Source organism: Thermobia domestica, chromosome 7 (genome assembly GCF_964235325.1).
Source record: "Thermobia domestica chromosome 7, izTheDome1.hap1.1, whole genome shotgun sequence".
Taxonomy (NCBI): domain Eukaryota; kingdom Metazoa; phylum Arthropoda; class Insecta; order Zygentoma; family Lepismatidae; genus Thermobia; species Thermobia domestica.
In genome coordinates this window covers 268,461,765-268,605,943 of record NC_137460.1, presented here as the reverse complement: position 1 = coordinate 268,605,943, position 144,179 = coordinate 268,461,765, and positions in this window count along the sequence as shown.

Here is a 144,179-nt window from a genome sequence, read left to right as displayed (position 1 = left end):
ACTAGAAACTTGGAATTCGGACAGTAGATAAGATTTGTCAAGTAAGGTATGTAGAGTAAAGAAGGATTTCTTGGAAATTAGAAGAAAGGAAAGGAGTCGCCATCTCTCCGAACTCTTCAGGATGGAGACTTGAAATGTGGTATTTGGATTTCACATTTTGAATACACGTGTTTCAACGTTTTTTCATACTTTAGTAAATAACACAAACTATTATATAAAAGACGAAGTCCTGAATGAATAACTGGTCGCACAAGCCAAAACTCTGAAAGTAGAAACTTGGAATTCGGACAGTTGATAAGATTTGTCATGTAAGGTATGTAGGGTAAAGAAGGATTTCTTGGAAATTAGAAGAAAGGAAAGGAGTCGCCATCTCTCCGAACCCTTAAGGATGGAGGTATTTGGATTTCACATTTTGAATACACGTGTTCAACGTTTTTTCATACTTTAGTAAATAACACAAACTATTATATAAAAGACGAAGTCCTGAATGAATAACTGGTCGCACAAGCCAAACCGCTGAAACTAGAAACTTGGAATTTGGACAGCAGATAAGATTTGTCATGTAAGGTATGTAGGGTAAAGAAGGATTTCTTGGATATTAGAAGAAAGGAAAGGAGTCGCCATCTCTCCGAACCCTTAAGGATGGAGACTTGAAAATCGGTATTTGGATTTTACATTTTGAATACACGTGTTTCAACGTTTTTTCATACTTTAGTAAATAACACAAACTATTATATAAAAGACGAAGTCCTGAATGAATAACTGGTCGCACAAGACAAACCGCTGAAACTAGAAACTTGGAATTCGGACAGTTGATAAAATTTGTCATGTAAGGTATGTAGGGTAAAGAAGGATTTCTTGGAAATTAGAAGAAAGGAAAGGAGTCGCCATCTCTCCGAACCCTTCAGGATGGAGACTTGAAATGTGGTATTTGGATTTCACATTTTGAATACACATGTTTCAACGCTTTTTCATACTTTAGTAAATAACACAAACTATTATATAAAAGACGAAGTTCTGAATGAATAACTGCTCGCACAAGCCAAACCGCTGAAACTAGAAACTTGGAATTCGGACACTAGATAAGATTTGTCATGTAAGGTATGTAGGGTAAAGAAGGATTTCTTGGAAATTAGAAGAAAGGAAAGGAGTCGCCATCTCTCCGAAAATTTAAGGATGGAGACTTGAAATTTGGTATTTGGATTTCACATTTTGAATACACGTGTTTCAACGTTTTTTCATACTTTAGTAAATAACACAAACTACTATATAAAAGACGAAGTTCTGAACGAATAACTGGTCGCACAAGCCAAACCGCTGAAACTAGAAACTTGGAATTCAGACAGTAGATAAGATTTGCCATGTAAGGTATGTAGGGTAAAGAAGGATTTCTTGGAAATTAGAAGAAAGGAAAGAAGTCGCCATCTCTCCGAACCATTAAGGATGGAGGTATTTGGATTTCACATTTTGAATACACGTGTTTCAACGTTTTTTCATACTTTAGTAAATAACACAAACTATTATATAAAAGACGAAGTTCTGAATGAATAACTTTTCGCACAAGCCAAACCGCTGAAACTAGAAACTTGGAATTCGGACAGTAGATAAGATTTGTCATGTAAGGTATGTAGGGTAAAGAATGATTTCTTGGAAATTAGAAGAAAGGAAAGGAGTCGCCATCTCTCCGAACTCTTAAGGATGGAGACTTGAAATTTGGTATTTGGATTTCACATTTTGAATACACGTGTTTCAACGATTTTTCATACTTTAGAAAATAACACAAACTATTATATAAAAGACGAAGTTCTGAATGAATAACTGGTCGCACAAGCCAAACCGCTGAAACTAAAAACTTGGAATTCGGACAGTAGATAAGATTTGTCATGTAAGGTATGTAGGGTAAAGAAAGATTTTTGGAAATTAGAAGAAAGGAAAGGATTCGCCATCTCTCCGAACCCTTAAGGATGGAGGTATTTGGATTTCACATTTTGAATACACGTGTTTCAACGATTTTTCATACTTTAGTAAATAACACAAACTATTATATAAAAGACGAAGTCCTGAATGAATAACTGGTCGCACAAGCCAAACCGCTGAAACTAGAAACTTGGAATTCGGACAGTAGATAAGATTTGTCATGTAAGGTATGTAGGGTAAAGAAGGATTTCTTGGAAATTAGAAGAAAGGAAAGGAGTCGCCATCTCTCCGAACCCTTCAGGATGGAGACTTGAAATGTGGTATTTGGATTTCACATTTTGAATACACATGTTTCAAAGCTTTTTCATACTTTAGTAAATAACACAAACTATTATATAAAAGACGAAGTTCTGAATGAATAACTGCTCGCACAAGCCAAACCGCTGAAACTAGAAACTTGGAATTCGGACACTAGATAAGATTTGTCATGTAAGGTATGTAGGGTAAAGAAGGATTTCTTGGAAATTAGAAGAAAGGAAAGGAGTCGCCATCTCTCCGAAAATTTAAGGATGGAGACTTGAAATTTGGTATTTGGATTTCACATTTTGAATACACGTGTTTCAACGTTTTTTCATACTTTAGTAAATAACACAAACTACTATATAAAAGACGAAGTTCTGAACGAATAACTGGTCGCACAAGCCAAACCGCTGAAACTAGAAACTTGGAATTCAGACAGTAGATAAGATTTGCCATGTAAGGTATGTAGGGTAAAGAAGGATTTCTTGGAAATTAGAAGAAAGGAAAGAAGTCGCCATCTCTCCGAACAATTAAGGATGGAGGTATTTGGATTTCACATTTTGAATACACGTGTTTCAACGTTTTTTCATACTTTAGTAAATAACACAAACTATTATATAAAAGACGAAGTTCTGAATGAATAACTTTTCGCACAAGCCAAACCGCTGAAACTAGAAACTTGGAATTCGGACAGTAGATAAGATTTGTCATGTAAGGTATGTAGGGTAAAGAATGTTTTCTTGGAAATTAGAAGAAAGGAAAGGAGTCGCCATCTCTCCGAACTCTTAAGGATGGAGACTTGAAATTTGGTATTTGGATTTCACATTTTGAATACACGTGTTTCAACGTTTTTTCATACTTTAGTAAATAACACAAACTATTATATAAAAGACGAAGTTCTGAATGAATAACTGGCCGCACAAGCCAAACCGCTGAAACTAGAAACTTGGAATTCGGACAGTAGATAAGATTTGTCATGTATGGTATGTAGGGTAAAGAAGGATTTCTTGGAAATTAGAAGAAAGGAAAGGAGTCGCCATCTCTCCGAACCCTTAAGGATGAAGACTTGAAATTTGGTATTTGCATTTCACATTTTGAATATACGTGTTTCAACGATTTTTCATACTTTAGAAAATAACACAAACTATTATATAAAAGACGAAGTTCTGAATGAATAACTGGTCGCACAAGCCAAACCGCTGAAACTAAAAACTTGGAATTCGGACAGTAGATAAGATTTGTCATGTAAGGTATGTAGGGTAAAGAAAGATTTTTGGAAATTAGAAGAAAGGAAAGGATTCGCCATCTCTCCGAACCCTTAAGGATGGAGGTATTTGGATTTCACATTTTGAATACACGTGTTTCAACGATTTTTCATACTTTAGTAAATAACACAAACTATTATATAAAAGACGAAGTCCTGAATGAATAACTGGTCGCACAAGCCAAACCGCTGAAACTAGAAACTTGGAATTCGGACAGTAGATAAGATTTGTCATGTAAGGTATGTAGGGTAAAGAATGATTTCTTGGAAATAAGAAGAAAGGAAAGGAATCGCCATCTCTTCGAACCCTTAAGGATGGAGGTATTTGGATTTCACATTTTGAATACACGTGTTTCAACGTTTTTTCATACTTTAGTAAATAACACAAACTATTATATAAAAGACGAAGTTCTGAATGAATAACTGGTCGCACAAGCCAAACCGCTGAAACTAGAAACTTGGAATTCGGACAGTAGATAAGATTTGTCATGTAAGGTATGTAGGGTAAAGAAAGATTTTTGGAAATTAGAAGAAAGGAAAGGATTCGCCATCTCTCCGAACACTTAAGAATGGAGACTTGAAATTTGGTATTTGGATTTCACATTTTGAATACACGTGTTTCAACGTTTTTTCATACTTTAGTAAATAACACAAACTAATATATAAAAGACGAAGTTCTGAATGAATAACTGGTCGCACAAGCCAAACCGCTGAAACTAGAAACTTGGAATTCGGACAGTAGATAAGATTTGTCATGTAAGGTATGTAGGGTAAAGAAAGATTTTTGGAAATTAGAAGAAAGGAAAGGATTCGCCATCTCTCCGAACCCTTAAGGATGGAGGTATTTGGATTTCACATTTTGAATACACGTGTTTCAACGATTTTTCATACTTTAGTAAATAACACAAACTATTATATAAAAGACGAAGTCCTGAATGAATAACTGGTCGCACAAGCCAAACCGCTGAAACTAGAAACTTGGAATTCGGACAGTAGATAAGATTTGTCATGTAAGGTATGTAGGGTAAAGAAGGATTTCTTGGAAATTAGAAGAAAGGAAAGGAGTCGCCATCTTTCCGAACCCTTCAGGATGGAGACGTGAGATGTGGTATTTGGATTTCACATTTTGAATACACGTGTTTCACGTTTTTTCATACTTTAGTAAATAACACAAACTATTATATAAAAGGCGAAGTTCTGAATGAATAATAGGTCGCACAAGCCAAACTCTGAAAGTAGAAACTTGAAATTCGGACAGTAGATAAGATTTGTCATGTAAGGTATGTAGGGTAAAGAAGGATTTCTTGGAAATTAGAAGAAAGGAAAGGAGTCGCCATCTCTCCGAACCCTTAAGGATGGAGGTATTTGGATTTCACATTTTGAATACACGTGTTCAACGTTTTTTCATACTTTAGTAAATAACACAAACTATTATATAAAAGACGAAGTCCTGAATGAATAACTGGTCGCACAAGCCAAACCGCTGAAACTAGAAACTTGGAATTCGGACAGTAGATAAGATTTGTCATGTAAGGTATGTAGGGTAAAGAAGGATTTCTTGGAAATTAGAAAAAAGGAAAGGAGTCGCCATTTCTCCGAACCCTTAAGGATGGAGACTTGAAAATCGGTATTTGGATTTTACATTTTGAATACACGTTATTCAACGTTTTTTCATACTTTAGTAAATAACACAAACTATTATATAAAAGACGAAGTCCTGAATGAATAACTGGTCGCAAAAACCAAACCGCTGAAACATGAAACTTGGAACTCGGACAGTAGATAAGATTTGTCATGTAAGGTATGTAGGGTAAAGAAGGATTTCTTGGAAATTAGAAGAAAGGAAAGGAGTCGCCATCTCTCCGAACACTTCAGGATGGAGACTTGAAATGTGGTAATTGGATTTCACATTTTGAATACACGTGTTTCAACGTTTTTTCATACTTTAGTAAATAACACAAACTATTATATAAAAGACGAAGTTCTGAATGAATAACTGGTCGCACAAGCCAAACCGCTGAAACTAGAAACTTGGAATTCGGACAGTAGATAAGATTTGTCATGTAAGGTATGTAGGGTAAAGAAGGATTTCTTGGAAATTAGAAAAAGGAAAGGAGTCGGCATCTCTCCGAAAACTTAAGGATTGAGTCTTGAAATTTGGTATTTGGATTCCACATTTTGAATACACGTGTTTCAACGTTTTTTCATACTTTAGTAAATAACACAAACTATTATATAAAAGACGAAGTTCTGAATGAATAACTGGTCGCACAAGCCAAAACTCTGAAAGTAGAAACTTGGAATTCGGACAGTAGATAAGATTTGTCATGTAAGGTATGTAGGGTAAAGGAGGATTTCTTGGAAATTAGAAGAAAGGAAAGGAGTCGCCATCTCTCCGAACCCTTAAGGATGGAGGTATTTGGATTTCACATTTTGAATACACGTGTTCAACGTTTTTTCATACTTTAGTAAATAACACAAACTATTATATAAAAGACGAAGTCCTGAATGAATAACTGGTCGCACAAGCCAAAACTCTGAAAGTAGAAACTTGGAATTCGGACAGTTGATAAGATTTGTCATGTAAGGTATGTATGGTAAAGAAGGATTTCTTGGAAATTAGAAGAAAGGAAAGGAGTCGCCATCTCTCCGAACACTTAAGGATGGAGGTATTTGGATTTCACATTTTGAATACACGTGTTCAACGTTTTTTCATACTTTAGTAAATAACACAAACTATTATATAAAAGACGAAGTCCTGAATGAATAACTGGTCGAACAAGCCAAACCGCTGAAACTAGAAACTTGGAATTCGGACAGTAGATAAGATTTGTCATGTAAGGTATGTAGGGTAAAGAAGGATTTCTTGGAAATTAGAAGAAAGGAAAGGAGTCGCCATCTCTCCGAACCCTTCAGGATGGAGACTTGAAATGTGGTATTTGGATTTCACATTTTGAATACACGTGTTCAACGTTTTTTCATACTTTAGTAAATAACACAAACTATTATATAAAAGACGAAGTCCTGAATGAATAACTGGTCGCACAAGCCAAAACTCTGAAAGTAGAAACTTGGAATTCGGACAGTTGATAAGATTTGTCATGTAAGGTATGTAGGGTAAAGAAGGATTTCTTGGAAATTAGAAGAAAGGAAAGGAGTCGCCATCTCTCCGAACACTTAAGGATGGAGGTTTTTGGATTTCACATTTTGAATACACGTGTTCAACGTTTTTTCATACTTTAGTAAATAACACAAACTATTATATAAAAGACGAAGTCCTGAATGAATAACTGGTCGAACAAGCCAAACCGCTGAAACTAGAAACTTGGAATTCGGACAGTAGATAAGATTTGTCATGTAAGGTATGTAGGGTAAAGAAGGATTTCTTGGAAATTAGAAGAAAGGAAAGGAGTCGCCATCTCTCCGAACCCTTCAGGATGGAGACTTGAAATGTGGTATTTGGATTTCACATTTTGAATACACGTGTTCAACGTTTTTTCATACTTTAGTAAATAACACAAACTATTATATAAAAGACGAAGTCCTGAATGAATAACTGGTCGCACAAGCCAAAACTCTGAAAGTAGAAACTTGGAATTCGGACAGTTGATAAGATTTGTCATGTAAGGTATGTAGGGTAAAGAAGGATTTCTTGGAAATTAGAAAAAAGGAAAGGAGTCGCCATCTCTCCGAACCCTTAAGGATGGAGACTTGAAAATCGGTATTTGGATTTTACATTTTGAATACACGTGTTTCAACGTTTTTTCATACTTTAGTAAATAACACAAACTATTATATAAAAGACGAAGTCCTGAATGAATAACTGGTCGCACAAGCCAAACCGCTGAAACTAGAAACTTGGAATTCGGACAGTAGATAAGATTTGTCATGTAAAGTATGTAGGGTAAAGAAGGATTTCTTGGAAATTAGAAGAAAGGAAAGGAGTCGCCATCTCTCCGAACCCTTCAGGATGGAGACTTGAAATGTGGTATTTGGATTTCACATTTTGAATACACGTGTTTCAACGTTTTTTCATACTTTAGTAAATAACACAAACTATTATATAAAAGACGAAGTTCTGAACGAATAACTGGTCGCACAAGCCAAACCGCTGAAACTAGAAACTTGGAATTCGGACAGTAGATAAAATATGTCATGTAAGGTATGTAGGGTAAAGAAGGATTTCTTGGAAATTAGAAGAAAGGAAAGGAGTCGCCATCTATCCGAACACTTAAAGATGGAGACTTGAAATTTGGTATTTGGATTTCACATTTTGAATACACGTGTTTCAACGTTTTTTCATACTTTAGTAAATAACACAAACTATTATATAAAAGACGAAGTTCTGAATGAATAACTGGTCGCACAAGCCAAACCGCTGAAACTAGAAACTTGGAATTCGGACAGTAGATAAGATTTGTCATGTAAGGTATGTAGGGTAAAGAATGATTTCTTGGAAATTAGAAGAAAGGGAAGGAGTCGCCATCTCTCCGAACCCTTAAGGATGGAGGTATTTGGATTTCACATGTTGAATACACGTGTCTCAACGATTTTTCATACTTTAGTAAATAACACAAACTATTATATAAAAGACGAAGTTCTGAATGAATAACTGGTCGCACAAGCCAAACCGTTGAAACTAGAAACTTGGAATTCGGGCAGTAGATAAGATTTGTCATGTAAGGTATGTAGGGTAAAGAAGGATTTCTTGGAAATTAGAAGAAAGGAAAGGAGTCGCCATCTCTCCGAACCCTTCAGGATGGAGACTTGAAATGTGGTATTTGGATTTCACATTTTGAATACACGTGTTTCACGTTTTTTCATACTTTAGTAAATAACACAAACTATTATATAAAAGACGAAGTTCTGAATGAATAACTGGTCGCACAAGCCAAAACTCTGAAAGTAGAAACTTGGAATTCGGACAGTAGATAAGATTTGTCATGTAAGGTATGTAGGGTAAAGAATGATTTCTTGGAAATTAGAAGAAAGGAAAGGAGTCGCCATCTCTCTGAACCCTTAAGGATGGAGGTATTTGGATTTCACATTTTGAATACACGTGTTCAACGTTTTTTCATACTTTAGTAAATAACACAAACTATTATATAAAAGACGAAGTCCTGAATGAATAACTGGTCGCACAAGCCAAACCGCTGAAACTAGAAACTTGGAATTCGGACAGTAGATAAGATTTGTCATGTAAGGTATGTAGGGTAAAGAAGGATTTCTTGGAAATTAGAAGAAAGGAAAGGAGTCGCCATCTCTCCGAACCCTTAAGGATGGAGGTATTTGGATTTCACATTTTGAATACACGTGTTCAACGTTTTTTCATACATTAGTAAATAACACAAACTATTATATAAAAGACGAAGTCCTGTATGAATAACTGGTCGCACAAGCCAAACCGCTGAAACTAGAAACTTGGAATTCGGACAGTAGATAAGATTTGTCATGTAAGGTATGTAGGGTAAAGAAGGATTTCTTGGAAATTAGAAGAAAGGAAAGGAGTCGCCATCTCCCTGAAAACTTAAGGATGGAGTTTTGAAATTTGGTATTTGGATTCCACATTTGGAATACACGTGTTTCAACGTTTTTTCATACTTTAGTAAATAACACAAACCATTATTTAAAAGTCGAAGTTCTCAATGAATAACTGGTCGCACAAGCCAAAACTCTGAAAGTAGAAACTTGGAATTCGGACAGTAGATAAGATTTGTCATGTAAGGTATGTAGGGTAAAGAAGGATTTCTTGGAAATTAGAAGAAAGGAAAGGAGTCGCCATCTCTCCGAATCTCTTAAGGATGGAGGTATTTGGATTTCACATTTTGAATACACGTGTTCAACGTTTTTTCATACTTTAGTAAATAACACAAACTATTATATAAAAGACGAAGTCCTGAATGAATAACTGGTCGCACAAGCCAAAACTCTGAAACTAGAAACTTGGAATTCGGACAGTAGATAAGATTTGTCATGTAAGGTATGTAGGGTAAAGAAGGATTTCTTGGAAATTAGAAGAAAGGAAAGGAGTCGCCATCTCTCCGAACTCTTAAGGATGGAGTTTTGAAATTTGGTATTTGGATTCCACATTTTGAATACACGTGTTTCAACGTTTTTTCATACTTTAGTAAATAACACAAACTATTATATAAAAGACGAAGTCCTGAATGAATAACTGGTCGCACAAGCCAAACCGCTGAAACTAGAAACTTGGAATTCGGACAGTAGATAAGATTTGTCATGTAAGGTATGTAGGGTAAAGAATGATTTCTTGGAAATTAGAAGAAAGGAAAGGAGTCGCCATCTCTCCGAACCCTTCAGGATGGAGACTTGAAATGTGGTATTTGGATTTCAAATTTTGAATACACGTGTTCAACGTTTTTTCATACTTTAGTAAATAACACAAACTATTATATAAAAGACGAAGTCCTGAATGAATAACTGGTCGCACAAGCCAAAACTCTGAAAGTAGAAACTTGGAATTCGGACAGTTGATAAGATTTGTCATGTAACGTATGTAGGGTAAAGAAGGATTTCTTGGAAATTAGAAGAAAGGAAAGGAGTCGCCATCTCTCCGAACCCTTCAGGATGGAGACTTGAAAATCGGTATTTGGATTTTACATTTTGAATACACGTGTTTCAACGTTTTTTCATACTTTAGTAAATAACACAAACTATTATATAAAAGACGAAGTCCTGAATGAATAACTTGTCGCACAAGCCAAACCGCTGAAACTAGAAACTTGGAATTCGGACAGTAGATAAGATTTGTCATGTAAGGTATGTAGGGTAAAGAAGGATTTCTTGGAAATTTGCAAAAAAGGAAAGGAGTCGCCATCTCTCCGAACCCTTCAGGATGGAGACTTGAAATGTGGTATTTGGATTTCACATTTTGAATACACGTGTTTCAACGTTTTTTCATACTTTAGTAAATAACACAAACTATTATATAGAAGACGAAGTTCTGAATGAATAACTGGTCGCACAAGCCAAACCGCTTAAACTAGAAACTTGGAATTCGTTCAGTAGATAAGATTTGTCATGTAAGGTATGTAGGGTAAAGAAGGATTTCTTGGAAATTAGAAGAAAGGAAAAGAGTCGCCATCTCTCCGAAAACTTAAGGATGGAGACTTGAAATTTGGTATTTGGATTTCACATTTTGAATACACGTGTATCAACGTTTTTTCATACTTTAGTAAATAACACAAACTGTTATATAAAAGACGAAGTTCTGAACGAATAACTGGTCGCACAAGCCAAACCGTTGAAACTAGAAACATGGAATTCGGACAGTAGATAAGATTTGTCATGTAAGGTATGTAGGGTAAAGAAGGATTTCTTGGAAATTAGAAGAAAGGAAAGGAGTCGCCATCTCTCCGAACACTTAAGGATGGAGACTTGAAATTTGGTATTTGGATTTCACATTTTGAATACACGTGTTTCAACGTTTTTTCATACTTTAGTAAATAACACAAACTATTATATAAAAGACGAAGTTCTGAATGAATAACTGGTCGCACAAGCCAAACCGCTGAAACTAGAAACTTGGAATTCGGACAGTAGATAAGATTTGTCATGTAAGGTATGTAGGGTAAAGAATGACTTCTTGGAAATTAGAAGAAAGGAAAGGAGTCGCCATCTCTCCGAACCCTTAAGGATGGAGGTATTTGGATTTCACATTTTGAATACACGTGTTTCAACGATTTTTCATACTTTAGTAAATAACACAAACTATTATATAAAAGACGAAGTCCTGAATGAATAACTGGTCGCACAAGCCAAACCGCTGAAACTAGAAACTTGGAATTCGGGCAGTAGATAAGATTTGTCATGTAAGGTATGTAGGGTAAAGAAGGATTTCTTGGAAATTAGAAGAAAGGAAAGGAGTCGCCATCTCTCCGAACCCTTCAGGATGGAGACTTGAAATGTGGTATTTGGATTTCACATTTAAATACACGTGTTTCACGTTTTTTCATACTTTAGTAAATAACACAAACTATTATATAAAAGACGAAGTTCTGAATGAATAACTGGTCGCACAAGCCAAAACACTGAAAGTAGAAACTTGGAATTCGGACAGTAGATAAGATTTGTCATGTAAGGTATGTAGGGTAAAGAAGGATTTCTTGGAAATTAGAAGAAAGAAAGGAGTCGCCATCTCTCAGAACCCTTAAGGATGGAGGTATTTGGATTTCACATTTTGAATACACGTGTTCAACGTTTTTTCATACTTTAGTAAATAACACAAACTATTATATAAAAGACGAAGTCCTGAATGAATAACTGGTCGCACAAGCCAAACCGCTGAAACTAGAAACTTGGAATTCGGACAGTAGATAAGATTTGTCATGTAAGGTATGTAGGGTAAAGAAGGATTTCTTGGAAATTAGAAGAAAGGAAAGGAGTCGCCATCTCTCCGAACCCTTAAGGATGGAGGTATTTGGATTTCACATTTTGAATACACGTGTTCAACGTTTTTTCATACTTTAGTAAATAACACAAACTATTATATAAAAGACGAAGTCCTGAATGAATAACTGGTCGCACAAGCCAAACCGCTGAAACTAGAAACTTGGAATTCGGACAGTAGATAAGATTTGTCATGTAAGGTATGTAGGGTAAAGAAGGATTTCTTGGAAATTAGAAGAAAGGAAAGGAGTCGCCATCTCTCCGAAAATTTAAGGATGGAGTTTTGAAATTTGGTATTTGGATTCCACATTTTGAATACACGTGTTTCAACGTTTTTTCATACTTTAGTAAATAACACAAACTATTATATAAAAGACGAAGTCCTGAATGAATAACTGGTCGCACAAGCCAAACCGCTGAAACTAGAAACTTGGAATTCGGACAGTAGATAAGATTTGTCATGTAAGGTATGTAGGGTAAAGAAGGATTTCTTGGAAATTAGAAGAAAGGAAAGGAGTCGCCATCTCTCCGAACCCTTCAGGATGGAGACTTGAAATGTAGTATTTGGATTTCACATTTTGAATACACGTGTTCAACGTTTTTTCATACTTTAGTAAATAACACAAACTATTATATAAAAGACGAAGTCCTGAATGAATAACTGGTCGCACAAGCCAAAACTCTGAAAGTAGAAGCTTGGAATTCGGACAGTTGATAAGATTTGTCATGTAAGGTATGTAGGGTAAAGAAGGATTTCTTGGAAATTAGAAGAAAGGAAAGGAGTCGCCATCTCTCCGAACCCTTCAGGATGGAGACTTGAAAATCGGTATTTGGATTTTACATTTTGAATACACGTGTTTCAACGTTTTTTCATACTTTAGTAAATAACCCAAACTATTATATAAAAGACGAAGTCCTGAATGAATAACTGGTCGCACAAGCCAAACCGCTGAAACTAGAAACTTGGAATTCGGACAGTAGATAAGATTTGTCATGTAAGGTATGTAGGGTAAAGAAGGATTTCTTGGAAATTAGAAGAAAGGAAAGGAGTCGCCATCTCTCCGAACCCTTCAGGATGGAGACTTGAAATGTGGTATTTGGATTTCACATTTTGAATACACGTGTTTCAACGTTTTTTCATACTTTAGTAAATAACACAAACTATTATATAGAAGACGAAGTTCTGAATGAATAACTGGTCGCACAAGCCAAACCGCTGAAACTAGAAACTTGGAATTCGGACAGTAGATAAGATTTGTCATGTAAGGTATGTAGGGTAAAGAAGGATTTCTTGGAAATTAGAAGAAAGGAAAGGAGTCGCCATCTCTCCGAAAACTTAAGGATGGAGACTTGAAATTTGGTATTTGGATTTCACATTTTGAATACACGTGTTTCAACGTTTTTTCATACTTTATTAAATAACACAAACTAATATATAAAAGACGAAGTTCTGAATGAATAACTGGTCGCACAAGCCAAACCGCTGAAACTAGAAACTTGGAATTCGGACAGTTGATAAGATTTGTCATGTAAGGTATGTAGGGTAAAGAAGGATTTCTTGGAAATTAGAAGAAAGGAAAGGAGTCGCCATCTCTCCGAACCCTTCAGGATGGAGACTTGAAAATCGGTATTTGGATTTTACATTTTGAATACACGTGTTTCAACGTTTTTTCATACTTTAGTAAATAACACAAACTATTATATAAAAGACGAAGTCCTGAATGAATAACTGGTCGCACAAGCCAAACCGCTGAAACTAGAAACTTGGAATTCGGACAGTAGATAAGATTTGTCATGTAAGGTATGTAGGGTAAAGAAGGATTTCTTGGAAATTAGAAGAAAGGAAAGGAGTCGCCATCTGTCCGAACACTTAAGGATGGAGACTTGAAATTTGGTATTTGGATTTCACATTTTGAATACACGTGTTTCAACGTTTTTTCATACTTTAGTAAATAACACAAACTATTATATAAAAGACGAAGTTCTGAATGAATAACTGGTCGCACAAGCCAAACCGCTGGAGCTAGAAACTTGGAATTCGGACAGTAGATAAGATTTGTCATGTAAGGTATGTAGGGTAAAGAAGGATTTCTTGGAAATTAGAAAAAAGGAAAGGAGTCACCATCTCTCCGAACACTTAAGGATGGAGACTTGAAATTTGGTATTTGGATTTCACATTTTGAATACACGTGTTTCAACGTTTTTTCATACTTTAGTAAATAACACAAACTATTATATAAAAGACGAAGTTCTCAATGAATAACTGGTCGCGCAAGCCAAACCGCTGAAACTAGAAACTTGGAATTCGGACAGTAGATAAGATTTGTCATGTAAGGTATGTAGGGTAAAGAATGATTTCTTGGAAATTAGAAGAAAGGAAAGGAGTCGCCATCTCTCCGAACCCTTAAGGTTGGAGGTATTTGGATTTCACATGTTGAATACACGTGTTTCAACGATTTTTCATACTTTAGTAAATAACACAAACTATTATATAAAAGACGAAATCCTGAATGAATAACTGGTCGCACAAGCCAAACCGTTGAAACTAGAAACTTGGAATTCGGGCAGTAGATAAGATTTGTCATGTAAGGTATGTAGGGTAAAGAAGGATTTCTTGGAAATTAGAAGAAAGGAAAGGAGTCGCCATCTCTCCGAACCCTTCAGGATGGAGACTTGAAATGTGGTATTTGGATTTCACATTTTGAATACACGTGTTTCACGTTTTTTCATACTTTAGTAAATAACACAAACTATTATATAAAAGACGAAGTTCTGAATGAATAACTGGTCGCACAAGCCAAAACTCTGAAAGTAGAAACTTGGAATTCGGACAGTAGATAAGATTTGTCATGTAAGGTATGTAGGGTAAAGAATGATTTCTTGGAAATTAGAAGAAAGGAAAGGAGTCGCCATCTCTCTGAACCCTTAAGGATGGAGGTATTTGGATTTCACATTTTGAATACACGTGTTCAACGTTTTTTCATACTTTAGTAAATAACACAAACTATTATATAAAAGACGAAATCCTGAATGAATAACTGGTCGCACAAGCCAAACCGCTGAAACTAGAAACTTGGAATTCGGACAGTAGATAAGATTTGTCATGTAAGGTGTGTAGGGTAAAGAAGGATTTCTTGGAAATTAGAAGAAAGGAAAGGAGTCGCCATCTCTCCGAACCCTTAAGGATGGAGGTATTTGGATTTCACATTTTGAATACACGTGTTCAACGTTTTTTCATACATTAGTAAATAACACAAACTATTATATAAAAGACGAAGTCCTGAATGAATAACTGGTCGCACAAGCCAAACCGCTGAAACTAGAAACTTGGAATTCGGACAGTAGATAAGATTTGTCATGTAAGGTATGTAGGGTAAAGAAGGATTTCTTGGAAATTAGAAGAAAGGAAAGGAGTCGCCATCTGTCCGAACACTTAAGGATGGAGACTTGAAATTTGGTATTTGGATTTCACATTTTGAATACACGTGTTTCAACGTTTTTTCATACTTTAGTAAATAACACTAACTATTATATAAAAGACGAAGTTCTGAATGAATAACTGGTCGCACAAGCCAAACCACTGGAGCTAGAAACTTGGAATTCGGACAGTAGATAAGATTTGTCATGTAAGGTATGTAGGGTAAAGAAGGATTTCTTGGAAATTAGAAGAAAGGAAAGGAGTCGCCATCTATCCGAACACTTAAGGATGGAGACTTGAAATTTGGTATTTGGATTTCACATTTTGAATACACGTGTTTCAACGTTTTTTCATACTTTAGTAAATAACACAAACTATTATATAAAAGACGAAGTTCTGAATGAATAACTGGTCGCACAAGCCAAACCGCTGAAACTAGAAACTTGGAATTCGGACAGTAGATAAGATTTGTCATGTAAGGTATGTAGGGTAAAGAAGGATTTCTTGGAAATTAGAAGAAAGGAAAGGAGTCGCCATCTCTCCGAACCCTTAAGGATGGAGGTATTTGGATTTCACATGTTGAATACACGTGTTTCAACGATTTTTCATACTTTAGTAAATAAAACAAACTATTATATAAAAGACGAAGTTCTGAATGAATAACTGGTCGCACAAGCCAAACCGTTGAAACTAGAAACTTGGAATTCGGGCAGTAGATAAGATTTGTCATGTAAGGTATGTAGGGTAAAGAAGGATTTCTTGGAAATTAGAAGAAAGGAAAGGAGTCGCCATCTCTCCGAACCCTTCAGGATGGAGACTTGAAATGTGGTATTTGGATTTCACATTTTGAATACACGCGTTTCACGTTTTTTCATACTTTAGTAAATAACACAAACTATTATATAAAAGACGAAGTTCTGAATGAATAACTGGTCGCACAAGCCAAAACTCTGAATGTAGAAACTTGGAATTCGGACAGTAGATAAGATTTGTCATGTAAGGTATGTAGGGTAAAGAATGATTTCTTGGAAATTAGAAGAAAGGAAAGGAGTCGCCATCTCTCTGAACCCTTAAGGATGGAGGTATTTGGATTTCACATTTTGAATACACGTGTTCAACGTTTTTTCATACTTTAGTAAATAACACAAACTATTATATAAAAGACGAAGTTCTGAATGAATAACTGGTCGCACAAGCCAAAACTCTGAAAGTAGAAACTTGGAATTCGGACAGTAGATAAGATTTGTCATGTAAGGTATGTAGGGTAAAGAATGATTTCTTGGAAATTAGAAGAAAGGAAAGGAGTCGCCATCTCTCTGAACCCTTAAGGATGGAGGTATTTGGATTTCACATTTTGAATACACGTGTTCAACGTTTTTTCATACATTAGTAAATAACACAAACTATTATATAAAAGACGAAGTCCTGAATGAATAACTGGTCGCACAAGCCAAACCGCTGAAACTAGAAACCTGGAATTCGAACAGTAGATAAGATTTGTCATGTAAGGTATGTAGGGTAAAGAAGGACTTCTTGGAAATTAGAAGAAAGGAAAGGAGTCGCCATCTCTCTGAAAACTTAAGGATGGAGTTTTGAAGTTTGGTATTTGGATTCCACATTTGGAATACACGTGTTTCAACGTTTTTTCATACTTTAGTAAATAACACAAACCATTATTTAAAAGTCGAAGTTCTCAATGAATAACTGGTCGCACAAGCCAAAACTCTGAAAGTAGAAACTTGGAATTCGGACAGTAGATAAGATTTGTCATGTAAGGTATGTAGGGTAAAGAAGGATTTCTTGGAAATTAGAAGAAAGGAAAGGAGTCGAGATCTCTCCGAATCTCTTAAGGATGGAGGTATTTGGATTTCACATTTTGAATACACGTGTTCAACGTTTTTTCATACTTTAGTAAATAACACAAACTATTATATAAAAGACGAAGTCCTGAATGAATAACTGGTCGCACAAGCCAAAACTCTGAAACTAGAAACTTGGAATTCGGACAGTAGATAAGATTTGTCATGTAAGGTATGTAGGGTAAAGAAGGATTTCTTGGAAATTAGAAGAAAGGAAAGGAGTCGCCATCTCTCCGAAAACTTAAGGATGGAGTTTTGAAATTTGGTATTTGGATTCCACATTTTGAATACACGTGTTTCAACGTTTTTTCATACTTTAGTAAATAAAACAAACTATTATATAAAAGACGAAGTCCAGAATGAATAACTGGTCGCACAAGCCAAACCGCTGAAACTAGAAACTTGGAATTCGGACAGTAGATAAGATTTGTCATGTAAGGTATGTAGGGTAAAGAAGGATTTCTTGGAAATTAGAAGAAAGGAAAGGAGTCGCCATCTCTCCGAACCCTTCAGGATGGAGACTTGAAATGTGGTATTTGGATTTCAAATTTTGAATACACGTGTTCAACGTTTTTTCATACTTTAGTAAATAACACAAACTATTATATAAAAGACGAAGTCCTGAATGAATAACTGGTCGCACAAGCCAAAACTCTGAAAGTAGAAACTTGGAATTCGGACAGTTGATAAGATTTGTCATGTAACGTATGTAGGGTAAAGAAGGATTTCTTGGAAATTAGAAGAAAGGAAAGGATTCGCCATCTCTCCGAACCCTTCAGGATGGAGACTTGAAAATCGGTATTTGGATTTTACATTTTGAATACACGTGTTTCAACGTTTTTTCATACTTTAGTAAATAACACAAACTATTCTATAAAAGACGAAGTCCTGAATGAATAACTTGTCGCACAAGCCAAACCGCTGAAACTAGAAACTTGGAATTCGGACAGTAGATAAGATTTGTCATGTAAGGTATGTAGGGTAAAGAAGGATTTCTTGGAAATTAGAAGAAAGGAAATGAGTCGCCATCTCTCCGAACCCTTCAGGATGGAGACTTGAAATGTGGTATTTGGATTTCACATTTTGAATACACGTGTTTCAACGTTTTTTCATACTTTAGTAAATAACACAAACTATTATATAGAAGACGAAGTTCTGAATGAATAACTGGTCGCACAAGCCAAACCGCTGAAACTAGAAACTTGGAATTCGGACAGTAGATAAGATTTGTCATGTAAGGTATGTAGGGTAAAGAAGGATTTCTTGGAAATTAGAAGAAAAGAAAAGAGTCGCCATCTCTCCGAAATCTTAAGGATGGAGACTTGAAATTTGGTATTTGGATTTCACATTTTGAATACACGTGTTTCAACGTTTTTTCATACTATAGTAAATAACAAAAACTATTATATAAAAGACGAAGTTCTTAACGAATAACTGGTCGCACAAGCCAAACCGCTGAAACTAGAAACTTGGAATTCGGACAGTAGATAAGATTTGTCATGTAAGGTATGTAGGGTAAAGAAGGATTTCTTGGAAATTAGAAAAAAGGAAAGGAGTCGCCATCTCTCCGAACACTTAAGGATGGAGACTTGAAATTTGGTACTTGGATTTCACATTTTGAATACACGTGTTTCAACGTTTTTTCATACTTTAGTAAATAACACAAACTATTATATAAAAGACGAAGTTCTGAGCGAATAACTGGTCGCACAAGCCAAACCGCTGAAACTAGAAACTTGGAATTCGGACAGTAGATAAGATTTGTCATGTAAGGTATGTAGGGTAAAGAAGGATTTCTTGGAAATTAGAAAAAAGGAAAGGAGTCGCCATCTCTCCGAACACTTAAGGATGGAGACTTGAAATTTGGTATTTGGATTTCACATTTTGAATACACGTGTTTCAACGTTTTTTCATACTTTCGTAAATAACACAAACTATTATATAGAAGACGAAGTTCTGAATGAATAACTGGTCGCACAAGCCAAACCGCTGAAACTAGAAACTTGGAATTCGGACAGTAGATAAGATTTGTCATGTAAGGTATGTAGGGTAAAGAAGGATTTCTTGGAAATTAGAAGAAAAGAAAAGAGTCGCCATCTCTCCGAAATCTTAAGGATGGAGACTTGAAATTTGGTATTTGGATTTCACATTTTGAATACACGTGTTTCAACGTTTTTTCATACTTTAGTAAATAACACAAACTATTATATAAAAGACGAAGTTCTGAATGAATAACTGGTCGCACAAGCCAAACCGCTGAAACTTGAAACTTGGATTTCGGACAGTAGATAAGATTTGTCATGTAAGGTATGTAGGGTAAAGAATGACTTCTTGGAAATTAGAAGAAAGGAAAGGAGTCGCCATCTCTCCGAACCCTTAAGGATGGAGGTATTTGGATTTCACATTTTGAATACACGTGTTTCAACGATTTTTCATACTTTAGTAAATAACACAAACTATTATATAAAAGACGAAGTCCTGAATGAATAACTGGTCGCACAAGCCAAACCGCTGAAACTAGAAACTTGGAATTCGGGCAGTAGATAAGATTTGTCATGTAAGGTATGTAGGGTAAAGAAGGATTTCTTGGAAATTAGAAGAAAGGAAAGGAGTCGCCATCTCTCCGAACGCTTCAGGATGGAGACTTGAAATGTGGTATTTGGATTTCACATTTAAATACACGTGTTTCACGTTTTTTCATACTTTAGTAAATAACACAAACTATTATATAAAAGACGAAGTTCTGAATGAATAACTGGTCGCACAAGCCAAAACACTGAAAGTAGAAACTTGGAATTCGGACAGTAGATAAGATTTGTCATGTAAGGTATGTAGGGTAAAGAATGATTTCTTGGAAATTAGAAGAAAGGAAAGGAGTCGCCATCTCTCCGAACCCTTAAGGATGGAGGTATTTGGATTTCACATTTTGAATACACGTGTTCAACGTTTTTTCATACTTTAGTAAATAACACAAACTATTATATAAAAGACGAAGTCCTGAATGAATAACTGGTCGCACAAGCCAAACCGCTGAAACTAGAAACTTGGAATTCGGACAGTAGATAAGATTTGTCATGTAAGGTATGTAGGGTAAAGAAGGATTTCTTGGAAATTAGAAGAAAGGAAAGGAGTCGCCATCTCTCCGAACCCTTAAGGATGGAGGTATTTGGATTTCACATTTTGAATATACGTGTTCAACGTTTTTTCATACTTTAGTAAATAACACAAACTCTTATATAAAAGACGAAGTCCTGAATGAATAACTGGTCGCACAAGCCAAACCGCTGAAACTAGAAACTTGGAATTCGGACAGTAGATAAGATTTGTCATGTAAGGTATGTAGGGTAAAGAAGGATTTCTTGGAATTTAGAAGAAAGGAAAGGAGTCGCCATCTCTCCGAAAATTTAAGGATGGAGTTTTGAAATTTGGTATTTGGATTCCACATTTTGAATACACGTGTTTCAACGTTTTTTCATACTTTAGTAAATAACACAAACTATTATATAAAAGACGAAGTCCTGAATGAATAACTGGTCGCACAAGCCAAACCGCTGAAACTAGAAACTTGGAATTCGGACAGTAGATAAGATTTGTCATGTAAGGTATGTAGGGTAAAGAAGGATTTCTTGGAAATTAGAAGAAAGGAAAGGAGTCGCCATCTCTCCGAACCCTTCAGGATGGAGACTTGAAATGTAGTATTTGGATTTCACATTTTGAATACACGTGTTCAACGTTTTTTCATACTTTAGTAAATAACACAAACTATTATATAAAAGACGAAGTCCTGAATGAATAACTGGTCGCACAAGCCAAACCGCTGAAACTAGAAACTTGGAATTCGGACAGTAGATAAGATTTGTCATGTAAGGTATGTAGGGTAAAGAAGGATTTCTTGGAAATTAGAAGAAAGGAAAGGAGTCGCCATCTCTCCGAACCCTTCAGGATGGAGACTTGAAATGTGGTATTTGGATTTCACATTTTGAATACACATGTTTCAACGTTTTTTCATACTTTAGTAAATAACACAAACTATTATATAGAAGACGAAGTTCTGAATGAATAACTGGTCGCACAAGCCAAACCGCTGAAACTAGAAACTTGGAATTCGGACAGTAGATAAGATTTGTCATGTAAGGTATGTAGGGTAAAGAAGGATTTCTTGGAAATTAGAAGAAAGGAAAGGAGTCGCCATCTCTCCGAAAACTTAAGGATGGAGACTTGAAATTTGGTATTTGGATTTCACATTTTGAATACACGTGTTTCAACGTTTTTTCATACTTTAGTAAATAACACAAACTATTATATAAAAGACGAAGTTCTTAACGAATAACTGGTCGCACAAGCCAAACCGCTGAAACTAGAAACTTGGAATTCGGACAGTTGATAAGATTTGTCATGTAAGGTATGTAGGGTAAAGAAGGATTTCTTGGAAATTAGAAGAAAGGAAAGGAGTCGCCATCTCTCCGAACCCTTCAGGATGGAGACTTGAAAATCGGTATTTGGATTTTACATTTTGAATACACGTGTTTCAACGTTTTTTCATACTTTAGTAAATAACACAAACTATTATATAAAAGACGAAGTCCTGAATGAATAACTGGTCGCACAAGCCAAACCGCTGAAACTAGAAACTTGGAATTCGGACAGTAGATAAGATTTGTCATGTAAGGTATGTAGGGTAAAGAAGGATTTCTTGGAAATTAGAAGAAAGGAAAGGAGTCGCCATCTGTCCGAACACTTAAGGATGGAGACTTGAAATTTGGTATTTGGATTTCACATTTTGAATACACGTGTTTCAACGTTTTTTCATACTTTAGTAAATAACACAAACTATTATATAAAAGACGAAGTTCTGAATGAATAACTGGTCGCACAAGCCAAACCGCTGGAGCTAGAAACTTGGAATTCGGACAGTAGATAAGATTTGTCATGTAAGGTATGTAGGGTAAAGAATGATTTCTTGGAAATTAGAAAAAAGGAAAGGAGTCACCATCTCTCCGAACACTTAAGGATGGAGACTTGAAATTTGGTATTTGGATTTCACATTTTGAATATACGTGTTTCAACGATTTTTCATTCTTTAGTAAATAACACAAACTATTATATAAAAGACGAAGTTCTGAATGAATAACTGGTCGCACAAGCCAAACCGCTGAAACTAGAAACTTGGAATTCGGACAGTAGATAAGATTTGTCATGTAAGGTATGTAGGGTAAAGAATGGTTTCTTGGAAATTAGAAGAAAGGAAAGGAGTCGCCATCTCTCCGAATCCCTTAAGGATGGAGGTATTTGGATTTCACATTTTGAATACACGTGTTTCAACGTTTTTTCATACTTTAGTAGATAACACAAACTATTATATAAAAGACGAAGTCCTGAATGAATAACTGGTCGCACAAGCCAAACCGCTGAAACTAGAAACTTGGAATTCGGACAGTGGATAAGATTTGTCATGTAAGGTATGTAGGGTAAAGAATGATTTCTTGGAAATTAGAAGAAAGGAAAGGAGTCGCCATCTCTTCGAACCCTTAAGGATGGAGGTATTTGGATTTCACATTTTGAATACACGTGTTTCAACGTTTTTTCATACTTTAGTAAATAACACTAACTATTATATAAAAGACGAAGTTCTGAATGAATAACTGGTCGCACAAGCCAAACCGCTGAAACTAGAAACTTGGAATTCGGACAGTAGATAAGATTTGTCATGTAAGGTATGTAGGGTAAAGAATGATTTCTTGGAAATTAGAAGAAAGGAAAGGAGTCGCCATCTCTCCGAACACTTAAGGATGGAGACTTGAAATTTGGTATTTGGATTTCACATTTTGAATACACGTGTTTACACGTTTTTTCATACTTTAGTAAATAACACAAACTATTATATAAAAGACGAAGTTCTGAATGAATAACTCGTCGCACAAGCCAAACCGCTGAAACTAGAAACTTGGAATTCGGACAGTAGATAAAATTTGTCATGTAAGGTATGTAGGGTAAAGAAGGATTTTTGGAAATTAGAAGAAAGGAAAGGATTCGCCATCTCTCCGAACCCTTAAGGATGGAGGTATTTGGATTTCACATTTTGAATACACGTGTTTCAACGTTTTTTCATACTTTAGTAAATAACACAAACTATTATAAAAAAGACGAAGTCCTGAATGAATAACTGGTCGCACAAGCCAAACCGCTGAAACTAGAAACTTGGAATTCGGGCAGTAGATAAGATTTGTCATGTAAGGAATGTAGGGTAAAGAAGGATTTCTTGGAAATTAGAAGAAAGGAAAGGAGTCGCCATCTCTCCGAACCCTTCAGGATGGAGACTTGAGATGTGGTATTTGGATTTCACATTTTGAATACACGTGTTTCACGTTTTTTCCTACTATAGTAAATAACACAAACTATTATATAAAAGACGAAGTTCTGAATGAATAACTGGTCGCACAAGCCAAAACTCTGAAAGTACAAACTTGGAATTCGGACAGTAGATAAGATTTGTCATGTAAGGTATGTAGGGTAAAGAAGGATTTCTTGGAAATTAGAAGAAAGGAAAGGAGTCGCCATCTCTCCGAACCCTTAAGGATGGAGGTATTTGGATTTCACATTTTGAATACACGTGTTCAACGTTTTTTCATATTTTAGTAAATAACACAAACTATTATATAAAAGACGAAGTCCTGAATGAATAACTGGTCGCACAAGGCAAACCGCTGAAACTAGAAACTTGGAATTCGGACAGTAGATAAGATTTGTCATGTAAGGTATGTAGGGTAAAGAATGATTTCTTGGAAATTAGAAGAAAGGAAAGGAGTCGCCATCTCTTCGAACCCTTAAGGGTGGAGGTATTTGGATTTCACATCTTGAATACACGTGTTTCAACGTTTTTTCATACTTTAGTAAATAACACTAACTATTATATAAAAGACGAAGTTCTGAATGAATAACTGGTCGCACAAGCCAAACCGCTGAAACTAGAAACTTGGAATTCGGACAGTAGATAAGATTTGTCATGTAAGGTATGTAGGGTAAAGAATGATTTCTTGGAAATTAGAAGAAAGGAAAGGAGTCGCCATCTCTCCGAACACTTAAGGATGGAGACTTGAAATTTGGTATTTGGATTTCACATTTTGAATACACGTGTTTACACGTTTTTTCATACTTTAGTAAATAACACAAACTATTATATAAAAGACGAAGTTCTGAATGAATAACTGGTCGCACAAGCCAAACCGCTGAAACTAGAAACTTGGAATTCGGACAGTAGATAAGATTTGTCATGTAAGGTATGTAGGGTAAAGAATGATTTCTTGGAAATTAGAAGAAAGGAAAGGAGTCGCCATCTCTCCGAATCCCTTAAGGATGGAGGTATTTGGATATCACATTTTGAATACACGTGTTTCAACGTTTTTTCATACTTTAGTAGATAACACAAACTATTATATAAAAGACGAAGTCCTGAATGAATAACTGGTCGCACAAGCCAAACCGCTGAAACTAGAAACTTGGAATTCGGACAGTAGATAAGATTTGTCATGTAAGGTATGTAGGGTAAAGAACGATTTCTTGGAAATTAGAAGAAAGGAAAGAAGTCGCCATCTCTTCGAACCCTTAAGGATGGAGGTATTTGGATGTCACATTTTGAATACACGTGTTTCAACGTTTTTTCATACTTTAGTAAATAACACTAACTATTATATAAAAGACGAAGTTCTGAATGAATAACTGGTCGCACAAGCCAAACCGCTGAAACTAGAAACTTGGAATTCGGACAGTAGATAAGATTTGTCATGTAAAGTATGTAGGGTAAAGAATGATTTCTTGGAAATTAGAAGAAAGGAAAGGAGTCGCCATCTCTCCGAACACTTAAGGATGGAGACTTGAAATTTGGTATTTGGATTTCACATTTTGAATACACGTGTTTACACGTTTTTTCATACTTTAGTAAATAACACAAACTATTATATAAAAGACGAAGTTCTGAATGAATAACTGGTCGCACAAGCCAAACCGCTGAAACTAGAAACTTGGAATTCGGACAGTAGATAAGATTTGTCATGTAAGGTATGTAGGGTAAAGAATGGTTTCTTGGAAATTAGAAGAAAGGAAAGGAGTCGCCATCTCTCCGAATCCCTTAAGGATGGAGGTATTTGGATTTCACATTTTGAATACACGTGTTTCAACGTTTTTTCATACTTTAGTAGATAAAACAAACTATTATATAAAAGACGAAGTCCTGAATGAATAACTGGTCGCACAAGCCAAACCGCTGAAACTAGAAACTTGGAATTCGGACAGTGGATAAGATTTGTCATGTAAGGTATGTAGGGTAAAGAATGATTTCTTGGAAATTAGAAGAAAGGAAAGGAGTCGCCATCTCTTCGAACCCTTAAGGATGGAGGTATTTGGATTTCACATTTTGAATACACGTGTTTCAACGTTTTTTCATACTTTAGTAAATAACACTAACTATTATATAAAAGACGAAGTTCTGAATGAATAACTGGTCGCACAAGCCAAACCGCTGAAACTAGAAACTTGGAATTCGGACAGTAGATAAGATTTGTCATGTAAGGTATGTAGGGTAAAGAATGATATCTTGGAAATTAGAAGAAAGGAAAGGAGTCGCCATCTCTCCGAACACTTAAGGATGGAGACTTGAAATTTGGTATTTGGATTTCACATTTTGAATACACGTGTTTACACGTTTTTTCATACTTTAGTAAATAACACAAACTATTATATAAAAGACGAAGTTCTGAATGAATAACTGGTCGCACAAGCCAAACCGCTGAAACTAGAAACTTGGAATTCGGACAGTAGATAAGATTTGTCATGTAAGGTATGTAGGGTAAAGAAGGATTTTTGGAAATTAGAAGAAAGGAAAGGATTCGCCATCTCTCCGAACCCTTAAGGATGGAGGTATTTGGATTTCACATTTTGAATACACGTGTTTCAACGATTTTTCATACTTTAGTAAATAACACAAACTATTATAAAAAAGACGAAGTCCTGAATGAATAACTGGTCGCACAAGCCAAACCGCTGAAACTAGAAACTTGGAATTCGGGCAGTAGATAAGATTTGTCATGTAAGGAATGTAGGGTAAAGAAGGATTTCTTGGAAATTAGAAGAAAGGAAAGGAGTCGCCATCTCTCCGAACCCTTCAGGATGGAGACTTGAGATGTGGTATTTGGATTTCACATTTTGAATACACGTGTTTCACGTTTTTTCCTACTTTAGTAAATAACACAAACTATTATACAAAAGACGAAGTTCTGAATGAATAACTGGTCGCACAAGCCAAAACTCTGAAAGTACAAACTTGGAATTCGGACAGTAGATAAGATTTGTCATGTAAGGTATGTAGGGTAAAGAAGGATTTCTTGGAAATTAGAAGAAAGGAAAGGAGTCGCCATCTCTCCGAACCCTTAAGGATGGAGGTATTTGGATTTCACATTTTGAATACACGTGTTCAACGTTTTTTCATATTTTAGTAAATAACACAAACTATTATATAAAAGACGAAGTCCTGAATGAATAACTGGTCGCACAAGGCAAACCGCTGAAACTAGAAACTTGGAATTCGGACAGTAGATAAGATTTGTCATGTAAGGTATGTAGGGTAAAGAATGATTTCTTGGAAATTAGAAGAAAGGAAAGGAGTCGCCATCTCTTCGAACCCTTAAGGGTGGAGGTATTTGGATTTCACATCTTGAATACACGTGTTTCAACGTTTTTTCATACTTTAGTAAATAACACTAACTATTATATAAAAGACGAAGTTCTGAATGAATAACTGGTCGCACAAGCCAAACCGCTGAAACTAGAAACTTGGAATTCGGACAGTAGATAAGATTTGTCATGTAAGGTATGTAGGGTAAAGAATGATTTCTTGGAAATTAGAAGAAAGGAAAGGAGTCGCCATCTCTCCGAACACTTAAGGATGGAGACTTGAAATTTGGTATTTGGATTTCACATTTTGAATACACGTGTTTACACGTTTTTTCATACTTTAGTAAATAACACAAACTATTATATAAAAGACGAAGTTCTGAATGAATAACTGGTCGCACAAGCCAAACCGCTGAAACTAGAAACTTGGAATTCGGACAGTAGATAAGATTTGTCATGTAAGGTATGTAGGGTAAAGAATGATTTCTTGGAAATTAGAAGAAAGGAAAGGAGTCGCCATCTCTCCGAATCCCTTAAGGATGGAGGTATTTGGATATCACATTTTGAATACACGTGTTTCAACGTTTTTTCATACTTTAGTAGATAACACAATCTATTATATAAAAGACGAAGTCCTGAATGAATAACTGGTCGCACAAGCCAAACCGCTGAAACTAGAAACTTGGAATTCGGACAGTAGATAAGATTTGTCATGTAAGGTATGTAGGGTAAAGAATGATTTCTTGGAAATTAGAAGAAAGGAAAGGAGTCGCCATCTCTTCGAACCCTTAAGGATGGAGGTATTTGGATGTCACATTTTGAATACACGTGTTTCAACGTTTTTTCATACTTTAGTAAATAACACTAACTATTATATAAAAGACGAAGTTCTCAATGAATAACTGGTCGCACAAGCCAAACCGCTGAAACTAGAAACTTGGAATTCGGACAGTAGATAAGATTTGTCATGTAAAGTATGTAGGGTAAAGAATGATTTCTTTGGAAATTAGAAGAAAGGAAAGGAGTCGCCATCTCTCCGAACACTTAAGGATGGAGACTTGAAATTTGGTATTTGGATTTCACATTTTGAATACACGTGTTTACACGTTTTTTCATACTTTAGTAAATAACACAAACTATTATATAAAAGACGAAGTTCTGAATGAATAACTGGTCGCACAAGCCAAACCGCTGAAACTAGAAACTTGGAATTCGGACAGTAGATAAGATTTGTCATGTAAGGTATGTAGGGTAAAGAAGTATTTTTGAAAATTAGAAGAAAGGAAAGGATTCGCCATCTCTCCGAACCCTTAAGGATGGAGGTATTTGGATTTCACATTTTGAATACACGTGTTTCAACGATTTTTCATACTTTAGTAAATAACACAAACTATTATAAAAAAGACGAAGTCCTGAATGAATAACTGGTCGCACAAGCCAAACCGCTGAAACTAGAAACTTGGAATTCTGGCAGTAGATAAGATTTGTCATGTAAGGAATGTAGGGTAAAGAAGGATTTCTTGGAAATTAGAAGAAAGGAAAGGAGTCCCCATCTCTCCGAACCCTTCAGGATGGAGACTTGAGATGTGGTATTTGGATTTCACATTTTGAATACACGTGTTTCACGTTTTTTCATACTTTAGTAAATAACACAAACTATTATATAAAAGACGAAGTTCTGAATGAATAACTGGTCGCACAAGCCAAAACTCTGAAAGTACAAACTTGGAATTCGGACAGTAGATAAAATTTGTCATGTAAGGTATGTAGGGTAAAGAAGGATTTCTTGGAAATTAGAAGAAAGGAAAGGAGTCGCCATCTCTCCGAACACTTAAGGATGGAGGTATTTGGATTTCACATTTTGAATACACGTGTTTCAACGTTTTTTCTTACTTTAGTAAATAACACTAACTATTATATAAAAGACGAAGTTCTGAATGAATAACTGGTCGCACAAGCCAAACCGCTGATACTAGAAACTTGGAATTCGGACAGTAGGTAAGATTTGTCATGTAAGGTATGTAGGGTAAAGAATGATTTCTTGGAAATTAGAAGAAAGGAAAGGAGTCGCCATCTCTCCGAACACTTAAGGATGGAGACTTGAAATTTGGTATTTGGATTTCACATTTTGAATACACGTGTTTACACGTTTTTTCATACTTTAGTAAATAACACAAACTATTATATAAAAGACGAAGTTCTGAATGAATAACTGGTCGCACAAGCCAAACCGCTGAAACTAGAAACTTGGAATTCGGACAGTAGATAAGATTTGTCATGTAAGGTATGTAGGGTAAAGAAGGATTTTTGGAAATTAGAAGAAAGGAAAGGATTCTTCATCTCTCCGAACCCTTAAAGATGGAGGTATTTGGATTTCACATTTTGAATACACGTGTTTCAACGATTTTTCATACTTTAGTAAATAACACAAACTATTATAAAAAAGACGAAGTCCTGAATGAATAACTGGTCGCACAAGCCAAACCGCTGAAACTAGAAACTTGGAATTCGGGCAGTAGATAAGATTTGTCATGTAAGGAATGTAGGGTAAAGAAGGATTTCTTGGAAATTAGAAGAAAGGAAAGGAGTCGCCATCTCTCCGAACCCTTCAGGATGGAGAGTTGAGATGTGGTATTTGGATTTCACATTTTGGATACACGTGTTTCACATTTTTTCATACTTTAGTAAATAACACAAACTATTATATAAAAGACGAAGTTCTGAATGAATAACTGGTCGCACAAGCCAAACCGCTGAAACTAGAAACTTGGAATTCGGACAGTAGATAAGATTTGTCATGTAAGGTATGTAGGGTAAAGAAGGATTTCTTGGAAATTAGAAAAAAGGAAAGGAGTCGCCCTTTCTCCGAACCCTTAAGGATGGAGACTTGAAATTTGGTATTTGGATTTCACATTTTGAATACACGTGTTTCAACGTTTTTTCATACTTTAGTAAATAACACAAACTATTATATAAAAGACGAAGTTCTGAATGAATAACTGGCCGCACAAGCCAAACCGCTGAAACTAGAAACTTGGAATTCGGACAGTAGATAAGATTTGTCATGTATGGTATGTAGGGTAAAGAAGGATTTCTTGGAAATTAGAAGAAAGGAAAGGAGTCGCCATCTCTCCGAACCCTTAAGGATGGAGCCTTGAAATTTGGTATTTGGATTTCACATTTTGAATACACGTGTTTCAACGTTTTTTCATACTTTAGTAAATAACACAAACTATTATATAAAAGACGAAGTTCTGAATGAATAACTGGTCGCACAAGCCAAACCGCTGGAGCTAGAAACTTGGAATTCGGACAGTAGATAAGATTTGTCATGTAAGGTATGTAGGGTAAAGAATGATTTCTTGGAAATTAGAAGAAAGGAAAGGAGTCACCATCTCTCCGAACACTTAAGGATGGAGACTTGAAATTCGGTATTTGGATTTCACATTTTGAATATACGTGTTTCAACGATTTTTCATACTTTAGTAAATAACACAAACTATTATATTAAAGACGAAGTTCTGAATGAATAACTGGTCGCACAAGCCAAACCGCTGAAACTAGAAACTTGGAATTCGGACAGTAAATAAGATTTGTCATGTAAGGTATGTAGGGTAAAGAATGATTTCTTGGAAATTAGAAGAAAGGAAAGGAGTCGCCATCTCTCCGAATCCCTTAAGGATGGAGGTATTTGGATTTCACATTTTGAATACACGTGTTTCAACGTTTTTTCATACTTTAGTAGATAACACAAACTATTATATAAAAGACGAAGTCCTGAGTGAATAACGGGTCGCACAAGCCAAACCGCTGAAACTAGAAACTTGGAATTCGGACAGTAGATAAGATTTGTCATGTAAGGTATGTAGGGTAAAGAATGATTTCTTGGAAATTAGAAGAAAGGAAAGGAGTCGCCATCTCTTCGAACCCTTAAGGGTGGAGGTATTTGGATTTCACATCTTGAATACACGTGTTTCAACGTTTTTTCATACTTTAGTAAATAACACTAACTATTATATAAAAGACGAAGTTCTGAATGAATAACTGGTCGCACAAGCCAAACCGCTGAAACTAGAAACTTGGAATTCGGACAGTAGATAAGATTTGTCATGTAAGGTATGTAGGGTAAAGAATGATTTCTTGGAAATTAGAAGAAAGGAAAGGAGTCGCCATCTCTCCGAACACTTAAGGATGGAGACTTGAAATTTGGTATTTGGATTTCACATTTTGAATACACGTGTTTACACGTTTTTTCATACTTTAGTAAATAACACAAACTATTATATAAAAGACGAAGTTCTGAATGAATAACTGGTCGCACAAGCCAAACCGCTGAAACTAGAAACTTGGAATTCGGACAGTAGATAAGATTTGTCATGTAAGGTATGTAGGGTAAAGAATGATTTCTTGGAAATTAGAAGAAAGGAAAGGAGTCGCCATCTCTCCGAATCCCTTAAGGATGGAGGTATTTGGATATCACATTTTGAATACACGTGTTTCAACGTTTTTTCATACTTTAGTAGATAACACAAACTATTATATAAAAGACGAAGTCCTGAATGAATAACTGGTCGCACAAGCCAAACCGTTGAAACTAGAAACTTGGAATTAGGACAGTAGATAAGATTTGTCATGTAAGGTATGTAGGGTAAAGAATGATTTCTTGGAAATTAGAAGAAAGGAAAGGAGTCGCCATCTCTTCTAACCCTTAAGGATGGAGGTATTTGGATTTCACATTTTGAATACACGTGTTTCAACGTTTTTTCATACTTTAGTAAATAACACTAACTATTATATAAAAGACGAAGTTCTGAATGAATAACTGGTCGCACAAGCCAAACCGCTGAAACTAGAAACTTGGAATTCGGACAGTAGATAAGATTTGTCATGTAAAGTATGTAGGGTAAAGAATGATTTCTTGGAAATTAGAAGAAAGGAAAGGAGTCGCCATCTCTCCGAACACTTAAGGATGGAGACTTGAAATTTGGTATTTGGATTTCACATTTTGAATACACGTGTTTACACGTTTTTTCATACTTTAGTAAACAACACAAACTATTATATAAAAGACGAAGTTCTGAATGAATAACTGGTCGCACAAGCCAAACCGCTGAAACTAGAAACTTGGAATTCGGACAGTAGATAAGATTTGTCATGTAAGGTATGTAGGGTAAAGAAGGATTTCTTGGAAATTAGAAGAAAGGAAAGGATTCGCCATCTCTCCGAACCCTTAAGGATGGAGGTATTTGGATCTCACATTTTGAATACACGTGTTTCAACGATTTTTCATACTTTAGTAAATAACACAAACTATTATAAAAAAGACGAAGTCCTGAATGAATAACTGGTCGCACAAGCCAAACCGCTGAAACTAGAAACTTGGAATTCGGGCAGTAGATAAGATTTGTCATGTAAGGAATGTAGGGTAAAGAAGGATTTCTTGGAAATTAGAAGAAAGGAAAGGAGTCGCCATCTCTCCGAACCCTTCAGGATGGAGACTTGTGATGTGGTATTTGGATTTCACATTTTGAATACACGTGTTTCACGTTTTTTCATACTTTAGTAAATAACACAAACTATTATATAAAAGACGAAGTTCTGAATGAATAACTGGTCGCACAAGCCAAAACTCTGAAAGTACAAACTTGGAATTCGGACAGTAGATAGGATTTGTCATGTATGGTATGTAGGGTAAAGAAGGATTTCTTGGAAATTAGAAGAAAGGAAAGGAGTCGCCATCTCTCCGAACCCTTAAGGATGGAGGTATTTGGATTTCACATTTTGAATACACGTGTTTCAACGTTTTTTCTTACTTTAGAAAATAACACTAACTATTATATAAAAGACGAAGTTCTGAATGAATAACTGGTCGCACAAGCCAAACCGCTGATACTAGAAACTTGGAATTCGGACAGTAGATAAGATTTGTCATGTAAGGTATGTAGGGTAAAGAATGATTTCTTGGAAATTAGAAGAAAGGAAAGGAGTCGCCATCTCTCCGAACACTTAAGGATGGAGACTTGAAATTTGGTATTTGTAATTCAAATTGTGAATACACGTGTTTACACGTTTTTTCATACTTTAGTAAATAACACAAACTATTATATAAAAGACGAAGTTCTGAATGAATAACTGGTCGCACAAGCCAAACCGCTGAAACTAGAAACTTGGAATTCGGACAGTAGATAAGATTTGTCATGTAAGGTATGTAGGGTAAAGAAGGATTTTTGGAAATTAGAAGAAAGGAAAGGATTCTTCATCTCTCCGAACCCTAAAGATGGAGGTATTTGGATTTCACATTTTGAATACACGTGTTTCAACGATTTTTCATACTTTAGTAAATAACACAAACTATTATAAAAAAGACGAAGTCCTGAATGAATAACTGGTCGCACAATCCAAACCGCTGAAACTAGAAACTTGGAATTCGGGCAGTAGATAAGATTTGTCATGTAAGGAATGTAGGGTAAAGAAGGATTTCTTGGAAATTAGAAGAAAGGAAAGGAGTCGCCATCTCTCCGAACCCTTCAGGATGGAGACTTGAGATGTGGTATTTGGATTTCACATTTTGAATACACGTGTTTCACGTTTTTTCATACTTTAGTAAATAACACAAACTATTATATAAAAGACGAAGTTCTGAATGAATAACTGGTCGCACAAGCCAAACCGCTGAAACTAGAAACTTGGAATTCGGACAGTAGATAAGATTTGTCATGTAAGGTATGTAGGGTAAAGAAGGATTTCTTGGAAATTAGAAAAAAGGAAAGGAGTCGCCATTTCTCCGAACCCTTAAGGATGGAGACTTGAAATTTTGTATTTGGATTTCACATTTTGAATACACGTGTTTCAACGTTTTTTCATACTTTAGTAAATAACACAAACTATTATATAAAAGACGAAGTTCTGAATGAATAACTGGCCGCACAAGCCAAACCGCTGAAACTAGAAACTTGGAATTCGGACAGTAGATAAGATTTGTCATGTATGGTATGTAGGGTAAAGAAGGATTTCTTGGAAATTAGAAGAAAGGAAAGGAGTCGCCATCTCTCCGAACCCTTAAGGATGGAGCCTTGAAATTTGGTATTTGGATTTCACATTTTGTATACACGTGTTTCAACGTTTTTTCATACTTTAGTAAATAACACAAACTATTATATAAAAGACGAAGTTCTGAATGAATAACTGGTCGCACAAGCCAAACCGCTGGAGCTAGAAACTTGGAATTCGGACAGTAGATAAGATTTGTCATGTAAGGTATGTAGGGTAAAGAATGATTTCTTGGAAATTAGAAGAAAGGAAAGGAGTCACCATCTCCCCGAACACTTAAGGATGGAGACTTGAAATTTGGTATTTGGATTTCACATTTTGAATATACGTGTTTCAACGATTTTTCATACTTTAGTAAATAACACAAACTATTATATAAAAGACGAAGTTCTGAATGAATAACTGGTCGCACAAGCCAAACCGCTGAAACTAGAAACTTGGAATTCGGACAGTAAATAAGATTTGTCATGTAAGGTATGTAGGATAAAGAATGATTTCTTGGAAATTAGAAGAAAGGAAAGGAGTCTCCATCTCTCCGAATCCCTTAAGGATGGAGGTATTTGGATTTCACATTTTGAATACACGTGTTTCAACGTTTTTTCATACTTTAGTAGATAACACAAACTATTATATAAAAGACGAAGTCCTGAATGAATAACGGGTCGCACAAGCCAAACCGCTGAAACTAGAAACTTGGAATTCGGACAGTAGATAAGATTTGTCATGTAAGGTATGTAGGGTAAAGAATGATTTCTTGGAAATTAGAAGAAAGGAAAGGAGTCGCCATCTCTTCGAACCCTTAATTATGGAGGTATTTGGATTTCACATATTGAATACACGTGTTTCAACGTTTTTTCATACTTTAGTAAATAACACTAACTATTATATAAAAGACGAAGTTCTGAATGAATAACTGGTCGCACAAGCCAAACCGCTGAAACTAGAAACTTGGAATTCGGACAGTAGATAAGATTTGTCATGTAAGGTATGTAGGGTAAAGAATGATTTCTTGGAAATTAGAAGAAAGGAAAGGAGTCGCCATCTCTCCGAACACTTAAGGATGGAGACTTGAAATTTGGTATTTGGATTTCACATTTTGAATACACGTGTTTCAACGTTTTTTCATACTTTAGTAAATAACACAAACTATTATATAAAAGACGAAGTTTTGAATGAATAACTGGTCGCACAAGCCAAACCGCTGAAACTAGAAACTTGGAATTCGGACAGTAGATAAGATTTGTCATGTAAGGTATGTAGGGTAAAGAAGGATTTTTGGAAATTAGAAGAAAGGAAAGGATTCGCCATCTCTCCGAACCCTTAAGGATGGAGGTATTTGGATTTCACATTTTGAATACAAGTGTTTCAACGATTTTTCATACTTTAGTAAATAACACAAACTATTTTAAAAAAGACGAAGTCCTGAATGAATAACTGGTCGCACAAGCCAAACCGCTGAAACTAGAAACTTGGAATTCGGGCAGTAGATAAGATTTGTCATGTAACGAATGTAGGGTAAAGAAGGATTTCTTGGAAATTAGAAGAAAGGAAAGGAGTCGCCATCTCTCCTAACCCTTCAGGATGGAGACTTGAGATGTGGTATTTGGATTTCACATTTTGAATACACGTGTTTCACGTTTTTTCATACTTTAGTAAATAACACAAACTATTATATAAAAGACGAAGTTCTGAATGAATAACTGGTCGCACAAGCCAAAACTCTGAAAGTACAAACTTGGAATTCGGACAGTAGATAAGATTTGTCATGTAAGGTATGTAGGGTAAAGAAGGATTTCTTGGAAATTAGAAGAAAGGAAAGGAGTCGCCATCTCTCCGAACACTTAAGGATGGAGGTATTTGGATTTCACATTTTGAATACACGTGTTCAACGTTTTTTCATACTTTAGTAAATAACACAAACTATTATATAAAAGACGAAGTCCTGAATGAATAACTGGTAGCACAAGCCAAACCGCTGAAACTAGAAACTTGGAATTCGGACAGTAGATAAGATTTGTCATGTAAGGTATGTAGGGTAAAGAAGGATTTCTTGGAAATTAGAAAAAAGGAAAGGAGTCGCCATTTCTCCGAACCCTGAAGGATGGAGACTTGAAAATCGGTATTTGGATTTTACATTTTGAATACACGTGTTTCAACGTTTTTTCATACTTTAGTAAATAACACAAACTATTATATAAAAGACGAAGTCCTGAATGAATAACTGGTCGCACAAGCCAAACCGCTGATACTAGAAACTTGGAATTCGGACAGTAGATAAGATTTGTCATGTAAGGTATGTAGGGTAAAGAATGATTTCTTGGAAATTAGAAGAAAGGAAAGGAGTCGCCATCTCTCCGAACACTTAAGGATGGAGACTTGAAATTTGGTATTTGTAATTCAAATTGTGAATACACGTGTTTACACGTTTTTTCATACTTTAGTAAATAACACAAACTATTATATAAAAGACGAAGTTCTGAATGAATAACTGGTCGCACAAGCCAAACCGCTGAAACTAGAAACTTGGAATTCGGACAGTAGATAAGATTTGTCATGTAAGGTATGTAGGGTAAAGAAGGATTTTTGGAAATTAGAAGAAAGGAAAGGATTCTTCATCTCTCCGAACCCTAAAGATGGAGGTATTTGGATTTCACATTTTGAATACACGTGTTTCAACGATTTTTCATACTTTAGTAAATAACACAAACTATTATAAAAAAGACGAAGTCCTGAATGAATAACTGGTCGCACAATCCAAACCGCTGAAACTAGAAACTTGGAATTCGGGCAGTAGATAAGATTTGTCATGTAAGGAATGTAGGGTAAAGAAGGATTTCTTGGAAATTAGAAGAAAGGAAAGGAGTCGCCATCTCTCCGAACCCTTCAGGATGGAGACTTGAGATGTGGTATTTGGATTTCACATTTTGAATACACGTGTTTCACGTTTTTTCATACTTTAGTAAATAACACAAACTATTATATAAAAGACGAAGTTCTGAATGAATAACTGGTCGCACAAGCCAAACCGCTGAAACTAGAAACTTGGAATTCGGACAGTAGATAAGATTTGTCATGTAAGGTATGTAGGGTAAAGAAGGATTTCTTGGAAATTAGAAAAAAGGAAAGGAGTCGCCATTTCTCCGAACCCTTAAGGATGGAGACTTGAAATTTTGTATTTGGATTTCACATTTTGAATACACGTGTTTCAACGTTTTTTCATACTTTAGTAAATAACACAAACTATTATATAAAAGACGAAGTTCTGAATGAATAACTGGCCGCACAAGCCAAACCGCTGAAACTAGAAACTTGGAATTCGGACAGTAGATAAGATTTGTCATGTATGGTATGTAGGGTAAAGAAGGATTTCTTGGAAATTAGAAGAAAGGAAAGGAGTCGCCATCTCTCCGAACCCTTAAGGATGGAGCCTTGAAATTTGGTATTTGGATTTCACATTTTGAATACACGTGTTTCAACGTTTTTTCATACTTTAGTAAATAACACAAACTATTATATAAAAGACGAAGTTCTGAATGAATAACTGGTCGCACAAGCCAAACCGCTGGAGCTAGAAACTTGGAATTCGGACAGTAGATAAGATTTGTCATGTAAGGTATGTAGGGTAAAGAATGATTTCTTGGAAATTAGAAGAAAGGAAAGGAGTCACCATCTCCCCGAAAACTTAAGGATGGAGACTTGAAATTTGGTATTTGGATTTCACATTTTGAATATACGTGTTTCAACGATTTTTCATACTTTAGTAAATAACACAAACTATTATATAAAAGACGAAGTTCTGAATGAATAACTGGTCGCACAAGCCAAACCGCTGAAACTAGAAACTTGGAATTCGGACAGTAAATAAGATTTGTCATGTAAGGTATGTAGGATAAAGAATGATTTCTTGGAAATTAGAAGAAAGGAAAGGAGTCTCCATCTCTCCGAATCCCTTAAGGATGGAGGTATTTGGATTTCACATTTTGAATACACGTGTTTCAACGTTTTTTCATACTTTAGTAGATAACACAAACTATTATATAAAAGACGAAGTCCTGAATGAATAACGGGTCGCACAAGCCAAACCGCTGAAACTAGAAACTTGGAATTCGGACAGTAGATAAGATTTGTCATGTAAGGTATGTAGGGTAAAGAATGATTTCTTGGAAATTAGAAGAAAGGAAAGGAGTCGCCATCTCTTCGAACCCTTAATTATGGAGGTATTTGGATTTCACATATTTAATACACGTGTTTCAACGTTTTTTCATACTTTAGTAAATAACACTAACTATTATATAAAAGACGAAGTTCTGAATGAATAACTGGTCGCACAAGCCAAACCGCTGAAACTAGAAACTTGGAATTCGGACAGTAGATAAGATTTGTCATGTAAGGTATGTAGGGTAAAGAATGATTTCTTGGAAATTAGAAGAAAGGAAAGGAGTCGCCATCTCTCCGAACACTTAAGGATGGAGACTTGAAATTTGGTATTTGGATTTCACATTTTGAATACACGTGTTTCAACGTTTTTTCATACTTTAGTAAATAACACAAACTATTATATAAAAGACGAAGTTCTGAATGAATAACTGGTCGCACAAGCCAAACCGCTGAAACTAGAAACTTGGAATTCGGACAGTAGATAAGATTTGTCATGTAAGGTATGTAGGGTAAAGAAGGATTTTTGGAAATTAGAAGAAAGGAAAGGATTCTTCATCTCTCCGAACCCTAAAGATGGAGGTATTTGGATTTCACATTTTGAATACACGTGTTTCAACGATTTTTCATACTTTAGTAAATAACACAAACTATTATAAAAAAGACGAAGTCCTGAATGAATAACTGGTCGCACAATCCAAACCGCTGAAACTAGAAACTTGGAATTCGGGCAGTAGATAAGATTTGTCATGTAAGGAATGTAGGGTAAAGAAGGATTTCTTGGAAATTAGAAGAAAGGAAAGGAGTCGCCATCTCTCCGAACCCTTCAGGATGGAGACTTGAGATGTGGTATTTGGATTTCACATTTTGAATACACGTGTTTCACGTTTTTTCATACTTTAGTAAATAACACAAACTATTATATAAAAGACGAAGTTCTGAATGAATAACTGGTCGCACAAGCCAAACCGCTGAAACTAGAAACTTGGAATTCGGACAGTAGATAAGATTTGTCATGTAAGGTATGTAGGGTAAAGAAGGATTTCTTGGAAATTAGAAAAAAGGAAAGGAGTCGCCATTTCTCCGAAATCTTAAGGATGGAGACTTGAAATTTTGTATTTGGATTTCACATTTTGAATACACGTGTTTCAACGTTTTTTCATACTTTAGTAAATAACACAAACTATTATATAAAAGACGAAGTTCTGAATGAATAACTGGCCGCACAAGCCAAACCGCTGAAACTAGAAACTTGGAATTCGGACAGTAGATAAGATTTGTCATGTATGGTATGTAGGGTAAAGAAGGATTTCTTGGAAATTAGAAGAAAGGAAAGGAGTCGCCATCTCTCCGAACCCTTAAGGATGGAGCCTTGAAATTTGGTATTTGGATTTCACATTTTGAATACACGTGTTTCAACGTTTTTTCATACTTTAGTAAATAACACAAACTATTATATAAAAGACGAAGTTCTGAATGAATAACTGGTCGCACAAGCCAAACCGCTTTAGCTAGAAACTTGGAATTCGGACAGTAGATAAGATTTGTCATGTAAGGTATGTAGGGTAAAGAATGATTTCTTGGAAATTAGAAGAAAGGAAAGGAGTCACCATCTCCCCGAACACTTAAGGATGGAGACTTGAAATTTGGTATTTGGATTTCACATTTTGAATATACGTGTTTCAACGATTTTTCATACTTTAGTAAATAACACAAACTATTATATAAAAGACGAAGTTCTGAATGAATAACTGGTCGCACAAGCCAAACCGCTGAAACTAGAAACTTGGAATTCGGACAGTAAATAAGATTTGTCATGTAAGGTATGTAGGATAAAGAATGATTTCTTGGAAATTAGAAGAAAGGAAAGGAGTCTCCATCTCTCCGAATCCCTTAAGGATGGAGGTATTTGGATTTCACATTTTGAATACACGTGTTTCAACGTTTTTTCATACTTTAGTAGATAACACAAACTATTATATAAAAGACGAAGTCCTGAATGAATAACGGGTCGCACAAGCCAAACCGCTGAAACTAGAAACTTGGAATTCGGACAGTAGATAAGATTTGTCATGTAAGGTATGTAGGGTAAAGAATGATTTCTTGGAAATTAGAAGAAAGGAAAGGAGTCGCCATCTCTTCGAACCCTTAATTATGGAGGTATTTGGATTTCACATATTTAATACACGTGTTTCAACGTTTTTTCATACTTTAGTAAATAACACTAACTATTATATAAAAGACGAAGTTCTGAATGAATAACTGGTCGCACAAGCCAAACCGCTGAAACTAGAAACTTGGAATTCGGACAGTAGATAAGATTTGTCATGTAAGGTATGTAGGGTAAAGAATGATTTCTTGGAAATTAGAAGAAAGGAAAGGAGTCGCCATCTCTCCGAACACTTAAGGATGGAGACTTGAAATTTGGTATTTGGATTTCACATTTTGAATACACGTGTTTCAACGTTTTTTCATACTTTAGTAAATAACACAAACTATTATATAAAAGACGAAGTTCTGAATGAATAACTGGTCGCACAAGCCAAACCGCTGAAACTAGAAACTTGGAATTCGGACAGTAGATAAGATTTGTCATGTAAGGTATGTAGGGTAAAGAAGGATTTTTGGAAATTAGAAGAAAGGAAAGGATTCGCCATCTCTCCGAACCCTTAAGGATGGAGGTATTTGGATTTCACATTTTGAATACAAGTGTTTCAACGATTTTTCATACTTTAGTAAATAACACAAACTATTTTAAAAAAGACGAAGTCCTGAATGAATAACTGGTCGCACAAGCCAAACCGCTGAAACTAGAAACTTGGAATTCGGGCAGTAGATAAGATTTGTCATGTAACGAATGTAGGGTAAAGAAGGATTTCTTGGAAATTAGAAGAAAGGAAAGGAGTCGCCATCTCTCCTAACCCTTCAGGATGGAGACTTGAGATGTGGTATTTGGATTTCACATTTTGAATACACGTGTTTCACGTTTTTTCATACTTTAGTAAATAACACAAACTATTATATAAAAGACGAAGTTCTGAATGAATAACTGGTCGCACAAGCCAAAACTCTGAAAGTACAAACTTGGAATTCGGACAGTAGATAAGATTTGTCATGTAAGGTATGTAGGGTAAAGAAGGATTTCTTGGAAATTAGAAGAAAGGAAAGGAGTCGCCATCTCTCCGAACCCTTAAGGATGGAGGTATTTGGATTTCACATTTTGAATACACGTGTTCAACGTTTTTTCATACTTTAGTAAATAACACAAACTATTATATAAAAGACGAAGTCCTGAATGAATAACTGGTAGCACAAGCCAAACCGCTGAAACTAGAAACTTGGAATTCGGACAGTAGATAAGATTTGTCATGTAAGGTATGTAGGGTAAAGAAGGATTTCTTGGAAATTAGAAAAAAGGAAAGGAGTCGCCATTTCTCCGAACCCTGAAGGATGGAGACTTGAAAATCGGTATTTGGATTTTACATTTTGAATACACGTGTTTCAACGTTTTTTCATACTTTAGTAAATAACACAAACTATTATATAAAAGACGAAGTCCTGAATGAATAACTGGTCGAACAAGCCAAACCGCTGAAACTAGAAACTTGGAATTCGGACAGCAGATAAGATTTGTCATGTAAGGTATGTAGGGTAAAGAAGGATTTCTTGGAAATTAGAAGAAAGGAAAGGAGTCGCCATCTCTCCGAACCCTTCAGGATGGAGACTTGAAATGTGGTATTTGGATTTCACATTTTGAATACACGTGTTTCAACGTTTTTTCATACTTTAGTAAATAACACAAACTATTATATAAAAGACGAAGTTCTGAATGAATAACTGGTCGCACAAGCCAAAACTCTGAAAGTAGAAACTTGGAATTCGGACAGTAGATAAGATTTGTCATGTAAGGTATGTAGGGTAAAGAATGATTTCTTGGAAATTAGAAGAAAGGAAAGGAGTCGCCATCTCTCCGAACACTTAAGGATGGAGACTTGAAATTTGGTATTTGGATTTCACATTTTGAATACACGTGTTTCAACGTTTTTTCATACTTTAGTAAATAACACAAACTATTATATAAAAGACGAAGTTCTCAATGAATAGCTGGTCGCACAAGCCAAAGCGCTGAAACTAGAAACTTGGAATTCGGACAATAGATAAGATTTGTCATGTAAGGTATGTAGGGTAAAGAAGGATTTTTGGAAATTAGAAGAAAGGAAAGGATTCGCCATCTCTCCGAACCCTTAAGGATGGAGGTATTTGGATTTCACATTTTGAATACAAGTGTTTCAACGATTTTTCATACTTTAGTAAATAACACAAACTATTTTAAAAAAGACGAAGTCCTGAATGAATAACTGGTCGCACAATCCAAACCGCTGAAACTAGAAACTTGGAATTCGGGCAGTAGATAAGATTTGTCATGTAAGGAATGTAGGGTAAAGAAGGATTTCTTGGAAATTAGAAGAAAGGAAAGGAGTCGCCATCTCTCCTAACCCTTCAGGATGGAGACTTGAGATGTGGTATTTGGATTTCACATTTTGAATACACGTGTTTCACGTTTTTTCATACTTTAGTAAATAACACAAACTATTATATAAAAGACCAAGTTCTGAATGAATAACTGGTCGCACAAGCCAAACCGCTGAAACTAGAAACTTGGAATTCGGACAGTAAATAAGATTTGTCATGTAAGGTATGTAGGGTAAAGAATGATTTCTTGGAAATTAGAAGAAAGGAAAGGAGTCTCCATCTCTCCGAATCCCTTAAGGATGGAGGTATTTGGATTTCACATTTTGAATACACGTGTTTCAACGTTTTTTCATACTTTAGTAGATAACACAAACTATTATATAAAAGACGAAGTCCTGAATGAATAACGGGTCGCACAAGCCAAACCGCTGAAACTAGAAACTTGGAATTCGGACAGTAGATAAGATTTGTCATGTAAGGTATGTAGGGTAAAGAATGATTTCTTGGAAATTAGAAGAAAGGAAAGGAGTCGCCATCTCTTCGAACCCTTAAGGATGGAGGTATTTGGTTTTCACATTTTGAATACACGTGTTTCAACGTTTTTTCATACTTTAGTAAATAACACTAACTATTATATAAAAGACGAAGTTCTGAATGAATAACTGGTCGCACAAGCCAAACCGCTGAAACTAGAAACTTGGAATTCGGACAGTTGATAAGATTTGTCATGTAAGGTATGTAGGGTAAAGAATGATTTCTTGGAAATTAGAAGAAAGGAAAGGAGTCGCCATCTCTCCGAACACTTAAGGATGGAGACTTGAAATTTGGTATTTGGATTTCACATTTTGAATACACGTGTTTCAACGTTTTTTCATACTTTAGTAAATAACACAAACTATTATATAAAAGACGAAGTCCTGAATGAATAACTGGTCGCACAAGCCAAACCGCTGAAACTAGAAACTTGGAATTCGGACAGTAGATAAGATTTGTCATGTAAGGTATGTAGGGTAAAGAAGGATTTTTGGAAATTAGAAGAAAGGAAAGGATTCGCCATCTCTCCGAACCCTTAGGGATGGAGGTATTTGGATTTCACATTTTGAATACAAGTGTTTCAACGATTTTTCATACTTTAGTAAATAACACAAACTATTATATAAAAGACGAAGTTCTGAATGAATAACTGGTCGCACAAGCCAAAACTCTGAAAGTACAAACTTGGAATTCGGACAGTAGATAAGATTTGTCATGTGAGGTATGTAGGGTAAAGAAGGATTTCTTGGAAATTAGAAGAAAGGAAAGGAGTCGCCATCTCTCCGAACCCTTAAGGATGGAGGTATTTGGATTTCACATTTTGAATACACGTGTTCAACGTTTTTTCATACTTTAGTAAATAACACAAACTATTATATAAAAGACGAAGTCCTGAATGAATAACTGGTAGCACAAGCCAAACCGCTGAAACTAGAAACTTGGAATTCGGACAGTAGATAAAATTTGTCATGTAAGGTATGTAGGGTAAAGAAGGATTTCTTGGAAATTAGAAAAAAGGAAAGGAGTCGCCATTTCTCCGAACCCTGAAGGATGGAGACTTGAAAATCGGTATTTGGATTTTACATTTTGAATACACGTGTTTCAACGTTTTTTCATACTTTAGTAAATAACACAAACTATTATATAAAAGACGAAGTCCTGAATGAATAACTGGTCGCACAAGCCAAACCGCTGAAACTAGAAACTTGGAATTCGGACAGCAGATAAGATTTGTCATGTAAGGTATGTAGGGTAAAGAAGGATTTCTTGGAAATTAGAAGAAAGGAAAGGAGTCGCCATCTCTCCGAACCCTTCAGGATGGAGACTTGAAATGTGGTATTTGGATTTCACATTTTGAATACACGTGTTTCAACGTTTTTTCATACTTTAGTAAATAACACAAACTATTATATAAAAGACGAAGTTCTGAATGAATAACTGGTCGCACAAGCCAAAACTCTGAAAGTAGAAACTTGGAATTCGGACAGTAGATAAGATTTGTCATGTAAGGTATGTAGGGTAAAGAAGGATTTCTTGGAAATTAGAAGAAAGGAAAGGAGTCGCCATCTCTCCGAATCTCTTAAGGATGGAGGTATTTGGATTTCACATTTTGAATACACGTGTTAAACGTTTTTTCATACTCTAGTAAATAACACAAACTATTATATAAAAGACGAAGTCCTGAATGAATAACTGGTCGCACAAGCCAAATCGCTGAAACTAGAAACTTGGAATTCGGACAGTAGATAAGATTTGTCATGTAAGGTATGTAGGGTAAAGAAGGATTTTTGGAAATTAGAAGAAAGGAAAGCATTCGCCATCTCTCCGAACCCTTAAGGATGGAGGTATTTGGATTTCACATTTTGAATACACGTGTTTCAACGTTTTTTCATACTTTAGTAGATAACACAAACTATTATATAAAAGACGATGTCCTGAATGAATAACTGGTCGCCTAAGCCAAACCGCTGAAACTAGAAACTTGGAATTCGGACAGTAGATAAGATTTGTCATGTAAGGTATGTAGGGTAAAGAAGGATTTCTTGGAAATTAGAAGAAAGGAAAGGAGTCGCCATCTCTCCGAAAACTTAAGGATGGAGTCTTGAAATTTGGTATTTGGATTCCACATTTTGAATACACGTGTTTCAACGTTTTTTCATACTTTAGTAAATAACACAAACTATTATATAAAAGACGAAGTTCTGAATGAATAACTGGTCGCACAAGCCAAAACTCTGAAAGTAGAAACTTGGAATTCGGACAGTAGATAAGATTTGTCATGTAAGGTATGTAGGGTAAAGAAGGATTTCTTGGAAATTAGAAGAAAGGAAAGGAGTCGCCATCTCTCCGAATCTCTTAAGGATGGAGGTATTTGGATTTCACATTTTGAATACACGTGTTAAACGTTTTTTCATACTTTATTAAATAACACAAACTATTATATAAAAGACGAAGTCCTGAATGAATAACTGGTCGCACAAGCCAAACCGCTGAAACTAGAGACTTGGAATTCGGACAGTAGATAAGATTTGTCATGTAAGGTATGTAGGGTAAAAGATGATTTCTTGGAAATAAGAAGAAAGGAAAGGAATCGCCATCTTTTCGAACCCTTAAGGATGGAGGTATTTGGATTTCACATTTTGAATACACGTGTTTCAACGTTTTTTCATACTTTAGTAAATAACACAAACTATTATATAAAAGACGAAGTTCTGAATGAATAACTGGTCGCACAAGCCAAACCGCTGAAACTAGAAACTTGGAATTCGGACAGTAGATAAGATTTGTCATGTAAGGTATGTAGGGTAAAGAAAGATTTTTGGAAATTAGAAGAAAGGAAAGGATTCGCCATCTCTCCGAACACTTACGGATGGAGACTTGAAATTTGGTATTTGGATTTCACATTTTGAATACACGTGTTTCAACGTTTTTTCATACTTTAGTAAATAACACAAACTAATATATAAAAGACGAAGTTCTGAATGAATAACTGGTCGCACAAGCCAAACTCTGAAAGTAGAAACTTGAAATTCGGACAGTAGATAAGATTTGTCATGTAAGGTATGTAGGGTAAAGAAGGATTTCTTGGAAATTAGAAGAAAGGAAAGGAGTCGCCATCTCTCCGAACCCTTAAGGATGGAGGTATTTGGATTTCACATTTTGAATACACGTGTTCAACGTTTTTTCATACTTTAGTAAATAACACAAACTATTATATAAAAGACGAAGTCCTGAATGAATAACTGGTCGAACAAGCCAAACCGCTGAAACTAGAAACTTGGAATTCGGACAGTAGATAAGATTTGTCATGTAAGGTATGTAGGGTAAAGAAGGATTTCTTGGAAATTAGAAAAAAGGAAAGGAGTCGCCATTTCTCCGAACCCTTAAGGATGGAGACTTGAAAATCGGTATTTGGATTTTACATTTTGAATACACGTGTTTCAACGTTTTTTCATACTTTAGTAAATAACACAAACTATTATATAAAAGACGAAGTCCTGAATGAATAACTGGTCGCAAAAACCAAACCGCTGAAACTAGAAACTTGGAATTCGGACAGTAGATAAGATTTGTCATGTAAGGTATGTAGGGTAAAGAAGGATTTCTTGGAAATTAGAAGAAAGGAAAGGAGCCGCCATCTCTCCGAACCCTTCAGGATGGAGACTTGAAATGTGGTATTTGGATTTCACATTTTGAATTCACGTGTTTCAACATTTTTTCATACTTTAGTAAATAACACAAACTATTATATAAAAGACGAAGTTCTGAATGAATAACTGGTCGCACAAGCCAAACCGCTGAAACTACAAACTTGGAATTCGGACAGTAAATAAGATTTGTCATAAGGTATGTAGGGTAAAGAAGGATTTCTTGGAAATTAGAAGAAAGGAAAGGAGTCGGCATCTCTCCGAAAACTTAAGGATTGAGTCTTTAAATTTGGTATTTGGATTCCACATTTTGAATACACGTGTTTCAACGTTTTTTCATACTGTAGTAAATAACACAAACTGTTATATAAAAGACGAAGTTCTGAATGAATAACTGGTCGCACAAGCCAAAACTCTGAAAGTAGAAACTTGGAATTCGGACAGTAGATAAGATTTGTCATGTAAGGTATGTAGGGTAAAGAAGGATTTCTTGGAAATTAGAAGAAAGGAAAGGAATCGCCATCTCACCGAATCTCTTAAGGATGAAGGTATTTGGATTTCACATTTTGAATACACGTGTTCAACGTTTTTTCATACTTTAGTAAATAACACAAACTATTATATAAAAGACGAAGTCCTGAATGAATAACTGGTCGCACAAGCCAAAACTCTGAAAGTAGAAACTTGGAATTCGGACAGTAGATAAGATTTGTCATGTAAGGTATGTAGGGTAAAGAAGGATTTCTTGGAAATTAGAAGAAAGGAAAGGAGTCGCCATCTCTCCGAACCCTTCAGGATGGAGACTTGAAATGTGGTATTTGGATTTCACATTTTGAATACACGTGTTCAACGTTTTTTCATACTTTAGTAAATAACACAAACTATTATATAAAAGACGAAGTCCTGAATGAATAACTGGTCGCACAAGCCAAAACTCTGAAAGTAGAAACTTGGAATTCGGACAGTTGATAAGATTTGTCATGTAAGGTATGTAGGGTAAAGAAGGATTTCTTGGAAATTAGAAGAAAGGAAAGGAGTCGCCATCTCTCCGAACACTTAAGGATGGAGGTATTTGGATTTCACATTTTGAATACACGTGTTCAACGTTTTTTCATACTTTAGTAAATAACACAAACTATTATATAAAAGACGAAGTCCTGAATGAATAACTGGTCGAACAAGCCAAACCGCTGAAACTAGAAACTTGGAATTCGGACAGTAGATAAGATTTGTCATGTAAGGTATGTAGGGTAAAGAAGGATTTCTTGGAAATTAGAAAAAAGGAAAAGAGTCGCCATCTCTCCGAACCCTTAAGGATGGAGACTTGAAATGTGGTATTTGGATTTTACATTTTGAATACACGTGTTTCAACGTTTTTTCATACTTTAGTAAATAACACAAACTATTATATAAAAGACGAAGTCCTGAATGAATAACTGGTCGCACAAGCGAAAACTCTGAAAGTAGAAACTTGGAATTCGGACAGTAGATAAGATTTGTCATGTAAGGTATGTAGGGTAAAGAAGGATTTCTTGGAAATTAGAAGAAAGGAAAGGAGTCGCCATCTCTCTGAACCCTTAAGGATGGAGGTATTTGGATTTCACATTTTGAATACACGTGTTCAACGTTTTTTCATACTTTATTAAATAACAAAAACTATTATATAAAGGACGAAGTCCTGAATGAATAACTGGTCGCACAATAAAAACGGCTGAAATTAGAAACTTGGAATTCGGACAGTAGATAAGATTTGTCATGTAAGGTATGTAGGGTAAAGAAGGATTTCTTGGAAATTAGAAGAAAGGAAAGGAGTCGCCATCTCTCCGAACCCTTCAGGATGGAGACTTGAAATGTGGTAATTGGATTTCACATTTTGAATACACGTGTTCAACGTTTTTTCATACTTTAGTAAATAACACAAACTATTATATAAAAGACGAAGTCCTGAATGAATAACTGGTCGCACAAGCCAAAACTCTGAAAGTAGAAACTTGGAATTCGGACAGTTGATAAGATTTGTCATGTAAGGTATGTAGGGTAAAGAAGGATTTCTTGGAAATTAGAAGAAAGGAAAGGAGTCGCCATCTCTCCGAACACTTAAGGATGGAGGTATTTGGATTTCACATTTTGAATACACGTGTTCAACGTTTTTTCATACTTTAGTAAATAACACAAACTATTATATAAAAGACGAAGTCCTGAATGAATAACTGGTCGAACAAGCCAAACCGCTGAAACTAGAAACTTGGAATTCGGACAGTAGATAAGATTTGTCATGTAAGGTATGTAGGGTAAAGAAGGATTTCTTGGAAATTAGAAAAAAGGAAAGGAGTCGCCATCTCTCCGAACCCTTAAGGATGGAGACTTGAAAATCGGTATTTGGATTTTACATTTTGAATACACGTGTTTCAACGTTTTTTCATACTTTAGTAAATAACACAAACTATTATATAAAAGACGAAGTCCTGAATGAATAACTGGTCGCACAAGCCAAACCGCTGAAACTAGAAACTTGGAATTCGGACAGTAGATAAGATTTGTCATGTAAAGTATGTAGGGTAAAGAAGGATTTCTTGGAAATTAGAAGAAAGGAAAGGAGTCGCCATCTCTCCGAACCCTTCAGGATGGAGACTTGAAATGTGGTATTTGGATTTCACATTTTGATTACACGTGTTTCAATGTTTTTTCATACTTTAGTAAATAACACAAACTATTATATAGAAGACGAAGTTCTGAATGAATAACTGGTCGCACAAGCCAAACCGCCGAAAATAGAAACTTGGAATTCGGACAGTAGATAAAATTTGTCATGTAAGGTATGTAGGGTAAAGAAGGATTTCTTGGAAATTAGAAGAAAGGAAAGGAGTCGCCATCTCTCTGAACCCTTAAGGATGGAGGTATTTGGATTTCACATTTTGAATACACGTGTTCAACGTTTTTTCATACTTTAGTAAATAACACAAACTATTATATAAAAGACGAAGTTCTGAATGAATAACTGGTCGCACAAGCCAAACCGCTGAAACTAGAAACTTGGAATTCGGACAGTAGATAAGATTTGTCATGTAAGGTATGTAGGGTAAAGAATGATTTCTTGGAAATTAGAAGAAAGGAAAGGAGTCGCCATCTCTACGAACCCTTAAGGATGGAGGTATTTGGATTTCGCATTTTGAATACACGTGTTTCAACGATTTTTCATACTTTAGTAAATAACACAAACTATTATATAAAAGACGAAGTCCTGAATGAATAACTGGTCGCACAAGCCAAACCGCTGAAACTAGAAACTTGGAATTCGGGCAGTAGATAAGATTTGTCATGTAAGGTATGTAGGGTAAAGAAGGATTTCTTGGAAATTAGAAGAAAGGAAAGGAGTCGCCATCTCTCCGAACCCTTCAGGATGGAGACTTGAAATGTGGTATTTGGATTTCACATTTTGAATACACGTGTTTCACGTTTTTTCATACTTTAGTAAATAACACAAACTATTATATAAAAGACGAAGTTCTGAATGAATAACTGGTCGCACAAGCCAAAACTCTGAAAGTAGAAACTTGGAATTGGGACAGTAGATAAGATTTGTCATGTAAGGTATGTAGGGTAAAGAATGATTTCTTGGAAATTAGAAGAAAGGAAAGGAGTCGCCATCTCTCTGAACCCTTAAGGATGGAGGTATTTGGATTTCACATTTTGAATACACGTGTTCAACGTTTTTTCATACTTTAGTAAATAACACAAACTATTATATAAAAGACGAAGTCCTGAATGAATAACTGGTCGCACAAGCCAAACCGCTGAAACTAGAAACTTGGAATTCGGACAGTAGATAAGATTTGTCATGTAAGGTATGTAGGGTAAAGAATGATTTCTTGGAAATTAGAAGAAAGGAAAGGAGTCGCCATCTCTCCGAACCCTTAAGGATGGAGGTATTTGGATTTCACATTTTGAATACACGTGTTCAACGTTTTTTCATACTTTAGTAAATAACACAAACTATTATATAAAAGACGAAGTCCTGAATGAATAACTGGTCGCACAAGCCAAACCGCTGAAACTAGAAACTTGGAATTCGGACAGTAGATAAGACTTGTCATGTAAGGTATGTAGGGTAAAGAAGGATTTCTTGGAAATTAGAAGAAAGGAAAGGAGTCGCCATCTCTCCGAAAACTTAAGGATGGAGTTTTGAAATTTGGTATTTGGATTCCACATTTTGAATACACGTGTTTCAACGTTTCTTCATACTTTAGTAAATAACACAAACTATTATATAAAAGACGAAGTCCTGAATGAATAACTGGTCGCACAAGCCAAACCGCTGAAAGTAGAAACTTGGAATTCGGACAGTAGATAAGATTTGTCATGTAAGGTATGTAGGGTAAAGAAGGATTTCTTGGAAATTAGAAGAAAGCAAAGGAGTCGCCATCTCTCTGAACCCTTAAGGATGGACGTATTTGGATTTCACATTTTGAATACACGTGTTCAACGTTTTTTCATACTTTAGTAAATAACACAAACTATTATATAAAAGACGAAGTCCTGAATGAATAACTGGTCGCACAAGCCAAACCGCTGAAACTAGAAACTTGGAATTCGGACAGTAGATAAGATTTGTCATGTAAGGTATGTAGGGTAAAGAAGGATTTCTTGAAATTTAGAAGAAAGGAAAGGAGTCGCCATCTCTCCGAACCTTTCAGGATGGAGACTTGAAATGTGGTATTTGGATTTCAAATTTTGAATACACGTGTTCAACGTTTTTTCATACTTTAGTAAATAACACAAACTATTATATAAAAGACGAAGTCCTGAATGAATAACTGGTCGCACAAGCCAAAACTCTGAAAGTAGAAACTTGGAATTCGGACAGTTGATAAGATTTGTCATGTAAGGTATGTAGGGTAAAGAAGGATTTCTTGGAAATTAGAAGAAAGGAAAGGAGTCGCCATCTCTCCGAACCCTTCAGGATGGAGACTTCAAAATCGGTATTTGGATTTTACATTTTGAATACACGTGTTTCAACGTTTTTTCATACTTTAGTAAATAACACAAACTATTATATAGAAGACGAAGTTCTGAATGAATAACTGGTCGCACAAGCCAAACCGCTGAAACTAGAAACTTGGAATTCGGACAGTAGATAAGATTTGTCATGTAAGGTATGTAGGGTAAAGAATGATTTCTTGGAAATTAGAAGAAAGGAAAGGAGTCGCCATCTCTCCGAAAACTTAAGGATGGAGACTTGAAATTTGGTATTTGGATTCCACATTTTGAATACACGTGTTTCAATGTTTTTTCATACTTTAGTAAATAACACAAACTATTATATAGAAGACGAAGTTCTGAATGAATAACTGGTCGCACAAGCCAAACCGCCGAAAATAGAAACTTGGATTTCGGACAGTAGATAAAATTTGTCATGTAAGGTATGTAGGGTAAAGAAGGATTTCTTGGAAATTAGAAGAAAGGAAAGGAGTCGCTATCTCTCCGAAAACTTAAGGATGGAGATTTGAAATTTGGTATTTGGATTTCACATTTTGAATACACGTGTTTCAACGTTTTTTCATACTTTAGTAAATAACACAAACTATTATATAAAAGACGAAGTTCTGAACGAATAACTGGTCGCACAAGCCAAACCGCTGAAACTAGAAACTTGGAATTCGAACAGTAGATAAGATATGTCATGTAAGGTATGTAGGGTAAAGAAGGATTTCTTGGAAATTAGAAGAAAGGAAAGGAGTCGCCATCTCTCCGAACACTTAAGGATGGAAACTTGAAATTTGGTATTTGGATTTCACATTTTGAATACACGTGTTTCAACGTTTTTTCATACTTTAGTAAATAACACAAACTATTATATAAAAGACGAAGTTCTGAATGAATAACTGGTCGCACAAGCCAAACCGCTGAAACTAGAAACTTGGAATTCGGACAGTAGATAAGATTTGTCATGTAAGGTATGTAGGGTAAAGAATGATTTCTTGGAAATTAGAAGAAAGGAAAGGAGTCGCCATCTCTCCGAACCCTTAAGGATGGAGGTATTTGGATTTCACATTTTGAATACACGTGTTTCAACGATTTTTCATACTTTAGTAAATAACACAAACTATTATATAAAAGACGAAGTCCTGAATGAATAACTGGTCGCACAAGCCAAACCGCTGAAACTAGAAACTTGGAATTCGGGCAGTAGATAAGATTTGTCATGTAAGGTATGTAGGGTAAAGAAGGATTTCTTGGAAATTAGAAGAAAGGAAAGGAGTCGCCATCTCTCCGAACCCTTCAGGATGGAGACTTGAAATGTGGTATTTGGATTTCACATTTTGAATACACGTGTTTCACGTTTTTTCATACTTTAGTAAATAACACAAACTATTATATAAAAGACGAAGTTCTGAATGAATAACTGGTCGCACAAGCCAAAACTCTGAAAGTAGAAACTTGGAATTGGGACAGTAGATAAGATTTGTCATGTAAGGTATGTAGGGTAAAGAATGATTTCTTGGAAATTAGAAGAAAGGAAAGGAGTCGCCATCTCTCTGAACCCTTAAGGATTGAGGTATTTGGATTTCACATTTTGAATACACGTGTTCAACGTTTTTTCATACTTTAGTAAATAACACAAACTATTATATAAAAGACGAAGTCCTGAATGAATAACTGGTCGCACAAGCCAAACCGCTGAAACTAGAAACTTGGAATTCGGACAGTAGATAAGATTTGTCATGTAAGGTATGTAGGGTAAAGAATGATTTCTTGGAAATTAGAAGAAAGGAAAGGAGTCGCCATCTCTCCGAACCCTTAAGGATGGAGGTATTTGGATTTCACATTTTGAATACACGTGTTCAACGTTTTTTCATACTTTAGTAAATAACACAAACTATTATATAAAAGACGAAGTCCTGAATGAATAACTGGTCGCACAAGCCAAACCGCTGAAACTAGAAACTTGGAATTCGGACAGTAGATAAGATTTGTCATGTAAGGTATGTAGGGTAAAGAAGGATTTCTTGGAAATTAGAAGAAAGGAAAGGAGTCGCCATCTCTCCGAAAACTTAAGGATGGAGTTTTGAAATTTGGTATTTGGATTCCACATTTTGAATACACGTGTTTCAACGTTTCTTCATACTTTAGTAAATAACACAAACTATTATATAAAAGACGAAGTCCTGAATGAATAACTGGTCGCACAAGCCAAAACTCTGAAAGTAGAAACTTGGAATTCGGACAGTAGATAAGATTTGTCATGTAAGGTATGTAGGGTAAAGAAGGATTTCTTGGAAATTAGAAGAAAGCAAAGGAGTCGCCATCTCTCTGAACCCTTAAGGATGGACGTATTTGGATTTCACATTTTGAATACACGGGTTCAACGTTTTTTCATACTTTAGTAAATAACACAAACTATTATATAAAAGACGAAGTCCTGAATGAATAACTGGTCGCACAAGCCAAACCGCTGAAACTAGAAACTTGGAATTCGGACAGTAGATAAGATTTGTCATGTAAGGTATGTAGGGTAAAGAAGGATTTCTTGAAATTTAGAAGAAAGGAAAGGAGTCGCCATCTCTCCGAACCTTTCAGGATGGAGACTTGAAATGTGGTATTTGGATTTCAAATTTTGAATACACGTGTTCAACGTTTTTTCATACTTTAGTAAATAACACAAACTATTATATAAAAGACGAAGTCCTGAATGAATAACTGGTCGCACAAGCCAAAACTCTGAAAGTAGAAACTTGGAATTCGGACAGTAGATAAAATTTGTCATGTAAGGTATGTAGGGTAAAGAAGGATTTCTTGGAAATTAGAAGAAAGGAAAGGAGTCGCTATCTCTCCGAAAACTTAAGGATGGAGACTTGAAATTTTGTATTTGGATTTCACATTTTGAATACACGTGTTTCAACGTTTTTTCATACTTTAGTAAATAACACAAACTATTATATAAAAGACGAAGTTCTGAACGAATAACTGGTCGCACAAGCCAAACCGCTGAAACTAGAAACTTGGAATTCGAACAGTAGATAAGATATGTCATGTAAGGTATGTAGGGTAAAGAAGGATTTCTTGGAAATTAGAAGAAAGGAAAGGAGTCGCCATCTCTCCGAACACTTAAGGATGGAGACTTGAAATTTGGTATTTGGATTTCACATTTTGAATACACGTGTTTCAACGTTTTTTCATACTTTAGTAAATAACACAAACTATTATATAAAAGACGAAGTTCTGAATGAATAACTGGTCGCACAAGCCAAACCGCTGAAACTAGAAACTTGGAATTCGGACAGTAGATAAGATTTGTCATGTAAGGTATGTAGGGTAAAGAATGATTTCTTGGAAATTAGAAGAAAGGAAAGGAGTCGCCATCTCTCCGAACCCTTAAGGATGGAGGTATTTGGATTTCACATTTTGAATACACGTGTTTCAACGATTTATCATACTTTAGTAAATAACACAAACTATTATATAAAAGACGAAGTCCTGAATGAATAACTGGTCGCACAAGCCAAACCGCTGAAACTAGAAACTTGGAATTCGGGCAGTAGATAAGATTTGTCATGTAAGGTATGTAGGGTAAAGAAGGATTTCTTGGAAATTAGAAGAAAGGAAAGGAGTCGCCATCTCTCCGAACCCTTCAGGATGGAGACTTGAAATGTGGTATTTGGATTTCACATTTTGAATACACGTGTTTCACGTTTTTTCATACTTTAGTAAATAACACAAACTATTATATAAAAGACGAAGTTCTGAATGAATAACTGGTCGCACAAGCCAAAACTCTGAAAGTAGAAACTTGGAATTGGGACAGTAGATAAGATTTGTCATGTAAGGTATGTAGGGTAAAGAATGATTTCTTGGAAATTAGAAGAAAGGAAAGGAGTCGCCATCTCTCTGAACCCTTAAGGATGGAGGTATTTGGATTTCACATTTTGAATACACGTGTTCAACGTTTTTTCATACTTTAGTAAATAACACAAACTATTATATAAAAGACGAAGTCCTGAATGAATAACTGGTCGCACAAGCCAAACCGCTGAAACTAGAAACTTGGAATTCGGACAGTAGATAAGATTTGTCATGTAAGGTATGTAGGGTAAAGAATGATTTCTTGGAAATTAGAAGAAAGGAAAGGAGTCGCCATCTCTCCGAACCCTTAAGGATGGAGGTATTTGGATTTCACATTTTGAATACACGTGTTCAACGTTTTTTCATACTTTAGTAAATAACACAAACTATTATATAAAAGACGAAGTCCTGAATGAATAACTGGTCGCACAAGCCAAACCGCTGAAACTAGAAACTTGGAATTCGGACAGTAGATAAGATTTGTCATGTAAGGTATGTAGGGTAAAGAAGGATTTCTTGGAAATTAGAAGAAAGGAAAGGAGTCGCCATCTCTCCGAAAACTTAAGGATGGAGTTTTGAAATTTGGTATTTGGATTCCACATTTTGAATACACGTGTTTCAACGTTTCTTCATACTTTAGTAAATAACACAAACTATTATATAAAAGACGAAGTCCTGAATGAATAACTGGTCGCACAAGCCAAAACTCTGAAAGTAGAGACTTGGAATTCGGACAGTAGATAAGATTTGTCATGTAAGGTATGTAGGGTAAAGAAGGATTTCTTGGAAATTAGAAGAAAGCAAAGGAGTCGCCATCTCTCTGAACCCTTAAGGATGGACGTATTTGGATTTCACATTTTGAATACACGTGTTCAACGTTTTTTCATACTTTAGTAAATAACACAAACTATTATATAAAAGACGAAGTCCTGAATGAATAACTGGTCGCACAAGCCAAACCGCTGAAACTAGAAACTTGGAATTCGGAAAGTAGATAAGATTTGTCATGTAAGGTATGTAGGGTAAAGAAGGATTTCTTGAAATTTAGAAGAAAGGAAAGGAGTCGCCATCTCTCCGAACCTTTCAGGATGGAGACTTGAAATGTGGTATTTGGATTTCAAATTTTGAATACACGTGTTCAACGTTTTTTCATACTTTAGTAAATAACACAAACTATTATATAAAAGACGAAGTCCTGAATGAATAACTGGTCGCACAAGGCAAAACTCTGAAAGTAGAAACTTGGAATTCGGACAGTTGATAAGATTTGTCTTGTAAGGTATGTAGGGTAAAGAAGGATTTCTTGGAAATTAGAAGAAAGGAAAGGAGTCGCCATCTCTCCGAACCCTTCAGGATGGAGACTTCAAAATCGGTATTTGGATTTTACATTTTGAATACACGTGTTTCAACGTTTTTTCATACTTTAGTAAATAACACAAACTATTATATAGAAGACGAAGTTCTGAATGAATAACTGGTCGCACAAGCCAAACCGCTGAAACTAGAAACTTGGAATTCGGACAGTAGATAAGATTTGTCATGTAAGGTATGTAGGGTAAAGAAGGATTTCTTGGAAATTAGAAGAAAGGAAAGGAGTCGCCATCTCTCCGAAAACTTAAGGATGGAGACTTGAAATTTGGTATTTGGATTTCACATTTTGAATACACGTGTTTCAACGTTTTTTCATACTTTAGTAAATAATACAAACTATTATATAAAAGACGAAGTTCTTAACGAATAACTGGTCGCACAAGCCAAACCGCTGAAACTAGAAACTTGGAAATCGGACAGTAGATAAGATTTGTCATGTAAGGTATGTAGGGTAAAGAAGGATTTCTTGGAAATTAGAAGAAAGGAAAGGAGTCGCCATCTCTCCGAACACTTAAGGATGGAGACTTGAAATTTGGTATTTGGATTTCACATTTTGAATACACGTGTTTCAACTTTTTTTCATACTTTAGTAAATAACACAAACTATTATATAAAAGACGAAGTTCTGAACGAATAACTGGTCGCACAAGCCAAACCGCTGAAACTAGAAACTTGGAATTCGGACAGTAGATAAGATTTGTCATGTAAGGTATGTTGGGTAAAGAAGGATTTCTTGGAAGTTAGAAGAAAGGAAAGGAGTCGCCATCTCTCCGAACACTTAAGGATGGAGACTTGAAATTTGGTATTTGGATTTCACATTTTGAATACACGTGTTTCAACGTTTTTTCATACTTTAGTAAATAACACAAACTATTATATAAAAGACGAAGTTCTGAATGAATAACTGGTCGCACAAGCCAAACCACTCAAACTAGAAACTTGGAATTCGGACAGTAGATAAGATTTGTCATGTAAGGTATGTAGGGTAAAGAATGATTTCTTGGAAATTAGAAGAAAGGAAAGGAGTCGCCATCTCTTCGAACCCTTAAGGATGGAGGTATTTGGATTTCACATTTTGAATACACGTGTTTCAACGATTTTTCATACTTTAGTAAATAACACAAACTATTATATAAAAGACGAAGTCCTGAATGAATAACTGGTCGCACAAGCCAAACCGCTGAAACTAGAAACTTGGAATTCGGGCAGTAGATAAGATTTGTCATGTAAGGTATGTAGGGTAAAGAAGGATTTCTTGGAAATTAGAAGAAAGGAAAGGAGTCGCCATCTCTCCGAACACTTAAGGATGGAGACTTGAAATTTGGTATTTGGATTTCACATTTTGAATACACGTGTTTCAACGTTTTTTCATACTTTAGTAAATAACACAAACTATTATATAAAAGACGAAGTTCTTAACGAATAACTGGTCGCACAAGCCAAACCGCTGAAACTAGAAACTTGGAATTCGGACAGTAGATAAGATTTGTCAAGTAAGGTATGTAGGGTAAAGAAGGATTTCTTGGAAATTAGAAGAAAGGAAAGGAGTCGCCATCTCTCCGAACACTTAAGGATGGAGACTTGAAATTTGGTATTTGGATTTCACATTTTGAATACACGTGTTTGAACTTTTTTTCATACTTTAGTAAATAACACAAACTATTATATAAAAGACGAAGTTCTGAACGAATAACTGGTCGCACAAGCCAAACCGCTGAAACTAGAAACTTGGAATTCGGACAGTAGATAAGATTTGTCATGTAAGGTATGTAGGGTAAAGAAGGATTTCTTGGAAGTTAGAAGAAAGGAAAGGAGTCGCCATCTCTCCGAACACTTAAGAATGGAGACTTGAAATTTGGTATTTGGATTTCACATTTTGAATACACGTGTTTCAACGTTTTTTCATACTTTAGTAAATAACACAAACTATTATATAAAAGACGAAGTTCTGAATGAATAACTGGTCGCACAAGCCAAACCGCTGAAACTAGAAACTTGGAATTCGGACAGTAGATAAGATTTGTCATGTAAGGTATGTAGGGTAAAGAATGATTTCTTGGAAATTAGAAGAAAGGAAAGGAGTCGCCATCTCTCCGAACCCTTAAGGATGGAGGTATTTGGATTTCACATTTTGAATACACGTGTTTCAACGATTTTTCATACTTTAGTAAATAACACAAAGTATTATATAAAAGACGAAGTCCTGAATGAATAACTGGTCGCACAAGCCATCCGCTGAAACTAGAAACTTGGAATTCGGGCAGTAGATAAGATTTGTCATGTAAGGTATGTAGGGTAGAGAAGGATTTCTTGGAAATTAGAAGAAAGGAAAGGAGTCGCCATCTCTCCGAACCCTTCAGGATGGAGACTTGAAATGTGGTATTTGGATTTCACATTTTGAATACACGTGTTTCACGTTTTTTCATACTTTAGTAAATAACACAAACTATTATATAAAAGACGAAGTTCTGAATGAATAACTGGTCGCACAAGCCAAAACTCTGAAAGTACAAACTTGGAATTCGGACAGTAGATAAGATTTGTCTTGTAAGGTATGTAGGGTAAAGAAGGATTTCTTGGAAATTAGAAGAAAGGAAAGGAGTCGCCATCTCTCTGAACCCTTAAGGATGGAAATATTTGGATTTCACATTTTGAATACACGTGTTCAACGTTTTTTCATACTTTAGTAAATAACACAAACTATTATATAAAAGACGAAGTCCTGAATGAATAACTGGTCGCACAAGCCAAACCGCTGAAACTAGAAACTTGGAATTCGAACAGTAGATAAGATTTGTCATGTAAGGTATGTAGGGTAAAGAATGATTTCTTGGAAATTAGAAGAAAGTAAAGGAGTCGCCATCTCTTCGAACCCTTAAGGATGGAGGTATTTGGATTTCACATTTTGAATACACGTGTTTCAACGTTTTTTCATACTTTAGTAAATAACACTAACTATTATATAAAAGACGAAGTCCTGAATGAATAACTGGTCGCACAAGCCAAACCGCAGAAACTAGAAACTTGGAATTCGGACAGTAGATAAGATTTGTCATGTAAGGTATGTAGGGTAAAGAAGGATTTCTTGGAAATTAGAAGAAAGGAAAGGAGTCGCCATCTCTCCGAACCCTTCAGGATGGAGTTTTGAAATTTGGTATTTGGATTCCACATTTTGAATACACGTGTTTCAACGTTTTTTCATACTTTAGTAAATAACACAAACTATTATATAAAAGACGAAGTCCTGAATGAATAACTGGTCGCACAAGCCAAAACTCTGAAAGTAGAAACTTGGAATTCGGACAGTTGATAAGATTTGTCATGTAAGGTATGTTGGGTAAAGAAGGATTTCTTGGAAGTTAGAAGAAAGGAAAGGAGTCGCCATCTCTCCGAACACTTAAGGATGGAGACTTGAAATTTGGTATTTGGATTCCACATTTTGAATACACGTGTTTCAACGTTTTTTCATACTTTAGTAAATAATACAAACTATTATATAAAAGACGAAGTTCTTAACGAATAACTGGTCGCACAAGCCAAACCGCTGAAACTAGAAACTTGGAAATCGGACAGTAGATAAGATTTGTCATGTAAGGTATGTAGGGTAAAGAAGGATTTCTTGGAAATTAGAAGAAAGGAAAGGAGTCGCCATCTCTCCGAACACTTAAGGATGGAGACTTGAAATTTGGTATTTGGATTTCACATTTTGAATACACGTGTTTCAACTTTTTTTCATACTTTAGTAAATAACACAAACTATTATATAAAAGACGAAGTTCTGAACGAATAACTGGTCGCACAAGCCAAACCGCTGAAACTAGAAACTTGGAATTCGGACAGTAGATAAGATTTGTCATGTAAGGTATGTTGGGTAAAGAAGGATTTCTTGGAAGTTAGAAGAAAGGAAAGGAGTCGCCATCTCTCCGAACACTTAAGGATGGAGACTTGAAATTTGGTATTTGGATTTCACATTTTGAATACACGTGTTTCAACGTTTTTTCATACTTTAGTAAATAACACAAACTATTATATAAAAGACGAAGTTCTGAATGAATAACTGGTCGCACAAGCCAAACCACTCAAACTAGAAACTTGGAATTCGGACAGTAGATAAGATTTGTCATGTAAGGTATGTAGGGTAAAGAATGATTTCTTGGAAATTAGAAGAAAGGAAAGGAGTCGCCATCTCTTCGAACCCTTAAGGATGGAGGTATTTGGATTTCACATTTTGAATACACGTGTTTCAACGATTTTTCATACTTTAGTAAATAACACAAACTATTATATAAAAGACGAAGTCCTGAATGAATAACTGGTCGCACAAGCCAAACCGCTGAAACTAGAAACTTGGAATTCGGGCAGTAGATAAGATTTGTCATGTAAGGTATGTAGGGTAAAGAAGGATTTCTTGGAAATTAGAAGAAAGGAAAGGAGTCGCCATCTCTCCGAACACTTAAGGATGGAGACTTGAAATTTGGTATTTGGATTTCACATTTTGAATACACGTGTTTCAACGTTTTTTCATACTTTAGTAAATAACACAAACTATTATATAAAAGACGAAGTTCTTAACGAATAACTGGTCGCACAAGCCAAACCGCTGAAACTAGAAACTTGGAATTCGGACAGTAGATAAGATTTGTCAAGTAAGGTATGTAGGGTAAAGAAGGATTTCTTGGAAATTAGAAGAAAGGAAAGGAGTCGCCATCTCTCCGAACACTTAAGGATGGAGACTTGAAATTTGGTATTTGGATTTCACATTTTGAATACACGTGTTTGAACTTTTTTTCATACTTTAGTAAATAACACAAACTATTATATAAAAGACGAAGTTCTGAACGAATAACTGGTCGCACAAGCCAAACCGCTGAAACTAGAAACTTGGAATTCGGACAGTAGATAAGATTTGTCATGTAAGGTATGTAGGGTAAAGAAGGATTTCTTGGAAGTTAGAAGAAAGGAAAGGAGTCGCCATCTCTCCGAACACTTAAGAATGGAGACTTGAAATTTGGTATTTGGATTTCACATTTTGAATACACGTGTTTCAACGTTTTTTCATACTTTAGTAAATAACACAAACTATTATATAAAAGACGAAGTTCTGAATGAATAACTGGTCGCACAAGCCAAACCGCTGAAACTAGAAACTTGGAATTCGGACAGTAGATAAGATTTGTCATGTAAGGTATGTAGGGTAAAGAATGATTTCTTGGAAATTAGAAGAAAGGAAAGGAGTCGCCATCTCTCCGAACCCTTAAGGATGGAGGTATTTGGATTTCACATTTTGAATACACGTGTTTCAACGATTTTTCATACTTTAGTAAATAACACAAAGTATTATATAAAAGACGAAGTCCTGAATGAATAACTGGTCGCACAAGCCATCCGCTGAAACTAGAAACTTGGAATTCGGGCAGTAGATAAGATTTGTCATGTAAGGTATGTAGGGTAGAGAAGGATTTCTTGGAAATTAGAAGAAAGGAAAGGAGTCGCCATCTCTCCGAACCCTTCAGGATGGAGACTTGAAATGTGGTATTTGGATTTCACATTTTGAATACACGTGTTTCACGTTTTTTCATACTTTAGTAAATAACACAAACTATTATATAAAAGACGAAGTTCTGAATGAATAACTGGTCGCACAAGCCAAAACTCTGAAAGTACAAACTTGGAATTCGGACAGTAGATAAGATTTGTCTTGTAAGGTATGTAGGGTAAAGAAGGATTTCTTGGAAATTAGAAGAAAGGAAAGGAGTCGCCATCTCTCTGAACCCTTAAGGATGGAAATATTTGGATTTCACATTTTGAATACACGTGTTCAACGTTTTTTCATACTTTAGTAAATAACACAAACTATTATATAAAAGACGAAGTCCTGAATGAATAACTGGTCGCACAAGCCAAACCGCTGAAACTAGAAACTTGGAATTCGAACAGTAGATAAGATTTGTCATGTAAGGTATGTAGGGTAAAGAATGATTTCTTGGAAATTAGAAGAAAGTAAAGGAGTCGCCATCTCTTCGAACCCTTAAGGATGGAGGTATTTGGATTTCACATTTTGAATACACGTGTTTCAACGTTTTTTCATACTTTAGTAAATAACACTAACTATTATATAAAAGACGAAGTCCTGAATGAATAACTGGTCGCACAAGCCAAACCGCAGAAACTAGAAACTTGGAATTCGGACAGTAGATAAGATTTGTCATGTAAGGTATGTAGGGTAAAGAAGGATTTCTTGGAAATTAGAAGAAAGGAAAGGAGTCGCCATCTCTCCGAACCCTTCAGGATGGAGTTTTGAAATTTGGTATTTGGATTCCACATTTTGAATACACGTGTTTCAACGTTTTTTCATACTTTAGTAAATAACACAAACTATTATATAAAAGACGAAGTCCTGAATGAATAACTGGTCGCACAAGCCAAAACTCTGAAAGTAGAAACTTGGAATTCGGACAGTTGATAAGATTTGTCATGTAAGGTATGTAGGGTAAAGAAGGATTTCTTGGAAATTAGAAGAAAGGAAAGGAGACGCCATCTCTCCGAACCCTTCAGGATGGAGACTTGAAAATCGGTATTTGGATTTTACATTTTGAATACACGTGTTTCAACGTTTTTTCATACTTTAGTAAATAACACAAACTATTATATAAAAGACGAAGTCCTGAATGAATAACTGGTCGCACAAGCCAAACCGCTGAAACTAGAAACTTGGAATTCGGACAGTAGATAAGGTCTGTCATGTAAGGTATGTAGGGTAAAGAAGGATTTCTTGGAAATTAGAAGAAAGGAAAGGAGTCACCATCTCTCCGAACCCTTCAGGATGGAGAGTTGAAATGTGGTATTTGGATTTCACATTTTGAATACACGTGTTTCAACGTTTTTTCATACTTTAGTAAATAACACAAACTATTATATAGAAGACGAAGTTCTGACTGAATAACTGGTCGCACAAGCCAAACCGCTGAAACTAGAAACTTGGAATTCGGACAGTAGATAAGATTTGTCATGTAAGGTATGTAGGGTAAAGAAGGATTTCTTGGAAATTAGAAGAAAGGAAAGGAGTCGCCATCTCTCCGAAAACTTAAGGATGGAGACTTGAAATTTGGTATTTGGATTTCACATTTTGAATACACGTGTTTCAACGTTTTTTCATACTTTAGTAAATAACACAAACTATTATATAAAAGACGAAGTTCTTAACGAATAACTGGTCGCACAAGCCAAACCGCTGAAACTAGAAACTTGGAATTCGGACAGTAGATAAGATTTGTCATGTAAGGTATGTAGGGTAAAGAAGGATTTCTTGGAAATTAGAAGAAAGGAGAGGAGTCGCCATCTGTCCGAACACTTAAGGATGGAGACTTGAAATTTGGTATTTGGATTTCACATTTTGAATACACGTGTTTCAACGTTTTTTCATACTTTAGTAAATAACACAAACTATTATATAAAAGACGAAGTTCTGAATGAATAACTGGTCGCACAAGCCAAACCGCTGAAACTAGAAACTTGGAATTCGGACAGCAGATAAGATTTGTCATGTAAGGTATGTAGGGTAAAGAATGATTTCTTGGAAATTAGAAGAAAGGAAAGGAGTCGCCATTTCTCCGAACCCTTAAGGATGGAGACTTGAAATTTGGTATTTGGATTTCACATTTTGAATACACGTGTTTCAACGTTTTTTCATACTTTAGTAAATAACACAAACTATTATATAAAAGACGAAGTTCTGAATGAATAACTGGCCGCACAAGCCAAACCGCTGAAACTAGAAACTTTGAATTCGGACAGTAGATAAGATTTTCATGTATGGTATGTAGGGTAAAGAAGGATTTCTTGGAAATTAGAAGAAAGGAAAGGAGTCGCCATCTCTCCGAACCCTTAAGGATGGAGCCTTGAAATTTGGTATTTGGATTTCACATTTTGAATACACGTGTTTCAACGTTTTTTCATACTTTAGTAAATAACACAAACTATTATATAAAAGACGAAGTTCTGAATGAATAACTGGTCGCACAAGCCAAAGCGCTGGAGCTAGAAACTTGGAATTCGGACAGTAGATAAGATTTGTCATGTAAGGTATGTAGGGTAAAGAATGATTTCTTGGAAATTAGAAGAAAGGAAAGGAGTCACCATCTCTCCGAACACTTAAGGATGGAGACTTGAAATTTGGTATTTGGATTTCGCATTTTGAATATACGTATTTCAACGATTTTTCATACTTTAGTAAATAACACAAACTATTATATAAAAGACGAAGTTCTGAATGAATAACTGGTCGCACAAGCCAAACCGCTGAAACTAGAAACTTGGAATTCGGACAGTATATAAGATTTGTCATGTAAGGTATGTAGGGTTAAGAATGATTTCTTGGAAATTAGAAGAAAGGAAAGGAGTCGCCATCTCTCCCAATCCCTTAAGGATGGAGGTATTTGGATTTCACATTTTGAATACACGTGTTTCAACGTTTTTTCATACTTTAGTAGACAACACAAACTATTATATAAAAGACGAAGTCCTGAATGAATAACTGGTCGCACAAGCCAAACCGCTGAAACTAGAAACTTGGAATTCGGACAGTAGATAAGATTTGTCATGTAAGGTATGTAGGGTAAAGAATGATTTCTTGGAAATTAGAAGAAAGGAAAGGAGTCGCCATCTCTTCGAACCCTTAAGGATGGAGGTATTTGGATTTCACATTTTGAATACACGTGTTTCAACGTTTTTTCATACTTTAGTAAATAACACTAACTATTATATAAAAGACGAAGTTCTGAATGAATAACTGGTCGCACAAGCCAAACCGCTGAAACTAGAAACTTGGAATTCGGACAGTAGATAAGATTTGTCATGTAAGGTATGTAGGGTAAAGAATGATTTCTTGGAAATTAGAAGAAAGGAAAGGAGTCGCCATCTCTCCGAACCCTTCAGGATGGAGACTTGAAATGTGGTATTTGGATTTCACATTTTGAATACACGTGTTTCAACGCTTTTTCATACTTTAGTAAATAACACAAACTATTATATAAAAGACGAAGTTCTTAACGAATAACTGGTCGCACAAGCCAAACCGCTGAAACTAGAAACTTGGAATTCGGACAGTAGATAAGATTTGTCATGTAAGGTATGTAGGGTAAAGAAGGATTTCTTGGAAATTAGAAGAAAGGAAAGGAGTCGCCATCTGTCCGAACACTTAAGGATGGAGACTTGAAATTTGGTATTTGGATTTCACATTTTGAATACACGTGTTTCAACGTTTTTTCATACTTTAGTAAATAACACAAACTATTATATAAAAGACGAAGTTCTGAATGAATAACTGGTCGCACAAGCCAAACCGCTGAAACTAGAAACTTGGAATTCGGACAGCAGATAAGATTTGTCATGTAAGGTATGTAGGGTAAAGAATGATTTCTTGGAAATTAGAAGAAAGGAAAGGAGTCGCCATCTCTCCGAACCCTTAAGGATGGAGACTTGAAATTTGGTATTTGGATTTCACATTTTGAATACACGTGTTTCAACGTTTTTTCATACTTTAGTAAATAACACAAACTATTATATAAAAGACGAAGTTCTGAATGAATAACTGGCAGCACAAGCCAAACCGGTGAAACTAGAAACTTTGAATTCGGACAGTAGATAAGATTTTCATTATGGTATGTAGGGTAAAGAATGATTTCTTGGAAATTAGAAGAAAGGAAAGGAGTCGCCATCTCTCAGAACCCTTAAGGATGGAGACTTGAAATTTGGTATTTGGATTTCACATTTTGAATACACGTGTTTCAACGTTTTTTCATACTTTAGTAAATAACACAAACTATTATATAAAAGACGAAGTTCTGAATGAATAACTGGTCGCACAAGCCAAACCGCTGGAGCTAGAAACTTGGAATTCGGACAGTAGATAAGATTTGTCATGTAAGGTATGTAGGGTAAAGAATGATTTCTTGGAAATTAGAAGAAAGGAAAGGAGTCGCCATCTCTTCGAACCCTTAAGGATGGAGGTATTTGGATTTCACATTTTGAATACACGTGTTCAACGTTTTTTCATACTTTAGTAAATAACACAAACTATTATATAAAAGACGAAGTCCTGAATGAATAACTGGTCGCACAAGCCAAACCGCTGAAACTAGAAACTTGGAATTCGGGCAGTAGATAAGATTTGTCATGTAAGGAATGTAGGGTAAAGAAGGATTTCTTGGAAATTAGAAGAAAGGAAAGGAGTCGCCATCTCTCCGAACCCTTCAGGATGGAGACTTGAAAATCGGTATTTGGATTTTACATTTTGAATACACGTGTTTCAACGTTTTTTCATACTTTAGTAAATAACACAAACTATTATATAAAAGACGAAGTTCTGAATGAATAACTGGTCGCACAAGCCAAACCGCTGAAACTAGAAACTTGGAATTCGGACAGTAGATAAGATTTGTCATGTAAGGTATGTAGGGTAAAGAATGATTTCTTGGAAATTAGAAGAAAGGAAAGGAGTCGCCATCTCTTCGAACCCTTAAGGATGGAGGTATTTGGATTTCACATTTTGAATACACGTGTTCAACGTTTTTTCATACTTTAGTAAATAACACAAACTATTATATAAAAGACGAAGTCCTGAATGAATAACTGGTCGCACAATCCAAACCGCTGAATTTAGAAACTTGGAATTCGAACAGTAGATAAGATTTGTCATGTAAGGTATGTAGGGTAAAGAATGATTTCTTGGAAATTAGAAGAAAGGAAAGGAGTCGCCATCTCTCCGAACCCTTCAGGATGGAGACTTGAAATGTGGTATTTGGATTTCACATTTTGAATACACGTGTTTCAACGCTTTTTCATACTTTAGTAAATAACACAAACTATTATATAAAGAAGAAGTTCTTAACGAATAACTGGTCGCACAAGCCAAACCGCTGAAACTAGAAACTTGGAATTCGGACAGTAGATAAGATTTGTCATGTAAGGTATGTAGGGTAAAGAAGGATTTCTTGGAAATTAGAAGAAAGGAAAGGAGTCGCCATCTCTCCGAAAATTTAAGGATGGAGTTTTGAAATTTGGTATTTGGATTCCACATTTTGAATACACGTGTTTCAACGTTTTTTCATACTTTAGTAAATAACACAAACTATTATATAAAAGACGAAGTCCTGAATGAATAACTGGTCGCACAAGCCAAACCGCTGAAACTAGAAACTTGGAATTCGGACAGTAGATAAGATTTGTCATGTAAGGTATGTAGGGTAAAGAAGGATTTCTTGGAAATTAGAAGAAAGGAAAGGAGTCGCCATCTCTCCGAACCCTTCAGGATGGAGACTTGAAATGTGGTATTTGGATTTCACATTTTGAATACACGTGTTCAACGTTTTTTCATACTTTAGTAAATAACACAAACTATTATATAAAAGACGAAGTCCTGAATGAATAACTGGTCGCACAAGCCAAAACTCTGAAAGTAGAAACTTGGAATTCGGACAGTTGATAAGATTTGTCATGTAAGGTATGTAGGGTAAAGAAGGATTTCTTGGAAATTAGAAGAAAGGAAAGGAGACGCCATCTCTCCGAACCCTTCAGGATGGAGACTTGAAAATCGGTATTTGGATTTTACATTTTGAATACACGTGTTTCAACGTTTTTTCATACTTTAGTAAATAACACAAACTATTATATAAAAGACGAAGTCCTGAATGAATAACTGGTCGCACAAGCCAAACCGCTGAAACTAGAAACTTGGAATTCGGACAGTAGATAAGATCTGTCATGTAAGGTATGTAGGGTAAAGAAGGATTTCTTGGAAATTAGAAGAAAGGAAAGGAGTCACCATCTCTCCGAACCCTTCAGGATGGAGACTTGAAATGTGGTATTTGGATTTCACATTTTGAATACGAGTGTTTCAACGTTTTTTCATACTTTAGTAAATAACACAAACTATTATATAGAAGACGAAGTTCTGAATGAATAACTGGTCGCACAAGCCAAACCGCTGAAACTAGAAACTTGGAATTCGGACAGTAGATAAGATTTGTCATGTAAGGTATGTAGGGTAAAGAAGGATTTCTTGGAAATTAGAAGAAAGGAAAGGAGTCGCCATCTCTCCGAAAACTTAAGGATGGAGACTTGAAATTTGGTATTTGGATTTCACATTTTGAATACACGTGTTTCAACGTTTTTTCATACTTTAGTAAATAACACAAACTATTATATAAAAGACGAAGTTCTTAACGAATAACTGGTCGCACAAGCCAAACCGCTGAAACTAGAAACTTGGAATTCGGACAGTAGATAAGATTTGTCATGTAAGGTATGTAGGGTAAAGAAGGATTTCTTGGAAATTAGAAGAAAGGAAAGGAGTCGCCATCTGTCCGAACACTTAAGGATGGAGACTTGAAATTTGGTATTTGGATTTCACATTTTGAATACACGTGTTTCAACGTTTTTTCATACTTTAGTAAATAACACAAACTATTATATAAAAGACGAAGTTCTGAATGAATAACTGGTCGCACAAGCCAAACCGCTGAAACTAGAAACTTGGAATTCGGACAGCAGATAAGATTTGTCATGTAAGGTATGTAGGGTAAAGAATGATTTCTTGGAAATTAGAAGAAAGGAAAGGAGTCGCCATTTCTCCGAACCCTTAAGGATGGAGACTTGAAATTTGGTATTTGGATTTCACATTTTGAATACACGTGTTTCAACGTTTTTTCATACTTTAGTAAATAACACAAACTATTATATAAAAGACGAAGTTCTGAATGAATAACTGGCCGCACAAGCCAAACCGCTGAAACTAGAAACTTTGAATTCGGACAGTAGATATGATTTTCATGTATGGTATGTAGGGTAAAGAAGGATTTCTTGGAAATTAGAAGAAAGGAAAGGAGTCGCCATCTCTCCGAACCCTTAAGGATGGAGCCTTGAAATTTGGTATTTGGATTTCACATTTTGAATACACGTGTTTCAACGTTTTTTCATACTTTAGTAAATAACACAAACTATTATATAAAAGACGAAGTTCTGAATGAATAACTGGTCGCACAAGCCAAAGCGCTGGAGCTAGAAACTTGGAATTCGGACAGTAGATAAGATTTGTCATGTAAGGTATGTAGGGTAAAGAATGATTTCTTGGAAATTAGAAGAAAGGAAAGGAGTCACCATCTCTCCGAACACTTAAGGATGGAGACTTGAAATTTGGTATTTGGATTTCGCATTTTGAATATACGTATTTCAACGATTTTTCATACTTTAGTAAATAACACAAACTATTATATAAAAGACGAAGTTCTGAATGAATAACTGGTCGCACAAGCCAAACCGCTGAAACTAGAAACTTGGAATTCGGACAGTATATAAGATTTGTCATGTAAGGTATGTAGGGTTAAGAATGATTTCTTGGAAATTAGAAGAAAGGAAAGGAGTCGCCATCTCTCCCAATCCCTTAAGGATGGAGGTATTTGGATTTCACATTTTGAATACACGTGTTTCAACGTTTTTTCATACTTTAGTAGACAACACAAACTATTATATAAAAGACGAAGTCCTGAATGAATAACTGGTCGCACAAGCCAAACCGCTGAAACTAGAAACTTGGAATTCGGACAGTAGATAAGATTTGTCATGTAAGGTATGTAGGGTAAAGAATGATTTCTTGGAAATTAGAAGAAAGGAAAGGAGTCGCCATCTCTTCGAACCCTTAAGGATGGAGGTATTTGGATTTCACATTTTGAATACACGTGTTTCAACGTTTTTTCATACTTTAGTAAATAACACTAACTATTATATAAAAGACGAAGTTCTGAATGAATAACTGGTCGCACAAGCCAAACCGCTGAAACTAGAAACTTGGAATTCGGACAGTAGATAAGATTTGTCATGTAAGGTATGTAGGGTAAAGAATGATTTCTTGGAAATTAGAAGAAAGGAAAGGAGTCGCCATCTCTCCGAACCCTTCAGGATGGAGACTTGAAATGTGGTATTTGGATTTCACATTTTGAATACACGTGTTTCAACGCTTTTTCATACTTTAGTAAATAACACAAACTATTATATAAAAGACGAAGTTCTTAACGAATAACTGGTCGCACAAGCCAAACCGCTGAAACTAGAAACTTGGAATTCGGACAGTAGATAAGATTTGTCATGTAAGGTATGTAGGGTAAAGAAGGATTTCTTGGAAATTAGAAGAAAGGAAAGGAGTCGCCATCTGTCCGAACACTTAAGGATGGAGACTTGAAATTTGGTATTTGGATTTCACATTTTGAATACATGTGTTTCAACGTTTTTTCATACTTTAGTAAATAACACAAACTATTATATAAAAGACGAAGTTCTGAATGAATAACTGGTCGCACAAGCCAAACCGCTGAAACTAGAAACTTGGAATTCGGACAGCAGATAAGATTTGTCATGTAAGGTATGTAGGGTAAAGAATGATTTCTTGGAAATTAGAAGAAAGGAAAGGAGTCGCCATCTCTCCGAACCCTTAAGGATGGAGACTTGAAATTTGGTATTTGGATTTCACATTTTGAATACACGTGTTTCAACGTTTTTTCATACTTTAGTAAATAACACAAACTATTATATAAAAGACGAAGTTCTGAATGAATAACTGGCCGCACAAGCCAAACCGGTGAAACTAGAAACTTTGAATTCGGACAGTAGATAAGATTTTCATTATGGTATGTAGGGTAAAGAATGATTTCTTGGAAATTAGAAGAAAGGAAAGGAGTCGCCATCTCTCCGAACCCTTAAGGATGGAGACTTGAAATTTGGTATTTGGATTTCACATTTTGAATACACGTGCTTCAACGTTTTTTCATACTTTAGTAAATAACACAAACTATTATATAAAAGACGAAGTTCTGAATGAATAACTGGTCGCACAAGCCAAACCGCTGGAGCTAGAAACTTGGAATTCGGACAGTAGATAAGATTTGTCATGTAAGGTATGTAGGGTAAAGAATGATTTCTTGGAAATTAGAAGAAAGGAAAGGAGTCGCCATCTCTTCGAACCCTTAAGGATGGAGGTATTTGGATTTCACATTTTGAATACACGTGTTCAACGTTTTTTCATACTTTAGTAAATAACACAAACTATTATATAAAAGACGAAGTCCTGAATGAATAACTGGTCGCACAAGCCAAACCGCTGAAACTAGAAACTTGGAATTCGGGCAGTAGATAAGATTTGTCATGTAAGGAATGTAGGGTAAAGAAGGATTTCTTGGAAATTAGAAGAAAGGAAAGGAGTCGCCATCTCTCCGAACCCTTCAGGATGGAGACTTGAAAATCGGTATTTGGATTTTACATTTTGAATACACGTGTTTCAACGTTTTTTCATACTTTAGTAAATAACACAAACTATTATATAAAAGACGAAGTTCTGAATGAATAACTGGTCGCACAAGCCAAACCGCTGAAACTAGAAACTTGGAATTCGGACAGTAGATAAGATTTGTCATGTAAGGTATGTAGGGTAAAGAATGATTTCTTGGAAATTAGAAGAAAGGAAAGGAGTCGCCATCTCTTCGAACCCTTAAGGATGGAGGTATTTGGATTTCACATTTTGAATACACGTGTTCAACGTTTTTTCATACTTTAGTAAATAACACAAACTATTATATAAAAGACGAAGTCCTGAATGAATAACTGGTCGCACAATCCAAACCGCTGAATTTAGAAACTTGGAATTCGAACAGTAGATAAGATTTGTCATGTAAGGTATGTAGGGTAAAGAATGATTTCTTGGAAATTAGAAGAAAGGAAAGGAGTCACCATCTCTCCGAACCCTTCAGGATGGAGACTTGAAATGTGGTATTTGGATTTCACATTTTGAATACACGTGTTTCAACGCTTTTTCATACTTTAGTAAATAACACAAACTATTATATAAAGAAGAAGTTCTTAACGAATAACTGGTCGCACAAGCCAAACCGCTGAAACTAGAAACTTGGAATTCGGACAGTAGATAAGATTTGTCATGTAAGGTATGTAGGGTAAAGAAGGATTTCTTGGAAATTAGAAGAAAGGAAAGGAGTCGCCATCTGTCCGAGCACTTAAGGATGGAGATTTGAAATTTGGTATTTGGATTTCACATTTTGAATACACGTGTTTCAACGTTTTTTCATACTTTAGTAAATAACACAAACTATTATATAAAAGACGAAGTTCTGAATGAATAACTGGTCGCACGAGCCAAACCGCTGAAACTAGAAACTTGGAATTCGGACAGCAGATAAGATTTGTCATGTAAGGTATGAAGGGTAAAGAATGATTTCTTGGAAATTAGAAGAAAGGAAAGGAGTCGCCATCTCTCCGAACCCTTAAGGATGGAGACTTGAAATTTGGTATTTGGATTTCACATTTTGAATACACGTGTTTCAACGTTTTTTCATACTTTAGTAAATAACACAAACTATTATATAAAAGACGAAGTTCTGAATGAATAACTGGCCGCACAAGCCAAACCGGTGAAACTAGAAACTTTGAATTCGAACAGTAGATAAGATTTTCATGTATGGTATGTAGGGTAAAGAATGATTTCTTGGAAATTAGAAGAAAGGAAAGGAGTCGCCATCTCTCCGAACCCTTAAGGATGGAGACTTGAAATTTGGTATTTGGATTTCACATTTTGAATACACGTGTTTCAACGTTTTTTCATACTTTAGTAAATAACACAAACTATTATATAAAAGACGAAGTTCTGAATGAATAACTGGTCGCACAAGCCAAACCGCTGGAGCTAGAAACTTGGAATTCGGACAGTAGATAAGATTTGTCATGTAAGGTATGTAGGGTAAAGAATGATTTCTTGGAAATTAGAAGAAAGGAAAGGAGTCACCATCTCTCCGAACACTTAAGGATGGAGACTTGAAATTTGGTATTTGGATTTCACATTTTGAATATACGTGTTTCAACGATTTTTCAGACTTTAGTAAATAACACAAACTATTATATAAAAGACGAAGTTCTGAATGAATAACTGGTCGCACAAGCCGAACCGCAGAAACTAGAAACTTGGAATTCGGACAGTATATAAGATTTGTCATGTAAGGTATGTAGGGTTAAGAATGATTTCTTGGAAATTAGAAGAAAGGAAAGGAGTCGCCATCTCTCCGAATCCTTTAAGGATGGAGGTATTTGGATTTCACATTTTGAATACACGTGTTTCAACGTTTTTTCATACTTTAGTAGACAACACAAACTATTATATAAAAGACGAAGTCCTGAATGAATAACTGGTCGCACAAGCCAAACCGCTGAAACTAGAAACTTGGAATTCGGACAGTAGATAAGATTTGTCATGTAAGGTATGTAGGGTAAAGATAGATTTCTTGGAAATTAGAAGAAAGGAAAGGAGTCGCCATCTCTTCGAACCCTTAAGGATGGAGGTATTTGGATTTCACATTTTGAATACACGTGTTTCAACGTTTTTTCATACTTTAGTAAATAACACTAACTATTATATAAAAGACGAAGTTCTGAATGAATAACTGGTCGCACAAGCCAAACCGCTGAAACTAGAAACTTGGAATTCGGACAGTAGATAAGATTTGTCATGTAAGGTATGTAGTGTAAAGAATGATTTCTTGGAAATTAGAAGAAAGGAAAGGAGTCGCCATCTCTCCGAACACTTAAGGATGGAGACTTGAAATTTGGTATTTGGATTTCACATTTTGAATACACGTGTTTACACGTTTTTTCATACTTTAGTAAATAACACAAACTATTATATAAGAGACGAAGTTCTGAATGAATAACTGGTCGCACAAGCCAAACCGCTGAAACTAGAAACTTGGAATTCGGACAGTAGATAAGATTTGTCATGTAAGGTATGTAGGGTAAAGAAGGATTTTTGGAAATTAGAAGAAAGGAAAGGATTCGCCATCTCTCCGAACCCTTAAGGATGGAGGTATTTGGATTTCACATTTTGAATACACGTGTTTCAACGATTTTTCATACTTTAGTAAATAACACAAACTATTATAAAAAAGACGAAGTCCTGAATGAATAACTGGTCGCACAAGCCAAACCGCTGAAACTAGAAACTTGGAATTCGGGCAGTAGATAAGATTTGTCATGTAAGGAATGTAGGGTAAAGAAGGATTTCTTGGAAATTAGAAGAAAGGAAAGGAGTCGCCATCTCTCCGAACCCTTCAGGATGGAGACTTGAGATGTGGTATTTGGATTTCGCATTTTGAATACACGTGTTTCACGTTTTTTCATACTTTAGTAAATAACACAAACTATTATATAAAAGACGAAGTTCTGAATGAATAACTGGTCGCACAAGCCAAAACTCTGAAAGTACAAACTTGGAATTCGGACAGTAGATAAGATTTGTCATGTAAGGTATGTAAGGTAAAGAAGGATTTCTTGGAAATTAGAAGAAAGGAAAGGAGTCGCCATCTCTCCGAACCCTTAAGGATGGAAATATTTGGATTTCACATTTTGAATACACGTGTTCAACGTTTTTTCATACTTTAGTAAATAACACAAACTATTATATAAAAGACGAAGTCCTGAATGAATAACTGGTCGCACAAGCCAAACCGCTGAAACTAGAAACTTGGAATTCGAACAGTAGATAAGATTTGTCATGTAAGGTATGTAGGGTAAAGAATGATTTCTTGGAAATTAGAAGAAAGGAAAGGAGTCGCCATCTCTTCGAACCCTTAAGGATGGAGGTATTTGGATTTCACATTTTGAATACACGTGTTTCAACGTTTTTTCATACTTTAGTAAATAACACTAACTATTATATAAAAGACGAAGTTCTGAATGAATAACTGGTCGCACAAGCAAAACCGCTGAAACTAGAAACTTGGAATTCGGACAGTAGATAAGATTTGTCATGTAAGGTATGTAGGGTAAAGAATGATTTCTTGGAAATTAGAAAAAAGGAAAGGAGTCGCCATCTCTCCGAACACTTAAGGATGGAGACTTGAAATTTAGTATTTGGATTTCACATTTTGAATACACGTGTTTACACGTTTTTTCATACTTTAGTAAATAACACAAACTATTATATAAAAGACGAAGTTCTGAATGAATAACTGGTCGCACAAGCCAAACCGCTGAAACTAGAAACTTGGAATTCGGACAGTAGATAAGATTTGTCATGTAAGGTATGTAGGGTAAAGAATGATTTCTTGGAAATTAGAAGAAATGAAAGGAGTCGCCATCTCTCCGAATCCCTTAAGGATGGAGGTATTTGGATTTCACATTTTGAATACACGTGTTTCAACGTTTTTTCATACTTTAGTAGATAACACAAACTATTATATAAAAGACGAAGTCCTGAATGAATAACTGGTCGCACAAGCCAAACCGCTGAAACTAGAAACTTGGAATTCGGACAGTAGATAAGATTTGTCATGTAAGGTATGTAGGGTAAAGAATGTTTTCTTGGAAATTAGAAGAAAGGAAAGGAGTCGCCATCTCTTCGAACCCTTAAGGATGGAGGTATTTGGATTTCACATTTTGAATACACGTGTTTACACGTTTTTTCATACTTTAGTAAATAACACTAACTATTATATAAAAGACGAAGTTCTGAGTGAATAACTGGTCGCACAAGCCAAACCGCTGAAACTAGAAACTTGGAATTCGGACAGTAGATAAGATTTGTCATGTAAGGTATGTAGGGTAAAGAATGATTTCTTGGAAATTAGAAGAAAGGAAAGGAGTCGCCATCTCTCCGAACACTTAAGGATGGAGACTTGAAATTTGGTATTTGGATTTCACATTTTGAATACACGTGTTTCACGTTTTTTCATACTTTAGTAAATAACACAAACTATTATATAAAAGACGAAGTTCTGAATGAATAACTGGTCGCACAAGCCAAACCGCTGAAACTAGAAACTTGGAATTCGGACAGTAGATAAGATTTGTCGTGTAAGGTATGTAGGGTAAAGAAGGATTTTTGGAAATTAGAAGAAAGGAAAGGATTCGCCATCTCTCCGAACCCTTAAGGATGGAGGTATTTGGATTTCACATTTTGAATACACGTGTTTCAACGATTTTTCATACTTTAGTAAATAACACAAACTATTATAAAAAAGACGAAGTCCTGAATGAATAACTGGTCGCACAAGCCAAACCGCTGAAACTAGAAACTTGGAATTCGGGCAGTAGATAAGATTTGTCATGTAAGAAATGTAGGGTAAAGAAGGATTTCTTGGAAATTAGAAGAAAGGAAAGGAGTCGCCATCTCTCCGAATCCCTTAAGGATGGAGGTATTTGATTTCACATTTTGAATACACGTGTTCAACGTTTTTTCATACTTTAGTAAATAACACAAACTATTATATAAGAGACGAAGTCCTGAATGAATAACTGGTCGCACAAGCCAAACCGCTGAAACTAGAAACTTGGAATTCGGACAGTAGATAAGATTTGTCATGTAAGGTATGTAGGGTAAAGAATGATTTCTTGGAAATTAGAAGAAAGGAAAGGAATCGCCATCTCTTCGAACCCTTAAGGATGGAGGTATTTGGATTTCACATTTTGAATACACGTGTTTCAAAGTTTTTTCATACTTTAGTAAATAACACTAACTATTATATAAAAGACGAAGTTCTGAATGAATAACTGGTCGCACAAGCCAAACCGCTGAAACTAGAAACTTGGAATTCGGACAGTAGATAAGATTTGTCATGTAAGGTATGTAGGGTAAAGAATGATTTCTTGGAAATTAGAAAAAAGGAAAGGAGTCGCCATCTCTCCGAACACTTAAGGATGGAGACTTGAAATTTAGTATTTTGGATTTCACATTTTGAATACACGTGTTTACACGTTTTTTCATACTTTAGTAAATAACACAAACTATTATATAAAAGACGAAGTTCTGAATGAATAACTGGGTCGCACAAGCCAAACCGCTGAAACTAGAAACTTGGAATTCGGACAGTAGATAAGATTTGTCATGTAAGGGTATGTAGGGTAAAGAATGATTTCTTGGAAATTAGAAGAAATGAAAGGAGTCGCCATCTCTCCGAATCCCTTAAGGATGGAGGTATTTGGATTTCACATTTTGAATACACGTGTTTCAACGTTTTTTCAGACTTTAGTAGATAACACAAACTATTATATAAAAGACGAAGTCCTGAATGAATAACTGGGTCGCACAAGCCAAACCGCTGAACTAGAAACTTGGAGTTCGGACAGTAGATAAGATTTGTCATGTAAGGTATGTAGGGGTAAAGAATGTTTTCTTGGAAATTAGAAGAAAGGAAAGGAGTCGCCATCTCTTCGAACCCTTAAGGATGGAGGTATTTGGATTTCACATTTTGAATACACGTGTTTACACGTTTTTTCATACTTTAGTAAATAACACTAACTATTATATAAAAGACGAAGTTCTGAGTGAATAACTGGTCGCACAAGCCAAACCGCTGAAACTAGAAACTTGGAATTCGGACAGTAGATAAGATTTGTCATGTAAGGTATGTAGGGTAAAGAATGATTTCTTGGAAATTAGAAGAAAGGAAAGGAGTCGCCATCTCTCCGAACACTTAAGGATGGAGACTTGAAATTTGGTATTTGGATTTCACATTTTGAATACACGTGTTTACACGTTTTTTCATACTTTAGTAAATAACACAAACTATTATATAAAAGACGAAGTTCTGAATGAATAACTGGTCGCACAAGCCAAACCGCTGAAACTAGAAACTTGGAATTCGGACAGTAGATAAGATTTGTCGTGTAAGGTATGTAGGGTAAAGAAGGATTTTTGGAAATTAGAAGAAAGGAAAGGATTCGCCATCTCTCCGAACCCTTAAGGATGGAGGTATTTGGATTTCACATTTTGAATACACGTGTTCAACGTTTTTTCATACTTTAGTAAATAACACAAACTATTATATAAGAGACGAAGTCCTGAATGAATAACTGGTCGCACAAGCCAAACCGCTGAAACTAGAAACTTGGAATTCGGACAGTAGATAAGATTTGTCATGTAAGGTATGTAGGGTAAAGAATGATTTCTTGGAAATTAGAAGAAAGGAAAGGAATCGCCATCTCTTCGAACCCTTAAGGATGGAGGTATTTGGATTTCACATTTTGAATACACGTGTTTCAAAGTTTTTTCATACTTTAGTAAATAACACTAACTATTATATAAAAGACGAAGTTCTGAATGAATAACTGGTCGCACAAGCCAAACCGCTGAAGCTAGAAACTTGGAATTCGGACAGTAGATAAGATTTGTCATGTAAGGTATGTAGGGTAAAGAATGATTTCTTGGAAATTAGAAGAAAGGAAAGGAGTCGCCATCTCTCCAAATCCCTTAAGGATGGAGGTATTTGGATTTAACATTTTGAATACACGTGTTTCAGCGTTTTTTCATACTTTAGTAGACAACACAAACTATTATATAAAAGACGAAGTCCTGAATGAATAACTGGTCGCACAAGCCAAACCGCTGAAACTAGAAACTTGGAATTCGGACAGTAGATAAGATTTGTCATGTAAAGTATGTAGGGTAAAGAATGATTTCTTGGAAATTAGAAGAAAGGAAAGGAGTCGCCATCTCTTCGAACCCTTAAAGATGGAGGTATTTGGATTTCACATTTTGAATACACGTGTTTCAAAGTTTTTTCATACTTTAGTAAATAACACTAACTATTATATAAAAGACGAAGTTCTGAAAGAATAACTGGTCGCACAAGCCAAACCGCTGAAACTAGAAACTTGGAATTCGGACAGTAGATAAGATTTGTCATGTAAGGTATGTAGGGTAAAGAATGATTTCTTGGAAATTAGAAGAAAGGAAAAGAGTCGCCATCTCTCCGAACACTTAAGGATGGAGACTTGAAATTTGGTATTTGGATTTCACATTTTGAATACACGTGTTTACACGTTTTTTCATACTTTAGTAAATAACACAAACTATTATATAAAAGACGAAGTTCTGAATGAATAACTGGTCGCACAAGCCAAACCGCTGAAACTAGAAACTTGGAATTCGGACAGTAGATAAGATTTGTCATGTAAGGTATGTAGGGTAAAGAAGGATTTTTGGAAATTAGAAGAAAGGAAAGGATTCGCCATCTCTCCGAACCCTTAAGGATGGAGGTATTTGGATTTCACATTTTGAATTCACGTGTTTCAACGATTTTTCATACTTTAGTAAATAACACAAACTATTATAAAAAAGACGAAGTCCTGAATGAATAACTGGTCGCACAAGCCAAACCGCTAAACTAGAAACTTGGAATTCGGACAGTAGATAAGATTTGTCATGTAAGGTATGTAGGGTAAAGAATGATTTCTTGGAAATTAGAAGAAAGAAAAGGAGTCGCCATCTCTTCGAACCCTTAAGGATGGAGGTATTTGGATTTCACATTTTGAATACACGTGTTTCAACGTTTTTTCATACTTTAGTAGATAACACTAACTATTATATAAAAGACGAAGTTCTGAATGAATAACTGGTCGCACAAGCCAAACCGCTGAAACTAGAAACTTGGAATTCGGACAGTAGATAAGACTTGTCATGTAAGGTATGTAGGGTAAAGAATGATTTCTTGGAAATTAGAAAAAAGGAAAGGAGTCGCCATCTCTCCGAACACTTAAGGATGGAGACTTGAAATTTAGTATTTGGATTTCACATTTTGAATACACGTGTTTACACGTTTTTTCATACTTTAGTAAATAACACAAACTATTATATAAAAGACGAAGTTCTGAATGAATAACTGGTCGCACAAGCCAAACCGCTGAAACTAGAATCTTGGAATTCGGACAGTAGATAAGATTTGTCATGTAAGGTATGTAGGGTAAAGAATGATTTCTTGGAAATTAGAAGAAAGGAAAGGAGTCGCCATCTCTCCAAATCCCTTAAGGATGGAGGTATTTGGATTTCACATTTTGAATACACGTGTTTCAACGTTTTTTCATACTTTAGTAGATAACACAAACTATTATATAAAAGACGAAGTCCTGAATGAATAACTGGTCGCACAAGCCAAACCGCTGAAACTAGAAACATGGAATTCGGACAGTAGATAAGATTTGTCATTAAGGTATGCAGGGTAAAGAATGATTTCTTGGAAATTAGAAGAAAGGAAAGGAGTCGCCATCTCTTCGAACCCTTAAGGATGGAGGTATTTGGATTTCACATTTTGAATACGCGTGTTTCAACGTTTTTTCATACTTTAGTAAATAACACTAACTATTATATAAAAGACGAAGTTCTGAATGAATAACTGGTCGCACAAGCCAAACCGCTGAAACTAGAAACTTGGAATTCGGACAGTAGATAAGATTTGTCATGTAAGGTATGTAGGGTAAAGAATGATTTCTTGGAAATTAGAAGAAAGGAAAGGAGTCGCCATCTCTCCGAACACTTAAGGATGGAGACTTGAAATTTGGTATTTGGATTTCACATTTTGAATACACGTGTTTACACGTTTTTTCATACTTTAGTAAATAACACAAACTATTATAAAAAAGACGAAGTTCTGAATGAATAACTGGTCGCACAAGCCAAACCGCTGAAACTAGAAACTTGGAATTCGGGCAGTAGATAAGATTTGTCATGTAAGGTATGTAGGGTAAAGAATGATTTCTGGGAAATTAGAAGAAAGGAAAGGAGTCGCCATCTCTCCGAACACTTAAGGATGGAGACTTGAAATTTGGTATTTGGATTTCACATTTTGAATACACGTGTTTCAACGTTTTTTCATACTTTAGTAAATAATACAAACTATTATATAAAAGACGAAGTTCTGAATGAATAACTGGTCGCACAAGCCAAACCGCTGAAACTAGAAACTTGGAATTCGGACAGTAGATAAGATTTGTCATGTAAGGTATGTAGGGTAAAGAAGGATTTTTGGAAATTAGAAGAAAGGAAAGGATTCGCCATCTCTCCGAACCCTTAAGGATGGAGGTATTTGGATTTCACATTTTGAATACAAGTGTTTCAACGATTTTTCATAATTTAGTAAATAACACAAACTATTTTAAAAAAGACGAAGTCCTGAATGAATAACTGGTCGCACAAGCCAAACCGCTGAAACTAGAAACTTGGAATTCGGGCAGTAGATAAGATTTGTCATGTAAGGAATGTAGGGTAAAGAAGGATTTCTTGGAAATTAGAAGAAAGTAAAGGAGTCGCCATCTCTCCTAACCCTTCAGGATGGAGACTTGAGATGTGGTATTTGGATTTCACATTTTGAATACACGTGTTTCACGTTTTTTCTACTTTAGTAAATAACACAAACTATTATATAAAAGACGAAGTTCTGAATGAATAACTGGTCGCACAAGCCAAAACTCTGAAAGTACAAACTTGGAATTCGGACAGTAGATAAGATTTGTCATGTAAGGTATGTAGGGTAAAGAAGGATTTCTTGGAAATTAGAAGAAAGGAAAGGAGTCGCCATCTCTCCGAACCCTTAAGGATGGAGGTATTTGGATTTCACATTTTGAATACACGTGTTCAACGTTTTTTCATACTTTAGTAAATAACACAAACTATTATATAAAAGACGAAGTCCTGAATGAATAACTGGTAGCACAAGCCAAACCGCTGAAACTAGAAACTTGGAATTCGGACAGTAGATAAGATTTGTCATGTAAGGTATGTAGGGTAAAGAAGGATTTCTTGGAAATTAGAAAAAAGGAAAGGAGTCGCCATTTCTCCGAAACCTTAAGGATGGAGACTTGAAAATCGGTATTTGGATTTTACATTTTGAATACAAGTGTTTCAACGTTTTTTCATACTTTAGTAAATAACACAAACTATTATATAAAAGACGAAGTCCTGAATGAATAACTGGTCGCACAAGCCAAACCGCTGAAACTAGAAACTTGGAATTCGGACAGCAGATAAGATTTGTCATGTAAGGTATGTAGGGTAAAGAAGGATTTCTTGGAAATTAGAAGAAAGGAAAGGAGTCGCCATCTCTCCGAACCCTTCAGGATGGAGACTTGAAATGTGGTATTTGGATTTCACATTTTGAATACACGTGTTTCAACGTTTTTTCATACTTTAGTAAATAACACAAACTATTATATAAAAGACGAAGTTCTGAATGAATAACTGGTCGCACAAGCCAAAACTCTGAAAGTAGAAACTTGGAATTCGGACAGTAGATAAGATTTGTCATGTAAGGTATGTAGGGTAAAGAAGGATTTCTTGGAAATTAGAAGAAAGGAAAGGAGTCGCCATCTCTCCGAACCCTTCAGGATGGAGACTTGAGATGTTGTATTTGGATTTCACATTTTGAATACACGTGTTTCACGTTTTTTCATACTTTAGTAAATAACACAAACTATTATAAAAAAGACGAAGTTCTGAATGAATAACTGGTCGCCCAAGCCAAACCGCTGAAACTAGAAACTTGGAATTCGGGCAGTAGATAAGATTTGTCATGTAAGGTATGTAGGGTAAAGAAGGATTTTTGGAAATTAGAAAAAAGGAAAGGATTCGCCATCTCTCCGAACCCTTAAGGATGGAGGTATTTGGATTTCACATTTTGAATACACGTGTTTCAACGTTTTTTCTTACTTTAGTAAATAACACTAACTATTATATAAAAGACGAAGTTCTGAATGAATAACTGGTTGCACAAGCCAAACCGCTGATACTAGAAACTTGGAATTCGGACAGTAGATAAGATTTGTCATGTAAGGTATGTAGGGTAAAGAATGATTTCTTGGAAATTAGAAGAAAGGAAAGGAGTCGCCATCTCTCCGAACACTTAAGGATGGAGACTTGAAATTTGGTATTTGGATTTCACATTTTGAATACACGTGTTTACACGTTTTTTCATACTTTAGTAAATAACACAAACTATTATATAAAAGACGAAGTTCTGAATGAATAACTGGTCGCACAAGCCAAACCGATGAAACTAGAAACTTGGAAGTCGGACAGTAGATAAGATTTGTCATGTAAGGTATGTAGGGTAAAGAATGATTTCTTGGAAATTAGAAGAAAGGAAAGGAGTCGCCATCTCTTCGAACCCTTAAGGATGGAGGTATTTGGATTTCACATTTTGAATACACGTGTTTCAACGTTTTTTCATACTTTAGTAAATAACACAAACTATTATAAAAAAGACGAAGTCCTGAATGAATAACTGGTCGCACAAGCCAAACCGCTGAAACTAGAAACTTGGAATTCGGGCAGTAGATAAGATTTGTCATGTAAGGAATGTAGGGTAAAGAAGGATTTCTTGGAAATTAGAAGAAAGGAAAGGAGTCGCCATCTCTCCGAACACTTAAGGATGGAGACTTGAAATTTGGTATTTGGATTTCACATTTTGAATACACGTGTTTCAACGTTTTTTCATACTTTAGTAAATAATACAAACTATTATATAAAAGACGAAGTTCTGAATGAATAACTGGTCGCACAAGCCAAACCGCTGAAACTAGAAACTTGGAATTCGGACAGTAGATAAGATTTGTCATGTAAGGTATGTAGGGTAAAGAAGGATTTTTGGAAATTAGAAGAAAGGAAAGGATTCGCCATCTCTCCGAACCCTTAAGGATGGAGGTATTTGGATTTCACATTTTGAATACAAGTGTTTCAACGATTTTTCATAATTTAGTAAATAACACAAACTATTTTAAAAAAGACGAAGTCCTGAATGAATAACTGGTCGCACAAGCCAAACCGCTGAAACTAGAAACTTGGAATTCGGGCAGTAGATAAGATTTGTCATGTAAGGAATGTAGGGTAAAGAAGGATTTCTTGGAAATTAGAAGAAAGTAAAGGAGTCGCCATCTCTCCTAACCCTTCAGGATGGAGACTTGAGATGTGGTATTTGGATTTCACATTTTGAATACACGTGTTTCACGTTTTTTCTACTTTAGTAAATAACACAAACTATTATATAAAAGACGAAGTTCTGAATGAATAACTGGTCGCACAAGCCAAAACTCTGAAAGTACAAACTTGGAATTCGGACAGTAGATAAGATTTGTCATGTAAGGTATGTAGGGTAAAGAAGGATTTCTTGGAAATTAGAAGAAAGGAAAGGAGTCGCCATCTCTCCGAACCCTTAAGGATGGAGGTATTTGGATTTCACATTTTGAATACACGTGTTCAACGTTTTTTCATACTTTAGTAAATAACACAAACTATTATATAAAAGACGAAGTCCTGAATGAATAACTGGTAGCACAAGCCAAACCGCTGAAACTAGAAACTTGGAATTCGGACAGTAGATAAGATTTGTCATGTAAGGTATGTAGGGTAAAGAAGGATTTCTTGGAAATTAGAAAAAAGGAAAGGAGTCGCCATTTCTCCGAACCCTTAAGGATGGAGACTTGAAAATCGGTATTTGGATTTTACATTTTGAATACAAGTGTTTCAACGTTTTTTCATACTTTAGTAAATAACACAAACTATTATATAAAAGACGAAGTCCTGAATGAATAACTGGTCGCACAAGCCAAACCGCTGAAACTAGAAACTTGGAATTCGGACAGCAGATAAGATTTGTCATGTAAGGTATGTAGGGTAAAGAAGGATTTCTTGGAAATTAGAAGAAAGGAAAGGAGTCGCCATCTCTCCGAACCCTTCAGGATGGAGACTTGAAATGTGGTATTTGGATTTCACATTTTGAATACACGTGTTTCAACGTTTTTTCATACTTTAGTAAATAACACAAACTATTATATAAAAGACGAAGTTCTGAATGAATAACTGGTCGCACAAGCCAAAACTCTGAAAGTAGAAACTTGGAATTCGGACAGTAGATAAGATTTGTCATGTAAGGTATGTAGGGTAAAGAAGGATTTCTTGGAAATTAGAAGAAAGGAAAGGAGTCGCCATCTCTCCGAACCCTTCAGGATGGAGACTTGAGATGTTGTATTTGGATTTCACATTTTGAATACACGTGTTTCACGTTTTTTCATACTTTAGTAAATAACACAAACTATTATAAAAAAGACGAAGTTCTGAATGAATAACTGGTCGCCCAAGCCAAACCGCTGAAACTAGAAACTTGGAATTCGGGCAGTAGATAAGATTTGTCATGTAAGGTATGTAGGGTAAAGAAGGATTTTTGGAAATTAGAAAAAAGGAAAGGATTCGCCATCTCTCCGAACCCTTAAGGATGGAGGTATTTGGATTTCACATTTTGAATACACGTGTTTCAACGTTTTTTCTTACTTTAGTAAATAACACTAACTATTATATAAAAGACGAAGTTCTGAATGAATAACTGGTCGCACAAGCCAAACCGCTGATACTAGAAACTTGGAATTCGGACAGTAGATAAGATTTGTCATGTAAGGTATGTAGGGTAAAGAATGATTTCTTGGAAATTAGAAGAAAGGAAAGGAGTCGCCATCTCTCCGAACACTTAAGGATGGAGACTTGAAATTTGGTATTTGGATTTCACATTTTGAATACACGTGTTTACACGTTTTTTCATACTTTAGTAAATAACACAAACTATTATATAAAAGACGAAGTTCTGAATGAATAACTGGTCGCACAAGCCAAACCGATGAAACTAGAAACTTGGAAGTCGGACAGTAGATAAGATTTGTCATGTAAGGTATGTAGGGTAAAGAATGATTTCTTGGAAATTAGAAGAAAGGAAAGGAGTCGCCATCTCTTCGAACCCTTAAGGATGGAGGTATTTGGATTTCACATTTTGAATACACGTGTTTCAACGTTTTTTCATACTTTAGTAAATAACACAAACTATTATAAAAAAGACGAAGTCCTGAATGAATAACTGGTCGCACAAGCCAAACCGCTGAAACTAGAAACTTGGAATTCGGGCAGTAGATAAGATTTGTCATGTAAGGAATGTAGGGTAAAGAAGGATTTCTTGGAAATTAGAAGAAAGGAAAGGAGTCGCCATCTCTCCGAACCCTTCAGGATGGAGACTTGAGATGTGGTATTTGGATTTCACATTTTGAATACACGTGTTTCACGTTTTTTCATACTTTAGTAAATAACACAAACTATTATATAAAAGACGAAGTCCTGAATGAATAACTGGTCGCACAAGCCAATCCGCTGAAACTAGAAACTTGGAATTCGGACAGTAGATAAGATTTGTCATGTAAGGTATGTAGGGTAAAGAAAGATTTTTGGAAATTAGAAGAAAGGAAAGGATTCGCCATCTCTCCGAACCCTTAAGGATGGAGGTATTTGGATTTCACATTTTGAATACACGTGTTTCAACGATTTTTCATACTTTAGTAAATAACACAAACTATTATATAAAAGACGAAGTCCTGAATGAATAACTGGTAGCACAAGCCAATCCGCTGAAACTAGAAACTTGGAATTCTGACAGTAGATAAGATTTGTCATGTAAGGTATGTAGGGTAAAGAAGGATTTCTTGGAAATTAGAAGAAAGGAAAGGAGTCGCCATCTTTCCGAACTCTTCAGGATGGAGACGTGCGATGTGGTATTTGGATTTCACATTTTGAATACACGTGTTTCACGTTTTTTCATACTTTAGTAAATAACACAAACTATTATATAAAAGACGAAGTTCTGAATGAATAACTGGTCGCACAAGCCAAACTCTGAAAGTAGAAACTTGAAATTCGGACAGTAGATAAGATTTGTCATGTAAGGTATGTAGGGTAAAGAAGGATTTCTTGGAAATTAGAAGAAAGGAAAGGAGTCGCCATCTCTCCGAACCCTTAAGGATGGAGGTATTTGGATTTCACATTTTGAATACACGTGTTCAACGTTTTTTTCATACTTTAGTAAATAACACAAACTATTATATAAAAGACGAAGTCCTGAATGAATAACTGGTCGCACAAGCCAAACCGCTGAAACTAGAAACTTGGAATTCGGACAGTAGATAAGATTTGTCATGTAAGGTATGTAGGGTAAAGAAGGATTTCTTGGAAATTAGAAAAAAGGAAAGGAGTCGCCATTTCTCCGAACCCTTAAGGATGGAGACTTGAAAATCGGTATTTGGATTTTACATTTTGAATACTCGTGTTTCAACGTTTTTTCATACTTTAGTAAATAACACAAACTATTATATAAAAGACGAAGTCCTGAATGAATAACTGGTCGCAAAAACCAAACCGCTGAAACTAGAAACTTGGAATTCGGACAGTAGATAAGATTTGTCATGTAAGGTATGTAGGGTAAAGAAGGATTTTTGGAAATTAGAAGGAAGGAAAGCATTCGCCATCTCTCCGAACCCTTAAGGATGGAGGTATTTGGATTTCACATTTTGAATACACGTGTTTCAACGTTTTTTCATACTTTAGTAGATAACACAAACTATTATATAAAAGACGAAGTCCTGAATGAATAACTGGTCGCCTAAGCCAAACCGCTGAAACTAGAAACTTGGAATTCGGACAGTAGATAAGATTTGTCATGTAAGGTATGTAGGGTAAAAGATGATTTCTTGGAAATAAGAAGAAAGGAAAGGAATCGCCATCTTTTCGAACCCTTAAGGATGGAGGTATTTGGATTTCACATTTTGAATACACGTGTTTCAACGTTTTTTCATACTTTAGTAAATAACACAAACTATTATATAAAAGACGAAGTTCTGAATGAATAACTGGTCGCACAAGCCAAACCGCTGAAACTAGAAACTTGGAATTCGGACAGTAGATAAGATTTGTCATGTAAGGTATGTAGGGTAAAGAAAGATTTTTGGAAATTAGAAGAAAGGAAAGGATTCGCCATCTCTCCGAACACTTAAGGATGGAGACTTGAAATTTGGTATTTGGATTTCACATTTTGAATGCACGTGTTTCAACGTTTTTTCATACTTTAGTAAATAACACAAACTAATATATAAAAGACGAAGTTCTGAATGAATAACTGGTCGCACAAGCCAAACCGCTGAAACTAGAAACTTGGAATTCGGACAGTAGATAAAATTTTGTCATGTAAGGTATGTAGGGTAAAGAAAGATTTTTGGAAATTAGAAGAAAGGAAAGGATTCGCCATCTCTCCGAACCCTTAAGGATGGAGGTATTTGGATTTCACATTTTGAATACACGTGTTTCAACGATTTTTCATACTTTAGTAAATAACACAAACTATTATATAAAAGACGAAGTCCTGAATGAATAACTGGTCGCACAAGCCAATCCGCTGAAACTAGAACCTTGGAATTCGGACAGTAGATAAGATTTGTCATGTAAGGTATGCAGGGTAAAGAATGATTTCTTGGAAATTAGAAGAAAGGAAAGGAGTCGCCATCTCTTCGAACCCTTAAGGATGGAGGTATTTGGATTTCACATTTTGAATACGCGTGTTTCAACGTTTTTTCATACTTTAGTAAATAACACTAACTATTATATAAAAGACGAAGTTCTGAATGAATAACTGGTCGCACAAGCCAAACCGCTGAAACTAGAAACTTGGAATTCGGACAGTAGATAAGATTTGTCATGTAAGGTATGTAGGGTAAAGAATGATTTCTTGGAAATTAGAAGAAAGGAAAGGAGTCGCCATCTCTCCGAACCCTTCAGGATGGAGACTTGAAATTTGGTATTTGGATTTCACATTTTGAATACACGTGTTTACACGTTTTTTCATACTTTAGTAAATAACACAAACTATTATAAAAAAGACGAAGTTCTGAATGAATAACTGGTCGCACAAGCCAAACCGCTGAAACTAGAAACTTGGAATTCGGGCAGTAGATAAGATTTGTCATGTAAGGTATGTAGGGTAAAGAAGGATTTTTGGAAATTAGAAGGAAGGAAAGCATTCGCCATCTCTCCGAACCCTTAAGGATGGAGGTATTTGGATTTCACATTTTGAATACACGTGTTTCAACGTTTTTTCATACTTTAGTAGATAACACAAACTATTATATAAAAGACGAAGTCCTGAATGAATAACTGGTCGCCTAAGCCAAACCGCTGAAACTAGAAACTTGGAATTCGGACAGTAGATAAGATTTGTCATGTAAGGTATGTAGGGTAAAAGATGATTTCTTGGAAATAAGAAGAAAGGAAAGGAATCGCCATCTTTTCGAACCCTTAAGGATGGAGGTATTTGGATTTCACATTTTGAATACACGTGTTTCAACGTTTTTTCATACTTTAGTAAATAACACAAACTATTATATAAAAGACGAAGTTCTGAATGAATAACTGGTCGCACAAGCCAAACCGCTGAAACTAGAAACTTGGAATTCGGACAGTAGATAAGATTTGTCATGTAAGGTATGTAGGGTAAAGAAAGATTTTTGGAAATTAGAAGAAAGGAAAGGATTCGCCATCTCTCCGAACACTTAAGGATGGAGACTTGAAATTTGGTATTTGGATTTCACATTTTGAATGCACGTGTTTCAACGTTTTTTCATACTTTAGTAAATAACACAAACTAATATATAAAAGACGAAGTTCTGAATGAATAACTGGTCGCACAAGCCAAACCGCTGAAACTAGAAACTTGGAATTCGGACAGTAGATAAAATTTTGACATGTAAGGTATGTAGGGTAAAGAAAGATTTTTGGAAATTAGAAGAAAGGAAAGGATTCGCCATCTCTCCGAACCCTTAAGGATGGAGGTATTTGGATTTCACATTTTGAATACACGTGTTTCAACGATTTTTCATACTTTAGTAAATAACACAAACTATTATATAAAAGACGAAGTCCTGAATGAATAACTGGTCGCACAAGCCAAACCGCTGAAACTAGAAACATGGAATTCGGACAGTAGATAAGATTTGTCATGTAAGGTATGCAGGGTAAAGAATGATTTCTTGGAAATTAGAAGAAAGGAAAGGAGTCGCCATCTCTTCGAACCCTTAAGGATGGAGGTATTTGGATTTCACATTTTGAATACGCGTGTTTCAACGTTTTTTCATACTTTAGTAAATAACACTAACTATTATATAAAAGACGAAGTTCTGAATGAATAACTGGTCGCACAAGCCAAACCGCTGAAAGTACAAACTTGGAATTCGGACAGTAGATAAGATTTGTCATGTAAGGTATGTAGGGTAAAGAAGGATTTCTTGGAAATTAGAAGAAAGGAAAGGAGTCGCCATCTCTCCGAACCCTTAAGGATGGAGGTATTTGGATTTCACATTTTGAATACAAGTGTTTCAACGATTTTTCATAATTTAGTAAATAACACAAACTATTTTAAAAAAGACGAAGTCCTGAAAGAATAACTGGTCGCACAAGCCAAACCGCTGAAACTAGAAACTTGGAATTCGGGCAGTAGATAAGATTTGTCATGTAAGGAATGTAGGGTAAAGAAGGATTTCTTGGAAATTAGAAGAAAGTAAAGGAGTCGCCATCTCTCCTAACCCTTCAGGATGGAGACTTGAGATGTGGTATTTGGATTTCACATTTTGAATACACGTGTTTCACGTTTTTTCTACTTTAGTAAATAACACAAACTATTATATAAAAGACGAAGTTCTGAATGAATAACTGGTCGCACAAGCCAAAACTCTGAAAGTACAAACTTGGAATTCGGACAGTAGATAAGATTTGTCATGTAAGGTATGTAGGGTAAAGAAGGATTTCTTGGAAATTAGAAGAAAGGAAAGGAGTCGCCATCTCTCCGAACCCTTAAGGATGGAGGTATTTGGATTTCACATTTTGAATACACGTGTTCAACGTTTTTTCATACTTTAGTAAATAACACAAACTATTATATAAAAGACGAAGTCCTGAATGAATAACTGGTAGCACAAGCCAAACCGCTGAAACTAGAAACTTGGAATTCGGACAGTAGATAAGATTTGTCATGTAAGGTATGTAGGGTAAAGAAGGATTTCTTGGAAATTAGAAAAAAGGAAAGGAGTCGCCATTTCTCCGAACCCTTAAGGATGGAGACTTGAAAATCGGTATTTGGATTTTACATTTTGAATACAAGTGTTTCAACGTTTTTTCATACTTTAGTAAATAACACAAACTATTATATAAAAGACGAAGTCCTGAATGAATAACTGGTCGCACAAGCCAAACCGCTGAAACTAGAAACTTGGAATTCGGACAGCAGATAAGATTTGTCATGTAAGGTATGTAGGGTAAAGAAGGATTTCTTGGAAATTAGAAGAAAGGAAAGGAGTCGCCATCTCTCCGAACCCTTCAGGATGGAGACTTGAAATGTGGTATTTGGATTTCACATTTTGAATACACGTGTTTCAACGTTTTTTCATACTTTAGTAAATAACACAAACTATTATATAAAAGACGAAGTTCTGAATGAATAACTGGTCGCACAAGCCAAAACTCTGAAAGTAGAAACTTGGAATTCGGACAGTAGATAAGATTTGTCATGTAAGGTATGTAGGGTAAAGAAGGATTTCTTGGAAATTAGAAGAAAGGAAAGGAGTCGCCATCTCTCCGAACCCTTCAGGATGGAGACTTGAGATGTGGTATTTGGATTTCACATTTTGAATACACGTGTTTCACGTTTTTTCATACTTTAGTAAATAACACAAACTATTATAAAAAAGACGAAGTTCTGAATGAATAACTGGTCGCACAAGCCAAACCGCTGAAACTAGAAACTTGGAATTCGGGCAGTAGATAAGATTTGTCATGTAAGGTATGTAGGGTAAAGAAGGATTTTTGGAAATTAGAAAAAAGGAAAGGATTCGCCATCTCTCCGAACCCTTAAGGATGGAGGTATTTGGATTTCAAATTTTGAATACACGTGTTTCAACGTTTTTTCTTACTTTAGTAAATAACACTAACTATTATATAAAAGACGAAGTTCTGAATGAATAACTGGTCGCACAAGCCAAACTGCTGATACTAGAAACTTGGAATTCGGACAGTAGATAAGATTTGTCATGTAAGGTATGTAGGGTAAAGAATGATTTCTTGGAAATTAGAAGAAAGGAAAGGAGTCGCCATCTCTCCGAACACTTAAGGATGGAGACTTGAAATTTGGTATTTGGATTTCACATTTTGAATACACGTGTTTACACGTTTTTTCATACTTTAGTAAATAACACAAACTATTATATAAAAGACGAAGTTCTGAATGAATAACTGGTCGCACAAGCCAAACCGCTGAAACTAGAAACTTGGAAGTCGGACAGTAGATAAGATTTGTCATGTAAGGTATGTAGGGTAAAGAATGATTTCTTGGAAATTAGAAGAAAGGAAAGGAGTCGCCATCTCTTCGAACCCTTAAGGATGGAGGTATTTGGATTTCACATTTTGAATACACGTGTTTCAACGTTTTTTCATACTTTAGTAAATAACACAAACTATTATAAAAAAGACGAAGTCCTGAATGAATAACTGGTCGCACAAGCCAAACCGCTGAAACTAGAAACTTGGAATTCGGGCAGTAGATAAGATTTGTCATGTAAGGAATGTAGGGTAAAGAAGGATTTCTTGGAAATTAGAAGAAAGGAAAGGAGTCGCCATCTCTCTGAACCCTTCAGGATGGAGACTTGAGATGTGGTATTTGGATTTCACATTTTGAATACACGTGTTTCACGTTTTTTCATACTTTAGTAAATAACACAAACTATTATATAAAAGACGAAGTCCTGAATGAATAACTGGTCGCACAAGCCAATCCGCTGAAACTAGAAACTTGGAATTCGGACAGTAGATAAGATTTGTCATGTAAGGTATGTAGGGTAAAGAAAGATTTTTGGAAATTAGAAGAAAGGAAAGGATTCGCCATCTCTCCGAACCCTTAAGGATGGAGGTATTTGGATTTCACATTTTGAATACACGTGTTTCAACGATTTTTCATACTTTAGTAAATAACACAAACTATTATATAAAAGACGAAGTCCTGAATGAATAACTGGTCGCACAAGCCAATCCGCTGAAACTAGAAACTTGGAATTCGGACAGTAGATAAGATTTGTCATGTAAGGTATGTAGGGTAAAGAAGGATTTCTTGGAAATTAGAAGAAAGGAAAGGAGTCGCAATCTTTCCGAACTCTTCAGGATGGAGACGTGCGATGTGGTATTTGGATTTCACATTTTGAATACACGTGTTTCACGTTTTTTCATACTTTAGTAAATAACACAAACTATTATATAAAAGACGAAGTTCTGAATGAATAACTGGTCGCACAAGCCAAACTCTGAAAGTAGAAACTTGAAATTCGGACAGTAGATAAGATTTGTCATGTAAGGTATGTAGGGTAAAGAAGGATTTCTTGGAAATTAGAAGAAAGGAAAGGAGTCGCCATCTCTCCGAACCCTTAAGGATGGAGGTATTTGGATTTCACATTTTGAATACACGTGTTCAACGTTTTTTTCATACTTTAGTAAATAACACAAACTATTATATAAAAGACGAAGTCCTGAATGAATAACTGGTCGCACAAGCCAAACCGCTGAAACTAGAAACTTGGAATTCGGACAGTAGATAAGATTTGTCATGTAAGGTATGTAGGGTAAAGAAGGATTTCTTGGAAATTAGAAAAAAGGAAAGGAGTCGCCATTTCTCCGAACCCTTAAGGATGGAGACTTGAAAATCGGTATTTGGATTTTACATTTTGAATACACGTGTTTCAACGTTTTTTCATACTTTGGTAAATAACACAAACTATTATATAAAAGACGAAGTCCTGAATGAATAACTGGTCGCAAAAACCAAACCGCTGAAACTAGAAACTTGGAATTCGGACAGTAGATAAGATTTGTCATGTAAGGTATGTAGGGTAAAGAAGGATTTTTGGAAATTAGAAGGAAGGAAAGCATTCGCCATCTCTCCGAACCCTTAAGGATGGAGGTATTTGGATTTCACATTTTGAATACACGTGTTTCAACGTTTTTTCATACTTTAGTAGATAACACAAACTATTATATAAAAGACGAAGTCCTGAATGAATAACTGGTCGCCTAAGCCAAACCGCTGAAACTAGAAACTTGGAATTCGGACAGTAGATAAGATTTGTCATGTAAGGTATGTAGGGTAAAAGATGATTTCTTGGAAATAAGAAGAAAGGAAAGGAATCGCCATCTTTTCGAACCCTTAAGGATGGAGGTATTTGGATTTCACATTTTGAATACACGTGTTTCAACGTTTTTTCATACTTTAGTAAATAACACAAACTATTATATAAAAGACGAAGTTCTGAATGAATAACTGGTCGCACAAGCCAAACCGCTGAAACTAGAAACTTGGAATTCGGACAGTAGATAAGATTTGTCATGTAAGGTATGTAGGGTAAAGAAAGATTTTTGGAAATTAGAAGAAAGGAAAGGATTCGCCATCTCTCCGAACACTTAAGGATGGAGACTTGAAATTTGGTATTTGGATTTCACATTTTGAATGCACGTGTTTCAACGTTTTTTCATACTTTAGTAAATAACACAAACTAATATATAAAAGACGAAGTTCTGAATGAATAACTGGTCGCACAAGCCAAACCGCTGAAACTAGAAACTTGGAATTCGGACAGTAGATAAAATTTTGTCATGTAAGGTATGTAGGGTAAAGAAAGATTTTTGGAAATTAGAAGAAAGGAAAGGATTCGCCATCTCTCCGAACCCTTAAGGATGGAGGTATTTGGATTTCACATTTTGAATACACGTGTTTCAACGATTTTTCATACTTTAGTAAATAACACAAACTATTATATAAAAGACGAAGTCCTGAATGAATAACTGGTCGCACAAGCCAATCCGCTGAAACTAGAACCTTGGAATTCGGACAGTAGATAAGATTTGTCATGTAAGGTATTAGGGTAAAGAAGGATTTCTTGGAAATTAGAAGAAAGGAAAGGAGTCGCCATCTTTCCGAACCCTTCAGGATGGAGACGTGAGATGTGGTATTTGGATTTCACATTTTGAATACACGTGTTTCACGTTTTTTCATACTTTAGTAAATAACACAAACTATTATATAAAAGACGAAGTTCTGAATGAATAACTGGTCGCACAAGCCAAAACTCTGAAAGTACAAACTTGAAATTCGGACAGTAGATAAGATTTGTCATGTAAGGTATGTAGGGTAAAGAAGGATTTCTTGGAAATTAGAAGAAAGGAAAGGAGTCGCCATCTCTCCGAACCCTTAAGGATGGAGGTATTTGGATTTCACATTTTGAATACACGTGTTCAACGTTTTTTCATACTTTAGTAAATAACACAAACTATTATATAAAAGACGAAGTCCTGAATGAATAACTGGTCGCACAAGCCAAACCGCTGAAACTAGAAATTTGGAATTCGGACAGTAGATAAGATTTGTCATGTAAGGTATGTAGGGTAAAGAAGGATTTCTTGGAAATTAGAAAAAAGGAAAGGAGTCGCCATTTCTCCGAACCCTTAAGGATTGAGTCTTTAAATTTGGTATTTGGATTCCACAATTTGAATACACGTGTTTCAACGTTTTTTCATACTTTAGTAAATAACACAAACTATTATATAAAAGACGAAGTTCTGAATGAATAACTGGTCGCACAAGCCAAAACTCTGAAAGTAGAAACTTGGAATTCGGACAGTAGATATGATTTGTCATGTAAGGTATGTAGGGTAAAGAAGGATTTCTTGGAAATTAGAAGAAAGGAAATGAGTCGCCATCTCTCCGAATCTCTTAAGGATGAAGGTATTTGGATTTCACATTTTGAATACACGTGTTCAACGTTTTTTCATACTTTAGTAAATAACACAAACTATTATATAAAAGACGAGGTCCTGAATGAATAACTGGTCGCACAAGCCAAAACTCTGAAAGTAGAAACTTGGAATTCGGACAGTTGATAAGATTTGTCATGTAAGGTATGTAGGGTAAAGAAGGATTTCTTGGAAATTGGAAGAAAGGAAAGGAGTCGCCATCTCTCTGAACCCTTAAGGATGGAGGTATTTGGATTTCACATTTTGAATACACGTGTTCAACGTTTTCTCATACTTTATTAAATAACAAAAACTAATATATAAAGGACGAAGTCCTGAATGAATAACTGGTCGCACAAGCCAAACCGCTGAAACTAGAAACTTGGAATTCGGACAGTAGATAAGATTTGTCATGTAAGGTATGTAGGGTAAAGAAGGATTTCTTGGAAATTAGAAGAAACGAAAGGAGTCGCCATCTCTCCGAACCCTTCAGGATGGAGACTTGAAATGTGGTATTTGGATTTCACATTTTGAATACACGTGTTCAACGTTTTTTCATACTTTAGTAAATAACACAAACTATTATATAAAAGACGAAGTCCTGAATGAATAACTGGTCGCACAAGCCAAAACTCTGAAAGTAGAAACTTGGAATTCGGACAGTTGATAAGATTTGTCATGTAAGGTATGTAGGGTAAAGAAGGATTTCTTGGAAATTAGAAGAAAGGAAAGGAGTCGCCATCTCTCTGAACCCTTAAGGATGGAGGTATTTGGATTTCACATTTTGAATACACGTGTTCAACGTTTTCTCATACTTTATTAAATAACAAAAACTATTATATAAAGGACGAAGTCCTGAATGAATAACTGGTCGCACAAGCCAAACCGCTGAAATTAGAAACTTGGAATTCGGACAGTAGATAAGATTTGTCATGTAAAGTATGTAGGGTAAAGAAGGATTTCTTGGAAATTAGAAGAAAGGAAAGGAGTCGCCATCTCTCCGAACCCTTCAGGATGGAGACTTGAAATGTGGTATTTGGATTTCACATTTTGAATACACGTGTTTCAACGTTTTTTCATACTTTAGTAAATAACACAAACTATTATATAAAAGACGAAGTTCTGAATGAATAACTGGTCTCACAAGCCAAACCGCTGAAACTAGAAACTTGGAATTCGGACAGTAGATAAGATTTGTCATGTAAGGTATGTAGGGTAAAGAAGGATTTCTTGGAAATTAGAAGAAAGGAAAGGAGTCGCCATCTCTCCGAAAACTTAAGGATGGAGTCTTGAAATTTGGTATTTGGATTCCACATTTTGAATACACGTGTTTCAACGTTTTTTCATACTTTAGTAAATAACACAAACTATTATATAAAAGACGAAGTCCTGAATGAATAACTGGTCGCACAAGCCAATCCGCTGAAACTAGAAACTTGGAATTCGGACAGTAGATAAGATTTGTCATGTAAGGTATGTAGGGTAAAGAAAGATTTTTGGAAATTAGAAGAAAGGAAAGGATTCGCCATCTCTCCGAACCCTTAAGGATGGAGGTATTTGGATTTCACATTTTGAATACACGTGTTTCAACGATTTTTCATACTTTAGTAAATAACACAAACTATTATATAAAAGACGAAGTCCTGAATGAATAACTGGTCGCACAAGCCAATCCGCTGAAACTAGAAACTTGGAATTCGGACAGTAGATAAGATTTGTCATGTAAGGTATGTAGGGTAAAGAAGGATTTCTTGGAAATTAGAAGAAAGGAAAGGAGTCGCCATCTTTCCGAACTCTTCAGGATGGAGACGTGCGATGTGGTATTTGGATTTCACATTTTGAATACACGTGTTTCACGTTTTTTCATACTTTAGTAAATAACACAAACTATTATATAAAAGACGAAGTTCTGAATGAATAACTGGTCGCACAAGCCAAACTCTGAAAGTAGAAACTTGAAATTCGGACAGTAGATAAGATTTGTCATGTAAGGTATGTAGGGTAAAGAAGGATTTCTTGGAAATTAGAAGAAAGGAAAGGAGTCGCCATCTCTCCGAACCCTTAAGGATGGAGGTATTTGGATTTCACATTTTGAATACACGTGTTCAACGTTTTTTTCATACTTTAGTAAATAACACAAACTATTATATAAAAGACGAAGTCCTGAATGAATAACTGGTCGCACAAGCCAAACCGCTGAAACTAGAAACTTGGAATTCGGACAGTAGATAAGATTTGTCATGTAAGGTATGTAGGGTAAAGAAGGATTTCTTGGAAATTAGAAAAAAGGAAAGGAGTCGCCATTTCTCCGAACCCTTAAGGATGGAGACTTGAAAATCGGTATTTGGATTTTACATTTTGAATACACGTGTTTCAACGTTTTTTCATACTTTAGTAAATAACACAAACTATTATATAAAAGACGAAGTCCTGAATGAATAACTGGTCGCAAAAACCAAACCGCTGAAACTAGAAACTTGGAATTCGGACAGTAGATAAGATTTGTCATGTAAGGTATGTAGGGTAAAGAAGGATTTTTGGAAATTAGAAGGAAGGAAAGCATTCGCCATCTCTCCGAACCCTTAAGGATGGAGGTATTTGGATTTCACATTTTGAATACACGTGTTTCAACGTTTTTTCATACTTTAGTAGATAACACAAACTATTATATAAAAGACGAAGTCCTGAATGAATAACTGGTCGCCTAAGCCAAACCGCTGAAACTAGAAACTTGGAATTCGGACAGTAGATAAGATTTGTCATGTAAGGTATGTAGGTAAAAGATGATTTCTTGGAAATAAGAAGAAAGGAAAGGAATCGCCATCTTTTCGAACCCTTAAGGATGGAGGTATTTGGATTTCACATTTTGAATACACGTGTTTCAACGTTTTTTCATACTTTAGTAAATAACACAAACTATTATATAAAAGACGAAGTTCTGAATGAATAACTGGTCGCACAAGCCAAACCGCTGAAACTAGAAACTTGGAATTCGGACAGTAGATAAGATTTGTCATGTAAGGTATGTAGGGTAAAGAAAGATTTTTGGAAATTAGAAGAAAGGAAAGGATTCGCCATCTCTCCGAACACTTAAGGATGGAGACTTGAAATTTGGTATTTGGATTTCACATTTTGAATGCACGTGTTTCAACGTTTTTTCATACTTTAGTAAATAACACAAACTAATATATAAAAGACGAAGTTCTGAATGAATAACTGGTCGCACAAGCCAAACCGCTGAAACTAGAAACTTGGAATTCGGACAGTAGATAAAATTTTGTCATGTAAGGTATGTAGGGTAAAGAAAGATTTTTGGAAATTAGAAGAAAGGAAAGGATTCGCCATCTCTCCGAACCCTTAAGGATGGAGGTATTTGGATTTCACATTTTGAATACACGTGTTTCAACGATTTTTCATACTTTAGTAAATAACACAAACTATTATATAAAAGACGAAGTCCTGAATGAATAACTGGTCGCACAAGCCAATCCGCTGAAACTAGAACCTTGGAATTCGGACAGTAGATAAGATTTGTCATGTAAGGTATTAGGGTAAAGAAGGATTTCTTGGAAATTAGAAGAAAGGAAAGGAGTCGCCATCTTTCCGAACCCTTCAGGATGGAGACGTGAGATGTGGTATTTGGATTTCACATTTTGAATACACGTGTTTCACGTTTTTTCATACTTTAGTAAATAACACAAACTATTATATAAAAGACGAAGTTCTGAATGAATAACTGGTCGCACAAGCCAAAACTCTGAAAGTACAAACTTGAAATTCGGACAGTAGATAAGATTTGTCATGTAAGGTATGTAGGGTAAAGAAGGATTTCTTGGAAATTAGAAGAAAGGAAAGGAGTCGCCATCTCTCCGAACCCTTAAGGATGGAGGTATTTGGATTTCACATTTTGAATACACGTGTTCAACGTTTTTTCATACTTTAGTAAATAACACAAACTATTATATAAAAGACGAAGTCCTGAATGAATAACTGGTCGCACAAGCCAAACCGCTGAAACTAGAAATTTGGAATTCGGACAGTAGATAAGATTTGTCATGTAAGGTATGTAGGGTAAAGAAGGATTTCTTGGAAATTAGAAAAAAGGAAAGGAGTCGCCATTTCTCCGAACCCTTAAGGATTGAGTCTTTAAATTTGGTATTTGGATTCCACATTTTGAATACACGTGTTTCAACGTTTTTTCATACTTTAGTAAATAACACAAACTATTATATAAAAGACGAAGTTCTGAATGAATAACTGGTCGCACAAGCCAAAACTCTGAAAGTAGAAACTTGGAATTCGGACAGTAGATAAGATTTGTCATGTAAGGTATGTAGGGTAAAGAAGGATTTCTTGGAAATTAGAAGAAAGGAAATGAGTCGCCATCTCTCCGAATCTCTTAAGGATGAAGGTATTTGGATTTCACATTTTGAATACACGTGTTCAACGTTTTTTCATACTTTAGTAAATAACACAAACTATTATATAAAAGACGAGATCCTGAATGAATAACTGGTCGCACAAGCCAAAACTCTGAAAGTAGAAACTTGGAATTCGGACAGTTGATAAGATTTGTCATGTAAGGTATGTAGGGTAAAGAAGGATTTCTTGGAAATTGGAAGAAAGGAAAGGAGTCGCCATCTCTCTGAACCCTTAAGGATGGAGGTATTTGGATTTCACATTTTGAATACACGTGTTCAACGTTTTCTCATACTTTATTAAATAACAAAAACTAATATATAAAGGACGAAGTCCTGAATGAATAACTGGTCGCACAAGCCAAACCGCTGAAACTAGAAACTTGGAATTCGGACAGTAGATAAGATTTGTCATGTAAGGTATGTAGGGTAAAGAAGGATTTCTTGGAAATTAGAAGAAACGAAAGGAGTCGCCATCTCTCCGAACCCTTCAGGATGGAGACTTGAAATGTGGTATTTGGATTTCACATTTTGAATACACGTGTTCAACGTTTTTTCATACTTTAGTAAATAACACAAACTATTATATAAAAGACGAAGTCCTGAATGAATAACTGGTCGCACAAGCCAAAACTCTGAAAGTAGAAACTTGGAATTCGGACAGTTGATAAGATTTGTCATGTAAGGTATGTAGGGTAAAGAAGGATTTCTTGGAAATTAGAAGAAAGGAAAGGAGTCGCCATCTCTCTGAACCCTTAAGGATGGAGGTATTTGGATTTCACATTTTGAATACACGTGTTCAACGTTTTCTCATACTTTATTAAATAACAAAAACTATTATATAAAGGACGAAGTCCTGAATGAATAACTGGTCGCACAAGCCAAACCGCTGAAATTAGAAACTTGGAATTCGGACAGTAGATAAGATTTGTCATGTAAAGTATGTAGGGTAAAGAAGGATTTCTTGGAAATTAGAAGAAAGGAAAGGAGTCGCCATCTCTCCGAACCCTTCAGGATGGAGACTTGAAATGTGGTATTTGGATTTCACATTTTGAATACACGTGTTTCAACGTTTTTTCATACTTTAGTAAATAACACAAACTATTATATAAAAGACGAAGTTCTGAATGAATAACTGGTCTCACAAGCCAAACCGCTGAAACTAGAAACTTGGAATTCGGACAGTAGATAAGATTTGTCATGTAAGGTATGTAGGGTAAAGAAGGATTTCTTGGAAATTAGAAGAAAGGAAAGGAGTCGCCATCTCTCCGAAAACTTAAGGATGGAGTCTTGAAATTTGGTATTTGGATTCCACATTTTGAATACACGTGTTTCAACGTTTTTTCATACTTTAGTAAATAACACAAACTATTATATAAAAGACGAAGTTCTGAATGAATAACTGGTCGCACAAGCCAAAACTCTGAAAGTAGAAACTTGGAATTCGGACAGTAGATAAGATTTGTCATGAAAGGTATGTAGGGTAAAGAAGGATTTCTTGGAAATTAGAAGAAAGGAAAGGAGTCGCCATCTCTCCGAATCTCTTAAGGATGGAGGTATTTGGATTTCACATTTTGAATACACGTGTTAAACGTTTTTTCATACTTTAGTAAATAACACAAACTATTATGTAAAAGACGAAGTCCTGAATGAATAACTGGTCGCACAAGCCAAATCGCTGAAACTAGAAACTTGGAATTCGGACAGTATATAAGATTTGTCATGTAAGGTATGTAGGGTAAAGAAGGATTTTTGGAAATTAGAAGAAAGGAAAGCATTCGCAATCTCTCCGAACCCTTAAGGATGGAGGTATTTGGATTTCACATTTTGAATACACGTGTTTCAACGTTTTTTCATACTTTAGTAGATAACACAAACTTTTATATAAAAGACGAAGTCCTGAATGAATAACTGGTCGCCTAAGCCAAACCGCTGAAACTAGAAACTTGGAATTCGGACAGTAGATAAGATTTGTCATGTAAGGTATGTAGGGTAAAAGATGATTTCTTGGAAATAAGAAGAAAGGAAAGGAATCGCCATCTTTTCGAACCCTTAAGGATGGAGGTATTTGGATTTCACATTTTGAATACACGTGTTTCAACGTTTTTTCATACTTTAGTAAAAAACACAAACTATTATATAAAAGACGAAGTTCTGAATGAATAACTGGTCGCACAAGCCAAACCGCTGAAACTAGAAACTTGGAATTCGGACAGTAGATAAGATTTGTCATGTAAGGTATGTAGGGTAAAGAAGGATTTCTTGGAAATTAGAAAAATGGAAAGGAGTCGCCATTTCTCCGAACCCTTAAGGATGGAGACTTGAAAATCGGTATTTGGATTTTACATTTTGAATACACGTGTTTCAACGTTTTTTCATACTTTAGTAAATAACACAAACTATTATATAAAAGACGAAGTCCTGAATGAATAACTGGTCGCAAAAACCAAACCGCTGAAACTAGAAACTTGGAATTCGGACAGTAGATAAGATTTGTCATGTAAGGTATGTAGGGTAAAGAAGGATTTCTTGGAAATTAGAAGAAAGGAAAGGAGCCGCCATCTCTCCGAACCCTTCAGGATGGAGACTTGAAATGTGGTATTTGGATTTCACATTTTGAATACACGTGTTTCAACGTTTTTTCATACTTTAGTAAATAACACAAACTATTATATAAAAGACGAAGTTCTGAATGAATAACTGGTCGCACAAGCCAAACCGCTGAAACTAGAAACTTGGAATTCGGACAGTAGATAAGATTTGTCATGTAAGGTATGTAGGGTAAAGAAGGATTTCTTGGAAATTAGAAGAAAGGAAAGGAGTCGGCATCTCTCCGAAAACTTAAGGATTGAGTCTTTAAATTTGGTATTTGGATTCCACATTTTGAATACACGTGTTTCAACGTTTTTTCATACTTTAGTAAATAACACAAACTATTATATAAAAGACGAAGCTCTGAATGAATAACTGGTCGCACAAGTCAAAACTCTGAAAGTAGAAACTTGGAATTCGGACAGTAGATAAGATTTGTCATGTAAGGTATGTAGGGTAAAGAAGGATTTCTTGGAAATTAGAAGAAAGGAAAGAGTCGCCATCTCTCCGAATCTCTTAAGGATGAAGGTATTTGGATTTCACATTTTGAATACACGTGTTCAACGTTTTTTCATACTTTAGTAAATAACACAAACTATTATATAAAAGACGAAGTCCTGAATGAATAACTGGTCGCACAAGCCAAAACTCTGAAAGTAGAAACTTGGAATTCGGACAGTAGATAAGATTTGTCATATAAGGTATGTAGGGTAAAGAAGATTTCTTGGAAATTGGAAGAAAGGAAAGGAGTCGCCATCTCTCTGAACCCTTAAGGATGGAGGTATTTGGATTTCACATTTTGAATACACGTGTTCAACGTTTTTTCATACTTTATTAAATAACAAAAACTAATATATAAAGGACGAAGTCCTGAATGAATAACTGGTCGCACAAGCCAAACCGCTGAAACTAGAAACTTGGAATTCGGACAGTAGATAAGATTTGTCATGTAAGGTATGTAGGGTAAAGAAGGATTTCTTGGAAATTAGAAGAAAGGAAAGGAGTCGCCATCTCTCCGAACCCTTCAGGATGGAGACTTGAAATGTGGTATTTGGATTTCACATTTTGAATACACGTGTTCAACGTTTTTTCATACTTTAGTAAATAACACAAACTATTATATAAAAGACGAAGTCCTGAATGAATAACTGGTCGCACAAGCCAAAACTCTGAAAGTAGAAACTTGGAATTCGGACAGTTGATAAGATTTGTCATGTAAGGTATGTAGGGTAAAGAAGGATTTCTTGGAAATTAGAAGAAAGGAAAGGAGTCGCCATCTCTCCGAACACTTAAGGATGGAGGTATTTGGATTTCACATTTTGAATACACGTGTTCAACGTTTTTTCATACTTTAGTAAATAACACAAACTATTATATAAAAGACGAAGTCCTGAATGAATAACTGGTCGAACAAGCCAAACCGCTGAAACTAGAAACTTGGAATTCGGACAGTAGATAAGATTTGTCATGTAAGGTATGTAGGGTAAAGAAGGATTTCTTGGAAATTAGAAAAAAGGAAAGGAGTCGCCATCTCTCCGAACCCTTAAGGATGGAGACTTGAAAATTGGTATTTGGATTTTACATTTTAAATACACGTGTTTCAACGTTTTTAGATACTTTAGTAAATAACACAAACTATTATATAAAAGACGAAGTCCTGAATGAATAACTGGTCGCACAAGCCAAAACTCTGAAAGTAGAAACTTGGAATTCGGACAGTAGATAAGATTTGTCATGTAAGGTATGTAGGGTAAAGAAGGATTTCTTGGAAATTAGAAGAAAGGAAAGGAGTCGCCATCTCTCTGAACCCTTAAGGATGGAGGTATTTGGATTTCACATTTTGAATACACGTGTTTCAACGTTTTTTCATACTTTAGTAAATAACACAAACTATTATATAAAAGACGAAGTTCTGAATGAATAACTGGTCGCACAAGCCAAACCGCTGAAACTAGAAACTTGGAATTCGGACAGTAGATAAGATTTGTCATGTAAGGTATGTAGGGTAAAGAAGGATTTCTTGGAAATTAGAAGAAAGGAAAGGAGTCGCCATCTCTCCGAAAACTTAAGGATGGAGTCTTGAAATTTGGTATTTGGATTCCACATTTTGAATACACGTGTTCAACGTTTTTTCATACTTTAGTAAATAACACAAACTATTATATAAAAGACGAAGTCCTGAATGAATAACTGGTCGCACAAGCCAAAACTCTGAAAGTAGAAACTTGGAATTCGGACAGTTGATAAGATTTGTCATGTAAGGTATGTAGGGTAAAGAAGGATTTCTTGGAAATTAGAAGAAAGGAAAGGAGTCGCCATCTCTCCGAACACTTAAGGATGGAGGTATTTGGATTTCACATTTTGAATACACGTGTTCAACGTTTTTTCATACTTTAGTAAATAACACAAACTATTATATAAAAGACGAAGTCCTGAATGAATAACTGGTCGAACAAGCCAAACCGCTGAAACTAGAAACTTGGAATTCGGACAGTAGATAAGATTTGTCATGTAAGGTATGTAGGGTAAAGAAGGATTTCTTGGAAATTAGAAAAAAGGAAAGGAGTCGCCATCTCTCCGAACCCTTAAGGATGGAGACTTGAAAATTGGTATTTGGATTTTACATTTTGAATAAACGTGTTTCAACGTTTTTTCATACTTTAGTAAATAACACAAACTATTATATAAAAGACGAAGTCCTGAATGAATAACTGGTCGCACAAGCCAAAACTCTGAAAGTAGAAACTTGGAATTCGGACAGTAGATAAGATTTGTCATGTAAGGTATGTAGGGTAAAGAAGGATTTCTTGGAAATTAGAAGAAAGGAAAGGAGTCGCCATCTCTCTGAACCCTTAAGGATGGAGGTATTTGGATTTCACATTTTGAATACACGTGTTCAATGTTTTTTCATACTTTATTAAAAAACAAAAACTATTATATAAAGGACGAAGTCCTGAATGAATAACTGGTCGCACAAGCCAAACCGCTGAAATTAGAAACTTGGAATTCGGACAGTAGATAAGATTTGTCATGTAAGGTATGTAGGGTAAAGAAGGATTTCTTGGAAATTAGAAGAAAGGAAAGGAGTCGCCATCTCTCCGAACCCTTCAGGATGGAGACTTGAAATGTGGTATTTGGATTTCACATTTTGAATACACGTGTTTCAACGTTTTTTCATACTTTAGTAAATAACACAAACTATTATATAAAAGACGAAGTTCTGAATTAATAACTGGTCGCACAAGCCAAACCGCTGAAACTAGAAACTTGGAATTCGGACAGTAGATAAGATTTGTCATGTAAGGTATGTAGGGTAAAGAAGGATTTCTTGGAAATTAGAAGAAAGGAAAGGAGTCGCCATCTCTCCGAAAACTTAAGGATGGAGTCTTGAAATTTGGTATTTGGATTCCACATTTTGAATACACGTGTTTCAACGTTTTTTCATACTTTAGTAAATAACACAAACTATTATATAAAAGACGAAGTTCTGAATGAATAACTGGTCGCAAAAGCCAAAACTCTGAAAGTAGAAACTTGGAATTCGGACAGTAGATAAGATTTGTCATGTAAGGTATGTAGGGTAAAGAAGGATTTCTTGGAAATTAGAAGAAAGGAAAGGAGTCGCCATCTCTCCGAATCTCTTAAGGATGGAGGTATTTGGATTTCACATTTTGAATACACGTGTTAAACGTTTTTTCATACTTTAGTAAATAACACAAACTATTATATAAAAGACGAAGTCCTGAATGAATAACTGGTCTTACAAGCCAAATCGCTGAAACTAGAAACTTGGAATTCGGACAGTAGATAAGATTTGTCATGTAAGGTATGTAGGGTAAAGAAGGGTTTTTGGAAATTAGAAGAAAGGAAAGCATTCGCCATCTCTCCGAACCCTTAAGGATGGAGGTATTTGGATTTCACATTTTGAATACACGTGTTTCAACGTTTTTTCATACTTTAGTAGATAACACAAACTATTATATAAAAGACAAAGTCCTGAATGAATAACTGGTCGCCTAAGAAAAACCGCTGAAACTAGAAACTTGGAATTCGGACAGTAGATAAGATTTGTCATGTAAGGTATGTAGGGTAAAAGATGATTTCTTGGAAATAAGAAGAAAGGAAAGGAATCGCCATCTTTTCGAACCCTTAAGGATGGAGGTATTTGGATTTCACATTTTGAATACACGTGTTTCAACGTTTTTTCATACTTTAGTAAATAACACAAACTATTATATAAAAGACGAAGTTCTGAATGAATAACTGGTCGCACAAGCCAAACCGCTGAAACTAGAAACTTGGAATTCGGACAGTAGATAAGATTTGTCATGTAAGGTATGTAGGGTAAAGAAAGATTTTTGGAAATTAGAAGAAAGGAAAGGATTCGCCATCTCTCCGAACACTTAAGGATGGAGACTTGAAATTTGGTATTTGGATTTCACATTTTGAATACACGTGTTTCAACGCTTTTTCATACTTTAGTAAATAACACAAACTAATATATAAAAGACGAAGTTCTCAATGAATAACTGGTCGCACAAGCCAAACCGCTGAAACTAGAAACTTGGAATTCGGTCAGTAGATAAGATTTGTCATGTAAGGTATGTAGGGTAAAGAAAGATTTTTGGAAATTAGAAGAAAGGAAAGGAGTCGCCATCTCTTCGAACCCTTAAGGATGGAGGTATTTGGATTTCACATTTTGAATACACGTGTTTCAACGATTTTTCATACTTTAGTAAATAACACAAACTATTATATAAAAGACGAAGTCCTGAATGAATAACTGGTCGCACAAGCCAATCCGCTGAAACTAGAAACTTGGAATTCGGACAGTAGATAAGATTTGTCATGTAAGGTATGTAGGGTAAAGAAGGATTTCTTGGAAATTAAAAGAAAGGAAAGGAGTCGCCATCTTTCCGAACCCTTCAGGATGGAGACGTGAGATGTGGTATTTGGATTTCACATTTTGAATACACGTGTTTCACGTTTTTTCATACTTTAGTAAATAACAAAACTATTATATAAAAGACGAAGTTCTGAATGAATAACTGGTCGCACAAGCCAAACTCTGAAAGTAGAAACTTGAAATTCGGACAGTAGATAAGATTTGTCATGTAAGGTATGTAGGGTAAAGAAGGATTTCTTGGAAATTAGAAGAAAGGAAAGAAGTCACCATCTCTCCTAATCCCTTAAGGATGGAGGTATTTGGATTTCACATTTTGAATACACGTGTTGAACGTTTTTTCATACTTTAGTAAAGAACACAAACTATTATATAAAAGACGAAGTCCTGAATGAATAACTGGTCGCACAAGCCAAACCGCTGAAACTAGAAACTTGGAATTCGGACAGTAGATAAGATTTGTCATGTAAGGTATGTAGGGTAAAGAAGGATTTCTTGGAAATTAGAAAAAAGGAAAGGAGTCGCCATTTCTCCGAACCCTTAAGGATGGAGACTTGAAAATCGGTATTTGGATTTTACATTTTGAATACACGTGTTTCAACGTTTTTTCATACTTTAGTAAAAAACACAAACTATTATATAAAAGACGAAGTCCTGAATGAATATCTGGTCGCAAAAACCAAACCGCTGAAACTAGAAACTTGGAATTCGGACAGTAGATAAGATTTGTCATGTAAGGTATGTAGGGTAAAGAAGGATTTCTTGGAAATTAGAAGAAAGGAAAGGAGCCGCCATCTCTCCGAACCCTTCAGGATGGAGACTTGAAATGTGGTATTTGGATTTCACATTTTGAATACACGTGTTTCAACGTTTTTTCATACTTTAGTAAATAACACAAACTATTATATAAAAGACGAAGTTCTGAATGAATAACTGGTCGCACAAGCCAAACCGCTGAAACTACAAACTTGGAATTCGGACAGTAGATAAGATTTATCATGTAAGGTATGTAGGGTAAAGAAGGATTTCTTGGAAATTAGAAGAAAGGAAAGGAGTCGGCATCTCTCCGAAAACTTAAGGATTGAGTCTTTAAATTTGGTATTTGGATTCCACATTTTGAATACACGTGTTTCAACGTTTTTTCATACTTTAGTAAATAACACAAACTATTATATAAAAGACGAAGTTCTGAATGAATAACTGGTCGCACAAGCCAAAACTCTGAAAGTAGAAACTTGGAATTCGGACAGTAGATAAGATTTGTCATGTAAGGTATGTAGGGTAAAGAAGGATTTCTTGGAAATTAGAAGAAAGGAAAGGAGTCGCCATCTCTCTGAACCCTTAAGGATGGAGGTATTTGGATTTCACATTTTGAATACACGTGTTCAACGTTTTTTCATACTTTATTAAATAACAAAAACTAATATATAAAGGACGAAGTCCTGAATGAATAACTGGTCGCACAAGGCAAACCGCTGAAACTAGAAACTTGGAATTCGGACAGTAGATAAGATTTGTCATGTAAGGTATGTAGGGTAAAGAAGGATTTCTTGGAAATTAGAAGAAAGGAAAGGAGTCGCCATCTCTCCGAACCCTTCAGGATGGAGACTTGAAATGTGGTATTTGGATTTCACATTTTGAATACACGTGTTAAACGTTTTTTCATACTTTAGTAAATAACACACACTATTATATAAAAGACGAAGTCCTGAATGAATAACTGGTCGCACAAGCCAAAACTCTGAAAGTAGAAACTTGGAATTCGGACAGTTGATAAGATTTGTCATGTAAGGTATGTAGGGTAAAGAAGGATTTCTTGGAAATTAGAAGAAAGGAAAGGAGTCGCCATCTCTCCGAACACTTAAGGATGGAGGTATTTGCATTTCACATTTTGAATACACGTGTTCAACGTTTTTTCATACTTTAGTAAATAACACAAACTATTATATAAAAGACGAAGTCCTGAATGAATAACTGGTCGAACAAGCCAAACCGCTGAAACTAGAAACTTGGAATTCGGACAGTAGATAAGATTTGTCATGTAAGGTATGTAGGGTAAAGAAGGATTTCTTGGAAATTAGAAAAAAGGAAAGGAGTCGCCATCTCTCCGAACCCTTAAGGATGGAGACTTGAAAATTGGTATTTGGATTTTACATTTTGAATACACGTGTTTCAACGTTTTTTCATACTTTAGTAAATAACACAAACTATTATATAAAAGACGAAGTCCTGAATGAATAACTGGTCGCACAAGCCAAAACTCTGAAAGTAGAAACTTGGAATTCGGACAGTAGATAAGATTTGTCATGTAAGGTATGTAGGGTAAAGAAGGATTTCTTGGAAATTAGAAGAAAGGAAAGGAGTCGGCATCTCTCTGAACCCTTAAGGATGGATGTATTTGGATTTCACATTTTGAATACACGTGTTCAACGTTTTTTCATACTTTATTAAATAACAAAAACTATTATATAAAGGACGAAGTCCTGAAGGAATAACTGGTCGCACAAGCCAAACCGCTGAAATTAGAAACTTGGAATTCGGACAGTAGATAAGATTTGTCATGTAAGGTGTGTAGGGTAAAGAAGGATTTCTTGGAAATTAGAAGAAAGGAAAGGAGTCGCCATCTCTCCGAACCTTTCAGGATGGAGACTTGAAATGTGGTATTTGGATTTCACATTTTGAATACACGTGTTCAACGTTTTTTCATACTTTAGTAAATAACACAAACTATTATATAAAAGACGAAGTCCTGAATGAATAACTGGTCGCACAAGCCAAAACTCTGAAAGTAGAAACTTGGAATTCGGACAGTTGATAAGATTTGTCATGTAAGGTATGTAGGGTAAAGAAGGATTTCTTGGAAATTAGAAGAAAGGAAAGGAGTCGCCATCTCTCCGAACACTTAAGGATGGAGGTATTTGGATTTCACATTTTGAATACACGTGTTCAACGTTTTTTCATACTTTAGTAAATAACACAAACTATTATATAAAAGACGAAGTCCTGAATGAATAACTGGTCGAACAAGCCAAACCGCTGAAACTAGAAACTTGGAATTCGGACAGTAGATAAGATTTGTCATGTAAGGTATGTAGGGTAAAGAAGGATTTCTTGGAAATTAGAAAAAAGGAAAGGAGTCGCCATCTCTCCGAACCCTTAAGGATGGAGACTTGAAAATCGGTATTTGGATTTTACATTTTGAATACACGTGTTTCAACGTTTTTTCATACTTTAGTAAATAACACAAACTATTATATAAAAGACGAAGTCCTGAATGAATAACTGGTCGCACAAGCCAAACCGCTGAAACTAGAAACTTGGAATTCGGACAGTAGATAAAATTTGTCATGTAAGGTATGTAGGGTAAAGAAGGATTTCTTGGAAATTAGAAGAAAGGAAAGGAGTCGCTATCTCTCCGAAAACTTAAGGATGGAGACTTGAAATTTGGTATTTGGATTTCACATTTTGAATACACGTGTTTCAACGTTTTTTCATACTTTAGTAAATAACACAAACTATTATATAAAAGACGAAGTTCTGAACGAATAACTGGTCGCACAAGCCTAACCGCTGGAACTAGAAACTTGGAATTCGGACAGTAGATAAGATATGTCATGTAAGGTATGTAGGGTAAAGAAGGATTTCTTGGAAATTAGAAGAAAGGAAAGGAGTCGCCATCTCCCCGAACACTTAAGGATGGAGACTTGAAATTTGGTATTTGGATTTCACATTTTGAATACACGTATTTCAACGTTTTTTCATACTTTAGTAAATAACACAAACTATTATATAAAAGACGAAGTTCTGAATGAATAACTGGTCGCACAAGCCAAACCGCTGAAACTAGAAACTTGGAATTCGGACAGTAGATAAGATTTGTCATGTAAGGTATGTAGGGTAAAGAATGATTTCTTGGAAATTAGAAGAAAGGAAAGGAGTCGCCATCTCTCCGAACCCTTAAGGATGGAGGTATTTGGATTTCACATTTTGAATACACGTGTTTCAACGATTTTTCATACTTTAGTAAATAACACAAACTATTATATAAAAGACGAAGTCCTGAATGAATAACTGGTCGCACAAGCCAAACCGCTGAAACTAGAAACTTGGAATTCGGGCAGTAGATAAGATTTGTCATGTAAGGTATGTAGGGTAAAGAAGGATTTCTTGGAAATTAGAAGAAAGGAAAGGAGTCGCCATCTCTCCGAACCCTTCAGGATGGAGACTTGAAATGTGGTATTTGGATTTCACATTTTGAATACACGTGTTTCACGTTTTTTTATACTTTAGTAAATAACACAAACTATTATATAAAAGACGAAGTTCTGAATGAATAACTGGTCGCACAAGCCAAAACTCTGAAAGTAGAAACTTGGAATTCGGACAGTAGATAAGATTTGTCATGTAAGGTATGTAGGGTAAAGAATGATTTCTTGGAAATTAGAAGAAAGGAAAGGAGTCGCCATCTCTCTGAACCCTTAAGAATGGAGGTATTTGGATTTCACATTTTGAATACACGTGTTTAACGTTTTTTCATACTTTAGTAAATAACACAAACTATTATATAAAAGACGAAGTCCTGAATGAATAACTGGTCGCACAAGCCAAACCGCTGAAACTAGAAACTTGGAATTCGGACAGTAGATAAGATTTGTCATGTAAGGTATGTAGGGTAAAGAAGGATTTCTTGGAAATTAGAAGAAAGGAAAGGAGTCGCCATCTCTCCGAACCCTTAAGGATGGAGGTATTTGGATTTCACATTTTGAATACACGTGTTCAACGTTTTTTCATACTTTAGTAAATAACACAAACTATTATATAAAAGACGAAGTCCTGAATGAATAACTGGTCGCACAAACCAAACCGCTGAAACTAGAAACTTGGAATTCGGACAGTAGATAAAATTTGTCATGTAAGGTATGTAGGGTAAAGAAGGATTTCTTGGAAATTAGAAGAAAGGAAAGGAGTCGCCATCTCTCCGAAAACTTAAGGATGGAGTTTTGAAATTTGGTATTTGGATTCCACATTTTGAATACACGTGTTTCAACGTTTCTTCATACTTTAGTAAATAACACAAACTATTATATAAAAGACGAAGTTCTGAATGAATAACTGGTCGCACAAGCCAAACCGCTGAAACTAGAAACTTGGAATTCGCACAGTAGATAAGATTTGTCATGTAAGGTATGTAGGGTAAAGAATGATTTCTTGGAAATTAGAAGAAAGGAAAGGAGTCGCCATCTCTCCGAACCCTTAAGGATGGAGGTATTTGGATTTCACATTTTGAATACACGTGTTCAACGTTTTTTCATACTTTAGTAAATAACACAAACTATTATATAAAAGACGAAGTCCTGAATGAATAACTGGTCGCACAAGCCAAACCGCTGAAACTAGAAACTTGGAATTCGGACAGTAGATAAGATTTGTCATGTAAGGTATGTAGGGTAAAGAAGGATTTCTTGGAAATTAGAAGAAAGGAAAGGAGTCGCCATCTCTCCGAACCCTTAAGGATGGAGGTATTTGGATTTCACATTTTGAATACACGTGTTCAACGTTTTTTCATACTTTAGTAAATAACACAAACTATTATATAAAAGACGAAGTCCTGAATGAATAACTGGTCGCACAAGCCAAACCGCTGAAACTAGAAACTTGGAATTCGGACAGTAGATAAGATTTGTCATGTAAGGTATGTAGGGTAAAGAAGGATTTCTTGGAAATTAGAAGAAAGGAAAGGAGTCGCCATCTCTCCGAAAATTTAAGGATGGAGTTTTGAAATTTGGTATTTGGATTCCACATTTTGAATACACGTGTTTCAACGTTTTTTCATACTTTAGTAAATAACACAAACTATTATATAAAAGACGAAGTCCTGAATGAATAACTGGTCGCACAAGCCAAAACTCTGAAAGTAGTAACTTGGAATTCGGACAGTTGATAAGATTTGTCATGTAAGGTATGTAGGGTAAAGAAGGATTTCTTGGAAATTAGAAGAAAGGAAAGGAGTCGCCATCTCTCCGAACCCTTCAGGATGGAGACTTGAAAATCGGTATTTGGATTTTACATTTTGAATACACGTGTTTCAACGTTTTTTCATACTTTAGTAAATAACACAAACTATTATATAAAAGACGAAGTCCTGAATGAATAACTGGTCGCACAAGCCAAACCGCTGAAACTAGAAACTTGGAATTCGGACAGTAGATAAGATTTGTCATGTAAAGTATGTAGGGTAAAGAAGGATTTCTTGGAAATTAGAAGAAAGGAAACGAGTCGCCATCTCTCCGAACCCTTCAGGATGGAGACTTGAAATGTGGTATTTGGATTTCACATTTTGAATACACGTGTTTCAATGTTTTTTCATACTTTAGTAAATAACACAAACTATTATATAGAAGACGAATTTCTGAATGAATAACTGGTCGCACAAGCCAAACCGCCGAAAATAGAAACTTGGAATTCGGACAGTAGATAAAATTTGTCTTGTAAGGTATGTAGGGTAAAGAAGGATTTCTTGGAAATTAGAAGAAAGGAAAGGAGTCGCTATCTCTCCGAAAACTTAAGGATGGAGACTTGAAATTTGGTATTTGGATTTCACATTTTGAATACACGTGTTTCAACGTTTTTTCATACTTTAGTAAATAACACAAACTATTATATAAAAGACGAAGTTCTGAACGAATAACTGGTCGCACAAGCCAAACCGCTGAAACTAGAAACTTGGAATTCGGACAGTAGATAAGATATGTCATGTAAGGTATGTAGGGTAAAGAAGGATTTCTTGGAAATTAGAAGAAAGGAAAGGAGTCGCCATCTCTCCGAACACTTAAGGATGGAGACTTGAAATTTGGTATTTGGATTTCACATTTTGAATACACGTATTTCAACGTTTTTTCATACTTTAGTAAATAACACAAACTATTATATAAAAGACGAAGTTCTGAATGAATAACTGGTCGCACAAGCCAAACCGCTGAAACTAGAAACTTGGAATTCGGACAGTAGATAAGATTTGTCATGTAAGGTATGTAGGGTAAAGAATGATTTCTTGGAAATTAGAAGAAAGGAAAGGAGTCGCCATCTCTCCGAACCCTTAAGGATGGAGGTATTTGGATTTCACATTTTGAATACACGTGTTTCAACGATTTTTCATACTTTAGTAAATAACACAAACTATTATATAAAAGACGAAGTCCTGAATGAATAACTGGTCGCACAAGCCAAACCGCTGAAACTAGAAACTTGGAATTCGGGCAGTAGATAAGATTTGTCATGTAAGGTATGTAGGGTAAAGAAGGATTTCTTGGAAATTAGAAGAAAGGAAAGGAGTCGCCATCTCTCCGAACCCTTCAGGATGGAGACTTGAAATGTGGTATTTGGATTTCACATTTTGAATACACGTGTTTCACGTTTTTTTATACTTTAGTAAATAACACAAACTATTATATAAAAGACGAAGTTCTGAATGAATAACTGGTCGCACAAGCCAAAACTCTGAAAGTAGAAACTTGGAATTCGGACAGTAGATAAGATTTGTCATGTAAGGTATGTAGGGTAAAGAATGATTTCTTGGAAATTAGAAGAAAGGAAAGGAGTCGCCATCTCTCTGAACCCTTAAGGATGGAGGTAATTGGATTTCACATTTTGAATACACGTGTTCAACGTTTTTTCATACTTTAGTAAATAACACAAACTATTATATAAAAGACGAAGTCCTGAATGAATAACTGGTCGCACAAGCCAAACCGCTGAAACTAGAAACTTGGAATTCGGACAGTAGATAAGATTTGTCATGTAAGGTATGTAGGGTAAAGAAGGATTTCTTGGAAATTAGAAGAAAGGAGAGGAGTCGCCATCTCTCCGAACCCTTAAGGATGGAGGTATTTGGATTTCACATTTTGAATACACGTGTTCAACGTTTTTTCATACTTTAGTAAATAACACAAACTATTATATAAAAGACGAAGTCCTGAATGAATAACTGGTCGCACAAACCAAACCGCTGAAACTAGAAACTTGGAATTCGGACAGTAGATAAGATTTGTCATGTAAGGTATGTAGGGTAAAGAAGGATTTCTTGGAAATTAGAAGAAAGGAAAGGAGTCGCCATCTCTCCGAAAACTTATGGATGGAGTTTTGAAATTTGGTATTTGGATTCCACATTTTGAATACACGTGTTTCAACGTTTCTTCATACTTTAGTAAATAACACAAACTATTATATAAAAGACGAAGTCCTGAATGATGAACTGGTCGCACAAGCCAAAACTCTGAAAGTAGAAACTTGGAATTCGGACAGTAGATAAGATTTGTCATGTAAGGTATGTAGGGTAAAGAAGGATTTCTTGGAAATTAGAAGAAAGGAAAGTAGTCGCCATCTCTCTGATCCCTTAAGGATGGACGTATTTGGATTTCACATTTTGAATACACGTATTTAAACGTTTTTTCATACTTTAGTAAATAACACAAACTATTATATAAAAGACGAAGTTCTGAATGAATAACTGGTCGCACAAGCCAAACCGCTGAAACTAGAAACTTGGAATTCGGACAGTAGATAAGATTTGTCGTGTAAGGTATGTAGGGTAAAGAAGGATTTCTTGGAAGTTAGAAGAGAGGAAAGGAGTCGCCATCTCTCCGAACACTTAAGGATGGAGACTTGAAATTTGGTATTTGGATTTCACATTTTGAATACACGTGTTTCAACGTTTTTTCATACTTTAGTAAATAACACAAACTATTATATAAAAGACGAAGTTCTGAATGAATAACTGGTCGCACAAGCCAAACCGCTGAAACTAGAAACTTGGAATTCGGACAGTAGATAAGATTTGTCATGTAAGGTATGTAGGGTAAAGAATGATTTCTTGGAAATTAGAAGAAAGGAAAGGAGTCGCCATCTCTCCGAACCCTTAAGGATGGAGGTATTTGGATTTCACATTTTGAATACACGTGTTTCAACGATTTTTCATACTTTAGTAAATAACGCAAACTATTATATAAAAGACGAAGTCCTGAATGAATAACTGGTCGCACAAGCCAAACCGCTGAAACTAGAAACTTGGAATTCGGGCAGTAGATAAGATTTGTCATGTAAGGTATGTAGGGTAAAGAAGGATTTCTTGGAAATTAGAAGAAAGGAAAGGAGTCGCCATCTCTCCGAACCCTTCAGGATGGAGACTTGAAATGTGGTATTTGGATTTCACATTTTGAATACACGTGTTTCACGTTTTTTCATACTTTAGTACATAACACAAACTATTATATAAAAGACGAAGTTCTGAATGAATAACTGGTCGCACAAGCCAAAACTCTGAAAGTACAAACTTGGAATTCGGACAGTAGATAAGATTTGTCATGTAAGGTATGTAGGGTAAAGAATGATTTCTTGGAAATTAGAAGAAAGGAAAGGAGTCGCCATCTCTCCGAACCCTTAAGGATGGAGGTATTTGGATTTCACATTTTGAATACACGTGTTCAACGTTTTTTCATACTTTAGTAAATAACACAAACTATTATATAAAAGACGAAGTCCTGAATGAATAACTGGTCGCACAAGCCAAACCGCTGAAACTAGAAACTTGGAATTCGGACAGTAGATAAGATTTGTCATGTAAGGTATGTAGGGTAAAGAAGGATTTCTTGGAAATTAGAAGAAAGGAAAGGAGTCGCCATCTCTCCGAACCCTTAAGGATGGAGGTATTTGGATTTCACATTTTGAATACACGTGTTCAACGTTTTTTCATACTTTAGTAAATAACACAAACTATTATATAAAAGACGAAGTCCTGAATGAATAACTGGTCGCACAAGCCAAACCGCTGAAACTAGAAACTTGGAATTTTGACAGTAGATAAGATTTGTCATGTAAGGTATGTAGGGTAAAGAAGGATTTCTTGGAAATTAGAAGAAAGGAAAGGAGTCGCCATCTCTCCGAAAATTTAAGGATGGAGTTTTGAAATTTGGTATTTGGATTCCACATTTTGAATACACGTGTTTCAACGTTTTTTCATACTTTAGTAAATAACACAAACTATTATATAAAAGACGAAGTCCTGAATGAATAACTGGTCGCACAAGCCAAAACTCTGAAAGTAGAAACTTGGAATTCGGACAGTTGATAAGATTTGTCATGTAAGGTATGTAGGGTAAAGAAGGATTTCTTGGAAATTAGAAGAAAGGAAAGGAGTCGCCATCTCTCCGAACCCTTCAGGATGGAGACTTGAAAATCGGTATTTGGATTTTACATTTTGAATACACGTGTTTCAACGTTTTTTCATACTTTAGTAAATAACACAAACTATTATATAAAAGACGAAGTCCTGAATGAATAACTGGTCGCACAAGCCAAACCGCTGAAACTAGAAACTTGGAATTCGGACAGTAGATAAGATCTGTCATGTAAGGTATGTAGGGTAAAGAAGGATTTCTTGGAAATTAGAAGAAAGGAAAGGAGTCACCATCTCTCCGAACCCTTCAGGATGGAGACTTGAAATGTGGTATTTGGATTTCAGATTTTGAATACACGTGTTTCAACGTTTTTTCATACTTTAGTAAATAACATAAACTATTATATAGAAGACGAAGTTCTGAATGAATAACTGGTCGCACAAGCCAAACCGCTGAAACTAGAAACTTGGAATTCGGACAGTAGATAAGATTTGTCATGTAAGGTATGTAGGGTAAAGAAGGATTTCTTGGAAATTAGAAGAAAGGAAAGGAGTCGCCATCTCTCCGAAAACTTAAAGTTGGAGACTTGAAATTTGGTATTTGGATTTCACATTTTGAATACACGTGTTTCAACGTTTTTTCATACTTTAGTAAATAACACAAACTATTATATAAAAGACGAAGTTCTGAATGAATAACTGGCCGCACAAGCCAAACCGCTGAAACTAGAAACTTGGAATTCGGACAGTAGATAAGATTTTCATGTATGGTATGTAGGGTAAAGAAGGATTTCTTGGAAATTAGAAGAAAGGAAAGGAGTCGCCATCTCTCCGAACCCTTAAGGATGGAGCCTTGAAATTTGGTATTTGGATTTCACATTTTGAATACACGTGTTTCAACGTTTTTTCATACTTTAGTAAATAACACAAACTATTATATAAAAGACGAAGTTCTGAATGAATAACTGGTCGCACAAGCCAAACCGCTGGAGCTAGAAACTTGGAATTCGGACAGTAGATAAGATTTGTCATGTAAGGTATGTAGGGTAAAGAATGATTTCTTGGAAATTAGAAGAAAGGAAAGGAGTCACCATCTCTCCGAACACTTAAGGATGGAGACTTGAAATTTGGTATTTGGATTTCACATTTTGAATATACGTGTTTCAACGATTTTTCATACTTTAGTAAATAACACAAACTATTATATAAAAGACGAAGTTCTGAATGAATAACTGGTCGCACAAGCCAAACCGCTGAAACTAGAAACTTGGAATTCGGACAGTATATAAGATTTGTCATGTAAGGTATGTAAAGTTAAGGATGATTTCTTGGAAATTAGAAGAAAGGAAAGGAGTCGCCATCTCTCCGAATCCCTTAAGGATGGAGGTATTTGGATTTCACATTTTGAATACACGTGTTTCAACGTTTTTTCATACTTTAGTAGACAACACAAACTATTATATAAAAGACGAAGTACTGAATGAATAACTGGTCGCACAAGCCAAACCGCTTAAACTAGAAACTTGGAATTCGGACAGTAGATAAGATTTGTCATGTAAGGTATGTAGGGTAAAGAATGATTTCTTGGAAATTAGAAGAAAGGAAAGGAGTCGCCATCTCTTCGAACCCTTAAGGATGGAGGTATTTGGGTTTCACATTTTGAATACACGTGTTTCAACGTTTTTTCATACTTTAGTAAATAACACTAACTATTATATAAAAGACGAAGTACTGAATGAATAACTGGTCGCACAAGCCAAACCGCTGAAACTAGAAACTTGGAATTCGGACAGTAGATAAGATTTGTCATGTAAGGTATGTAGGGTAAAGAATGATTTCTTGGAAATTAGAAGAAAGGAAAGGAGTCGCCATCTCTCCGAACACTTAAGGATGGAGACTTGAAATTTGGTATTTGGAATTCACATTTTGAATACACGTGTTTACACGTTTTTTCATACTTTAGTAAATAACACAAACTATTATATAAAAGACGAAGTTCTGAATGAATAACTGGTCGCACAAGACAAACCGCTGAAACTAGAAACTTGGAATTCGGACAGTAGATAAGATTTGTCATGTAAGGTATGTAGGGTAAAGAAGGATTTTTGGAAATTAGAAGAAAGGAAAGGATTCGCCATCTCTCCGAACCCTTAAGGATGGAGGTATTTGGATTTCACATTTTGAATACACGTGTTTCAACGATTTTTCATACTTTAGTAAATAACACAAACTATTATAAAAAAGACGAAGTCCTGAATGAATAACTGGTCGCACAAGCCAAACCGCTGAAACTAGAAACTTGGAATTCGGGCAGTAGATAAGATTTGTCATGTAAGGAATGTAGGGTAAAGAAGGATTTCTTGGAAATTAGAAGAAAGGAAAAGAAGTCGCCATCTCTCCGAACCCTTCAGGATGGAGACTTGAGATGTGGTATTTGGATTTCACATTTTGAATACACGTGTTTCACGTTTTTTCATACTTTAGTAAATAACACAAACTATTATATAAAAGACGAAGTTCTGAATGAATAACTGGTCGCACAAGCCAAAACTCTGAAAGTACAAACTTGGAATTCGGACATTAGATAAGATTTGTCATGTAAGGTATGTAGGGTAAAGAAGGATTTCTTGGAAATTAGAAGAAAGGAAAGGAGTCGCCATCTCTCCGAACCCTTAAGGATGGAAATATTTGGATTTCACATTTTGAATACACGTGTTCAACGTTTTTTCATACTTTAGTAAATAACACAAACTATTATATAAAAGACGAAGTCCTGAATGAATAACTGGTCGCACAAGCCAAACCGCTGAAACTAGAAACTTGGAATTCGAACAGTAGATAAGATTTGTCATGTAAGGTATGTAGGGTAAAGAATGATTTCTTGGAAATTAGAAGAAAGGAAAGGAGTCGCCATCTCTCCGAACACTTAAGGATGGAGACTTGAAATTTGGTATTTGGATTTCACATTTTGAATACACGTGTTTACACGTTTTTTCATACTTTAGTAAATAACACAAACTATTATATAAAAGACGAAGTTCTGAATGAATAACTGGTCGCACAAGCCAAACCGCTGAAACTAGAAACTTGGAATTCGGACAGTAGATAAGATTTGTCATGTAAGGTATGTAGGGTAAAGAAGGATTTTTGGAAATTAGAAGAAAGGAAAGGATTCGCCATCTCTCCGAACCCTTAAGGATGGAGGTATTTGGATTTCACATTTTGAATACACGTGTTTCAACGATTTTTCATACTTTAGTAAATAACACAAACTATTATAAAAAAGAAGAAGTCCTGAATGAATAACTGGTCGCACAAGCCAAACCGCTGAAACTAGAAACTTGGAATTCGGGCAGTAGATAAGATTTGTCATGTAAGGAATGTAGGGTAAAGAAGGATTTCTTGGAAATTAGAAGAAAGGAAAGGAGTCGCCATCTCTCCGAATACCATAAGGATGGAGGTATTTGGATTTCACATTTTGAATACACGTGTTCAACGTTTTTTCATACTTTAGTAAATAACACAAACTATTATATAAAAGACGAAGTCCTGAATGAATAACTGGTCGCACAAGCCAAACCGCTGAAACTAGAAACTTGGAATTCGGACAGTAGATAAGATTTGTCATGTAAGGTATGTAGGGTAAAGAATGATTTCTTGGAAATTAGAAGAAAGGAAAGGAATCGCCATCTCTTCGAACCCTTAAGGATGGAGGTATTGGATTTCACATTTTGAATACACGTGTTTCAAAGTTTTTTCATACTTTAGTAAATAACACTAACTATTATATAAAAGACGAAGTTCTGAATGAATAACTGGTCGCACAAGCCAAACCCTTGAAACTAGAAACTTGGAATTCGGACAGTAGATAAGATTTGTCATGTAAGGTATGTAGGGTAAAGAATGATTTCTTGGAAATTAGAAGAAACGAAAGGAGTCGCCATCTCTCCGAATCCCTTAAGGATGGAGGTATTCGGATTTCACATTTTGAATACACGTGTTTCAACGTTTTTTCATACTTTAGTAGACAACACAAACTATTATATGAAAGACGAAGTCCTGAATGAATAACTGGTCGCACAAGCCAAACCGCTGAAACTAGAAACTTGGAATTCGGACAGTAGATAAGATTTGTCATGTAAGGTATGTAGGGTAAAGAATGATTTCTTGGAAATTAGAAGAAAGGAAAGGATTCGCCATCTCTCCGAACTCTTAAGGATGGAGGTATTTGGATTTCACATTTTGAATACACGTGTTTCAACGATTTTTCATACTCTAGTAAATAACACAAACTATTATAAAAAAGACGAAGTCCTGAATGAATAACTGGTCGCACAAGCCAAACCGCTGAAACTAGAAACTTGGAATTCGGGCATTAGATAAGATTTGTCATGTAAGGAATGTAGGGTAAAGAAGGATTTCTTGGAAATTAGAAGAAAGGAAAGGAGTCGCCATCTCTCCGAACCCTTCAGGATGGAGACTTGAGATGTGGTATTTGGATTTCACATTTTGAATACACGTGTTTCACGTTTTTTCATACTTTAGTAAATAACACAAACTATTATATAAAAAACGAAGTTCTGAATGAATAACTGGTCGCACAAGCCAAAACTCTGAAAGTACAAACTTGGAATTCGGACAGTAGATAAGATTTGTCATGTAAGGTATGTAGGGTAAAGAAGGATTTCTTGGAAATTAGAAGAAAGGAAAGGAGTCGCCATCTCTCCGAACCCTTAAGGATGGAGGTATTTGGATTTCACATTTTGAATACACGTGTTCAACGTTTTTTCATACTTTAGTAAATAACAGAAACTATTATATAAAAGACGAAGTCCTGAATGAATAACTGGTCGCACAAGCCAAACCGCTGAAACTAGAAACTTGGAATTCGGACAGTAGATAAGATTTGTCATGTAAGGTATGTAGGGTAAAGAATGATTTCTTGGAAATTAGAAAAAAGGAAAGGAGTCGCCATCTCTCCGAACACTTAAGGATGGAGACTTGAAATTAAGTATTTGGATTTCACATTTTGAATACACGTGTTTACACGTTTTTTCATACTTTAGTAAATAACACTAACTATTATATAAAAGACGAAGTTCTGAATGAATAACTGGTCGCACAAGCCAAACCGCTGAAACTAGAAACTTGGAATTCGGACAGTAGATAAAATTTGACATGTAAGGTATGTAGGGTAAAGAAGGATTTCTTGGAAATTAGAAGAAAGGAAAGGAGTCGCCATCTCTCCGAATCCCTTAAGTATGGAGGTATTTGGATTTCACATTTTGAATACACGTGTTTCAACGTTTTTTCATACTTTAGTAGATAACACAAACTATTATATAAAAGACGAAGTCCTGAATGAATAACTGGTCGCACAAGCCAAACCGCTGAAACTAGAAACATGGAATTCGGACAGTAGATAAGATTTGTCATGTAAGGTATGTAGGGTAAAGAATGATTTCTTGGAAATTAGAAGAAAGGAAAGGAGTCGCCATCTCTTCGAACCCTTAAGGATGGAGGTATTTGGATTTCACATTTTGAATACGCGTGTTTCAACGTTTTTTCATACTTTAGTAAATAACACTAACTATTATATAAAAGACGAAGTTCTGAATGAATAACTGGTCGCACAAGCCAAACCGCTGAAACTAGAAACTTGGAATTCGGACAGTAGATAAGATTTGTCATGTAAGGTATGTAGGGTAAAGAATGATTTCTTGGAAATTAGAAGAAAGGAAAGGAGTCGCCATCTCTCCGAACACTTAAGGATGGAGACTTGAAATTTGGTATTTGGATTTCACATTTTGAATACACGTGTTTACACGTTTTTTCATACTTTAGTAAATAACACAAACTATTATATAAAAGACGAAGTTCTGAATGAATAACTGGTCGCACAAGCCAAACCGCTGAAACTAGAAACTTGGAATTCGGACAGTAGATAAGATTTGTCATGTAAGGTATGTAGGGTAAAGAAGGATTTTTGGAAATTAGAAGAAAGGAAAGGATTCGCAATCTCTCCGAACCCTTAAGGATGGAGGTATTTGGATTTCACATCTTCAATACACGTGTTTCAACGATTTTTCATACTTTAGTAAATAACACAAACTATTATAAAAAAGACGAAGTCCTGAATGAATAACTGGTCGCACAAGCCAAACCGCTGAAACTAGAAACTTGGAATTCGGGCAGTAGATAAGATTTGTCATGTAAGGAATGTAGGGTAAAGAAGGATTTCTTGGAAATTAGAAGAAAGGAAAGGAGTCGCCATCTCTCCGAACCCTTCAGGATGGAGACTTGAGATGTGGTATTTGGATTTCACATTTTGAATACACGTGTTTCACGTTTTTTCATACTTTAGTAAATAACACAAACTATTATATAAAAGACGAAGTTCTGAATGAATAACTGGTCGCAGAAGCCAAAACTCTGAAAGTACAAACTTGGAATTCGGACAGTAGATAAGATTTGTCATGTAAGGTATGTAGGGTAAAGAAGGATTTCTTGGAAATTAGAAGAAAGGAAAGAAGTCGCCATCTCTCCGAACCCTTAAGGATGGAGGTATTTGGATTTCACATTTTGAATACACGTGTTCAACGTTTTTTCATACTTTAGTAAATAACACAAACTATTATATAAAAGACGAAGTCCTGAATGAATAACTGGTCGCACAAGCCAAACCGCTGAAACTAGAAACTTGGAATTCGGACAGTAGATAAGATTTGTCATGTAAGGTATGTAGGGTAAAGAATGATTTCTTGGAAATTAGAAGAAAGGAAAGGAGTCGCCATCTCTTCGAACCCTTAAGGATGGAGGTATTTGGATTTCACATTTTGAATACACGTGTTTCAACGTTTTTTCATACTTTAGTAAATAACACTAACTATTATATAAAAGACGAAGTTCTGAATGAATAACTGGTCGCACAAGCCAAACCGCTGAAACTAGAAACTTGGAATTCGGACAATAGATAAGATTTGTCATGTAAGGTATGTAGGGTAAAGAATGATTTCTTGGAAATTAGAAGAAAGGAAAGGAGTCGCCATCTCTCCGAACACTTAAGGATGGAGACTTGAAATTTGGTATTTGGATTTCACATTTTGATTACACGTGTTTACACGTTTTTTCATATTTTAGTAAATAACACAAACTATTATATAAAAGACGAAGTTCTGAATGAATAACTGGTCGCACAAGCCAAACCGCTGAAACTAGAAACTTGGAATTCGGACAGTAGATAAGATTTGTCATGTAAGGTATGTAGGGTAAAGAAGGATTTTTGGAAATTAGAAGAAAGGAAAGGATTCTTCATCTCTCCGAACCCTTAAGGATGGAGGTATTTGGATTTCACATTTTGAATACACGTGTTTCAACGATTTTTCATACTTTAGTAAATAACACAAACTATTATAAAAAAGACGAAGTCCTGAATGAATAATTGGTCGCACAAGCCAAACCGCTGAAACTAGAAACTTGGAATTCGGGCAGTAGATAAGATTTGTCATGTAAGGAATGTAGGATAAAGAAGGATTTCTTGGAAATTTGAAGAAAGGAAAGGAGTCGCCATCTCTCCGAACCCTTCAGATTGGAGACTTGAGATGTTGTATTTGGATTTCACATTTTGAATACACGTGTTTCACGTTTTTTCATACTTTAGTAAATAACACAAACTATTATATAAAAGACGAAGTTCTGAATGAATAACTGGTCGCACAAGCCAAAACTCTGAAAGTACAAACTTGGAATTCGGACAGTAGATAAGATTTGTCATGTAAGGTATGTAGGGTAAAGAAGGATTTCTTGGAAATTAGAAGAAAGGAAAGGAGTCGCCATCTCTCCGAACCCTTAAGGATGGAGGTATTTGGATTTCACATTTTTTATACACGTGTTCAACGTTTTTTCATACTTTAGTAAATAACACAAACTATTATATAAAAGACGAAGTCCTGAATGAATAACTGGTCGCACAAACCAAACCGCTGAAACTAGAAACTTGGAATTCGGACAGTAGATAAGATTTGTCATGTAAGGTATGTAGGGTAAAGAAGGATTTCTTGGAAATTAGAAAAAAGGAAAGGAGTCGCCATTTCTCCGAACCCTTAAGGATGGAGACTTGAAATTTGGTATTTGGATTTCACATTTTGAATACACGTGTTTCAACGTTTTTTCATACTTTAGTAAATAACACAAACTATTATATAAAAGACGAAGTTCTGAATGAATAACTGGCCGCACAAGCCAAACCGCTGAAACTAGAAACTTGGAATTCGGACAGTAGATAAGATTTGTCATGTATGGTATGTAGGGTAAAGAAGGATTTCTTGGAAATTAGAAGAAAGGAAAGGAGTCGTCATCTCTCCGAACCCTTAAGGATGGAGACTTGAAATTAAGTATTTGGATTTCACATTTTGAATACACGTGTTTACACGTTTTTTCATACTTTAGTAAATAACACAAACTATTATATAAAAGACGAAGTTCTGAATGAATAACTGGTCGCACAAGCCAAACCGCTGAAACTAGAAACTTGGAATTCGGACAGTAGATAAAATTTGACATGTAAGGTATGTAGGGTAACGAATGATTTCTTGGAAATTAGAAGAAAGGAAAGGAGTCGCCATCTCTCCGAATCCCTTAAGGATGGAGGTATTTGGATTTCACATTTTGAATACACGTGTTTCAACGTTTTTTCATACTTTAGTAGATAACACAAACTATTATATAAAAGACGAAGTCCTGAATGAATAACTGGTCGCACAAGCCAAACCGCTGAAACTAGAAACATGGAATTCGGACAGTAGATAAGATTTGTCATGTAAGGTATGTAGGGTAAAGAATGATTTCTTGGAAATTAGAAGAAAGGAAAGGAGTCGCCATCTCTTCGAACCCTTAAGGATGGAGGTATTTGGATTTCACATTTTGAATACGCGTGTTTCAACGTTTTTTCATACTTTAGTAAATAACACTAACTATTATATAAAAGACGAAGTTCTGAATGAATAACTGGTCGCACAAGCCAAACCGCTGAAACTAGAAACTTGGAATTCGGACAGTAGATAAGATTTGTCATGTAAGGTATGTAGGGTAAAGAATGATTTCTTGGAAATTACAAGAAAGGAAAGGAGTCGCCATCTCTCCGAACACTTAAGGATGGAGACTTGAAATTTGGTATTTGGATTTCACATTTTGAATACACGTGTTTACACGTTTTTTCATACTTTAGTAAATAACACAAACTATTATATAAAAGACGAAGTTCTGAATGAATAACTGGTCGCACAAGCCAAACCGCTGAAACTAGAAACTTGGAATTCGGACAGTAGATAAGATTTGTCATGTAAGGTATGTAGGGTAAAGAAGGATTTTTGGAAATTAGAAGAAAGGAAAGGATTCGCAATCTCTCCGAACCCTTAAGGATGGAGGTATTTGGATTTCACATTTTGAATACACGTGTTTCAACGATTTTTCATACTTTAGTAAATAACACAAACTATTATAAAAAAGACGAAGTCCTGAATGAATAACTGGTCGCACAAGCCAAACCGCTGAAACTAGAAACTTGGAATTCGGGCAGTAGATAAGATTTGTCATGTAAGGAATGTAGGGTAAAGAAGGATTTCTTGGAAATTAGAAGAAAGGAAAGGAGTCGCCATTTCTCCGAACCCTTCAGGATGGAGACTTGAGATGTGGTATTTGGATTTCACATTTTGAATACACGTGTTTCACGTTTTTTCATACTTTAGTAAATAACACAAACTATTATATAAAAGACGAAGTTCTGAATGAATAACTGGTCGCAGAAGCCAAAACTCTGAAAGTACAAACTTGGAATTCGGACAGTAGATAAGATTTGTCATGTAAGGTATGTAGGGTAAAGAAGGATTTCTTGGAAATTAGAAGAAAGGAAAGAAGTCGCCATCTCTCCGAACCCTTAAGGATGGAGGTATTTGGATTTCACATTTTGAATACACGTGTTCAACGTTTTTTCATACTTTAGTAAATAACACAAACTATTATATAAAAGACTAAGTCCTGAATGAATAACTGGTCGCACAAGCCAAACCGCTGAAACTAGAAACTTGGAATTCGGACAGTAGATAAGATTTGTCATGTAAGGTATGTAGGGTAAAGAATGATTTCTTGGAAATTAGAAGAAAGGAAAGGAGTCGCCATCTCTTCGAACCCTTAAGGATGGAGGTATTTGGATTTCACATTTTGAATACACGTGTTTCAACGTTTTTTCATACTTTAGTAAATAACACTAACTATTATATAAAAGACGAAGTTCTGAATGAATAACTGGTCGCACAAGCTAAACCGCTGAAACTAGAAACTTGGAATTCGGACAATAGATAAGATTTGTCATGTAAGGTATGTAGGGTAAAGAATGATTTCTTGGAAATTAGAAGAAAGGAAAGGAGTCGCCATCTCTCCGAACACTTAAGGATGGAGACTTGAAATTTGGTATTTGGATTTCACATTTTGATTACACGTGTTTACACGTTTTTTCATACTTTAGTAAATAACACAAACTATTATATAAAAGACGAAGTTCTGAATGAATAACTGGTCGCACAAGCCAAACCGCTGAAACTAGAAACTTGGAATTCGGACAGTAGATAAGATTTGTCATGTAAGGTATGTAGGGTAAAGAAGGATTTTTGGAAATTAGAAGAAAGGAAAGGATTCTTCATCTCTCCGAACCCTTAAGGATGGAGGTATTTGGATTTCACATTTTGAATACACGTGTTTCAACGATTTTTCATACTTTAGTAAATAACACAAACTATTATAAAAAAGACGAAGTCCTGAATGAATAATTGGTCGCACAAGCCAAACCGCTGAAACTAGAAACTTGGAATTCGGGCAGTAGATAAGATTTGTCATGTAAGGAATGTAGGATAAAGAAGGATTTCTTGGAAATTTGAAGAAAGGAAAGGAGTCGCCATCTCTCCGAACCCTTCAGATTGGAGACTTGAGATGTTGTATTTGGATTTCACATTTTGAATACACGTGTTTCACGTTTTTTCATACTTTAGTAAATAACACAAACTATTATATAAAAGACGAAGTTCTGAATGAATAACTGGTCGCACAAGCCAAAACTCTGAAAGTACAAACTTGGAATTCGGACAGTAGATAAGATTTGTCATGTAAGGTATGTAGGGTAAAGAAGGATTTCTTGGAAATTAGAAGAAAGGAAAGGAGTCGCCATCTCTCCGAACCCTTAAGGATGGAGGTATTTGGATTTCACATTTTTTATACACGTGTTCAACGTTTTTTCATACTTTAGTAAATAACACAAACTATTATATAAAAGACGAAGTCCTGAATGAATAACTGGTCGCACAAACCAAACCGCTGAAACTAGAAACTTGGAATTCGGACAGTAGATAAGATTTGTCATGTAAGGTATGTAGGGTAAAGAAGGATTTCTTGGAAATTAGAAAAAAGGAAAGGAGTCGCCATTTCTCCGAACCCTTAAGGATGGAGACTTGAAATTTGGTATTTGGATTTCACATTTTGAATACACGTGTTTCAACGTTTTTTCATACTTTAGTAAATAACACAAACTATTATATAAAAGACGAAGTTCTGAATGAATAACTGGCCGCACAAGCCAAACCGCTGAAACTAGAAACTTGGAATTCGGACAGTAGATAAGATTTGTCATGTATGGTATGTAGGGTAAAGAAGGATTTCTTGGAAATTAGAAGAAAGGAAAGGAGTCGTCATCTCTCCGAACCCTTAAGGATGGAGCCTTGAAATTTGGTATTTGGATTTCACATTTTGAATACACGTGTTTCAACGTTTTTTCATACTTTAGTAAATAACACAAACTATTATATAAAAGGCGAAGTTCTGAATGAATAACTGGTCGCACAAGCCAAACCGCTGAAACTAGAAACTTGGAATTCGGACAGTAGATAAGATTTGTCATGTAAGGTATGTAGGGTAAAGAATGATTTCTTGGAAATTAGAAGAAAGGAAAGGAGTCGCCATCTCTCCGAACACTTAAGGATGGAGACTTGAAATTTGGTATTTGGATTTCACATTTTGAATACACGTGTTTACACGTTTTTTCATACTTTAGTAAATAACACAAACTATTATATAAAAGACGAAGTTCTGAATGAATAACTGGTCGCACAAGCCAAACCGCTGAAACTAGAAACTTGGAATTCGGACAGTAGATAAGATTTGTCATGTAAGATATGTAGGGTATAGAAGGATTTTTGGAAATTAGAAGAAAGGAAAGGATTCGCCATCTCTCCGAACTCTTAAGGATGGAGGTATTTGGATTTCACATTTTGAATACACGTGTTTCAACGATTTTTCATACTCTAGTAAATAACACAAACTATTATAAAAAAGACGAAGTCCTGAATGAATAACTGGTCGCACAAGCCAAACCGCTGAAACTAGAAACTTGGAATTCGGGCATTAGATAAGATTTGTCATGTAAGGAATGTAGGGTAAAGAAGGATTTCTTGGAAATTAGAAGAAAGGAAAGGAGTCGCCATCTCTCCGAACCCTTCAGGATGGAGACTTGAGATGTGGTATTTGGATTTCACATTTTGAATACACGTGTTTCACGTTTTTTCATACTTTAGTAAATAACACAAACTATTATATAAAAGACGAAGTTCTGAATGAATAACTGGTCGCACAAGCCAAAACTCTGAAAGTACAAACTTGGAATTCGGACAGTAGATAAGATTTGTCATGTAAGGTATGTAGGGTAAAGAAGGATTTCTTGGAAATTAGAAGAAAGGAAAGGAGTCGCCATCTCTCCGAACCCTTAAGGATGGAGGTATTTGGATTTCACATTTTGAATACACGTGTTCAACGTTTTTTCATACTTTAGTAAATAACAGAAACTATTATATAAAAGACGAAGTCCTGAATGAATAACTGGTCGCACAAGCCAAACCGCTGAAACTAGAAACTTGGAATTCGGACAGTAGATAAGATTTGTCATGTAAGGTATGTAGGGTAAAGAATGATTTCTTGGAAATTAGAAAAAAGGAAAGGAGTCGCCATCTCTCCGAACACTTAAGGATGGAGACTTGAAATTAAGTATTTGGATTTCACATTTTGAATACACGTGTTTACACGTTTTTTCATACTTTAGTAAATAACACAAACTATTATATAAAAGACGAAGTTCTGAATGAATAACTGGTCGCACAAGCCAAACCGCTGAAACTAGAAACTTGGAATTCGGACAGTAGATAAAATTTGACATGTAAGGTATGTAGGGTAAAGAATGATTTCTTGGAAATTAGAAGAAAGAAAAGGAGTCGCCATCTCTCCGAATCCCTTAAGGATGGAGGTATTTGGATTTCACATTTTGAATACACGTGTTTCAACGTTTTTTCATACTTTATTAGATAACACAAACTATTATATAAAAGACGAAGTCCTGAATGAATAACTGGTCGCACAAGCCAAACCGCTGAAACTAGAAACATGGAATTCGGACAGTAGATAAGATTTGTCATGTAAGGTATGTAGGGTAAAGAATGATTTCTTGGAAATTAGAAGAAAGGAAAGGAGTCGCCATCTCTTCGAACCCTTAAGGATGGAGGTATTTGGATTTCACATTTTGAATACGCGTGTTTCAACGTTTTTTCATACTTTAGTAAATAACACTAACTATTATATAAAAGACGAAGTTCTGAATGAATAACTGGTCGCACAAGCCAAACCGCTGAAACTAGAAACTTGGAATTCGGACAGTAGATAAGATTTGTCATGTAAGGTATGTAGGGTAAAGAATGATTTCTTGGAAATTAGAAGAAAGGAAAGGAGTCGCCATCTCTCCGAACACTTAAGGATGGAGACTTGAAATTTGGTATTTGGATTTCACATTTTGAATACACGTGTTTACACGTTTTTTCATACTTTAGTAAATAACACAAACTATTATATAAAAGACGAAGTTCTGAATGAATAACTGGTCGCACAAGCCAAACCGCTGAAACTAGAAACTTGGAATTCGGACAGTAGATAAGATTTGTCATGTAAGGTATGTAGGGTAAAGAAGGATTTTTGGAAATTAGAAGAAAGGAAAAGATTCGCAATCTCTCCAAACCCTTAAGGATGGAGGTATTTGGATTTCACATTTTCAATACACGTGTTTCAACGATTTTTCATACTTTAGTAAATAACACAAACTATTATAAAAAAGACGAAGTCCTGAATGAATAACTGGTCGCACAAGCCAAACCGCTGAAACTAGAAACTTGGAATTCGGGCAGTAGATAAGATTTGTCATGTAAGGAATGTAGGGTAAAGAAGGATTTCTTGGAAATTAGAAGAAAGGAAAGGAGTCGCCATCTCTCCGAACCCTTCAGGATGGAGACTTGAGATGTGGTATTTGGATTTCACATTTTGAATACACGTTTTTCACGTTTTTTCATACTTTAGTAAATAACACAAACTATTATATAAAAGACGAAGTTCTGAATGAATAACTGGTCGCACAAGCCAAAACTCTGAAAGTACAAACTTGGAATTCGGACAGTAGATAAGATTTGTCATGTAAGGTATGTAGGGTAAAGAAGGATTTCTTGGAAATTAGAAGAAAGGAAAGAAGTCGCCATCTCTCCGAACCCTTAAGGATGGAGGTATTTGGATTTCACATTTTGAATACACGTGTTCAACGTTTTTTCATACTTTAGTAAATAACACAAACTATTATATAAAAGACGAAGTCCTGAATGAATAACTGGTCGCACAAGCCAAACCGCTGAAACTAGAAACTTGGAATTCGGACAGTAGATAAGATTTGTCATGTAAGGTATGTAGGGTAAAGAATGATTTCTTGGAAATTAGAAGAAAGGAAAGGAGTCGCCATCTCTTCGAACCCTTAAGGATGGAGGTATTTGGATTTCACATTTTGAATACACGTGTTTCAACGTTTTTTCATACTTTAGTAAATAACACTAACTATTATATAAAAGACGAAGTTCTGAATGAATAACTGGTCGCACAAGCTAAACCGCTGAAACTAGAAACTTGGAATTCGGACAATAGATAAGATTTGTCATGTAAGGTATGTAGGGTAAAGAATGATTTCTTGGAAATTAGAAGAAAGGAAAGGAGTCGCCATCTCTCCGAACACTTAAGGATGGAGACTTGAAATTTGGTATTTGGATTTCACATTTTGATTACACGTGTTTACACGTTTTTTCATACTTTAGTAAATAACACAAACTATTATATAAAAGACGAAGTTCTGAATGAATATCTGGTCGCACAAGCCAAACCGCTGAAACTAGAAACTTGGAATTCGGACAGTAGATAAGATTTGTCATGTAAGGTATGTAGGGTAAAGAAGGATTTTTGGAAATTAGAAGAAAGGAAAGGATTCTTCATCTCTCCGAACCCTTAAGGATGGAGGTATTTGGATTTCACATTTTGAATACACGTGTTTCAACGATTTTTCATAATTTAGTAAATAACACAAACTATTATAAAAAAGACGAAGTCCTGAATGAATAATTGGTCGCACAAGCCAAACCGCTGAAACTAGAAACTTGGAATTCGGGCAGTAGATAAGATTTGTCATGTAAGGAATGTAGGATAAAGAAGGATTTCTTGGAAATTTGAAGAAAGGAAAGGAGTCGCCATCTCTCCGAACCCTTCAGATTGGAGACTTGAGATGTTGTATTTGGATTTCACATTTTGAATACACGTGTTTCACGTTTTTTCATACTTTAGTAAATAACACAAACTATTATATAAAAGACGAAGTTCTGAATGAATAACTGGTCGCACAAGCCAAAACTCTGAAAGTAAAAACTTGGAATTCGGACAGTAGATAAGATTTGTCATGTAAGGTATGTAGGGTAAAGAAGGATTTCTTGGAAATTAGAAGAAAGGAAAGGAGTCGCCATCTCTCCGAACCCTTAAGGATGGAGGTATTTGGATTTCACATTTTTTATACACGTGTTCAACGTTTTTTCATACTTTAGTAAATAACACAAACTATTATATAAAAGACGAAGTCCTGAATGAATAACTGGTCGCACAAACCAAACCGCTGAAACTAGAAACTTGGAATTCGGACAGTAGATAAGATTTGTCATGTAAGGTATGTAGGGTAAAGAAGGATTTCTTGGAAATTAGAAAAAAGGAAAGGAGTCGTCATTTCTCCGAACCCTTAAGGATGGAGACTTGAAATTTGGTATTTGGATTTCACATTTTGAATACACGTGTTTCAACGTTTTTTCATACTTTAGTAAATAACACAAACTATTATATAAAAGACGAAGTTCTGAATGAATAACTGGCCGCACAAGCCAAACCGCTGAAACTAGAAACTTGGAATTCGGACAGTAGATAAGATTTGTCATGTATGGTATGTAGGGTAAAGAAGGATTTCTTGGAAATTAGAAGAAAGGAAAGGAGTCGTCATCTCTCCGAACCCGTAAGGATGGAGCCTTGAAATTTGGTATTTGGATTTCACATTTTGAATACACGTGTTTCAACGTTTTTTCATACTTTAGTAAATAACACAAACTCTTATATAAAAGGCGAAGTTCTGAATGAATAACTGGTCGCACAAGCCAAACCGCTGAAACTAGAAACTTGGAATTCGGACAGTAGATAAGATTTGTCATGTAAGGTATGTAGGGTAAAGAATGATTTCTTGGAAATTAGAAGAAAGGAAAGGAGTCGCCATCTCTCCGAACACTTAAGGATGGAGACTTGAAATTTGGTATTTGGATTTCACATTTTGAATACACGTGTTTACACGTTTTTTCATACTTTAGTAAATAACACAAACTATTATATAAAAGACGAAGTTCTGAATGAATAACTGGTCGCACAAGCCAAACCGCTGAAACTAGAAACTTGGAATTCGGACAGTAGATAAGATTTGTCATGTAAGATATGTAGGGTATAGAAGGATTTTTGGAAATTAGAAGAAAGGAAAGGATTCGCCATCTCTCCGAACTCTTAAGGATGGAGGTATTTGGATTTCACATTTTGAATACACGTGTTTCAACGATTTTTCATACTCTAGTAAATAACACAAACTATTATAAAAAAGACGAAGTCCTGAATGAATAACTGGTCGCACAAGCCAAACCGCTGAAACTAGAAACTTGGAATTCGGGCATTAGATAAGATTTGTCATGTAAGGAATGTAGGGTAAAGAAGGATTTCTTGGAAATTAGAAGAAAGGAAAGGAGTCGCCATCTCTCCGAACCCTTCAGGATGGAGACTTGAGATGTGGTATTTGGATTTCACATTTTGAATACACGTGTTTCACGTTTTTTCATACTTTAGTAAATAACACAAACTATTATATAAAAGACGAAGTTCTGAATGAATAACTGGTCGCACAAGCCAAAACTCTGAAAGTACAAACTTGGAATTCGGACAGTAGATAAGATTTGTCATGTAAGGTATGTAGGGTAAAGAAGGATTTCTTGGAAATTAGAAGAAAGGAAAGGAGTCGCCATCTCTCCGAACCCTTAAGGATGGAGGTATTTGGATTTCACATTTTGAATACACGTGTTCAACGTTTTTTCATACTTTAGTAAATAACAGAAACTATTATATAAAAGACGAAGTCCTGAATGAATAACTGGTCGCACAAGCCAAACCGCTGAAACTAGAAACTTGGAATTCGGACAGTAGATAAGATTTGTCATGTAAGGTATGTAGGGTAAAGAATGATTTCTTGGAAATTAGAAAAAAGGAAAGGAGTCGCCATCTCTCCGAACACTTAAGGATGGAGACTTGAAATTAAGTATTTGGATTTCACATTTTGAATACACGTGTTTACACGTTTTTTCATACTTTAGTAAATAACACAAACTATTATATAAAAGACGAAGTTCTGAATGAATAACTGGTCGCACAAGCCAAACCGCTGAAACTAGAAACTTGGAATTCGGACAGTAGATAAAATTTGACATGTAAGGTATGTAGGGTAAAGAATGATTTCTTGGAAATTAGAAGAAAGAAAAGGAGTCGCCATCTCTCCGAATCCCTTAAGGATGGAGGTATTTGGATTTCACATTTTGAATACACGTGTTTCAACGTTTTTTCATACTTTATTAGATAACACAAACTATTATATAAAAGACGAAGTCCTGAATGAATAACTGGTCGCACAAGCCAAACCGCTGAAACTAGAAACATGGAATTCGGACAGTAGATAAGATTTGTCATGTAAGGTATGTAGGGTAAAGAATGATTTCTTGGAAATTAGAAGAAAGGAAAGGAGTCGCCATCTCTTCGAACCCTTAAGGATGGAGGTATTTGGATTTCACATTTTGAATACGCGTGTTTCAACGTTTTTTCATACTTTAGTAAATAACACTAACTATTATATAAAAGACGAAGTTCTGAATGAATAACTGGTCGCACAAGCCAAACCGCTGAAACTAGAAACTTGGAATTCGGACAGTAGATAAGATTTGTCATGTAAGGTATGTAGGGTAAAGAATGATTTCTTGGAAATTAGAAGAAAGGAAAGGAGTCGCCATCTCTCCGAACACTTAAATGGAGACTTGAAATTTGGTATTTGGATTTCACATTTTGAATACACGTGTTTACACGTTTTTTCATACTTTAGTAAATAACACAAACTATTATATAAAAGACGAAGTTCTGAATGAATAACTGGTCGCACAAGCCAAACCGCTGAAACTAGAAACTTGGAATTCGGACAGTAGATAAGATTTGTCATGTAAGGTATGTAGGGTAAAGAAGGATTTTTGGAAATTAGAAGAAAGGAAAAGATTCGCAATCTCTCCAAACCCTTAAGGATGGAGGTATTTGGATTTCACATTTTCAATACACGTGTTTCAACGATTTTTCATACTTTAGTAAATAACACAAACTATTATAAAAAAGACGAAGTCCTGAATGAATAACTGGTCGCACAAGCCAAACCGCTGAAACTAGAAACTTGGAATTCGGGCAGTAGATAAGATTTGTCATGTAAGGAATGTAGGGTAAAGAAGGATTTCTTGGAAATTAGAAGAAAGGAAAGGAGTCGCCATCTCTCCGAACCCTTCAGGATGGAGACTTGAGATGTGGTATTTGGATTTCACATTTTGAATACACGTTTTTCACGTTTTTTCATACTTTAGTAAATAACACAGACTATTATATAAAAGACGAAGTTCTGAATGAATAACTGGTCGCACAAGCCAAAACTCTGAAAGTACAAACTTGGAATTCGGACAGTAGATAAGATTTGCCATGTAAGGTATGTAGGGTAAAGAAGGATTTCTTGGAAATTAGAAGAAAGGAAAGAAGTCGCCATCTCTCCGAACCCTTAAGGATGGAGGTATTTGGATTTCACATTTTGAATACACGTGTTCAACGTTTTTTCATACTTTAGTAAATAACACAAACTATTATATAAAAGACGAAGTCCTGAATGAATAACTGGTCGCACAAGCCAAACCGCTGAAACTAGAAACTTGGAATTCGGACAGTAGATAAGATTTGTCATGTAAGGTATGTAGGGTAAAGAATGATTTCTTGGAAATTAGAAGAAAGGAAAGGAGTCGCCATCTCTTCGAACCCTTAAGGATGGAGGTATTTGGATTTCACATTTTGAATACACGTGTTTCAACGTTTTTTCATACTTTAGTAAATAACACTAACTATTATATAAAAGACGAAGTTCTGAATGAATAACTGGTCGCACAAGCTAAACCGCTGAAACTAGAAACTTGGAATTCGGACAATAGATAAGATTTGTCATGTAAGGTATGTAGGGTAAAGAATGATTTCTTGGAAATTAGAAGAAAGGAAAGGAGTCGCCATCTCTCCGAACACTTAAGGATGGAGACTTGAAATTTGGTATTTGGATTTCACATTTTGATTACACGTGTTTACACGTTTTTTCATACTTTAGTAAATAACACAAACTATTATATAAAAGACGAAGTTCTGAATGAATAACTGGTCGCACAAGCCAAACCGCTGAAACTAGAAACTTGGAATTCGGACAGTAGATAAGATTTGTCATGTAAGGTATGTAGGGTAAAGAAGGATTTTTGGAAATTAGAAGAAAGGAAAGGATTCTTCATCTCTCCGAACCCTTAAGGATGGAGGTATTTGGATTTCACATTTTGAATACACGTGTTTCAACGATTTTTCATAATTTAGTAAATAACACAAACTATTATAAAAAAGACGAAGTCCTGAATGAATAATTGGTCGCACAAGCCAAACCGCTGAAACTAGAAACTTGGAATTCGGGCAGTAGATAAGATTTGTCATGTAAGGAATGTAGGATAAAGAAGGATTTCTTGGAAATTTGAAGAAAGGAAAGGAGTCGCCATCTCTCCGAACCCTTCACATTGGAGACTTGAGATGTTGTATTTGGATTTCACATTTTGAATACACGTGTTTCACGTTTTTTCATACTTTAGTAAATAACACAAACTATTATATAAAAGACGAAGTTCTGAATGAATAACTGGTCGCACAAGCCAAAACTCTGAAAGTACAAACTTGGAATTCGGACAGTAGATAAGATTTGTCATGTAAGGTATGTAGGGTAAAGAAGGATTTCTTGGAAATTAGAAGAAAGGAAAGGAGTCGCCATCTCTCCGAACCCTTAAGGATGGAGGTATTTGGATTTCACATTTTTTATACACGTGTTCAACGTTTTTTCATACTTTAGTAAATAACACAAACTATTATATAAAAGACGAAGTCCTGAATGAATAACTGGTCGCACAAACCAAACCGCTGAAACTAGAAACTTGGAATTCGGACAGTAGATAAGATTTGTCATGTAAGGTATGTAGGGTAAAGAAGGATTTCTTGGAAATTAGAAAAAAGGAAAGGAGTCGCCATTTATCCGAACCCTTAAGGATGGAGACTTGAAATTTGGTATTTGGATTTCACATTTTGAATACACGTGTTTCAACGTTTTTTCATACTTTAGTAAATAACACAAACTATTATATAAAAGACGAAGTTCTGAATGAATAACTGGCCGCACAAGCCAAACCGCTGAAACTAGAAACTTGGAATTCGGACAGTAGATAAGATTTGTCATGTATGGTATGTAGGGTAAAGAAGGATTTCTTGGAAATTAGAAGAAAGGAAAGGAGTCGTCATCTCTCCGAACCCTTAAGGATGGAGCCTTGAAATTTGGTATTTGGATTTCACATTTTGAATACACGTGTTTCAACGTTTTTTCATACTTTAGTAAATAACACAAACTATTATATAAAAGGCGAAGTTCTGAATGAATAACTGGTCGCACAAGCCAAACCGCTGGAGCTAGAAACTTGGAATTCGGACAGTAGATAAGATTTGTCATGTAAGGTATGTAGGGTAAAGAATGATTTCTTGGAAATTAGAAGAAAGGAAAGGAGTCACCATCTCTCCGAACACTTAAGGATGGAGACTTGAAATTTGGTATTTGGATTTCACATTTTGAACATACGTGTTTCAACGATTTTTCATACTTTAGTAAATAACACAAACTATTATATAAAAGACGAAGTTCTGAATGAATAACTGGCCGCACAAGCCAAACCGCTGAAACTAGAAACTTGGAATTCGGACAGTAAATAAGATTTGTCATGTAAGGTATGTAGGGTAAAGAATGATTTCTTGGAAATTAGAAGAAAGGAAAGGAGTCGCCATCTCTCCGAATCCCTTAAGGATGGAGGTATTTGGATTTCACATTTTGAATACACATGTTTCAACGTTTTTTCATACTTTAGTAGATAACACAAACTATTATATAAAAGACGAAGTCCTGAATGAATAACTGGTCGCACAAGCCAAACCGCTGAAACTAGAAACTTGGAATTCGGACAGTAGATAAGATTTGTCATGTAAGGTATGTAGGGTAAAGAATGATTTCTTGGAAATTAGAAGAAAGGAAAGGAGTCTCCATCTCTTCGAACCCTTAAGGATGGAGGTATTTGGATTTCACATTTTGAATACACGTGTTTCAACGTTTTTTCATACTTTAGTAAATAACACTAACTATTATATAAAAGACGAAGTTCAGAATGAATAACTGGTCGCACAAGCCAAACCGCTGAAACTAGAAACTTGGAATTCGGACAGTAGATAAGATTTGTCATGTAAGGTATGTAGGGTAAAGAATGATTTCTTGGAAATTAGAAGAAAGGAAAGGAGTCGCCATCTCTCCGAACACTTAAGGATGGAGACTTGAAATTTGGTATTTGGATTTCACATTTTGAATACACGTGTTTCAACGTTTTTTCATACTTTAGTAAATAACACAAACTATTATATAAAAGACGAAGTTCTGAATGAATAACTGGTCGCACAAGCCAAACCGCTGAAACTAGAAACTTGGAATTCGGACAGTAGATAAGATTTGTCATGTAAGGTATGTAGGGTAAAGAAGGATTTTTGGAAATTAGAAGAAAGGAAAGGATTCGCCATCTCTCCGAACCCTTAAGGATGGAGGTATTTGGATTTCAAATTTTTAATACAAGTGTTTCAACGATTTTTCATACTTTAGTAAATAACACAAACTATTATATAAAAGACGAAGTCCTGAATGAATAACTGGTCGCACAAGCCAAACCGCTGAAACTAGAAACTTGGAATTCGGGCAGTAGATAAGATTTGTCATGTAAGGAATGTAGGGTAAAGAAGGATTTCTTGGAAATTAGAAGAAAGGAAACGAGTCGCCATCTCTCCTAACCCTTCAGGATGGAGACTTGAGATGTGGTATTTGCATTTCACATTTTGAATACACGTGTTTCACGTTTTTTCATACTTTAGTAAATAACACAAACTATTATATAAAAGACGAAGTTCTGAATGAATAACTGGTCGCACAAGCCAAAACTCTGAAAGTACAAACTTGGAATTCGGACAGTAGATAAGATTTGTCATGTAAGGTATGTAGGGTAAAGAAGGATTTCTTGGAAATTAGAAGAAAGGAAAGGAGTCGCCATCTCTCCGAACCCTTAAGGATGGAGGTATTTGGATTTCACATTTTGAATACACGTGTTTCAACGATTTTTCATACTTTAGTAATTAACACAAACTATTATAAAAAAGACGAAGTCCTGAATGAATAACTGGTCGCACAAGCCAAACCGCTGAAACTAGAAACTTGGAATTCGGGCAGTAGATAAGATTTGTCATGTAAGGAATGTAGGGTAAAGAAGGATTTCTTGGAAATTAGAAGAAAGGAAAGGAGTCGCCATCTCTCCGAACCCTTCAGGATGGAGACTTGAGATGTGGTATTTGGATTTCACATTTTGAATACACGTGTTTCACGTTTTTTCATACTTTAGTAAATAACACAAACTATTATATAAAAGACGAAGTTCTGAATGAATAACTGGTCGCACAAGCCAAAACTCTGAAAGTACAAACTTGGAATTCGGACAGTAGATAAGATTTGTCATGTAAGGTATGTAGGGTAAAGAAGGATTTCTTGGAAATTAGAAGAAAGGAAAGGAGTCGCCATCTCTCCGAACCCTTAAGGATGGAGGTATTTGGATTTCACATTTTGAATACACGTGTTCAACGTTTTTTCATACTTTAGTAAATAACACAAACTATTATATAAAAGACGAAGTTCTGAATGAGTAACTGGTCGCACAAGCCAAAACTCTGAAAGTACAAACTTGGAATTCGGACAGTAGATAAGATTTGTCATGTAAGGTATGTAGGGTAAAGAAGGATTTCTTGGAAATTAGAAGAAAGGAAAGGAGTCGCCATCTCTTCGAACCCTTAAGGATGGAGGTATTTGGATTTCACATTTTGAATACACGTGTTTCAACGTTTTTTCATACTTTAGTAAATAACACTAACTATTATATAAAAGACGAAGTTCTGAATGAATAACTGGTCGCACAAGCCAAACCGCTGAAACTAGAAACTTGGAATTCGGACAATAGATAAGATTTGTCATGTAAGGTATGTAGGGTAAAGAATGATTTCTTGGAAATTAGAAGAAAGGAAAGGAGTCGCCATCTCTCCGAACACTTAAGGATGGAGACTTGAAATTTGGTATTTGGATTTCACATTTTGATTACACGTGTTTACACGTTTTTTCATACTTTAGTAAATAACACAAACTATTATATAAAAGACGAAGTTCTGAATGAATAACTGGTCGCACAAGCCAAACCGCTGAAACTAGAAACTTGGAATTCGGACAGTAGATAAGATTTGTCATGTAAGGTATGTAGGGTAAAGAAGGATTTTTGGAAATTAGAAGAAAGGAAAGGATTCATCATCTCTCCGAACCCTTAAAGATGGAGGTATTTGGATTTCACATTTTGAATACACGTGTTTCAACGATTTTTCATACTTTAGTAAATAACACAAACTATTATAAAAAAGACGAAGTCCTGAATGAATAATTGGTCGCACAAGCCAAACCGCTGAAACTAGAAACTTGGAATTCGGGCAGTAGATAAGATTTGTCATGTAAGGAATGTAGGGTAAAGAAGGATTTCTTGGAAATTTGAAGAAAGGAAAGGAGTCGCCATCTCTCCGAAACCTTCAGGATGGAGACTTGAGATGTGGTATTTGGATTTCACATTTTGAATACACGTGTTTCACGTTTTTTCATACTTTAGTAAATAACACAAACTATTATATAAAAGACGAAGTTCTGAATGAATAACTGGTCGCACAAGCCAAAACTCTGAAAGTACAAACTTGGAATTCGGACAGTAGATAAGATTTGTCATGTAAGGTATGTAGGGTAAAGAAGGATTTCTTGGAAATTAGAAGAAAGGAAAGGAGTCGCCATCTCTCCGAACCCTTAAGGATGGAGGTATTTGGATTTCACATTTTTTATACACGTGTTCAACGTTTTTTCATACTTTAGTAAATAACACAAACTATTATATAAAAGACGAAGTCCTGAATGAATAACTGGTCGCACAAGCCAAACCGCTGAAACTAGAAACTTGGAATTCGGGCAGTAGATAAGATTTGTCATGTAAGGAATGTAGGGTAAAGAAGGATTTCTTGGAAATTAGAAGAAAGGAAACGAGTCGCCATCTCTCCGAACCCTTCAGGATGGAGACTTGAGATGTGGTATTTGCATTTCACATTTTGAATACACGTGTTTCACGTTTTTTCATACTTTAGTAAATAACACTAACTATTATATAAAAGACGAAGTTCTGAATGAATAACTGGTCGCACAAGCCAAAACTCTGAAAGTACAAACTTGGAATTCGGACAGTAGATAAGATTTGTCATGTAAGGTATGTAGGGTAAAGAAGGATTTCTTGGAAATTAGAAGAAAGGAAAGGAGTCGCCATCTCTCCGAACCCTTAAGGATGGAGGTATTTGGATTTCACATTTTGAATACACGTGTTTCAACGATTTTTCATACTTTAGTAAATAACACAAACTATTATAAAAAAGACGAAGTTCTGAATGAATAACTGGTCGCACAAGCCAAAACTCTGAAAGTACAAACTTGGAATTCGGACAGTAGATAAGATTTGTCATGTAAGGTATGTAGGGTAAAGAAGGATTTCTTGGAAATTAGAAGAAAGGAAAGGAGTCGCCATCTCTCCGAACCCTTAAGGATGGAGGTATTTGGATTTCACATTTTTTATACACGTGTTCAACGTTTTTTCATACTTTAGTAAATAACACAAACTATTATATAAAAGACGAAGTCCTGAATGAATAACTGGTCGCACAAACCAAACCGCTGAAACTAGA